Genomic DNA, 144,179 nt, shown 5'->3' with positions numbered 1-144,179 from the left:
TAAATAAAAATGTTAAGTTTGCTGCAATTCTACAAATTTTTCCATGAGGTGGAGAGAAATGTTGGCAGGTTTTTATGATATCTGAGTAAGAGTGACTAACAAAATCAATGTGGGCCCCCGGTCGGTAATTTGACCATGATTACTACAAGTTTAGATAACTTACCAATAAAACCATTTTTGCTGACATGGGGTAATTGAGTGACTGTCAGTGACTGACATAACAGGAGAAAAACCAAATTTTGAAATTGCACCGTGTGTATTCGAATATTCTAACTCTCAACAGTAAATTGAGACCCCGACTGAGTTCCTCCCACCCAAAAAAATATATATGTATTTTTTCTTTGTTTTGGAAATTGATCTCCGGGCCTTCAAAATGGGGGCTGCAGGCTGGCAGTTGCCCCTCCCTGCTATATACACTAGGCGTGGGTGGTATACTGTATATACATTATGCCCTGGTATTTGAAACAGCCACGGGATGGTTTTTCAATATCGTCAATACTGTTGAAACTATTTATAAGTTTTACAATAGATTTGTGAATATTTGTAGCTTATTTTTAAGTACATATCTGCAGTCAACTTGTACAATACGTTAGGAGATGAAGCAGATTGCGTTCTTCATTTCACCTGTCACATTATTTTACATTATGAAGCTTACCATAGTTCCCCAGAAAAGTTGAGCCAGTCACATTTGTTTGTAAATAGCACAATGGGAGAAAGTGGAAGCTGTGTATATGGTTTAACTTGCTAGTTAGCTAAGTAAGTGGCTAAATTAATAAGGAGACAAGGCATCATATAGTGTTAGCTTTCGGCAGTGTTTGAGAAGCAATTTGGATTTTATTTTATTTAACCTTTAACTGTGGATGCATTATCTGTACTGCTGCCACTGCTATCTATCCTGATTTCCTTGCATTTTTTCTCCTCTCCGTTCTCTGCCCCTCAGTCTGCCCCTATTCTCAGATCAGAGCAGGCAGGCCCGTTGCCCTAGCGACTCAAGACTCCACACAGACAGTCCTTCAGACAAGCATGCATCAAAACTTGCACAGTGGCTCTCATTGTAAAATGTCCAAACTCACCAAAAATGACATTCGGTAGCTACTACATATACATACACATATGTATATACATACATATATACATATACACAGTGGGGCAAAAAAGTATTTAGTCAGCCACCAATTGTGCAAGTTCTCCCACTTAAACATATGAGAGAGGCCTGTAATTTTCATCATAGGTACACTTCAACTATGACAGACAAAATGAGAAAAAAAAATCCAGAGAATCACATTGTAGGATTTTTAATGAATTTATTTGCAAATTATGGTGGAAAATAAGTATTTGGTCAATAACAAAAGTTTATCTCAATACTTTGTTATATACCCTTTGTTGGCAATGACAGAGGTCAAACGTTTTCTGTAAGTCTTCACAAGGTTTTCACACACTGTTGCTGGTATTTTGGCCCATTCCTCCATGCAGATCTCCTCTAGAGCAGTGATGTTTTGGGGCTGTTGCTGGGCAACACGGACTTTCAACTCCCTCCAAAGATTTTCTATGGGGTTGAGATCTGGAGACTGGCTAGGCCACTCCAAGACCTTGAAATGCTTCTTACGAAGCCACTCCTTCGTTGCCTGGGCGGTGTGTTTGGGATCATTGTCATGCTGAAAGACCCAGCCACGTTTCATCTGCAATGCCCTTGCTGATGGAAGGAGGTTTTCACTCAAAATCTCACAATACATGGCCCCATTCATTCTTTCCTTTACACGGTTCAGTCGTCCTGGTCCCTTTGCAGAAAAACAGCCCCAAAGCATGATTTTCCACCCCCATGCTTCACAGTAGGTATGGTGTTCTTTGGATGCAACTCAGCATTCTTTGTCCTCCAAACACGACGAGTTGAGTTTTTACCAAAAAGTTATATTTTGGTTTCATCTGACCATATGACATTCTCCCAATCTTCTTCTGGATCATCCAAATGCTCTCTAGCAAACTTCAGACGGGCCTGGACATGTACTGGCTTAAGCAGGGGGACACGTCTGGCACTGCAGGATTTGAGTCCCTGGTGGTGTAGTGTGTTACTGATGGTAGGCTTTGTTACTTTGGTCCCAGCTCTCTGCAGGTCATTCACTAGGTCCCCCCGTGTGGTTCTGGGATTTTTGCTCACCGTTCTTGTGATCATTTTGACCCCACGGGGTGAGATCTTGCGTGGAGCCCCAGATCGAGGGAGATTATCAGTGGTCTTGTATGTCTTCCATTTCCTAATAATTGCTCCCACAGCTGATTTCTTCAAACCAAGCTGCTTACCTATTGCAGATTCAGTCTTCCCAGCCTGGTGCAGGTCTACAATTTTGTTTCTGGTGTCCTTTGACAGCTCTTTGGTCTTGTTAATAGTGGAGTTTGGAGTGTGACTGTTTGAGCTTGTGGACAGGTGTCTTTTATACTGATAACAAGTTCAAACAGGTGCCATTAATACAGGTAACGAGTGGAGGACAGAGGAGCCTCTTAAAGAAGAAGTTACAGGTCTGTGAGAGCCAGAAATCTTGCTTGTTTGTAGGTGACCAAATACTTATTTTCCACCATAATTTGCAAATAAATTCATAAAAAATCCTACAATGTGATTTTCTGGATTTTAATTTCTCATTTTGTCTGTCATAGTTGAAGTGTACCTATGATGAAAATTACAGGCCTCTCTCATCTTTTTAAGTGGGAGAACTTGCACAATTGGTGGCTGACTAAATACTTTTTTCCCCCACTGTATATACATACATATATACACATACATACATACATATACACACACACATATATATATATATATGCATATCTCTCTCTCTCTCTCTCTCTCCCTCTCTCTATATGCATATACATATATACACTGCTCAAAAAAATAAAGGGAACACTTAAACAACACAATGTAACTCCAAGTCAATCACACTTCTCAAAAAAATAAAGGGAACACTTAAACAACACAATGTAACTCCAAGTCAATCACACTTCTTTGAAATCAAACTGTCCACTTAGGAAGCAACACTGATTGACAATAAATTTCACATGCTGTTGTGCAAATGGAATAGACAAAAGGTGGAAATTATAGGCAATTAGCAAGACACCCCCAATAAAGGAGTGGTTCTGCAGGTGGTGACCACAGACCACTTCTCAGTTCCTATGCTTCCTGGCTGATGTTTTGGTCACTTTTGAATGCTGGCGGTGCTTTCACTCTAGTGGTAACATGAGACGGAGTCTACAACCCACACAAGTGGCTCAGGTAGTGCAGCTCATCCAGGATGGCACATCAATGCGAGCTGTGGCAAGAAGGTTTGCTGTGTCTGTCAGCGTAGTGTCCAGAGCATGGAGGCGCTACCAGGAGACAGGCCAGTACATCAGGAGACGTGGAGGAGGCCGTAGGAGGGCAACAACCCAGCAGCAGGACCGCTACCTCCGCCTTTGTGCAAGGAGGAGCACTGCCAGAGCCCTGCAAAATGACCTCCAGCACGCCACAAATGTGCATGTGTCTGCTCAAACGGTCAGAAACAGACTCCATGAGGGTGGTATGAGGGCCCGACGTCCACAGGTGGGGGTTGTGCTTACAGCCCAACACCGTGCAGGACGTTTGGCATTTGCCAGAGAACACCAAGATTGGCAAATTCGCCACTGGCGCCCTGTGCTCTTCACAGATGAAAGCAGGTTCACACTGAGCACATGTGACAGACGTGACAGAGTCTGGAGACGCCGTGGAGAACGTTCTGCTGCCTGCAACATCCTCCAGTATGACCGGTTTGGCGGTGGGTCAGTCATGGTGTGGGGTGGCATTTCTTTGGGGGGCCGCACAGCCCTCCATGTGCTCGCCAGAGGTAGCCTGACTGCCATTAAGTACCGAGATGAGATCCTCAGACCCCTTGTGAGACCATATGCTGGTGCGGTTGGCCCTGGGTTCCTCCTAATGCAAGACAATGCTAGACCTCATGTGGCTGGAGTGTGTCAGCAGTTCCTGCAAGAGGAAGGCATTGATGCTATGGACTGGCCCGCCCGTTCCCCAGACCTGAATCCAATTGAGCACATCTGGGACATCATGTCTCGCTCCATCCACCAACGCCACGTTGCACCACAGACTGTCCAGGAGTTGGCGGATGCTTTAGTCCAGGTCTGGGAGGAGATCCCTCAGGAGACCATCCGCCACCTCATCAGGAGCATGCCCAGGCGTTGTAGGGAGGTCATACAGGCACGTGGAGGCCACACACACTACTGAGCCTCATTTTGACTTGTTCTAAGGACATTACATCAAAGTTTGATCAGCCTGTAGTGTGGTTTTCCACTTTAATTTTGAGTGTGACTCCAAATCCAGACCTCCATGGGTTGATACATTTGATTTCCATTGATAATTGTTGTGTGATTTTGTTGTCAGCACATTCAACTATGTAAAGAAAAAAGTATTTAATAAGAATATTTCATTCATTCAGATCTAGGATGTGTTATTTTAGTGTTCCCTTTATTTTTTTGAGCAGTATATATATATATAGAGAGAGAGAGAGAGAGAGAGAGAGAGAGAGAGAGAGAGAGAGAGAGAGAGAGAGAGAGAGAGAGAGAGAGAGAGAGAGAGAGAGAGAGAGAGAGAGAGAGAGAGAGAGAGAGAGAGAGAGAGAGAGAGAGAGAGAGAGAGAGAGAGAGAGAGAGAGAGAGAGAGAGAGAGAGAGAGATAGATAGATAGATAGATAGATAGATAGATAGATAGATAGATAGATAGATAGATAGATAGATAGATAGATACCATGTGACGTACCTTTGAGACGTGTTTTTGTACTTCTGCCTGAAAAACAAGATGAGGGGTGTACATTAGATTAGTAGGCCATACAAGGTACGTCATCGCTCTGACTGTGTCCCAAATAGCACCCCATTCCCTGCATAGTGTACTACTTTTAAACAGATCCCCCTATGGGTCCTGGTCAAAAGTAGTGCTCTATATAGGGAATAGCGTGCCATTTGAGACATAGCCAGATATAAATAATGAGTATGTTTCTGCTCTGGAGCAGTCTGGTCTAGGAGATTCAGATTAGTCATGTACATTTATGTTTTCTCTCTCCTCTCCAGTCAGTCATCTCCTTCTAACTATAGGGTAGTGGAGAACACACACACACACACACACACACACACACACACACACACACACACACACACACACACACACACACACACACACACACACACACACACACACACACACACACACACACACACACACACACACACTTCTTCACCAGGGTGTTTAATCTGGTGTGAAGATCCAGTGAAGAGGAGGAATGTTGCAAAAGAATCACTGGAATTATCACACTCACAGCAATTATTTCAACAGCAGTAAATTATGCATCACACAAAATGTTTTTTTCAGATTTTATAAAAAGTGCTTGAAATTGTACTTTAAAGCATTAAGACAAGAGACAGCTTCAACAAGAAAAGTTATGAGAAAAGAGCAAAATCACTCCAATTTAGCTCAATCATTTTAAAAATAAATTTTCCCTAGACTGTTAGATTGACATGTAGCCCTGTATGTGGCCTATTCCTATACAGATGCTCAGTGTGACATCATGTCATTTCAGGGAGGGGAGAAGTGCTCAGTGGAGAGTCCTGACTATACAATGAGTCTGTGTGTGTGTGTGTGTGTGTGTGTGTGTGTGTGTGTGTGTGTGTGTGTGTGTGTGTGTGTGTGTGTGTGTGTGCGTGTGTGCGTGCGTGCGTGCGTGCGTGCGTGCGTGCGTGCGTGCGTGCGTGCGTGCGTGCGTGCGTGCGTGCGTGCGTGCGTGCGTGCGTGCGTGCGTGTGTGTGTGTTGCTCTTTGTGAGCTGAGGTGATTATAATGCTGGAGCAGAGATTTTAATATCTGAGATCAGGCAGCCAGTCAGTCCGTCAATCAGCCAGCCAGCGAGCGATCACCGCTTACCCCAGCTGTGTTGACTTAGATCAGCCCGCCTAAAGAGGATATACAGGTATCTGCTCTGCTCTACCCTCTGTTACCCCAACTCTCCTCTCCACTCTTTCCTCTGCTCTCCTCTCCTCCCCTCTCTCCTATCCCCTCCTCTTCTTTCCTTTCTTCCCCTCTGCTCTCCTCTCCCTTTCTATCCTCTCCTCCTCTCCTCCTCTCCTCCTCTCCTCCCTTTATATCCTCTCCCTCCTCTACTTCTCCTATCCTATCCTATTCTCTTTACTTATCTCTTCTCCTTTCCTTCCTCTCCTATCCTCTAGAACGCTATTTTATTCTCGTCCCCCTCCCCTCCTCTCATCTATCTCCAATCCTATCTTCTTCTCTCCCATCCCCTCCTCTTAAAACCCCTCTCCTCCCCCGCTCTGCTCCATAGCAACACAACTGTCTGTCTCCTACACCAGTGAGCCACAGGTATTCAGGGGATTACATTGAGAGCAGGGTGTGTGTGTGTGTGTGTGTGTGTGTGTGTGTGTGTGTGTGTGTGTGTGTGTGTGTGTGTGTGTGTGTGTGTGTGTGTGTGTGTGTGTGTGTGTGTGTGTGTGTGTGTGTGTGTGTGTGTAGGTTACTTTCTAAATGTAATCCGTTAGATACTAGTTACAAAATTGTAAACAGTAACGTAACTTTTGGACAACCCAAACTCTGTAACGTAATCTGATTACATTCAGTTACTTTTAGATTACTTTCCCCTTAAGAGGCATTAGAAGAAGACAAAAATACATAACTGGCCATATATGGATGTTACATTTTACTTTATGGGTTGGTTATGTAGGCTTCTTCTAACCCATTGCTTTCTACTACATATAATAATACGATTAAAGTATATCTTTACATTAATATATATAATTTATAAGTCCAAAAATTAATGTAGCAACTACAGATTGCCCATTTAAGTCTATCAAAAGTGTGCGAGTTTGAGCATGTGTCCATTAGGCCTATGGATGTATTTTTATCAGCATGAATTAGATTGAGGAATAAAAGCCCTATGTTTATTCCAAAGGCTGGGATCCACACTATGCAGCTGTTGCTACTTGTTACCTGCTGTCCACTGGTTTCAAAAACAATGATTGATAGGCAGCATAAACTTCTTGAATTCAACTATTATTGGGTTCAAATATACATTTAGATTTGTGAACAACCACAATCCGTAAACCGCAAATAGCTAAATGAGAGAGCAGCAGTGTGACTCACATCAATGTGCTATGTAGATATCAATAATAAGTGATATCTGTATCGCCGTAGACTACACCACTGCTGTCATCCTTACCTCCAAGCGTTTATTCAATTTGGATCATCTTTGGATGCCGACAGCAGTCGCACCATTGGAAGACATAGCTTGGACCGTAGCCTACAAAAGCCCATTCCTGCTCTTTTCCCGCATTTGGTGTGTCATCATAGTGGTCTCTGACTTGTGGTCAGACTCGCTCAGATGCAAAAAAAAATTATTTGCGCTATTGTTCAATGCTGATTTGAACATCATTGAGAAAACAGTGAAGTGTCAAACATTTTTTTTCGCAAACATCCTTTCTGAATTTAAAAGTAATCCTTTAAATAATAATCTAGTTTTTCAAAGTATCTGTAATCTGATTGCAATATTTTTGCTTGCAACACAACGGATTACAGTTACCGTCTTTTTGTAATCCCATACTTGTAACGGATTACATGTAATCCGTTACGCCCCAACTCTGTGTGTGTGTGCGTGCATGCGTGCGTAGAGAGGAGATGCTCAGGGGACAGTGTGTGATTGAGGACTATGTGATCAGGGATTTCAGCGGTGGATTGTGTGTGTGGGCGAAAACATGTGTACTGTGAGTGCACATTATAATGAACTATTGAATACATAATGAGTTTAGACAAGCTTCAGTGATAAACAGTTTGCTACTACTGCGACACGTTTGTCAGATACAAGTTTAACAGCTATATAATCGACCCATTCATTTGTTGTAAACTGTGAAAAATATATATTATGCAACTGCAAATTAGTGTAATCATAGTGCCAGCTGTATTTAGCTTAATCAATCTTATGTGGTAACATATTGATTATAAGGTAAAAAATAGAACTGCTGAAGAACACATATTATACCATTATTACTTCCATTAAATCTTTCATTAATTTGTTCATTCATGTACTGTAAAAACAGTAGGTAAATACAAATACTGATATCGGCTTACAGTAAGTACCAGTCAAAAGTTTGGACACACATTTTTACAAATGTTCTACATTTTAGAATAATAGTGAAGACATCTAAACTATGAAATGAAAGAACACATATTGAATCATGTAATAACCCAAAAAAGTGTTAAACAAATCAAAATATATTTTAGATTCTTCAAAGTAGCCACCCTTCACCTTGATGACAGCTTTGCACACCCATGGCATTCTCTCAACCAGCATCATAAGGAATGCTTTTCCAACAGTCTTGAAGGAGTTCCCACATATGCTGAACACTTGGTGGCTGCTTTTCCTTCACTCTGAGGTCCAACTCATCCCAAACCATCTCAATTGGGTTGAGGTCGGGTGATTGTGGAGGCCAGGTCATCTGATGCAGCACCACCACTCTCCTTCTAGTTCAAATAGCCCTTACCTAGCCTAGAGGTGTGTATTGGGTCATTGTCCTGTTGAAAAACAAATGATTGTCCCACTAAGCACAAACCAGATGGGATGGCGTATTGCTGCAGAATGCTGTGGTAGCCATGCAGGTTAAGTGTGCTTTGAATTCTAAAGAAATCACTGACGGTGTCACCAGCAAAGCACCCCCACACCATCACACCTCCTCCTCCATGCTTCGCGGTGGGAACCATACATATGCAGAGATCATCTGTTCACCTACTCTGCATCTCAAATTTGGACTCACCAGACCAAATGACAGATTTCCACCGGTCTAATGTCCATTGCTTGTGTTTCCTGGCCCAAGCAAGTCTCTTCTTATTATTGGTGTCCTTTAGAAGTGGTTTCTTGGCAGCATTTCGACCATGAAGGCCTGAATCACGCAGTCTCCTCTGAACAGTTGATGTTGAGATGTGTCTGTTACTTGAACTCTGTGAAGCATTTATTTGGGCTGCAATCTGAGGTGCAGTTAACTCTAATGAACTTATCCTCTGCAGCAGAGGTAACTCTGGGTCTTCCTTTCCTGTGGCGGTCCTCGCAAGAGCCAGTTTCATCATAGCGTTTGTTTTTGCAACTGCACTTGAAGAAACTTTCAAAGTTCTTGCAATTTTCCGTATTGACTGACCTTCATGTCTTCAAGTAATGATGGACTGTTGTTCTCTTTGCTTATTTGAGCTGTTCTTGCCATAACATGGACTTTGTTTTTGCCAAATAGGGCTCTTCTGTATACCACCCTTACCTTGTCTGATTGGCTCAAATGCATTAAGAAGGAAATAAATAACTTTTGACAAGGCTCACCTGTTAATTTAAATAAATTCCAGGTGACTACCTCATGAAGCTGGTTGAGAGAATGCCAAGTGTGCAAAGCTGTCATCAAGGCAAAGGATGGCTACTTTGAAGAATCTCAAATATATTTTGATTTGTTGAACACTTTTTTGGTTACTACATCATTCCATATGTGTTATTTCATAGTTTTTATGTCTTCCCTATTATTCTACAATGTAGAAAATAGTACGAATAAAGAAAAACCTTTGAATGAGTAGGTGTGTCCAAACCTTTGACTGGTACTGTACGTATACACACACACACTAAATACATACACTATATATACAAAAGTATGTGGACACCCCTTCAAATTAGTGGATTCGGCAATTTCAGCCACACCCATTGCTGGTAGGTGTATAAAATCAAGCATACAGCCATGCAATCTCCATAGACAAACATTGGTAGTAGAATGGCCTTACAGAAGAGCTCAGTGACTTTCAGTGTGGCACCGCCATAGGATGCCACCTTTACAACAAGTCAATTCGTCAAATTTCTGCCCTGCTAGAGCTTCCCCGGTCAACTGCAAGTGCTGCTATTGTGAGGTAGAAATGTCTAGGAGCAACAATGGCTCAGCCGCTAAGTGGTAGGCCACACAAGCTCACAGAATGTGACCACAGAGTGCTGAAGCGCGTAGTGCGTAAAAATCTTCTGTTCTTGGTTGCAACACTCACTACCGAGTTCCAAACTACCTCTGGAAGCAACGTCAGCACAAGAATTGTTAGTCGGGAGCTTCATGAAAATGGGTTTCCATGGCCCGAGCAGCTGCACACAAGCCTAAGGTCATTATGTGCAATGCCAAGCGTCGGCTGGAATGGTGTAAAGATCGCCGCCATTGGACTCTGGAGCAGTGGAAACGCGTTCTCTGGAGTGATGAATCACGCTTCACCATCTGGCAGTCCGACAGACGAATCTGGGTTTGGCAAATGCTAGGAGAACGCTACCTGCCCGAATGCATAATGCCAACTGTAAAGTTTGGTGGATGAGGAATAATGGTCTGGGGCTGTTTTTCATGGTTCGGGCTAGGCCTCTTAGTTCCAGTGACGCTACAGCATACAATTATGTTCTAGAGGGATTCTGTGCTTCCAACTTTGTGGCAACAGTTGGCGGAAGACCCTTTCCTGTTTCAGCATGTCAATGCCCCCGTGCACAAAGTGAGGTCCATACAGAAATGGTTTGTCGAGATCAATGTGGAAGAACTTGACTGGCCTGCACAGATCCCTGACCTCAACTCCATTGAACACCTTTGGGATGAATCGGAATGCCGACTGCGAGCCAGGCCTAATCGCCCAAAATCAGTGCCCGACCTCCCTAATGCTATTGTGGCTGAATGGAAGCAAGTTCCCGCAGCAATGTTCCAACATCTAGTGGAAAGCCTCCCAGAAGAGTGTAGGCTGTTATAGCAGCAAAGGGGTGGACCAACTCCATATTAATGCCCATGATTTACGAATGAGATGTTTGACGAGCAGGTGTCCACATACTTTTGGTCATTTAGTGTACCTACAGTACATACATTCACTGAAATCATATAATGTACACAATCCTCTCAAACCTACAGTAGTAATTTATACACACTGTAATGTACTGTTTACAAAACAAATATGTACACATAAGAATACCAATGAACCTGCTTCGATATACAGTATAGTGATGGAATACAAAGATACTGCAGCAACGCGTCAGAACTGGCGTTAAACACTGCATCAGTTCTTATAACAAATAAACATTTCTACACAAGAGCTTGAAAGCATCTCACTCGTTCAACCACCCTGACAGATCACGTCTCATGGTCAGCTCCTCGCTGAGGAGGGATGAAAGATGAAAAAGAAAAGGAAGGATAAGAAGAAGAAAAAAAACTTACATTCCCTTGAGTCGCATCCACATTTTCTCAGTCTGCTCAGTCTTTGGGTACTTTAGGGAGCTGCTGTCCATGCCATCTGTGTAAGTACACAGTTCATCCAGATCCATGCTAAATGTGTTATAAAGGTGCAGCGATTAACTGCAGTATCTCAGGTATGTACAGCACAGCAGCTCTCTCTCGGTCTGCACGATGCAGTCTGAAACCCTGAATCCTCAGAGCACTTCTCAGTCTGGTCCTCAAAGCATCATCCCTGTACTGTAGTCATGAGAGGCTTGTGTCTCTTCTTTCCTCTCTACAGCTTCTGCATTACTGCGCTTATTGGCCTATTAGAGTATCAGAGCAGAAAAAGAGACAGCTGCTTCACACAGTGCAACACTGTCAGGCAGGCAGAAATGAACCACTCTCCACTACACACTGACATTCATTGTCTGACTGTCAGATGGTTCAATCTCTCTCTAGAGTACCTCTCGCTCTGTTTCTCTCTCTCTGTCTGTCTCTAGTACCGCTCTCTCTCTGTTTATCTATCTGTTCTCTCGCCCTCTCTCTCTGTTTTTCTCTCTCCAGTACCTCTCTCTCTTTCTCTTTACCTCTCTCTCTCTCTCTCCCCGTCTCTCTCTTGTACTCTCATCACTCTCAGAGAGGAGTGGAGCAGAGAGACCAGAGCTAGGCAGCAGCGAGCGGCTCCACCTCGCAGAGGCAGAGATTCCTTTCTCATCAAGAGGAGTTCAGTTGCATTTGCTCACATCCAGATCCAGTGTAACATGATGTGGCCAGTAGATGCTCATCAGAAGCTGTAGCAGCAGTATCCTCTATGGATCTCACATCACATCCGCTCCATTTGTCCAGGCAGATCCATTGAGAGATGCTAGGGATGTACAATTAGTGTCAGCTGCTTATGACATAATTATCAAGCCCACCTAGAAATCATTCAGCGGCACCACACTGAGAGAGACCATTAGACACTACAGACAGCTGCTGCAGCCAGGGAAGCAGAGCATCGGCAGCTATAGAATAGATTCAATAGATACATGTCCTGGTGCTTGCGTCAGTTCCTTTATCAATCACAAAGGTGCAGTAGTAATGAAATAAAACAGATCGGTAGCAGTGGTAGCATCGCCTGCTACAATGTCTCACTCCCCCATTCCACTACCGTCCGCTCTCACTCTCCCTGGCAGAAGGAAGGAGGGCAGGAGAGCTCTGATGAAAATATGATTGTTTGTGAAGCAAAAGAGGCGTCATGGCTGATTAGTGGGACAGAGGGAAGAATAGAAAGATAGGGCAGATAAGTATAGAGAGATAGTGTAGATGGAAGGCTTGGGCTGGGATCAGTACTGTACATTTGCCCTAAATCTGATCAAACCGCCACAGGACAGATGATCTTACAGTTGTGAGAGAGGGGGTTTTACACATATCTCAAAATAATGACAGAAGCTGGACAAGAGCATGGTCCAATAGAGAAAAAGGAAATGTCCACTTACTGTTCTCAGTGCTACCTTACAGATATGATTCCACTCAGAAATAGTCTCACTGAAACTATTAGAAATACCACCGCAATGAATTATCAAATCTTTCCAAAATCAAATCAAAGTGTATTGGTCGCGTACACATATTTTCAGGTGTTATAGCAGGTGCAGTGAAATGCTTATGTTACTAGCTCCAACAATGCAGTAGAATGCCTAGAAAACACAATGCAAATACACAAATAATCCCAAAAATCTAAACAAGAAATCAAGAAATAACAATCCAGTGTAGATACAGTGAGCATGGGTTAGAATCCAGAATATAAATACGTGGAGTGTATATCATTTGGAAAAGAAGATGGTGTGTACAGTAGTAGGTATATTAGGATAAGCTATGTCCAGAATACAGTATACATACACAGTGAGTAAACAACATTATGTAAACTGAATAGAAATAGAATCTAATAAATGTCACCATATTAAAACAGCACTTCACTCCTCTACCAATAATTATTTCAAGGGTGCACCCTGCACTGTACTTTTCTCTGTGAACAGATTCATCCTAATCATATCCTTGACGTCTGCTTGTCTTGCCTTCATATAATTACAGCACAACAGAGAGCAGCACGCAGAACAACTTAATTGTTTTCAAATTAGCATGGCACGCCAAGCAGAAGCACGTTTCCTCTATTCAATTATACTGGAGTGGTAAAAGAGAGCTTCTCACGATAGAGTCACACACGTTATCTTGCACAAAAAGTAACCTATATCATCTGCAACATTGCACAATATACAATAAGTTATAGGGTAAGCAAAATGGTTAGCGCATAGAATTAAAAAGGTATTGTCGGATATTATTCATCCTAATCAGACAGGTTTTTTACATGGACGATACATTGGAGACAATATAAGACAAGTACTGTGTCACGGCCGTTGAAAGATGAGGACCAAGGTGCAGAGTGGTGAGCGTACATTTTCTCTTTATTTGGAAAAAGACGCCGAACAAAACAACAAACACTACAAAAACAAACCGTGAAGCTAAAGGCTATGTGCCCTAAACAAAAGTCAACTTCCCACAAAGACAGGTGGGAAAAAAGGCTACCTAAGTATGGTTCCCAATCAGAGACAACGATAGACAGCTGTCCCTGATTGAGAACCATACCCGGCCAAAACATAGAAATAGAACATCATAGAAACACAAAACATAGAATGCCCACCCCAACTCACGCCCTGACCAAACCAAAATAGAGACATAAAAAGGATCTCTAAGGTCAGGGCGTGACATACTGGAAATCAAATCAAATGTTACTTGTCACATGCGCCAAATACAACAGGTGTAGACCATACAGTGAAACGCTTACTTACAAGCCCCTAACCAACAATGCAGTTTTAAGAAAATACCTAAAAAAAGTAAGAGCTAAAAGTAGAAAATAATTAAAGAGCAGCAGTAAAATAACAATAGCGAGGCTATATACAGGGGGTACCGATACAGTGTCAATGTGCGGGGGCACCGGTGTCGAGGCAATTGAGGTAATATGTAAATGTAGGTAGAGTTATTAAAGAGACTATGCATAGATAATAAACAGAGAGTAGCAGCAGCGTAGAAGAGGGGGGGTGGGAGGGGGGGGGGGGCAATGTAATTAGTCTGGGTAGCCATTTGATTAGATGTTCATGAGTCTTATGGCTTGGGGGTAGAAGCGGTTTAGAAGCCTCTTGGACCTAGACTTGGCGCTCCGGTACCGCTTGCCGTCTGGTAGCAGAGAGAACAGTCTATGACTAGGGTGGCTGGAGTCTTTGGCAATTTTTAGGGCCCAACTCTGACACCGCCTGGTATAGAGCTCCTGGATGGCAGGAAGCTTGGCCCCAGTGATGTACTGGGCCGTACGCACTACCCTGTGTAGTGCCTTGCGGTTGGAGGCCGAGCAGTTACCATTAAGAGACAGTGATGCAACCAGTCAGGATGCTCTCGATGGTGGAGCTGTAGAACTTTTTGAGGATCTGAGAACCCATGTCAAATCTTTTCAGTCTCCTGAGGGAGAATAGGTTTTGTCGTGCCCACTTCACGACTGTCTTGGTGTGCTTGGACCAAGTTAGTTTGTTGGTGATGTGGACTTGAAGCTCTCAACCTGCTCCACTACAGCCCCGTCGATAAGAATGGGGGGGGGGGGGGGGGGGGGCGATAGAACACTATGAAATATCTGGGAATACAGGCCTGGTATTCATAGCTGACTTTGAAAAGGCCTTTGATAAAGTGCATATGGAGTTTATATACAGTGAGGCAAAAAAGTATTTAGTCAGCCACCAATTGTGCAAGTTCTCCCACTTAAAAATATGAGAGAGGCCTGTAATTTTCATCATAGGTACACTTCAACTATGACAGACAAAATGAGGGGAAAAAATCCAGAAAATCACATTGTAGGATTTTTTATGAATTTATTTGCAAATTATGGTGGAAAATAAGTATTTGGTCACCTACAAACAAGCATGATGTCTGGCTCTCACAGACCTGTAACTTCTTCTTTAAGAGGCTCCTCTGTCCTCCACTCTTTACCTGTATTAATGGCACCTGTTTGAACTTGTAATCAGTATAAAAGACACCTGTCCACAACCCCTACATATACACACTACAGTGCAAAGGTTTGGGGTCACTTAGAAATGTCCTTGTTTTTTAAAATAACATCAAATTGATCAAAAATACAGTGTAGACATTGTTAATGTTGTAAATGACTATTGTAGCTGGAAACGGCAGATTTTTTATGGAATATCTACATAAGCATACAGGGACACATTTTCAGCAACCATCACTTAAAAGGCTAATTGATCATTAGAAAACCCTTTTGCAATTATGTTACCACAGCTGAAAACTGTCGTGCTGATTAAAGAAGCAACACAACTGTCCTTCTTTAGACTAGTTGAGTATCTGGAGCACCAGCATTTGTCGGTTTGATTATAGGCTCAAAATGGCCAGAAACAAAGAACTTTCTTCTGAAATTCGTCAGTCTATTCTTGTTCTGAGAAATGAATGCTATTCCATACGATAAATTGCCAAGAAACTGAAGACTTCGTACAACGAATACAACAGGTATTCTCTAAGAAATAGTGCAAAAAAGGTGAACAATAGGTAAGTAAAGAAATAAAACAACAGTAAAATGACAGGCCTTATACAGTAGCGAGGCTATAAAAGTAGCGAGGCTACATACAGACACCGGTTAGTCAGGCTGATTGAGGTAGTATGTGCATGTAGATATGGTTAAAGTGAATATGCATATATGATGAACAGAGAGTAGCAGTAGCGTAAAAGAGTGGTGGGTGGTGGGACACAATGCAGATAGCCCGGTAAGCCAATGTGCGGGAGCACTGGTTTGGGGTAGTATGTACATGAATGTATAGTTAAAGTGACTATGCATATATGATAAACAGGTCCCAGACGTGCTCAATGGGATTGAGATCCAGGCTCTTCGCTGGCCATGGCAGAACACTGACATTCCTGTTTTGCAGGAAATCACGCACAGAACGAGCAGTATGGCTGGTGGCATTGTCATGCTGGAGGGTCATGTCAGGATGAGCCTGTAGGTAGGGTACCACATGAGGGAGGGGGATGTCTTCCCTGTAACGCACAGCGTTGAGATTGCCTGCAATGACAACAAGCTCAGTCCAATGATGCTGTGACACACCGCCCCAGACCATGACGGACCCTCCACCTCCAAAAATTGATCGCGCTCCAGAGTACAGGCCTCGGTGTAACGCTCATTTCTTCCACGATAAATGCGAATCCCGACCATCACCCCTGGTGAGACAAAACCGCGACTCATCAGTGAAGAGCACTTTTTGCTAGTCCTGTCTGATCCAGCGACGGTGGGTTTGTGCCCATAGGCGACGTTGTTGCCGGTGATGTCTGGTGAGGACCTGCCTTACAACAATCCTAAAAGACCACAGTCCAGCCTCTCTCAGCCTATTGCGGACAGTCTGAGCACTGATGGAGGGATTGTACGTTCCTGGTGTATCTCGGGCAGTTGTTATTGCCATCCTGTACTTGTCCCGCCGGTGTGATGTTTGGATGTACCGATCCTGTGCAGGTGTTGTTATACGTGGTCTGCCACTGCGAGGACGATCAGCTGTCCGTCCTGTCTCCCTGTAGCGCTGTCTTTGGCGTCTCACAGTACGGACATTGCAATTTATTGCTCTGGCCACATCTGCAGTCCTCATGCCTCCTTGCAGTATGCCTAAGGCACGTTCACGCAGATGAGCAGGGACCCTGGGCATCTTTCTTTTGGTGTTTTTCAGAGTCAGTAGAAAGGCCTCTTTAGTGTCCTAAGTTTTCATAAATGTTACCTTAATTGCGTAAGCTTAATTGCGTACACCTTAAGTGTGTAAGCTGTTAGTGTCTTAACGACCGTTCCACAGGTGCATGTTCATTAATTGTTTATGGTTCATTGAACAAGCATGGGACAGTGTTTAAACCCTTTACAATGAAGATCTGAAGATCTGTGAAGTTATTTGGATTTTTACTGAAAAAGTCCTGAAAAAGGGACGTTTCCTTTTTTGCTGCGTTATATGTGTGTGTGTGTGTGTGTGTGTGTGTGTGTGTGTGTGTGTGTGTGTGTGTGTGTGTGTGTGTGTGTGTGTGTGTGTGTGTGTGTGTGTGTGTGTGTGTGTGTGTGTGTGTGTGTGTGTGTGTATATATATATATATTTACCCCAAAAATATATGGGGGATAGGAAATGATACAGACAATTATATTGATGGAAACTACAATCTATCCGCAATATTAAAGCTGATCTACCCCCCAAAAAAATATTATTATTATTATTATTATTATTATAATAAGGTAACACTTTACTTACAGCTATTGTACTATGATGACATTACAATGCATTGGAAGCATGTAAAATAGTTCAGAGTAAAGCTAGTTCACAGAGTAGCCTATAGTTTTCAATAGCTAAGAGAAGAGACAAAAGATCAGAAAAAATCATACAGATGTAGGATCTTCATTTGAGCCACTTCGCAACAGCAGGAAAATAATCCTGCAGAAACAGGAAATTTGAATTATGTAAATTATAATTAATGGTTGTTTGTAGTGGTTGATACATTTTTCGTAAGGGAAAATCAAGTCTGAAATTTCAAAGTGGAAATTACACACTTAAGAAGCCTTTTTAAACCTCAAATACACAAAAAGTTTTAAATGTCCTGCATTGCAGGAAAGTTCTCCTGCAACAAGGTGATCAAATTAAAATCCTACATCTGTAGTATAGGTATTCAGGTATTATAGCATAGGTAGTATATGAATTCATTCTTGTTCACTGAATTATGATTAGATCAGGTGCCATATGGTTTTGCTGGTGCTTGGTCTTGTAATCAAAAAGGATGTAATGACTGTTTGAACTGATTTTCATACAAAGCTATTTCAATAATTGAAAAAGAAAAACATGAACCTTGAATAATAGTAAACGAGAACACAAGAACACTCATACTGAGCAAGTCAATCAAACATTTTTCATATTTGCTCCCTGCTGCGTTGCGTGATTGATGAGGGGTTGCCATGGTAACACATTTTCTTGTTACACAAATGGCTTCTTGGTACTGAGGGTGATGACTTGACTGCTGTAAAATAAAATAAAAGGAAAAAAAACAGAGAAGAATGGACCTGATGCTGTGAGGCAGGGGAGCTTAATCTAAATGCTTGAAGTAGTTTTTTCTTTGACACTAACTTTCTTTCTTCCCTGAAGCCCTGAAGAACAACTGTATAACAAATACATAAGATTCACATCTATTCAGCATTACAAATGCCTCCCACGTCTTTCTGCCCTTCTGTGTTTGGGGGAATTCTACAGGCTTAGAACATACTTAGCTGTGTTCTCTACTATGTAAGACTCATTTCTCCCGCAATAATATTATGAAGAAAGACCATTTCCATAATTCTAAAGAATGAATGTCTTCTTTATGAATAACAAATTAGCCGTGCGAAGCTAAACTCCCGTCAACGGCGCACTTGTCAATAAATATGTGGAAGTCAACCTCCCTCCAAGAGGGCACGTGTCAAACTATAAGCAGAAACGAGTAGTATATATAGTACCGTATGTACTGTATGTTAGCCTATACAGGTTATGTTACAGTGCTGCTCAAGGTCACATCCCCATGATTCCTTTCAACCCCCTCTATAAAGGCATAGCTATCATCAGTGTACATCTGATACAGAGCAAACACACATGCGCACACACGCAAACACACACACGCAAACACACACACAGTTTCCCTCCATGCAAGAAGCATTAAGAGGCAAAGGCATTAAAGCATCAATCTGAGATTGGTACATCCATTTTTGAACATTTAAATTAATGATATGTATCTATTGATTCTTGTTGAATATGAGCTTAGTTCAATTGCCATACCCCATCAGAACACACAATATAAACAATGTACATGTACTGTAAATAAACACTTTATAGCCTCAAAACATGGTTAAAACTATAATGTTGATATCATTGTTGGTCAGTTCTTGGATCAATAGCTCTGTCTATGAAATAGAGAGTTGTTACATTTTTCCAGACCCATCCCTATTTTTTACCAAAAACACAGGCAGGTTGTTCGCTTTGTTATTGCAGATTGCCCCTTTAAATCTACCCTAATCGACTCTTCTCTCAATCCTCTTTGTGATGCAATGACAGATACCTGCCATAGCAGTGAATGGAGAAATAATTAACTTGATTTGACTTCTACAAACATTTGTCATCAAGTTTTGTGATGCAGTAATGCAGTGACAGATAAACAGCCATGATGTCAGTGCCTGGGGGAAATGATCATTGTCAGGACAGGAAGGTGATGGAGAGCAGAGAGAGCACTGTGTGGCCGTATGGTTTTAACACGTATTTTTAATTAAATGGCTTTTTAAAGTACCTACACTACACTATGACGCTTTGCCAATGTTAATTTCCAAAGCCGGTTGGAATTATACAAGGTGATTGATATTTTCATCTTCTTACTCAGTGTCATATGCTCAGAACTTGTAAAAAATAAAGTATAATTGCTCAATTAAAGTTCGGTATCATGGCAGCAAAGTTCAGTACACAACCCCTATCCCCTAACCGTTCTGTGTTAGAAGATCTGAATCAACCAGACAGACAGATGAAAACAATATGGCAGAGCCTCATCTATGCCCACTGAAAGTCTCTAACCCCATATAAACAAATGTGGCTGTGAAACGCTGCTGTCACCATGGAGACCAATCCTGAATAAGGCAATATGTGAAAACCGTATCTCTTTAATTAAGTTAATATGTTGGCATTTAATTTGGATGCGCACAACGGACAGAGAAATCCCAAGAGAAAAGGGATTTAGATATGAGGGTGGATACAAGGCTAGCTGTCGAGTTCCACTGATCCGCTTTGAACACGATATCGGTGATGAAGCAATTCATTTTAAATGAAGGAAGCGAAGTGGGCGAGGGGACTGAGGGGAGACGTGAGCATGGGCGAGAGAGTGTGAACAGGGCGGGACCTAAATTGCAGAAAGCTGAATTTTATGCAAATACTCGTGGCATGATTGACCAATCAAAGCTTACTATAGCTGCCAGCCCCTACTGGATTGTCTGTTGATACCTAGCACTATCTAGCATGCTTGTTGCTGACAAGCACCCACATGAGGGCAAAGCTAGAGAGGCTATCCGAATTACCGCAGACAGTGGAAATCCCCTGTAAGAGTTATGGTTAAGGTGATCTTTCTCTTTGTTTCGTTATATTAACATATACACTATATATATATACACAAAAGTATGTGGACACCCCTTCAAATTTGTGGATTTGGTTACTTCAGCCACACCCGTTGCTGACAGGCGTATAAAATCGACCACACAGCCATGCAATCTCCATAGACATGAAATGGGTTTCCATGGCCGAGCAGCCGCACACAAGCCTAGGATCACCATGCGCAATGCCAAGGGTTGGCTAGAATGGTGTAAAGCTCACTGCCATTGGACTCTGGAGCAGTGGAAACAAGTTCTCTGGAGTGATGAATCACGCTTCACCATCTGGCAGTCCGACGGACATATCTGGGTTTGGCGGATGCCAGGATAACGCTACCTGCACGAATGCATAATGCCAACTGTAAAGTTTGGTGGAGGAGGAATAATGGTATGGGGCTGTTTTTCATGGTTTGGGCAAGGCCCCTTAGTTTCATTGAAGGGAAATCTTAACGCTACAGCATACAATAACTTTCTAGACGATTCTGTGCCTCCAACTTATTGGCAACAGTTTGGGGAAGGCCCTTTCTTGTTTCAGCATGACAATGCCCCTATGCAGAAAGTGAGGTCCATATAGAAATGGTATGTCGAGATCGGTGTGGAAGAACTTGACTGGCCTGCATAGAGCCCTGACCTCAACCCCATCGAACACCTTTGGGATGAATTGGATGCCGACTGCGAGCTAGGCCTAATCACCCAACATCAGTGCCCAACTTCACTAATGCTTGTGGCTGAATGGAAGCAAGTCCCTTCAGTAATGTTCCAACATCTAGTGGAAACCTTCCCAGAAGAGTGGAGGCTGTTATAGCAGCAAAGGGGGGACCATTTCCATATTAATGTTCATGATTTTGGAATGAGAAGTTCGACGAGCAGGTGTCCACATCATTCTGGTCATGTAGTTTGTGTTCTCTCCTAGCTCGTTAGTTATTGAGTGTGTGCGTCACAAATGGCACCCTATTCCCAATAATAGTGCACAATTTTTACGAGGCCCCATAGGGTTTTGGTCAAAAGTAGTGCAATACTGTATGTAGGGAACAGGGTGCCATTTGGGACGCATGCAATGAGTCTCAGAGGGAACTTTCCAGAATTATGTCTACCAGGGCTCTACATAAAAGCTGATGGTACTCGTCACTGCAGCTTTTTAAGAGGAAAACTGGAGACATGAAATAAAACAGAATCCCCTGAAGATTCATTAAAACATTCACACTGTCTGCATTTCCTTTATCTCCTGCATTCATTAACAAAGTCTTCATTACGCTTCGCAAAGTGGGAACCAAATGTCATAGCTTGATAAATTATATGCGTTCTCATTCCCTGTGCCCTGTGGATTCCACAGGAATTATCATCAACATATTAACTAAGGTATTAGATAGCTACAAGGTGGACATGACCAAGTCAGCACTGAGCAGCAACACCTTCTGTCAACACAAACAGTTGGTGACCTATTTAGCTAATACCGGGATACTTAAATCAAATTGTATGTCACATGTGCCGAATACAACAGGTTTAGACCTTATCGTGAAATGCTTACTTAACCAACAACGCAGAATTTTTCGAAAGAAAATATTTGCTAAAAAGAAAATACAAATAATAATAAAATAAAGTAAGAACCCAATAAAACATCAATAACGACGCCATATACAGGGGGTACCGGTACCGAGTCAATGTGAGGGGGTACAGGTTAGTTGAGGTAAATTGAGGTAATAACTACTTGTAGGTAGGGGAAAAGTGACTATGCATAGATAATTAACAGCGAGTAGCAGCTGTGTAAAAAAGGTGGTCAATGCAAATAGTCCGGGTAGCCATTTGATTAACTGCTTAGCAGTCTAATGGCTTGGGGATAGAAGCTGTTAAGGATCCTTTTGGACCTAGACGTGGCGCTCCGATACCGCTTACCGTGCGGTAGCAGAGAGAACAGTCTATGACAAAGGTGGCTGGAGTCTTTGACAATTTTTAGGGCCTTCCTCTGACACCGCCTGGTATAGAGGTCCTGGATAGCAGGAAGCTTTGCCTCAGTGATGTACTGGGCCGTACTCGCTACCCTCCATAGAGCCTTGTGGTTGGATGCCGAACAGTTGCCATACCAAGCGGTGATGGAACCAGTCAGGATGCTCTCGATGGTGCAGCTGTATGACTTTTTGAGGATCTGAGGACACAAGCAAAATCTTTTCAGTCTCCTGAGGGGGAATAGCCGTTGAATAGGTTTTGTCGTGCCCTCTTCAAGACTGTCTTGGTGTGTTTGGACCATGATAGTTTGTTAGTGATGTGGACGCCAAGGAACTTGAAGCTCTCGACCCACTCCACTACAGCCCAGTCGATGTGAATGGGGTGTGCTTGGCCCCTCTTTTCCTGTAGTCCACGATCAGCTCTTCTGTCTTGCTCACATTGAGGGAGAGATTTATTTCCTGGCACCACACTGCCAGGTCTTTGACCTCCTCCCTGTAGGCTGGCTCATCATTGTCGGTGATCAGGCCTACCCCTGTTGTGTCACCGGCAAATATAATGATGGTGTTGGAGTCGTGCACGGCCACGCGGTCATCAGTGAACAGGGAGAACAGGAGGGAACTAGGCAGGCAGCCCTGAGGGGCCCCCGTGTTGAGGATCAGCGTGGCAGATGTTTTGTTGCCTACCCTTACCACCTGGGGGTGGCCCGTAGGAAGTCCAGGATCTAGTTGCAGAGGGAGGTGTTCAGTCCCAGGGTCCTTAGCTTAGTGATGAGCTTTGAGGGCACTATGGTGCTGAACGTTGAGCTGTAGTCAACGAACAGTATCCTCACATAGGTGTTCCTTTTGTTCAGGTGGGAAATGGCAGTGTGGATTGCAATAGAGATTGCGTCATCTGTGGATCTGTTGGGGTGATATGCAAATTGTAGTGGGTCTAGGGTTTCTGGGATGATGGTGTTGATGTGAGCCATGACAAACTTTTCAAAGCACTTTGTGGCTACAAACGTGAGTGCTATGGGGCGGTAGTCATTTAGGCAGGTTACCTTGGCATTCTTGTGCACAGGGCCTATGGTGGTCTGCTTGAAACATGTAGGTATTACAGACAGGAAGGTTGAAAATGTCAGTGAAGAGACCCGCCGGTTGGTCAGCACATGCTTTGATAATGGTAATTCGTCTAGACCTGCGGCCTTGTCAATGTTGACCTGTTTAAAGGTCTTACTCACATCGGCTACGAAGAGCGTGATCACACAGTTGTCCGGAACAGCTGGTGCTCTCATGCATGGTTGAAATTACTTGCCTCGAAGCATGCATAGAAGGCATTTAGCTCGTCTGGTAGGCTCGCATCACTGGGCAGCTCGCAGTTAGGTGCTTAAGATAACTATTATGTGATTCATCAATTCTGACTTCATCAACAGGAAGAAATGCAGGTATCTCTGAGAGAAAGAACAATCCTCATCAAATGGTCCACATTCTTTTAACGTTCTGCACTAGTTAGTTCACACAACGAAGCAAAGAGATGTGGGATATTAACTTCCTTACACACGAGGGTGGCAGGTAGCCTAGGGTTAGAGCGGTAGGCCAGTAACAGAAAGGTCCCTAATTTGAATCCCCGAGGTGACAACATGAAAAATGTGCCCTTGAGAAAGACACTCAACCTCTAATTGCTCCAGGGTTGCTGTTAATAATGGCAGACCCTAGCTGTGACTCCACTCTCTGAGGGTGTTTCAGGGGGAGTTAGGATATGCAAAAAATACATTTTTAATTCACACATGAGTATAATACACACTTGAAATAGGACAAATATAAGCAGCTAACTCTTACTACAAGCCATGGTGCAGACCCTCATTCTGCTTTTCCCTCATTCAAATGATCTTGCAATGAAGAGAGGAGATATGGATTTGGGCTAGCCTAGTTAGTTCACACATTCATGACGGTCAGTCCCCTGAGCTGGCCACATAACATCATTAGCCTCCTAACGAGGAGAGGGACAGTGACATTAGCATGGAGCTGTAACTGGAGGAGATATGACAGCCTTGACACTGTGTGTGCCCCAAATGGCACCCTGTCCCGATTCCCTTTATAGTGCACTATTTTTGACCCGAGCCCATTAGGCTCTGATCAAAAGTAGTGCACTATGAGCCTCCCGAGTGGTGCAGCGGTCTAACGCACTGCATCGCAGTGCTTGAGGCATCATTACAGACTCCGGTTCGATCCCAGGCTGTGTCGCAGCCGGCCGCGACCGGGAGTCCCATGAGGCGGCGCACAATTGGCCCAGGGTCGTCCGGGTTAGAGGAGGCTATGGCCGGCCGGGATGTCCTTGTCCCATCGCGCTCTAGCAACTCCTGTGGCGGGCTGGGCGCATGCACGCTGACTTCGGTCGCCAGCTGTATGGTGTTTCCTCTGACAGATTGGTGCGGCTGGCTTCTGGGTTAAGCAAGCAGTGTGTCAAGAAGCAGTGTGGCTTGGCAGGGTTGTGTTTCGGAGGACGCATGGCTCTCGACCTTCGTACGGGAGTTGCAGCGATGGGACAAGACTGTAACTACCAATTGGGGAGAAAAAGGGGTCAGAAATGGGAATAGTGTTATCTTATTCAGAACTAACTCTTTTGATTGGGGTCAGAGATGTACTGGTTCTGGCATGTACTGGTTCTGACATAGATGTCCTGTGTGGATTAGTAGAGCATAGCAATTCCAAGGTCGAGGGTTCAACTCTGTCATGGATCACAAATACACATACAAAAAATGTATGCACTCACTGTGATGTAGTTGCTTTCGATAAAACTGTATGCAAAGAGATTATATTTAAGCAATAAGGATCTGAGGAAGTATGTGCGTTGCGTCGTGCTTTAGGACAGCCCTTAGCCATCGTATATTCGGCCATATATCACAAACCACCGAGGTGCCTTATTGCTATTATAAACTGGTTACCAACGTAATTACAGCAGTAAAAATAAATGTTTTGTCATACCCGTGGTATACGGTCTGATATACCAAGGCTGTCAGCCAATCAGCATTCAGGGCTCGACCCACCCAGTTTATAATATTGCATATCGAAGCTTCTTCTTCTCTTACTGTAGTATGCGGTTCACTCTAGATTATAGTTTCACTGCATTGTAGCTTTTCTCTTTGCAGACTGAAACATTGTGGTAGACTGTTGCTTCTTCACTGGTGCAAAGGACTGTTATTTTTGCAAAGTGGTCATGATTTTCATAACAGGACTTTGACTGCAATATGTTTCTGAGAACAAATGAGCAGCAGAGTGGACGTGTTGCTATGGCTACCTGAGCCTGGGCTTGTGTGTGTGTGTGTTTCTGCGGGAGAATTGATGCCAAAGCATTGAATTTCATTACTCCCACCGTTTATACCCCGATGCGAAACACAGCATTTTGCTCATGAATCAAAGAGGATCAAATGGGATATTTTAATGGGATAAAGACCCAACATACCAAATTTAAATGTAGATCAAACATTGTGTTTCTATCCAGCTCAAAGGACCAGTGTGCTGGAACAGGGAATGATGATGAAATGTGTGATCAAACATTGGCCATTGCATGAACCGGGGGTACAGAATGTGTGCTTTGTTTTTTTATATGAACACAACCCAGTGAAGTGAAAGATACAGTAAGCAGTAATAGCCAACATGAGGACAGGCCTGTGTCCATAGAGATTCTATAATTACAGCCAGGCTATGCAGCGCCCCAACCTAATCCTGGGCTCTTTGGCTGCATATATGAACTGTGAAGTGAGAGTTGTCCTGTGGAGTACTGTCCTGTGGCAGGTTGTAGCCAGTCGATCACCTAGCAGGGTATCTTACCTTATCCTGGGGTATTTGGCTGTAGTCACAGTGTTTTCTTTCCCTGATCCCCCTGTTCCCATCCCTGGTTGCAGCCGAGGCCGGACCCCCACAGTGCTACACCTGGTCCTCAGTGGCCAGGACAAGGGTTGGGATGGCTTGTGCACTATGGAGTTGGAGTGCAGTGAGTCACCTGGCAGGACAGGAGGAGCAGACTGTTAGAACCACAGCTCAGACAACACACTGTGAATCGTGTCCTGAATCGTGCCTGTGACTCCTCGTGTCCTCTCTACTCACCTCCTTCTCAAAATGTCACAGAAGGAGGTGAGGACAGAAGCACAAGGAATCAAGGAAAATACTTTTGAGAGATGGATTGCAGTGTTAGAATTACATATTTTCCACATTGTTCAGCGAAACAACACACTGGTCAAGACTGTGACTAATGTAGGAGTAGCTTGGATCAGATTTATCAGGGCAAACTAATATAGCATTTTTTTTCTCACAAACTTGCCACCGAATTTATCGGTTTATGATAACATTCCTGTGATGCTGATTAAATCCATTAGAATCCCTGACAATCTGAACCAAATTAGCCTCTACCTCTAATTTCCGTGATTTCTGTGGAGAAATTATTACCCTCCAACATTCTGTATTATTGTCATCTAGGAATGTCTAATTATTTCATCCCACTAGCAGTGTTTAGATATGGACGTCATTAATATACTAATGGTTTTCTGTAGTCTTTTTCCTGTTAGGAGTAGAGCGAAAAGGAATCAGGATCAAAATGAGAATATTAACAAAGTCCATTACTGTAATTGAGAGAGAGAGAAAGAGAGCGAGAGAGAGAAAGAGAGCGAGAGAGACACAATTAGACACAACCAAATCATAAGAAAACAAAAAGATAATTCTTTCCAATGTGTCAAGTAATTAACAAAATAACAGAGCAAACTAGAACGCTATTTGGCCCTAAACAGAGAGTACACAGTGGCAGAATACCTGACCACGTGACTGACCCAAAATTAAGGAAAGCTTTGTATGTAGCTATGTAGACTCAGTGAGCATAGCCTTGCTATTGAGAAAGGCTGCCGTAGGCAGACCTGGCTCTCAAGAGAAGACAGGCTATGTACATACTGCCCACAAAATGAGGTGGAAACTGAGCTGCACTTCCTAACTGCATGCCAAATGTATAACCATATTAGAGAGACATATTTCCCTCAGATTACAGAGACCCACAAAGAATTTGAAAACAAATCCAATATCTATTGGGTGAAATTTCAGTGTGCAATCACAGCAGCAAGATGTGTGACCTGTTGCCACAAGAAAAGGGAAACCAGTGAAGAACAAACACCATTGTAAATAGAACCCATATTTATGTTTATTTATTTTCCATTTTGTACTTTAACCATTTGCACATTGTTACAACACTGTATATAGCCACAATTTGAAATGTCTTTATTCTTTTGGAACTTTTGGGAGTATAATGTTTACTGTTCATTTTGTATTGTTTATTTCACTTTTGTTTATTATCTATTTCACTTGCTTTGTCAATGTAAACATATGTTTTCTATGCCAATAAAGCCCCTTAAATTGAAATTGAATTGAGAGAGGGGAAAAAGAGGTGGGTTCGAGAGAGTCAGTGTGAGTCAGTGAGTGAGTGGGAGAGGGGTGCGTGGATTAGAGAGAGGGGGAAGGAGAGAGAAAGAAAAGGAGAGCAAGAGGGAGAAGAAAGAGAGTCAGTAAATACAATGATTTGTACACAACATTTATAAGCTTGTTTATACAACCAATCACTGTTAGTGACAGTCAGTGTGGTTTAACAGGTTGCCATGGAGACAGTCAGTCGTAGCCCCTTCAAAGTTACAGTAGCAGCGCACTAATGGAAAGGCAAAGCTTCTCATCCATGATGTAACAATAATATAGTCTCAGAGCAAATACATGTTCTCTCTCTCTAGTGAGTAGGAACATTGGGAAATTCTTGAGTCCTGAGAGTACAATAGTGGAAGGAGTGGAGGCATTCTATTTCTATGAGTGGAGGATCCAGTGGAGAATGTTCAAACGATTCTATCGAAAACCTGTTACAAACTATGGAGATTCAGTTAGGCTGTTGTCTTGAAATACTGCTTCCCCAGTGACATAAACCTCTAAAGATATCAGGACAACTTTTGTAAACTTTTAAAGATTAGACTATGCTTGACGTGCAGCTGTAATGTCTTACACATGTAGGATCTTAATTTCAGCCAGTTTGCTACAGCAGGAAAATAATCCTGGAGCAACAAGACATTTTTATTATTATGTGGATTATAATTAATGGACATTGTTGTTGGGGTTGATACATTTTTCGTATGGTAAAATCAAGTCTGAAATGTTTAAATGGAAATTACAAACTTCAGAAGACTTTTGAACCTCAAATACACTACAAGTTTTATATTTCCTGAATTACAGGAAAGTTATCCTGCAACCGGGTGATCAAATCTGTATGAAGATGTCATGGCGTTGGCAGTGGGGGTAGGTTTATGACAGTCATAAATACCTCTTTCCCCCCTCCCCCGTTCCTCTTCCCTACTGATGTGACATAAGAAAACCCCTTGGTTAACATAGAGATTCTGGGGACATCAGAAGGTGGGGGGGAATGAACTATATTCTGGTAATCCGACCAACTGAACATATGCGGTGGTACTTAAGGTATATTATGTCAGTTCGGTTGCCCTCACATTCTCACATTCTCATCAATGATAGAATGACATAAACTCTACTGTGGAAAGTCTAAATGTCAGAGGTATCGGATTCACATGGAATTGTTGTTTAATTCAAATGTTTGAATATGAGATTATTTGTGAAGAGATTAAATGTAATTGTAGCTTCCAAATGAGAGATCTGGGTTTTCATAAATTTGGCTTCTGCTCAACCAGGGGCCCGCCCCTGTGAAGAGGCATGGGTTATAAACTTTTCAGACACACCCCTCTCCCTCCACTATAAAAGCCATTGACAAGAATATAACTTCCTGTTCCGGGTACACCAGGATGACGGTCCGGTGTCAGAATGGTTCAGATAATAACTACAGAACTAAGCCAACATCAGCATGGACTTTGATTGTGAATGGTATGAACTTTGAACTCGTATTCACTACAGAAGTGATATCTCCTAGCCGTTGAGTTAGCAACAGCTAAACGCAGGTTAGGAAGGACAGTCCGAGTATCCCGTCTACTACACACAACGTTCCTCCAACGTATCCCGTGACTACCAGAGACATTCTCCAAAGGACAGAGTACTCGGGTTGGCGATACGGCCTTCCATCTACCACCAACCTACTGAAGCGCAGCTCAGAGTAAATATTTATTGCATTTTCCTTTTCAAATGGGCGGTAATTTAGAATGCATCAGATACTGTATTTACGATAGCACAGCTCGCCTATGTTCCAGTCTCCCGCTCTTTCACTAAGACTCAGCCCCTTCCCTTTGTGTAACAAGCTGTCATATCTATTCCGCCCGCTAGGGACGTTTTTCTGTATGACGTACTTTGTAATCAAGTTATGATTTAATTGTGTATGTGTGTTTCTGTGTGATTAGTTAGGTATTTAGTAAATAAATAATTAAACCCAATTTTGTATTGCTGATTCAACTTGTTAGCCAGGATTCTTGCAGATAACAAAGGATTTACCACTTTCAGATGAGACTGAATAAAATGACGATTAATGTGACTGCTATTTAGTAAAATATTACTAAATCTTTAAGAGTTTATTCGGAAGATAACAGCTCTATAAATATTATTTCGTGGTGTCCCTCTCTGGTTAATTAATATTTACATGATTAGTTCAATCAGGTAATATTAATTACGGAGAAATTGTTTTATAGAATAGCATGTCATAGCAATTAATCTGGCATAGTCAAAGACACGACAAAGAGAATAGCAGAGCATAAAAGGTTGATGCTGACAATGGGGTGTCGATGGAGTGTCTAATGTCTTTGAACTGATCTGACTTGCATGAAGCTTAGATAAAACAGACTGACTGAGGACACAACACACACGTGCACACACACACACGTGCACAAGCATACACACACATACTGTAGTCAGCCACTTTAATTGGGAACAAGGATTTGTTCCAATCTTTGAGTTATTGAGGAAGAGCAATGACTTAATTTGCGTTCACACTGAAAGAGTGAGCCACCAACAATGTACTAAATGTAAACATGCAAATAGTACTCCTAATCAAATCATCCCCATGCTGTGTGTGTGTGTGAGTGTCCTGCAGCTGCCATTTCAGCCCATTAGCAGGTGATCTAATTCTGATTTGATCATACCTCGTTCAGTCTTGTGAGAACAGAACACGCTAACTGCTGTATTCTCTGGTTGCCATGGTAAAAGATAAGAACCAGATACACATGTCCAATGACATCCCACCAGGAAACATAATGAATTCAGGAAATACATAATGAGTTCTGAAACAAAAACCACAGCCAGGGGTTATATTGAGGTTAACCATTTCTGCGGAGGGGGTCATCGGCTGTCACCTGCCCTCCATCGAGGAAATGCACGTGTACGACTCCAGGACAAGGAAGCGTGCAGGAAAGATCATTGTCGACCCCACACACCCCAAACACCCCATCTTTCAAAGACCCCCTCTGGCAAATAGTTCTGGTCAATCTTGACCAAAACCACCTGAACAGTTACTTCCCCGGTGCTGTGGCCCTCACCAACCGGCCATAGGGATTAATAGACTTTGTATTGAGCCGAACACTGCACCTTGCCATCAGTGACCTGTAATACGAATAACTGCATTTGCCCTATGTACACACTATGTACTCCGTTGCATAACACTTTATATGCACTATACACCGTATATTCATCACTACAGTATCCCTCCTTCTGCATACTGTACATATATAACCCCTCTGTAAATTGTATATCCTCACTGTAAATCAGTTTATATTCCAGAGTTTTATGTTTACTGTATTTATAGTGTATATTCTGTAAGTTGACTATGTTGACTTGGTGTCTGTGTTCTGTTCGTACATTGTCTATTGCTGGCAGCAATCAAATTATGGGTTTGCGTAAATGTAGTTGGCTAATAAAGTGATTCTGATTCACATCAGGGTAACAGTTATAGGCCTAGATGGTAATATGCAGGTATGTGGCTAACATGCCCCCCTGATCTCTATCTTTCTGTGCAGGCAGTTTGACTAGTAGTCAATGACAAGACATATATGTGCTCTGCCACAGAATGCCAAATTACGTGATTTCCACACCGTTGTTATAGTAACAATGCAAAATCCTCCATCCACTTCAGAAGACTGGTAAATTACACTTGATGAGAGTCCAACAAAATGTCACTGATAACCAGACTGTGCTCTTCGCTGACACAACATCTTTGTAATTTTAACAGTGTATTCAGAAAGTATTCAGACTCCTTCCATTTTTCCACATTTTGTTACGTTACAGCCTTGTTCTAAAATGGATTAAATACAACAAAAAATCTCATTAATATACATACACACACACAATACCTCATGATGACAACCATTTTTCTTTTTAAATGTGACCTGTTGCCACAAGAACCTGTTGCCCAAAAAAACAGAAATACCTTATTTACATAAGTATTCAGACCCTTTGCTATGAGACTTGAAATTGAGCTCCGGTGCATCCTGTTGATCATTCTTGAGATGTTTCTACAACTTGATTGGAGTGCACCTGTGGTAAATTCAATTGATTGGACATGATTTGGAAAGGCACACATCTCTCTATATAAGGTCCCACTGTTGACAGTGAATGTCAGAGCAAAAACCAAGCCATGAGGTCAAAGGAATTGTCCATAGAGCTCCGAGACAGGATTGTGTGGAGGCACAGATCTGGGGAAGGGTACCAAAACATTTCTGCAGCATTGAAGGTCCCAAGAACACAGTAGCCTCCATTATTCTTAAATTGAAGAAGTTTGGAACCACCAAGATTCTTCCTAGAGCTGGTCGCCCGGCCAAACTGAGCAATTGGGGGAGAAGGGCCTTGGTCAGGAAGGTGACCAAGAACCCGATGGTCACTCTGACAGAGCTCCAGAGTTCCTCTGTGGAGATGGGAGAACCTTCCAGAAAGACAACCATCTCTGCAGCATTCCATCAATCAGGCCTTTAAGGTAGAGTGGCCAGACAGAAGCCACTCCTCAGTAAAAGGCACATGACAGCACGCTTGGAGTTTGCCAAAAGGCATCTAAATGACTCTAAGACCATGAGAAACAAAATTATATGGTCTGATGAAACCAAGACTGAACTCTTTGCTACGTGTCACATCTGGAGGAAACACAGATTTTAGCAGAGATGCAGAGAAGCATATTAAGTTTATTTAAAAAAGAACTACCCATCAGGAGGATACAGACAGTTCGAGAGGTATGGTTAGACAGAGAAAAAATAGACTTTTTTTTACATAGAATTAAGCATAATGGTTATGGCTCTAGATTGCATGAAAAAGCTTTCAGGTGTTTGAAAAATGCTAAATTCTCCAACCACCCTCCTTGTGCCCCCTCTGATGTTTGGGGTGCATGACACCCCTGCAAGCCATTATTATGAGCCCATCCTCCACAATGAAGGTGCCACTAGCCACCTGTGGTCATCACAGCACCCAAGTCTGTACTGTACACCTGAGAAAGAAGAGAGGTATGAGTCTCTCTGTATGACCTTTCTACTATAACTATTTTAATGGCTCAAACAAGCACATCTTATACAGGAAGCGCTTCTCCTTGTCCACAGAGGGCTCAGCAAAGAAACTGCTTGTTTTGCTTTTTCACGGTGTGTGGACATCCACTGTCCTTTCATATTTTATTATGGATAGCATCAAAGAGGAATGAGATGGAGAGACAGAGGAAAGTGTCAGGGTAAATGTCAAACCAATACCCATGTCTGGACTCTGCAGTACCACTAAACCAGATTGGCAAAAAGGATCTGCTTGCTTCTATTGCACATTTTTCCTCTGATGATTCATTTCTAAGAGCCTCAAACTGTTTCTGGATCAGAATTTCATTCTATTCTACATCATTTTCAAATGGTAACATTCACATCAAACATTTGTCTAATTTATTGGTTCTGTTACAGGCTTTGGTTTTTCCGTTTATGTTTTGAGGTTGGACTTTAGCACGTATAGCTCATTAACATGTAGGGCACACCGATTGGTGTCACCTCGTTAGTATGTGTTACACCCCTGCTGGTTGCCGTTTCATTAGTGGAAAGGTGTTTCACCTGTGCTGGCCAAGGTACTATTTAAGAGTGGCTGGCCCAGTTTTCTTGATAGATGCAGAGGGGTAATGCCTTTTAGTTGGTGCTCCCTATTTAGATTTCTAGACAAACAGTCCTTTGTGATTTTGTTTTGGTCCACCTTTTTGTTTTGCTTCCTGTTTTTAAGTTTAGTGTGGGTTTTCCTTTTGTTTGCCTCTTAGTGGGCAAATTTAGTAGGTACTCATGGTGGGTGTCTTTTAGGTTCCAGTCGTTGTTGCTAGAGTGTCTTTCAGAACCCCTCCTAAAACCACCTGTTTTGGTTGTCAGTGACTCTTTGTTAGTTCCCCTTCTGTTTTGAGTGACATTATTTGGTTTTCTTGCTGGGGAACGTAAAAGTTCTCATTATGACAGCAAAATGCTACATGTCCAATGAAAACGTCTGGTATCCAGTGAAATAGATAGGATGTAACAATTGAGACATTACTCTGTCTGCTACTTCATAAGTCTGCATCCCAAATGATATCCTTTTCCCTATATAGTGCACTACAAAGGGGACAGTAATGCACTATATAGGGGATAGGATGACATTTGAGATGCACATTATGGCTTTCTGTTGAGCTGCCAGCAGTACTATTTACTCAACCTGTTACTGGCCAATGAAGTAAAATTGCTCCTGTTCTGTTTTCTTTATTACAGTTTGAGTTAAAAATTCGGCAGGGTTCCACATCAGTGAGTTGATGAGACAATTCTCCCTCTGTGCGTGCGTTAGTGCCTGAAATACTGAACAATTGCCTTGAAGCAATGTACACACACATGACATTGGTTGTTGATAGCTCTTCAAGGCTTGTAACAGATGAGGTTAATAAAACCAATCAGTCAATGTCTGGGTTCAGATGGACCTACAAACAGTACTGTTACAATGGTACAAATAGAGAGATTCAAGACCCTCGTAAGACATCACAGTAAAATAGGATGTATTGTAAAATGGTGGTGTACTAGGAAAGATTGGTTAGTGTGTGGAAAGTGTTAGAATTAAGATTGGTTGATTGGCCGATAAACTTGGAATCCAGTATTAGGAAAGAACTCCCCAGAGAAGCAGAGCAGAAAAGGTAGCTAGCTAGTTTGCTTTTTTGCTGCTAGCTAGCTGAAGAAAAATGTCTGGTTCCCTGTTTGGCCAGAGGCTAGCTAGCTAACGAACCCCAAAGATAAAAATCAACACTCCACCAGCAATGATACCAGCCACAAGTGGTCAGATTGACTCCTCAGTATAGGTGCTATTAACTGATAGCTAACGTTAGCATTAATCACTAACTTACTAACTGGTAAACTTACTTAGGTTAGAAAACGAATAGGTAGTTCGTTTTAGGTAGTTACACACAACAAAACTGCTTAAATCATTCAGAAAACATGTATTTTTTTTGTAGAAAAGAAAAATTAGTGATTTTCAAATGGGGTTTTTCGCCACTTTAACAGCTGCCATCTTGCATTTTTTTGATTGCTCCCGCCTCCTTTGAAGATTCCGCCATTTTGATTGGACCCCAAGATGGGTGGCTCTGCTCAGGGCAAAAAGGTAACTGTATAGCAAAAACGTAGCTAGAGGTAAGTACTTTTTTTTTTGTACTAAAAGGCTGGGAAGGATAAAACCACAGATGAAAGGGGGAAAGAATTTTAATAAAATGATATGAAATGTATTTGCTGCAGTACTATTGAATTATCGATATTAGTGCCCACCACTATTTATCACCGTCTACTTGCATAGACATCAATACTGAATTGTTGGACAACATGGAAAATTCATATTATGTGTTGATTAAATTAAGCCAAAAATGTCCCAGGTTAATGTATTAGACATTCTACATTTGTTGCTAAGATAATTATCTGACAAAAATTAATTAATGATGTGCGCACTTATAATGAAGCCAAGCATGTCAAAAAAGGACGTCTTATGCACTCGTTGTCAATGTTTATATATGCCATAAATTAAACAATATTACATACATCAGAAGGTAATACCTCACATCTGCCATGGATAAAAAGATAGCTTGGTAATATAATTGAATAGACCCATATATTCTCTATGTAATCAAGAAACCGATTGTCTCCCTGACATCTCCTTCCTTTCCATTGAGTTAATGTCAGCCCATAAACACCCCACAGCCCTGGAATTAGAACTATTTTTGTGGAAGCCAGGCACTGAAATAGGCCTAAATGATGTAAATGTTCTCTGTGTCTACAGAAGGGTCTACAACACAACACGAATAGGCTCATAGGAATCCTAAAGAATAATGATTGCTAATTATGTTTACTCATGGTACTGTTATTAAAGGTATCACCCACTTGGCACAGATGTCAATTCAACATGTATTCAACCAGTGTGTGCCCAGTGGGCATGTGCAATATTCATGAATAAAATGCTGCATCATTATGCCTGGTAATAGACTATTTGTGGTTTCCTTTTCTATATCAAAATAGCTATAGCTATTCACCAATATATATGAAAGCTTGTATGGCAGAAATACTTAAATAATTGATCAATCGGACAACAAAAATGTTTTGGGCTGCAGTCTCAATGGGAACAACTATCAACTGCTTCTCTTATTCACAGTTAGAGAGAAGATCAAACAGGATCAAACATTAGACTTAATCCTGACTCCTGGCCCGCATGAACATTGTTCAAAGGTCTCTGTAATCCCCAGGCACGTGGCCCCTTTGAATCCATTCATAAAAAGTGGAAATGGAAAAGCAATAAGGTAAGTTAATGAATGTTTTATCAAGGATCAGCTCTCTGGGTGTGACAAGATAATCCTTTCAGATTAAACAAGCCAAAATGTCAAATACTGCTTTTGGTTAAATCCAGTCAGAGCACATTGATTCCCAGAGGTCCCACTCCCTCAAGAGATAGATGGCATGCTATGTTGCACTCCATACACCTGCTCAACACACACAGAGACACACACACACACACACCACGTACACACAGAGACTCCCTCAGAGAGATGGCATACTATGTTGCACTCCACACACCTGCTCACCCCCTATGTTTCTTCATCCTTTGAGCATCCAGAGAAGTGGGTGTTATTTTGTTGGAGGTTTATTGTTAAATGAAGCCATCTAGTGGCTACGTTTGATAAATGTTCTGTATGATAACCTTACCAGTGCAGTAGAATTTCCCCAAACATTTTTAGCAGTTCGACTGATCTTCTGCTAGATGGCAACAGAAAGAATACTTTATTTTTGAGGACTGATTACATCACATTTTTTGTAATAAGTGTCTGTCTCTTAAATTCCAATCGATGTATATGGGTCTTTGCAAATACAAAAGGTGACTTGATAGTTGTAAATCAAACATTTTGTATGTGTTTGTTTTGTTTCAGCTGTAATTGTGTGTGTAATTTGTTGGTACAGCCAGAGGAAAAGGAAAACTAAGAAGTGTGCCTTTAACCCTAAAAGGTAAATGAATGTCATGTTTTCGCAAGCCTTTTTTTGATCCTTATGAACATTTTTGAATTTTTCAAGCATCTAGTTACCAACAAAAATCATTGATTTCTGTGTTAAAATGGAGGAATTAAAAATGATCTCTTTTGTAAACTAGTGCAGTGTATACGAACTCAATATGGTTTACAACTTACTATTGAAATTTGTAGTAGTAGAATGCACAAGGTGAAATTTCAAAATTGGGTAGTGCATCACCAGTTTTCCTATTGTCATGTTAGTCATTGCATGCCATAGAGTTATTTATAACTTGTCAGAAATTTCCAGATCAACTAGCCCATGTCAGCAAACGTTTTTTAGCTAGGTTTTTAGCCCATAGATTTTGTAGTAATGTTTGAGTCTCAAATGTCACATGCATACACGTTAAACATGACAACATGTATAGAATTGCAAGAAAATTTGGTTTAAAATTGCTGCATTTTCTCTGCACCCCCCTACAGGGAGGAGGTGAGGGCCCTCGGAGTGTGGTGTCAGGAAAATAACCTCACACTCAATGTCAACAAAACAAAGGAGATGATCGTGGACTTCAGGGAGCACCCCCCTATCCACATCGACGGGACAGTAGTGGAGAGGGTAGTAAGTTTTAAGTTCCTCGGCGTACACATCACGTACAAACTGAATTGGTCCACCCACACAGACAGCGTGGTGAAGAAGGCGCAGCAGCGCCTCTTCAACCTCAGGAGGCTGAAGAAATTTGGCTTGTCACCAAAAGCACTCACAAACTTTTACAGATGCACAATCGAGAGCATCCTGTCGGGCTGTATCACCGCCTGGTACGGCAACTGCTCCGCCCACAACCGTAAGGCTCTCCAGAGGGTAGTGAGGTCTGCACAACGCATCACCAGGGGCAAACTACCTGCCCTCCAAGAAAACCTACACCACCCAATGTCACAGGAAGGCCATAAAGATCATCAAGGACAACAACCACCCGAGCCACTGCCTGTTCACCCCGCTATCATCCACAAGGCGAGGTCAGTACAGGTGCATCAAAGCTGGGGCCGAGAGACTGAAAAACAGCTTCTATCTCAAGGCCATCAGACTGTTAAACAACCACCACTAACATTGAGTGGCTGCTGCCAACATACTGACTTAACTCCAGCCACTTTAATAATGGAAAAATGTATGTAAAAAATGTATCACTAGCCACTTAAAATAATGTTTACATACCCTACATTACTCATCTCATATGTATATACTGTACTCTATACCATCTACTGCATCCTGCCATCTTTATGTAATACATGTATCACTAGCCACTTTAAACAATGCCACTTTTATATGTTTACATACCCTACATTACTCATCTCATATACTGTACTCGATACCATCTACTGCATCTTGACTATGCCGTTCTGTACCATCACTCATTCATATATTTTTATGTACATATTCTTCATTCCTTTACACTTGTGTGTATAAGGTAGTTGTTGTGAAATGGGTAGGTTAGATTACTCGTTGGTTATTACTGCATTGTCGGAACTAGAAGCACAAGCATTTCGCTACACTCGCATTAACATCTGCTAACCATGTGTATGTGACAAATAAAATTTGATTTGATTTGAGTTTGCTTTCCAACAGACACTGGAAGACAAATTCACATTTCAGGAGGACAATAACCTAAAACACAAGGAGTTGTGTTACAGTTTTGTTACAGTTTTGAACTTAAATCAGCTTGAAAATCTATGGCAAGGCTTAAAAATGTCTGTCTAGCCATTTTCAGCAACAAAACTTGATGGAGCTTGAAGAATGTGCAAATATTGTACAATCCAGGTGTGCAAAGCTCTTAGAGACTTATTCAGAAAGACTTACAGCTGTAATCAGTGCCAAACGTGATTCTAACATTCACACTCAGGAGTGTGAATACTTATAAAAACATGTTTAACTTTGTCATTATGGGGTATTTGTTGTAGATGGGTGAGAAAAAAAATATATTGAATCAATTTGAATTCAGGCTGTAACACAACAAAATGTGGAATATGTCAGGGGGATGAATAGTTTCTGAAGGCACTGTACGTACCCTGAAAATATATACCGTAGATATTGACCCACACCGGTATAACAAAAAAATTACTCAAAAATGTAAATACCTATTTGGCATCCAGGTAATGTCTCTACACCAAGTTGAGTCTCCTCTTTCAGATGTAATTGGAACTGAGTTGACAGCCCATAGTTCCAAAGTTATAGCTAAAGGTCTGATGGCACCGGCAGGCATTTCGCCTATTTCAGACATCAGGAGTACCGTTATGTCAGATTGGCTCAATCACCAATTTCTCAGCCTCTGAGTATAACAGAAACACAACACTTTGAATGAACAACAGACAAATGTTCATAACAAGTGGCTATGGATGACATTTATCAAAATATCTATTCAAACATGAAAAACACGTCTATTTTGAAACATGAAACGTTACTATAAAGGTGTGTGTGTGTTTTTAAGATATGCTTATGTTGGAGAATTTAAACCATTTTATTGTGCTACAAAGGGTTAATAAAACAATTTTTTTTTAAGTGTTGCTGTTTGACAGAAAGTGTGTTTTTGCTATTTTCAATTTGGGGTCAAAAATGACCCCTGTTGGCACTTTCAGGGTTAAGGATTTATGTGGCTCATCACTGGCCTGCCTGCTAACAGGGAATGCTCTCATAAGGTGTGGCTTGACATTGAAAGGCAGTTCATCTCTCTCGGTGTCTAACACTGGTCTAGGTCTCAGATACACTCTTAGAAAAAAGGTTCCAAAATGGTTCTTTGGCTGCCCCATAGGAGAACCCTTTTTGGTTTCACGTATAACCCTTTTGGGTTACATGTAGACCTCTGTGGAAAGGGGAACACAAAAGGGTTCTACCTGGAACCAAAAAGGGTTATTCAAAGGGTTCTCCTACGGGGACAGACGAGGAACCCTTTAGGTTCTAGATACCGTATACAGGTGACATATATCAGGCTCAGGCTTCTACACTATGAGGTAATGCTGTGGCCTGTGGGCAGAAGTTGTTACAAGGCAGGACTGGTCATTACTGTGACAAGTCAAAGACTTAATGAGGCACTATTAAATATACACTGAGTGTACAAAACTTTAAGAACACGTTCCTAATATTGAGTTGCATCCCCTCAAAACAGACTCAATTCGTCTGGGCATGGACAAGGTGTCGAAAGTGTTCCACAGTGATGCTGGCCCACGTTGACGCCAATGCTTCCCACAGTTGTGTCAAGTTGGCTGGATGTCCTTTGGGTGGTGGACCAATCTTGATACACACAGGAAAATGTTGAGCGTGAAAAACCCAGCAGCGTTTTAGCTCTTGGCATACCTACTACCATACCATGTTCAAAGGTACTTCAATATGTTGTCTTGCACATTCACATGCTGAATGGCACACACACAATCCATGTCTCAGTTGTCTCAAGGCTTAGAAATCATTATTTAACCTGTCTCCCCTTCATCTACACTGATTGAAGTGGATTTAACAAGTAACATCAATAAGTGATCTTAAATTTCACCTGGATTCACCTAGTCAGTCTATGTCATGAAAAGACCAGGTGTTCCTTATGTTTGATACACTGTGTAGCTTACTGGTCTATTAGCTAAATCCCTATAGCAACTCAAGTGCATTCAGAAAGTATTCAGACCCCTTGACTTTTTCCACATTTTGTTATGTTACAGCCTTATTATAAAACGTATTAAATTAAATCATCATTAATCTACACACAATACCCCATAATGACAAAGTGAACTGGTAAACAACATTTTTGCAAATTGATACCTTATTTACATAAGTATTCAGACCCTTTGCTATGAGACTCAAAATTAAGCTCAGGTGCATCCTGTTTCCATTCATCATCCTTGAAATGTTTCTACAACTTGATTGAAGCCCACCTGTGGTAAATTCAATTGATTGGACATGATTTGGAAAGGCACACACCTGTCTATATAAGGTCCCTCAGTTGACAATGCATGTCAGAGCAAAAACCAAGCCATGAAGGTCAAAGGAATTGTCCGCAGATCTCCGAGACAGAATAGTGTTGAGGCACAGATCTGGGGAAGGGTAACAAAAAAGGTATGCAGCATTGAAGGTCCCCAAGAACACAGTGGCCTCCATCATTCTTAAATGGAAGAAGTTTGGAACCACCAAGACTCTCTTAAAGCTGGCTGCCCGGCCAAACTGGGCAATCAGCGGAGAAGTGCCTTGGTCAGGGAGGTGACCAAGAACCCGATGGTCACTCCGACAGAGCTCCAGAGTTCCTCTGTGGAGATGGGAGAATATTCCAGAAGGACAACCATCTCTGCAGCACTCCAGCAATCAGGACTTTATGGTAGGGTGGCCAGACGGAAGCCACTCCTCAGTAAAAGGCATGACAGCCCACTTGGAGTTTGTCAAAAGGCACCTAAAGGACTCTCAGACCATGAGAAACAAGATTCTCTGGTCTGATGAAACCAAGATTGAACTCTTTGGCCTGAATGCCAAGCATCACGTTTGGAGGAAACCTGGCACCATCCCTACGGTAAAGCATGGTGGTGGCAGCATGAAAGATGAACAGTGAAATGTACAGAGCGATCCTTGATGAAAACCTGCAACAGAGCTCTCAGGACCTCAGACTGAGGCAAATGTTGACCTTCCAACACGACAACAACCCTAAGCACACAGCCAAGACAACACAGGAGTGGCTTAGGGATAAGTCTCTGAATGTCCTTGAGTGGCCCAGCCAGAGTCCGGACTTGAACCCGATCGAACATCTCTGGAGAGACCTGAAAATAGCTGTGCAGCGATGCTCCCCATCCAACCTGACAGAGCTTGAGAGCATCTGCAGAGAAGAATGGGAGGTAGAAACTCCCCAAATACAGATGTGCCCGCTCTTGTAGCGTCATACTCAAAAAGACTCGAGGCTGTAATCGTTGCCAAAGGTGCTTCAACAACCTACTGACTAAAAGGTCTGAAAACCTATGTAAATGTGATATTTCATTTTTTTTTTATATACATTTGCAAACATTCCTAAAAACCTGCTTTTGCTTTGTTATTATGGGGTATTGTGTGTAGATTGATGAGGAAAAAAACAATCAAATACATTTTTGAATTAGGCTGTAACAACAAAATGTAGAGAAAGTCAAGGGGTCTGATTACTTTTCGAATGCACTGTATTTCTTCATATTCACTGAAGGAAACATATGCCTCTCAATATGCAAAAAGCTGTATCACTCATTTTTAACATATCTCTTCTCATATCTCTCTTGTCTCAGCTCCATTCACACAGAGCAGGCAAATGAACAGTTCACTGGCACAACAAAGGTGTTATAAAAAGCATAATAATAGAGACAAAGATTTTATTTAGAGCAAATTTAAAAAGAACAGTTTTGTGGATTGTAGAGATGATGGGAGGTTTCCATCTATTGAGGAGCTACCCCTGGAAAAACACAGTGCAGATTGACCCTGGTTTGTACTCATGTTAATCTAACAGCTCTTCACTGTGATTGGGCTGAATTCATTCCTCTTAATTACGCATCATTTGGCTATCTTTAATTGCTTTCCTAGCAGCTGTCCAATAAGCTTTGGCAGCAGACAACATAGTGGAGAGCAGCAGACCTGGGTTCAAATAGTATTTTACATTTTTCATATACTTTGAGCGTTTGCTCTAGCCTGCCTTGAGTGCCAGGTAAGCAGGGAGTTACAGTTTTGGGACTGTTCTATTGATCCAGGCAAGCTCAATCGAGCACGGATAAAGTATTTTAAATGATTTCAAATAGTATTTGAACCCAGGTCTGGAGAGCAAATTAGAGCTTGAGCCTGCAGTGCATTCAATCCACTGCCCAAAGAGGAGAGATGTGTATGTGTGCTCAATCTGCTGCCCAGAGAGTAGAGAAGAGGACACATAATCAATTCCACTGTCTTTGTTCTGCCTACTCAACCCTGTGAGTCCAGTGGGCTTGAAATAAAACAGTAAGATTCAGTCATTATGATGGATTTCTAAAGGGTAATGAAGACGAAAACAACAACAATATGCTATTAATGTGTTACAGAGTTACCATGACAGAGAAATTGTCTGAATTCTGACCCTGTAACACCATAGGTTACTCTAAACTAACCCATACTGTATATAACATATGTACAGGTAACTGCCAAAATAATGGAAACACTACAGTACATGAGGGTTCTGGTGGCTGTTTTCTTGGCATGGTTTAGGTCCACTCAACCCCTTAGAGGGTAAACGCCAGTAAATACTCAGCCATTATTTCTATCCTGAAGGGAGTGGATGACAATGCTCCCATCCACAGGGCACGAGTGGTTGATGAGCTTAAAAACAATATAAGCCATATGCCATGGCTGTCTCAGTCACCAGATCTCAACCCAATTGGACACTTATGGGAGATTCTGGAGCGTTTTCCATCACCTTCAACAAAACACCAAATTATGGAATTTCTCATGGAAGAATGGCGTCGCAAACCTCTAATAGAGTTCCAGACACTTGTAGAATATATGGCAAGGTGCATTGAATTTGTTCTGGTGGCTCATGGTTGCCCTATTAAAAAAAGTTATGTTAGTGTTTACATTATTTTGGCACTTAACTGTATATTATAGGATATTCCTGATTTACAATATCTTCCTCAAGTGTGTTTTGATTGTTTTCTGTAGGTGATGTAAATGAGTCCTGTCATATGTCCAACCCCAGCTCTTATCTGACCAACTTGCTTTGAATAAGGAAGATTTGTAACTTCAATTCCTGATGATATAATATATTATCTCGAAAGAAAAAAGTATTTTAGTGACCTCAGCTGTGTGGGCTATGAAATTGTGCAATAATGGGATTCAATTAAACTGGTGTTTTTGAACAGGTGAGGCCAGGGCCGTGCACAGACATTTGAGAGGGCAAGTGCTAAAAATGAAAAAAGGGCACCCACCGGCGGAGAAGTGAGGTAGGTGGGTGGCTAACTTGACAAGGTCATAACGACTAGCGGGAAGTGGGATCAGAACAAAACGACAAACACTGTATCCAAAAAATATAATTATACCACCATCCAAAAGGGCACTTTGTGAGTGGGAGGGTAAAGGGGCAGGTGCTCGGGCACAGGTAGACCCTTATCTGTGCACGTGCCTGGGTGAGGCCAAACAAATGTAAAAAATTACTTCAATAAGATGTTGTGCAAGCTGCATGATGTTGTCAAAGTCTCAGAGGCCACTATGCAGCTTGCCAACTCCACTTTGGGTGTGTGGCAGGGTGCAACAAGGTCCTGTGGGTCTGGGTCCCCATGGAAGGACTGTGTTTATGTGCTGCACTCACCATGGGCATTGTTTAGTAGGCCTAAATGTTGAGATAACAGAAAACTGACATGAAGTGGTCAACATGTTAGCCTAAACCTTTGGAAATACAGTTTGGGTTGACTGGAAGTCACTGGGCTTTTTAGCATACAGTTTTGAAGATTGTCCATGCTGTTTCAAACACTGGTAATGACACACTCAAAGTTCCTAAATGGTTCTTTGTGGAGGGACAGGGTTCTACCAAAAACTGTTTTGATGTGAATAACAATTGTTAGAAGACAAGGGTTCTTTGTAAGGTAAAGGGTTATACCTAGAACCTTTAACATCCTAAGAACAGTTTTTGGAAGAAAGGGTTATTTGATTATTCTTTGGAAGACAATAATTATTATTTTTAAGGCAAGAAGGGTTATTTGGAAGGCAAGAAAGGTTCTACATAGAACCATATATCATATATCCAAACATGCTATATTGTAGGGTGATTTTCTACATCACTTTGCAAGCCAGGATAATGTGACTTGCGGGCCTGATGTGGTCTGTAAACCAGGAGTTTCCTAACACCACTGTGTTAGGGTATAACTAGGCCCACAAAGAAAGGCCTTGCGATATATGTAATGTATTGTCATAAAGAATGTAATTTTAATAAGGCTGGCGGAACTGTTCATAGAGGGTTCTAGGAAGAACCCACCAAAGAAAAAACGGTCATATAGGGTTCTAGGTAGAACCATATTCAGGGGGTTCTATGAAGAGCCCACTATAGAGCGTTCTAGGTTCTCCCTAGCACCAAAAATGGTTCCCCTATGGAACAAAGAACCATATATGGTTCTACTTAGCACCTTGTTTCTAAGAGTGTAGGGTATATCTATAGGGAGATAATGAGGTCTACGTGAAATCGTGTTTAGGCTACTACAAACCCTCTGTTACTCATCTTGCTTTTATTAAAAATAAAGGTGATACCCTACACTGTAAAAAGTTGCTGCCTAACTCATTAAAGAAATTGAGTAGTGGCTACTCAAACATCTCTAATGGTCAGTAGAACTCAAATCATAAAAGTGGTACTAACTCATATGTCAATATGATTTTTTTCACTTAATGTTTTTCCATAATGTTAACAAATGTTAAGTTATTCAGTAAATGTAACTTTATTGATTTGTGTTCTGCTAATGTCAAGTTATTGCGTTTTTATAAGTTATGATTATTTAATATTTTAAAATCAATCTAACATTTATTAAATAAGTTGTTCTTAATTGATTCTATTATGTTTTACGTTTTTACTTAAAATAATAAAGTAGTAGTCAGTCACATTGATAGCTGAGTAACAATTGCTTGATGTATCTGTGTTGTGCTGATTATAGAATTAAACTTTTTTGCAAGTGATGAATACTTAATAGTGCTACATGGCTCTGTTTTTAGAGGATTGAGGGTAATTCTTTATTTTTTTACTTTATGATACTTTTATACAATGTTGTATGCATGTTTGAAGAAAGATAAGTATATTTCTAAAATAGTATTAAGCAGTTTGTTGTGCTATGAGGTGTAATTGCACATGTTGAACAGATATCAAAACCGCCAGGCAAATTGATGTTCAATAATGAGACAAGCCATTCTCACCATCAACAAGGTCATGTGCACGCCTCTAATGGCAGAGGATAATGCAGCATCCTGTAACATACTGTAGCCGTGGGAAGTAAGGTTGCTTTTTTTCACAAAAGTAATAGTCCTGTATTAGCGTATATATCTTCTATCCGTCTGCTACGCCAGCGTGTGCAAAAGTATGTAATTCTCAGCACCCACAAAACAGTTAAATATTTACAACTTAAAAATATAATCATATGGGTCACTTTATGACACAGATCAAAAATATAAACGCAACATGTAAAGGGTTGGTCCCATGTTTCATGAGCTGGAATAAAATATTGCAGAAATGTTTCATATGCACCAAAAACGTATTTCTCTCAAATTTTGTGCACAAATTTGTTTACATCCCTGTTAGTGAGCATTTCTCATTTGCCAAGATAATCCATCCACCTGATAGGTGTGGCATATCAAGAAGCTGATTAAACAGCATGATCATTACACAAGTGCACCTTGTGCTGGGGACAATAAAAGGCCACTCTAAAATGTGCAGTTTTGTCACACAACACAATGCCACAGATGTCTCAAGTTTTGAGGGAGTGTGCAATTTGCATGCTGACTGCAGGAATGTCCACCAGAGCTGTTGCCAGATAATTTAATGTTAATTTCTCTACCATAAGCCGCCACCAATGTCGTTTTAGAGAATTTGGCAGTACGTCCAACCGGCCTCACAACCGCAGACTACATGTAACCACGCCAGCCCAGGACCTCCACATCCGACTTCTTCACCTGCAGGATAGTCTGACCAGCAACCCGGACAGCTGATGAAACTGGGTTTGCACAACCGAAGAATTTCTTCACAAACTGTCAGAAACCGTCTCAGGGAAGCTCATCTGCGTGCTCGTCGTCCTCACCAGGTTCTTGACCTGACTGCAGTTCGGCATCAGAAACGACTTCAGTGGGCAAATGCTCACCTTCAATGGCCACTGGCATGCTGGAGAAGAGTGCTCTTCATGGATGAATCCCAGTTTCAACAGTACGGGATAGCGTGTATGGCGTCGTGTGGGCGAGCGGTTTGCTGATGTCAATGCTGTGAACAGAGTGCCCCATGGTGGTGGTGGGCTTATGGTATAGGCAGACATAAGCTACGGAAAATGAACACAATTGTGCTTAATCAATGGCAATATGAATGCTCAGAGATATCGTGATGAGATCTTGAGGCCCATTGTCGTGCCATTCATCCGCCACCTCATGTTTTAGCATGATAATGCGCAGCCCCATGTTGCAAGGATCTGTACACAATTCCTAGAAGCTGAAAACATCCCAGTTCTTCCATGGCCTGCATACTCACCAGACATGTCACCCATTGAGCATGTCTGGGATGCTCTACATTGACGTGTATGATAGAGTGTTCCAGTTCCCTCCAATATCCAGCAACTTCACTTTTTTAAGGTATCTCTGATCAACAGAAGCATATCTGTATTCCCAGTCATGTGGAATCCATAAAATAGGGCCTAATTTATTTATTTCAATTGATGGATTTCCTTAAATGAACTGTAACTCAGTAAAATCCTTGAAATTATTGCATGTTGCATTTATATTCTTGTTCAGTGTACTTTAACTATTGAACACTGGAATACTTTGAGTTGGGTTACTCCAATTGTTCTAGGAAACGGGTTCCCCCCCCAAAAAATGTTAGCAGAACTGATTACTTTCTACAGTTTATAAAAAAAACTATTAAAAGTTGTAGTCTGTCAGAGACAATGTGAGTGTACAAAACATTATGAACACCTGCTCTTTCCATGACATAGACTGACCAGGTGAATCCAGGTGAAAGCTATGATCCCTTATTGATATCCCTTATTGATCACTTGTTAAATCCACTTTAATTAATGTAGATGAAGGGGAGGAGGCAGGTTAAATAAGTCGTTTTAAGCCTTGAGACCATTAAGACATGGATTGTGCATGTGTGCCATTCAGAGGGTGAATGGGCAAGACAATAGATTTAAGTGCCTTTGAACAGGGTATGGTAGTAGGTGCTAGGCGCACCGGTTTGTGTCAAGTACTGCAACGCTGATGGTTTTTCACACTTAACAGTTTCCCCTGTGTATCAAGAATGGTCCACCACCCAAAGGACATCCAGCCATTGGAGTCAACATGGGCCAGCCAGCATCCCTGTGGAACGCTTTCCGACTCCATATTAGGAAAGTATTCTTAATGTTTTGTATAGGTTAAGTTGAAATATTGAATGAACTGAATGACATTATAAATACCTGCATAAATAATTAAATCCTTTAAATCGTAAGCCCTTTATTGAAGTGCACACTATATGTAGTATTTAGCCTACAATATATAGAAACTTGACTCTTTTTTATTCTCTATTCAGCGCACTGACATTCACTCTGACTACAGCGTACAGTTAATGATGCGTTGATAAGGGCAACGAAAGTTTCAGCACTTGCCTTCTTCGCTGATGACAGACACCTTCTGCATCTCTCGAGCGACCTTTTGAACCGCATTTTTAATGACGGCGCTCGGTCCAGCTTCGGTCAGGTGGTCCTCGTTCTCTGCTGTCCAAACCGGTTCTTCTCGCTCGGTGACTATGACCGAGACAACTGCCGTTTTCCGTCGCGTGAGGGTCGAAGAGAGAGTGCCCATGTAGAATACGGAATTCCCCGCCGAAACTTGTCAACTTGTGAGAGGTACAGCCTTCCCGCGAGCGAAACCTCACAGCGATAGAAAGCCCATGGCCACACCTGTTGGATGCAATATTCGCCTGTGGATTTTTTTCTCACAAAATATGAAGCATGCCATACAGCCTAGTTGTAGCCTTGTAGTAGTTTCGTGGTGTCACTTCCCAGCTCGCTGCTATTGATGTTCAGTAGTCTAAACACAGTTGTCTTTTCTACCACAGCATCCTCTCGATTAGGCTGCAATATTAGAACCGCTCTGTTGTGATTGAACGTGACTAGCATACGCGCAAACGGCATTTGGCATTATTGTGCCCTATTCAAACATGTGAGTGGATAGTCAGATTAATATAATAGTTAGTTGAAAACGTTTACATGCTTTGCGAGAAGAACGACTCCCTAATGATCCTGTTTACATGGACACATCTGACATCAGTACCTGATGGGACTTTTGCTAAATGCAGAAAATCGCCAATCAAAATAAACGTTCTAACACAGTGACCATGTTATTTTTGCGAAGCATATTTGATTATGAATTCGGACATATAAAGTCTGGACATGAAAACTATTTCTAAAATGCATACTTTTATTTTTTTGTGAACACACTTCACTCGCGCATAAGAGGGACGTTTGCGTTGCTGGTCCTGGCACATGCGCAGATTAAATACACCGCTTGAACTCCGATTACTCTGTATAGATGTCCTAACAATTCGAAATATTGTTCAGAAAACCAGGTGTTTTAATCGGCGTATGTTTACTTCGATTTTGACCTTATGCCGAATAGATAAGCAGAGTAAGGTGTTTACGTGACTATTTACATACTCTGCTTTATGCCAGTATCAGGTTAATATCGAATTATTCGTGTGCATGTTAACATACTTAATGTGTAGGCTAATAATAATGTTCTAATCATCAAATTACACTGCTTTGACGATGTGTGATATTAAGCCCATTAATCGAGTGCATCTGTCCAAAGAGTTTAGTCCTGTCTAAGTAGCCTATAGCCTGCTAAATGTTATATTACATGATTATAACTTGTTTATAAGTGGTTATTATGCATAAGGACATAATACTGCCATTGTAATCAGATGTAATTAATGTCACGATAATCAGCCAACAAGGATAGAATAGGATAGAATAACTTTATAAACTCAATTGAATGGAGATAAACTCTTCAGTAGCAATATTTTATTCAAACATTCTGAATTTACACACACACATTGATCCAAAGGGTGCATTTATGCATTAATCAACATAGGTTCTTAACAACACAATTCACACTAGTTCCCGAAACATATATTATGTTGTAAATGTTAGCAGTAGCCTAGCCTACATTGAGTATGGAAGAATAATTAACTTCAATAATTATATGTTTACATTCTAGAACAAGAGTTCATAACATTTTATCAAACATGTTCATATAAAAGAATTTAACATTAATAAAGATCATATTTCAAACACCCACAATTATAGTAATTTTTTTTGCAATAAAAAAAACCAATTTTAAACTTATAATAACAACATCAAAAATAATGCATGTCTGTTACAAAATCATGGAAGTACATTATAACATTTAAAATCTAGCCTCCAGTATATTATTATCTTAGCTTATTCAACGTCGCATAGATCAGGGGTTTTCAAATTTGGGGGAAATATTTTTGGGGATTTTATGTGAAAAAAAATGTTTTTATGAATATCGCTGCTACAACAGAATACCATCGTGGATACTATTGTTAAGTCTCTGCGTCCAGTATGGAGGACGTTAGAGGTAATTTCACGAGCCAATGCTAACTACCGTTAGCACAATAACTGGAAGTCTACAGGAACCGTTAGCATGCTAGCTAGTATGCTACCATCTGACTCTGGGGAAGTAGATAAATGGCTTCATTGCCAAAATCTCGAACTATCCCTTTAATATGATGCTAATTACCAGGTTATTTTCTGTATAGAAAATTCTTAGGCCGCCGTTTCGGGATGGAAAAACAGTTTCAGTGTCAACTTAAACTACCAAAACCAGATAGAAAGCATGCAGAAAAGATATTGAACTATGTATAGTTTTAAGTAGTAGCATCTTTTAGAACTAACAATCAAATAAAAGCTAGACAGTCAGGGAGAATCGAAAATTCCAGGGCACATGCACATTGGTTTAATAATGTTTGAGCAGAAGCACACAGCGGTAGCCACGGCAAAATGCATAGAATTGCTGGAAATTAGCTTAAAATCTGCTAAATGTTCTCTCAACTCAATGGAAAAATATGTAGAATTGCAGAAAATTTGCTTCACAACAGCAAGTTGAGTCGAGTTTACACTTCCAATGAACTGTAGGGAGGTCAAAATAATTAAACAGTCTACCAAATCTATTCATTTAAAATTGATTACTTATACTTTCAATTATCATTCACCTGATGATAAGATGAGACAATACATTATTTTACTTTTGCTAACAAATGATGGGGCAAGGAAAGTTTCTGAAATCCCTTGCCATAGATAACATCCCAACATACAATAAATAATATGTTAAGACAAAGTAAGAAGATGTCCATAATATTTCTTAAACCAAGATTTAAGTTAATAAAATTAAAACTATATTAAATAATACAGTTTAGTCGGTTTTCTCGAACTTTCACCTCACACGTTTTGGTACAAAAAAGGAAAGACTCAAAATGAACTTAAGAATTGTTGCACAGACATGGTTCATAAAGTTGAGAATTGTATATTTATACCTTTATTAAATTGTGGCCTCATACCACCCTCAGTGGTTTATAGAAATTGATAACAGAGATGTTTAACTATTGAATAACACTGGACCCACAGTGTATATTGATAGGCCATTGTAGGGCTTTTGAAAAAATTTAGTCTAATGAACACCTCAACATGATGTTGGGGTACCTTGGGTATTAGGGGTCTTAGTAAGATCCAAAATGACACCTTATTCCCTATATGTTGCACTACTTTTGACCAGGTCCCCAGCGCATTATACCGTATAGGAAAATAGGGCACAATTTTGGACACATCAGAATGGCCTCCTTGTGAGAAACAGTGGCTGATGATGAAATGCATTACTCTGGCTCTGGAGGTGTTGCTGTTGTTGCTCATGCATAGCCCACACCATTGGCTTCTATGCCCCCTTTCAGTTTGAAACCTTTCAACTGTTCAAGAAACCCTGGGTTTGGACACGTGGCTGGCCGAGCCGATTTCACCAAGGTAAACGCATCATTGAAAGGCTTTCCTTCCGTGGACATCAGGTATCCAATGACGACCGAGGCTGACCTCGAGACTCCAGAATTGCAGTGAACCAACACAACTCCTTTCTGAGGGGGAAGAAGAGAGAAACAAGCCTTATGTTAGTAGAATGTGCACAAACAGACTTCAGCCCAGCTTGAACAAAAAAGTAATCAGGTGGTCAATTGAGGGACTTAATTAAAAAAAATATGTTCCTTACCCCAGGAAACCTGTTGAAGTGTCCTGGGGTAAGGAATGTTTTGGGGGTATGATGCATTATGTCAGTTTAGTGCTATCCAGTCCAAAAGAATGAGACCTGATGTGCTCGGCTGCTTTAAATTTGAATCCCATGTCTTCAATTCACACAGGTCAATCTAATAAAATACTTTTATGCTAATCACACATAATGGGAAAATTTCAAGCTATAAGGTGATAGAGTTATTCTCCCACTTAGCTAAAAGCAACATGGATGCTTTGATTAGGCAGTTGGAGTTACCCCTGCATCCCAGATTACATAGGGAAGTAAAAAGAGCCACTGACCTCCATTCAACAGAGAGTGGAAACTTATTTCCAAAAGGCCCAGTCATTGTAATCATAAACCTTTGGTGAATTTGCAACATGTGACAGTGTCAGGTTGTTGCGTGATAGGCACAGCGATTTGGTAAAAGGTTGTATAGTAAACAAAGGGCCACTAGTGATAAGATCTTTCTACAACAGGCTAAATTATGCATGGTGAAAACTCAGCCATGTATTATTTACTACAGAGTGGATACAGAGGTAGGGAGGATACCTAGATACCTACTGGTAGGGAGGGAGGCCTTACATTGGCTCACTGCTGTCCAGTATCAGATATATGCCAGGTCATCAACTTGAACACTCAAAGAAATTACTATTAAAGTAAAGTAATTTTACCTACAGTATGTACTGTATACAGCAAAGTGATTATCAAATAAAATTGTATTTATCACATGCGCCGAATACAACCGGTGTAGACCTTACCGTGAAATGCTTACTTACAAGCCCTTAACCAACAATGCAGTTCGATACATGGAGTTAAGAAAATATTTACCAAATAAACTAAAGTGAAAAATAACAATAACGAGGCTATATACAGGGGGTGCCGGCACCGAGTCAATGTGCGGGGGTACAGGTTAGTCGAGGTAATTTGTACATATAGGTAGGGGTAAAGTGACTATGCATAGTTTCTCCTTGATATAAAACATCTGATTATTAACGTATGCCGCTTTCTTTACAACCACCACATCATGGAGACCGGTATCAATCATAAAAATTAGCAAGTGTAAATAACTTTCATGATGTGTCATCTTTCATGATGAGTAGGAATGTTGAAACTGTCAGGTAAGATGAATGCAGTGAAAGATACGGTATTAAAGCATAAAAATAAAGAAAACAGCGAAAAGGAAACTGGATATTGCAGCCCCCAATTAGACTATATTAGCCTGCAATGTTGTGAAAACACATACAACTTACCTCTGCATTTGCTTGGTCTATGAATTTTGAGCACTCTTGGAAATAGGATGTTATGTCAGTATCAGGAACATCCAGAATGCTCAGTGTTTTATAAATGAACAGGTCTGGAAATGCGTTTTCAACACCATAGGCTACATTCAAAATGTGGGACACCTGAAATGGAGGAAGAACATTTATGAAACACCAAAACAAGACAGAAAATTGTATTAAATATAAAGCTTATCTCTATGACATAAAACAATACCTTATATTTTCTCAAAGTGCCAAAGTCATGTGCAGCATCTTGTGAGCCTACAACAAGAAAAAACAACCATCAAATTGTGAGCCTGTAAGAAATTGTTTTAAATTGAAATATTTTTAACTGAGCATAGATATTTTTATGATATTTACTTCAGTAATGATAAAGATGTTATTTTTTTCAAAAACATGAGTTTAAACGGTATATTGAGGAAAGATTAAATGTGTTTACATGCAATAATATAGTAGACTCAGTCTCAGAGACAAGAAACTGAAAACGTAAGGCCTCATATCATACTGACAGCTACAGTATGTGTGTCTGTGTAGGCACCTGTCAATTATCCCCTGTCAATAACACACATCTCATCGACATCCACTCACCTAATAGTAAATAAGGTTTAATAACTCCAACTTGTACGTCCCAGCTGTTGTCCTGCACATAGCCGCATGCTGTCTGAGGCTGAGTTTTATCCTCTACAACATGTATAGTCGACCCTTTCCATGTCTCAATAATCCTCCTGCCGCTCAACGTCGTCACGCGGGTGCATTGCTTTCTCAAATTGGTCTTGGAAAATGTCTTGATTTCCTGGGCAAGAGACTGCATCGCCTTTGTTTTCTCAAAACAAAGCAAAGGAGAAAAAAAGAATCCAGTGTTAGATTGGTCTGCCACTCTACCAGTCTAGGCTACTCCATTGGATGTAATGTTCACAGTGCCTAGCTCCTGGTTCAAATGGACTCCTGCGTGTTGATGGGCAGGTTTTGTCAACCCCAACTTGAAAATTGAGAACTCAGATTAGTCACTCAGCCTTTATGGGGGCCAGAGTATTTTTCTAGGCGTCACAGATGTCACTATCACATGATGCCATCATTGTGTGTGTGTGTGTGTGTGTGTGTGTGTGTGTGTGTGTGTGTGTGTGTGTGTGTGTGTGTGTGTGTGTGTGTGTGTCCCATAGGCTATTCAGTTTGGTGCAGTGGTATAGTATTTCAAAGTCTATTTTACATGCTGTCATCATAATGTTCAAACATAACTGAGGATTTTGGACATTAATATAAAATATTCACATTGAGACATCCAGCCACACTTTATTGTTGCCTTTTTAATGTAGGCCTTCAATGTAGGATCAAATACTTGAGAACTATTTTGTCGTGGGTGTAGCCGCCTACATATAGGCCCATATTCCTTCCCTAGAATAAAATGCTGGTCACGTGACGTGCATTTGGATTGCAGGAAACAGCCTGTCAGCCTCGTTTTCGTAAAATAGGACAACACCTAGTAAAAACCGCGACGGGAGAGAGGAGTGGGGATTGGCGAAACCGCTCCACCCACAGAATGGGCGAATTGTAACATTGTAGCACTGGAGTGTCACTATTTTCACAACAAACAAAACGCGGCAGCAATTCTACAACAAATATTTTACAAGAATCAGTAGCTATGTCGGCAACACTGTCGCGCGGCTCGCTCCAACCTGGCCAGCAAAAACTGGCCGAGAAATTTACCATTTTGAACGACAGGGGCATCGGAATGCTCACTCGCATCTATAATATCAAGAAGGTAAGATACCAGTGTAATTCTTCGGTTCATAATAAATTGTACTGCATTCAAGAGATTGAAAGATCAAACACCCCAAAATCATATGTGGTGTATGGCAGAAACCTTTGTTTTGAAACCCAAAGCATGACAGCTACGGCTGCAGAATGCCAGTCAAGGCCCTCTTAAAAATGTGTTGCAGATAAGCTAACGTTATTTGGCTAGCCAAGCCCACTCATCAATAGGACAAATAAATCACTGTTTTCTGAGATTGGTCTATTTCAATCTTCGTGTAAAAAGAATAATAACTCATAGGCTACTTACTGAAAGCTATGGTTCACTGGCTTGAAATAAAATAGTATCTCACTGAAATAGCCTATAATGTAACAACATGCCTAGCTTTGCAGTAAATGTTGTGCTTGATGGCTAGCTAGCTACATAGTTTCTGCTGCATACTTGCATAAAGCACCACAATATTAGTCAAATAAATTGACAAAGGAATGCTTTTCTAGGTTCTTTAGCCAATGCTAAGATTGAAGTCGGAGATCAATATAATGGGAACACATTTATAATCAGTCAGATTAGCAGTTACCATCTGACAGACACATATTGGCACATAATGACTGAAGCATACTACTTACTAACCAATGGCACGGCAGTATCTACAGTTGGTATACATGTATGTTATATGGTTGTTACGCAGTTGTTATAAATGCCTGATGCACCGGAGCACATACTGTATAGGTCCTGGTTTGAAAAACATTCAGTAAACACACATTTTCCTGGGATAGAAGGGAGAAGTATTTTAAAGAAGCCACAGTTTTACAGGTACTTATGATTTGTTTGTTACACTTACTCATAGTGATAGTGGGGATGTTGTGATATACTGATTCCATACTAGGGCCACTTTCCTGGACACAAATTAAGTCTAGTGCTTTTTAGTCCAAGACTCTTAATCTGTGTCTGGGAAATTGGCCCATGGTGTTTAATTTACTAATTGTAAAAACCTACAGAGAAAACCACTCTTAGTAGCATTATTACTAGTGTATTAGTATTCACTATTAATTTATAATAAAAAAAGTCATCAATGTTTATTGGTTGCATACACAGTTTAGCAGATATTATAGTGGGTGCAGCAAAATGCTTGTGTTACTAGCTCCAAATGATGCAGTATAATGTCAAACAAGTACACAAATAATCAAAGAGTAAACAAGTTACAATAAGCAATCACGAATGTCAGGATGAATCCAATTTAACAACTCAAATAGCACTGTAACAGTAATAAAAATGCAATCTATATGTTTGTACACCGGAATACTTTTCACAGGATATACTAAGAATGATATGTACATCAGTAGATATATTAGAGTGAGCAATGTCAAGAATCCAGTATATAAATAAATATGCAGTGTGTATAAACAGTGTAACTATGTGTGTGTGTGTGTGTGTGTGTGTGTGTGTGTGTGTGTGTGTGTGTGTGTGTGTGTGTGTGTGTGTGTGTGTGTGTGTGTGTGTGTGTGTGTGTGTGTGACCTGATAGACGGCTAATGATGTCTGTTCAACAGTCTGATAGCCTGGTAATAGAAGCTGCTTCTTAGTCTCTCTGTCTTGGCTCTGATGCACCTGTACTGATTCCATCTGCTAGACGGTAGCCAGGTAAACAGTCCGTGGCTTGGGTGACTGATATATTACTTATTCATAGTGGGGACTGGCGAGGTGTGTCATGAATGGCAGATTCCATACTAGACGTTAGGTTTGGGCGATATACCATTTATAACGTATACCGAGGTATTTCGAAATACCAAAGGTATGATTTTCAATAGCATTAAAACAGCAGCAGCTCTGGGGGTGCGTGCTACACCACTGTTTATAAATATAAGTATAACTATATGAAATTTATATCTAGCTCAGGGCTCCGGCTATGTATTTGGTTTGCTAACTTGCTAGCTAAGTGGCTAGATGTAATGATCAAGCTTCTTGGTTACAGCAGAAACATTCAATCCCATCCTGGATCAAGATCCCTGCTAAAATTGTTTTGTGTGTCCCTTGTGTGCACTTCCAGTAATACCGTATACCTCAGTATGGTACAGAGACAGTATGACAATCTGTGTACCAACCAACCCTACTAGACGTTTCAGTCAGTGTAACAGAGAAGAGCATTCTTAGAGTGTAGCAGTCCATTTTAATGACTTTGATACAGTGACAGTCAGTCCTTTAATGATGAGAGAGAGTACTGTGTTGGTGTCCCAAATGGCACCCTATTCCTTATATAGTACACTACTTTTGACCAGGGTAGTGTACTATATAGGGAATAGGGTGCCATTTGGGACAATAACTGGGTATCAGAGATTCTTTGCCGACTTGGCAGCAGATAGAAGGCTGTCCAGTGTGTAGCTGAATGGAGGCTAGTGGAGAATCATGCCTCTCTGCCTTGACTGTCTGTCTGCTAGTACCCTCCAGCCAACCAACCCTTGTGCTGAGGGTCTACCTGGCCTAGTAGGCCTATCCCTTTATAGGCACCACACAAACATCTTCTGTGTCTCACTCCCTCACTCCCAACTCTCAATTCAAGTTAGATGTGATAGAAACATTAGCATAAAAACATTATGCAGATACAGAATTCAAACGGAAAAAACGTACCCCAGGACACAAGATGACTATCATGATGACCACAAGATACAGGATTGTCACTACACGCAAGAGCTTAGTTGTGTGACGATTTGTCACTCTCTGTTGCAGTCAATTTGTGTGTAATATTCAGCCTATTACTCATATATTTCCATTTATATACCTCAGTTTTTATGTTCAGCATGACACAATAGGCTACATGCCAAAGGTTTTATACCCATGGTACATTTCTTGTTTTATCAAAAAACATACTGTACTTATTGAAACTGTGGCGGCAGGTTGATGCTTGTGCATTGAACTAACAGATCTGTTGCTTGGCAACTGGTAGGCATTGATACTAGCTGACAGAAGCATTTAGGAAGAATCTCAGATGTCTTTTTCTGTTTCATCTGTGATTGTAGGCTACTGTGATTGTAGGCTGGTGCAAAGGCCTACCTCAGTAAATCAAACAATTGTACACTTCTGCAGTAGTCCTACGGCACACGTTTACTGCCCATTCCTACCGCACAAGCCTTCTAAGCATTTCACTGTTAGTCCACACCTGCTGTTTACGAGGCATGTGGCAAATACAATTTAATTTGATGTAATACTACTACCACAGGTGTATCCCATTACTCTAGTCTACTGCACAAGTCTACTAGGCCTACCTCATTAAATCAACCTGCTTAGACAAGCTGCTTTATCAAACAGAATTAAACAGACAATTCATCCAAAATAGAGATCTATTGTATTTTGTTCATATCCACTCGGCAAGTAACGTGAATCTGAAGATTCAGTGGCCAACAATATGGGATTATGTACCAAGAAGAGCCTATAGTTTAGCATTAACATTGTTGACAGCAAAACAATGAGACCCCTGCTATGACAGCTGGCTGCAAGTTGGACACTACTGTCTGGGCCAGCAGTATTGCTTTTTATATTGATTTAACTTACACAACCATCTGATTCCCATGATAATATTTCTGTCACGATAATGTTTATGTAGTGTATCAGTGTCACAGAGTGCAATATTTGTTTTTAAAGTGAGTAACCGGTATAATGCTTTACGGTGTAGTTATAGTACATTGTAAGACTTGTCATAAACATGTATGACCCCCTTATAATGCAATGTAGCATTTAAAAAAAGAATTTGTTCGTTTCCAGAATTATCAAAAATAACCTTGTTTGTGGAGAGGGGAGCTTCTTATGACGTCATATAATTGAAGGGGAAATCTAAACCGGAAGCAGCCCAGGGCCCCTCCTCAGAACCCTCCTAGTCTTTACAGAGACAACAGGAAGCTCACTCTTATCTAGGATGTTCTTATGCAGGACTTGTCAGTGGAGAGGAGATATATATCAGGGAAGATGGTACTGTACTGAAGGCCTACTGTATCTAGCATCTTTAGAACTCAGCCTGAGAAGAATTACATTAAACTATGCACCCAACAGCAATATAGTGGAAGTTTAACTGGCAGTATGGACCCCACTGTATGGTAGTTACATTTATTAGAAAAGAATAGCAATACACAGTTTAATCCCGACGGGAAATACTGTACTTACAGAGACACAGTCACAAAAACAGCAATCAATGTAGTAAAAACAGATAGCAGTACAGCAGAAAAAACATAAATCATCCATCCATATGTCAATAATCAGTTCAACAGTTCATTAGTACACTGATGTAGTGGGTGATAAAGGAATTCAGTTAGCTCCTTTGTATTGTGTGTTTCAGTCTGAGTCCTAATAGACAAGAGTCCTAATAGACAAGAGTCTTAATAGACAAGAGTCCTAATAGACAAGAGTCCTAATAGACAAGAGTCCTAATAGACAAGAGACTGACTGAGAGTGCAGGGAGGGAGGGACTCTACTATGCGGTCAGAGGGAGGGTCTCTTATGAGGAAACAGCCTTGACCTCAGTCTGTTACTCACTCTCCAATGACCCTGTTAGCATTGGGAAAGCACTGGTGAAGCACTGTTACAACTGGAGAAGCACAGTTAGCACTGTATTAGCACTGGGAAAGAAATGTTCGCCCTGGGGACGTCAGTACACTGTCAGTCCTGGAAAAATCACCTGGTACCGACAACCTGGATGATGAATTGCTTAAGTTGGTAACGGAATACATTGTGACTCCTGTTTGCCACATGTTCAATTTAAGCCTAAAAGACGGTGTGTCAGGGAGGTAAAGGTAATTCCGCTACCCAAGAATAGCATAGCACCCTTTAATGGTTCAAACAGCCGACCAATCAGCCTGTTTCAAGTGCTTAGCAAACTTTTTGAAAAAATTGTGTTTGATCAAATGCAATGTTATTTTACAGAAAATTAACAACAGACTTTCAGCATGCTTATAGGGAAGGGCACTCAACATGCTCGGCATTGACACAAATGACTGATGCTTGGCTGAATGAAATTGGTAGTAAGAAGATTGTGAGAGCTGTTCTGTTAGACTTCAGTGCAGCTTTAGATGTCATTGATCATAACCGATTGCTGAAAAAAACGTAGATTTGCATCCTCTGCCTTATTATGGATTGAGAGTTACCTATCTAATAGAACACAGAGGGTTTTCGTTAATGGAAACTTCTCATGCACATTCAGTTGAGTGTGGTGTACCACTGGGCAGCCGGGTAGGGCCATTTTTGGTTTCTGTTTTTACAATTGTTTTATTTTATTTTATTTTTTACCTTTTTTTAACTAGGCAAGTCAGTTATGAACAAATTCTTATTTTCAATGACGGCCTAGGAACAGTGGGTTAACTGCCTTGTTCAGGGGCAGAACGACAGATTTTCACCTTGTCAGCTTGGGGATTCGATCTTACAACCTCACGGTTACTTGTCCAACGCTCTAACCACTAGACCTTGAATAACGTCTGTGTGTCTACATATGCTGACAGCTCAACAGTATACACGTCGGCTGCAGCAGTAAAATAAATAACTGTCACCCTTAGCGTAGATCTCCAGTCAGTTTTAGAGTGGGTAACTAGCAATAGGCTGGTGCTAAATATCCAAAAATATCATAATGTGGTGATTAAGCAAGTTGAGGAGACTAAACTGCTGGGTGTAACACAAGATAGCAAGCTATCATGGTCAAAACATATAGACTCAATGGTTGCTAAAATGGGAAGAGGTCTGTCGATTGTCGTGACTTGACTTTAACATTAATCTGAAGACTGTTATTTATCTAACTGTGTTTAATTGTTTAATTGTTACCCGATTTTCAATTAATCATGTAACAATTAACTCATTAGGATCTGGGGCACCACGAGAGCAGTTCTTTAAACAGTTACCATTTCCCGAATTAAACTCTAAAAGGTCTTTACCTATTACGTCTATAAACAGCCAACTTATTAACCTTTCATTGCTACCCATCCCGGATCCGGGAGCATCCTCATCAAAAAAGCTGACTAGCATAGCCTAGCCTAACGCGACAGGGATATCATATAATATAATTTTCATGAAATCACAAGTCCAATACAGCAAATGAAAGATAAACATCTTGTGAATCCAGCCATCATTTCCGATTATTAAAATGTTTTACAGCGAAAACACAATATGTATTTCTATTAGCTAACCACAATAGCAAAAGACTCAACCGTATATTTTCACAATTTTTCTACCGCATAGGTAGCTATCACAAAACCGACCAAATAGAGATATAATTAGTCACTAACCAAGAAACAACTTCATCAGATGACAGTCTTATAACATGTTATACAATACATTTATGTTTTGTTCGAAAATGTGTATATTTGAGGTATAAATCATAGTTTTACATTGCAGCTACCATCAAAAATATCACCAAAGCAGCCAGAATAATTACAGAGAGCAACGTGAAATACCTAAATACTCATCATAAAACATTTATGAAAAATACATGGTGTACAGCAAATGAAAGATAAACATCTTGTGAATCCAGCCAATATTTCTGATTTTTTTAAGTGTTTTACAGCGAAAACACAATATAGCATTATATTAGCTTACCACAATAGCCAAACACACAAATGCATTTATCAGCAGCAAAAGGTAGCGATCGCAAAAAAACAGCAAAAGATATAAAATTAATCACTAACCTTGACCAACTTCATCAGATGACAGTCCTATAACATCAGGTTATACAATACACTTATGTTTTGTTCGAAAATGTGCATATTTTGAGCTGCAAACCGTGGTTATACATTGTGAATATGTATCATCGATTCACCAGAATCTACGGAGATATTTTGGACACTCACCTAATCTGACCAAAGAACTCATCATAAACTTTACTAAAAAATACATGTTGGACAGCAAATGAAAGATACACCAATTCTTTTTTATTTATTTTTTTATTTATTTTATTTTTTTAAATTTTATCCCCTTTTCTCCCCAATTTTCGTGGTATCCAATCGCTAGTAATTACTATCTTGTCTCATCGCTACAACTCCCGTACGGGCTCGGGAGAGACGAAGGTCGAAAGTCATGCGTCCTCCGAAGCACAACCCAACCTAGCCGCACTGCTTCTTAACACAGCGCGCCTCCAACCCGGAAGCCAGCTGCACCAATGTGTCGGAGGAAACACCGTGCACCCGCCCCCCCGGTTAGCGCGCACTGCGCCCGGCCCGCCACAGGAGTCGCTGGAGCGCGATGAGACAAGGATATCCCTACCGGCCAAACCCTCCCTAACCCGGACGACGCTAAGCCAATTGTGCGTCGCCCCACGGACCTCCCGGTCGCGGCCGGCTGCGACAGAGCCTGGGCGCGAACCCAGACTCTGGTGGCGCAGCATAGCACTGCGATGCAGTGCTCTAGACCACTGCGCCACCCGGGAGGCCCGATACACCAATTCTTAATGCAACCGCCGTGTTAGATTTTTAAAAACAACTTTACCATAACAAACAGATTACGTTATAGCGAGACAGCGCCCGCAAAAAGGGCGGAAAACAGGACTCTACATTTTCCACAGAAATACGAAATAACATCAAAAATGGTTCTTACTTTTGCTGAGCTTCCATCAGAATCTTGTACAAGGAGTCCTTTGTCCAGAATAAATCTTTGTTTGGTTTTAGAATGTCCTCTTCTCCTGTCGAATTAGCAACCTTAGCTAGCCATGTGGCGCGAACATGCCCATCTTCTCCTGACGCAAAGAAAGGAAAATGCCAAAAGTCGCAATAAACGTTGAATAAACTGATACAACTCGGTTGAAAAAAACTACTTTATGATGTTTTTATCACATCTATCAAATAAAATCAGAGCCGGAGACATCCACCGTCTATACCGAACGCTTTTCAGAAGCCAATGCTGGTGTCCTTCCCGCGCCTAGGTAGAGAAAGGAAATTGTGATCACGTCATTCCAAGAGCTCTTGTTCGACCTCAGATCAAGCTAGACACCCCATTCCACCTTCCACTGCCTGTTGACATCTAGTGGAAGGCGTATGCAGTGCATGCAAATCCATAGAAATTAGGCAATTGAATAGGCAGGTCCTGGAACAGAGCATCGTTTTCAGATTTTTCACTTCCTGTCTGGAAGTTTGCTGCCAAATTAGTTCTGTTTTACTCACAGATATAATTCAAACAGTTTTAGAAACTTGAGAGTGTTTTCTATCCAATAGTAATAATAATATGCATATTGTACGATCTAGAATAGAGTACGAGGCCGTTTAAATAGCGCCCCCCTATTGACAAGAAGTTTTAATCATAACTCAGTATTCAATGACTGGAGACTTAATACGCTAAAAACAGGTCCCTAACAGAATGACAACAACATGGATGCTTATTAAAGGAGAGATGGAGAGGGGGTCTGATTGAAGTTATTCATTGCAAACCTGACCTGACCTATTTGGATTCTTGTGGACAGTCATGACACCATGATAGGGCATTGCTCTGCCGTCTTGACATCTCAGTTGACCAGACCGGTCCTACAGGCCCTACTTTTGTCACACCTGGACTACTGCCCAGCTGTGTGGTTATGTGTGGCAAAGAGAGACATGGGTCAATTGTAGTTGGTCCAGAACAAAGCAGGACGTATCACACTTAGACGTACACGGAGGACAAGTGTCAGTAACATCCATGTCAGTCTCTACTGGCTCAAAGTTGAGGAGATATTGACTGCATCACTTTTGGTCTTTGTGCGAGGTATTGATATGTTGAATGTACCAAATTGTCTGTTCAAGCAGTTGGCACACAGTTTGGACACTCATCAGTACAACACAATACATGCAACCAGAGGTCTCTTCATAGGTCACTTCACAGTCAAGGTCCCAAGGTCCAGAACCAGAGGCTGGGAACCACATATTTCTGTGTCAAATCACCAATTGGCAACCCATATTAATTGACACATGAACAAACATTACAATGATTCACTATGGTAATTCAATTATAATTATTCCGGCGTTCTCTGCATTGTGCATCACATAAAGAGTGAAAAAATAACAATCATTGGATTGTAGTATTAAATATGACTACATAGAACTCTGCCACCCCAGGTAACTCAAGCTAGCAATAAAACCAGATTTAAAAACCAGATAAAAGAACACCTTACTGCACAAAGGGGACTGTGAAGACACACAGCCATTTTATATATATTGTAATGTGCACTGTATTATGTATTAGACCTAGATATTGTGTGCATGTACTGATATGTAGGCTATGTGTGATGTTTTAAATTGATGTATTTACGTCCTTTTCTGTACTATGTATTATATCATGTTTTATGTGGACCCCAGGAAGAGTAACTGCTCCTTTTGCAGCGACTAATGGGGATCCTAATAAATACCAAATACCAAAGTGCTGCTCATTAAATAAAATTAGACCAACTTACCTTAACTAGGGTCTCAGACCATGGTTGTGTAGAGAAATATATTTTCTGTTTACTCCTTTTGATTTTGCACATTTTTAAGGGAAATACAATATGTACAACAAAGTGAATTTTGTCATTTTACTGTTAGACATTTTTTATATTTTTTGTATATTGCAATGTATCTGGGAAATTAACAGTACAGTGAATCAAATGATCAAATCTGTTGCCTTCTACTTTACGGGTTGTGCGCATTAAATGTATTAGTCCATATTCTTTTTAAGTTCATTGGTAGATGGTTCATTTGATTGTAGGTTCCTTGGGTTTACTTGCATGTTTCTGTTCCTACTTGTACTAATCAAAGACTACCTTACAGTGAGCTCCAAAAGTATTGCGACAATTACACTTTTTTTTTTGTTTTTGTGTGTCTGTAACTTTCTCACTAATCATTATTCACGATTCATTCAGGACTATCCGTAATCATGGTAGCATCCACATTAATGTAGAAGTGTTTAGAAACATATTCTGTTCTTATTTACAATAAAAGTGACTCCTAAATGACACAATACATTATTTACCATTAATTTCTATTTGGGCATAAAATAATCTGAAACATAACCAAAACAAGCAGCAAATACATCCAACAAGGTTGTAGCGTCATAAGCTTGATGTAATCATTGCGTGCTAGGATTATGGGACTAAATACTAAACTTTTGACTACTTTAATACACATACAGTGCATTCGGAAAGGATTCAGACCCCTTCCCCTTTTCCACATTTTGTTACGTTACAGCCTTATTCTGAAATTAATTACATTAAATAAATCTCATCAATCTACACACAATACTCCATAATGACAGTGAAAAAAGGTTTTTATAAATGTTAGCACATTTATAAAAAATAACAAACAGAAATAACTTATTTACATAAGTATTCAGACCCATTGCAATGAGACTCGAAATTGAGCTCAAGTGCATCCTGTTTCCATTGATCATACTGTTTCTACAACTTGAATGGACATGATTTGGAAAGGCACACACCTGTCTATATAAGGTCCCACAGTTGACAGTGCATGTCAGAGCAAAAACCAAGCCATGAGGTCAAAGCAATTGTCCGTAGATCTCCGAGACAGGATTGTGTCGAGGCACAGATCTGGGGAAGGGTAACAAAAAAAGTATGCAGCATTGAAGGTCCCCAAGAACACAGTGGCCTCCATCATTCTTAAATTGAATAATTTTGGAATCACCAAGATTCTCCTAGAGCTGGCTGCCCGGCCAAACTGGGCAATCGGCGGAGAAGTGCCTTGGTCAGGGAGGTGACCAAGAACCCGATGGTTACTCTGACAGAGCTCCAGAGTTCCTCTGTGATGGGAGAATATTCCAGAAGGACAACCATCTCTGCAGCACTCCACCAATCAGGACGTTATTGTAGGGTGGCCAGACAAAAGCCACTCCTCAGTAAAAGGCACGACAGCCCACTTGGAGTTTGCCAAGAGGCACCTAAAGGACTATTTCTCTGATATCGCTGCCAAAGGTGCTTCAACAAAGTACTGAGTAAAGGGTCTGGATACTTATGTGTCCAGACATTTTTGCTTTGTCATTATGGGGTATTGTGTGTAGATTGATGAGGGGGGGGAAATTATTTAATTATTTTTAGAATAAGGCTGTAACGTAATAAAATGTGGAAAATGTCAAGGGGTCTGAATACTTTCCGAATCCACTGTATAAGTGAATTTGTCCCAATACATTTGGTCCCCTAAAATGTGGGGCCTATATAGACAAAGTGCTGTAATTTCTAAGCGCTTCACCCGATATGGATTTATACTGAACAAAAATATAAATGCAACATGCAACATTTTCAACAACTTGACTGAGTTATAGTTCATATAATGAAATCAGTCAATTGAAATAAATTCATTAGGCCCTAATTTACAGATTTCACATGACTTGGCAGGGGCGCAGCCATGGGTGGGCCAGGGAGGGCATAAGCACACCCACTTGGGAGCCAGGCCCACCCACTGGGGAGCCAGACCCAGCCAATTAGAATGAGTTTTCCCCACAAAAGGGCTTTATTACAGACAGAAATGCTCCTCAGTTTCATCAGCTGTCTTGGTGGCTTGTCTCAGACAATCCCGCAGGTGAAGAAGCTAGATTTTGAGGTTCTGGGCTGGTGTGATTACATGTGGTCTGCGGTTATGAGGTCAGTTGGACTCACTGCCAAATTCTCTAAAACGACGTTGGAGGCGGCTTATAGTAGAGAGATTAACATTATATTATCTGGCAACAGCTCTGGTGGACATTACTGCAGTCAGCATGCCAATTGCACGCTCCCTCAAAACATGAGACATCTGTGGCATTATAGAGTTGCATTTTATTGTCCCCAGTACAAGGTGTACCTGTGTAATGATCATGCTGTTTAATCAGCTTCTTGATATGCCACACCTGTCAGGTGGATGGATTATATTGGCAAAGGATAAATGCTCACTAACAGGGACGTTAACAAATGTGTGCACTACGTTTGAGAGAAATAAGCTTTCTGTGCATATGGAACATTTCTGCGATTTTTTTTATTCCAGCTCATGAAACATGGGACCAACACTTTACATGTTGCATTTGTATTTTTGTTCAATATAAATACCCTCAAATTAAAGCTGACTGTCTGCCGAATCAAAATTAAATTGTCACTGTCGCAATATTATTGGAGGTCACTGTATATCCTTTCTTAAACTTAAAGCCTTGATACTCTACAGTCTACTGTGTTACTACTCTAGGAGGAGTGTCTCCACCATAGGCTGAGCTAGTTGTTGAACAATGCTTTTACAAGCAGCACATTAATTATTGTGCACAGTGTATAAAGCCAAACTATTCCTCAACAAACTATCCTGGAAGTAAAACCTAAAGCCTTTTTCATGTAGATGCATGGTTCTATGTTTTAAACATGACTCTACCTGTATTTACCTGACTTTACCTGTGTTTACCTGACTTTACCTGTGTTTACCTGACTTTACCCGTGTTTACCTGTGTGGTTTTCTCTCTTTCTATCACAATGCTTCCCTCAGCAAGGACAAGTTTGGAAGGTTTGCTCAGCTCTTCCCTAAATCTCTCCCTCTACCCTTCCTTTCTTTCCTACCAGTATCATGTCCCAGAATTACTTGTATGCTTTTCAGTACTAACAACCTTCACAATTCAACAAACAGGCCCATCCCAAGTTGCAATTGAATCTCTCTGATTATTTCACTAGGTCAAAATAGATATCATAATTGCTACTGTGAATTTTTTCCAGTTTATTTCTTACATGATATCTAACAGTTGCAGACTATCTAGCTTGTTATGAAAAGCGGTGAGCAGCTATAGCCTAACAATTAGAGCAGAATACATTATTTTGGTTTGTGAGCATCAAATTTAACAGTTTCACAGTTCCAGGACATTTGCACCACAAAAACAAAAATAATGTATCTTTAGGGATTGAAGATCAGGCAATGGGAAGACATAGGGCCTAGTTGAATTCAGACACTTCATTTTGCAATTCAACACAGCTCTGCTCTCCTCTGCAAAATGAAAATGTTCCCTGCATGGATCCATGGCATCATATCACTAATCTTAAATCCAGTCTTGATCATATGGGGATTTGAACATTTATAACTGTTCTCATACTTCTATCAAGCTCATATTGTTTCTTTACATGTCTGTCGGCTGTACTGTGTTCATTTGAGTGTATTGCGAACCTCAACTCTTACGTGTTATAGACTGAATACTAAAACATTGCTATTCCTGTTTTGTCAGGCTGACGTGCATGCCCAGTGTCATATACCATACACCACCCTACCTCAAACATACATCTGCAAACTTTTTGTTGCTTCTAACATCTAAAATGTAACACACAGTTCAACTATCTTCTCTCCCAGTAGGAGTATGCCTATGCACTGCTTTCTCACTAACTGCTCTCCAACCTCCCATACACCACTCTGTCAGTAGAAATGTATTCTCTCTCTCAATGTCTCTGTATCTCTGTGTCTCGCTCGCTCTCTCGCTTGCTCTCTCTCACACAGTCTCTCTCAATGTATTTTCAAGTCGTGACCGAAATACCACTTTCTTAATTTGACTTATCATCCTATCACTTCTTATCTGCCAATGTTTTGTTGTTGATATGTTGTTAGTATTATTGTTGATGCATCTTTAGCATTTGTCTGTGTTTTTGGCCCTCTTCATTATAGGCTTGTGGTGACCCCAAAGCCAAACCATCCTATCTAATAGACAAGAACCTGGAGTCCGCTGTCAAGTTCATTGTCAGAAAATTCCCAGCAGTTGAAACACGCAACAACAATGTAAGTCTGTCTTTTGCATGTATATTACATATATATTACTTTCTATTTAAGCTCATTTTAAGCCTTGGTATCTATACTATATGCAGTCCTTTCTCTATTGAACTACTAGGTCTGTGCAATACATTTTGTGTTTTGTCATACTTTAATTAAAGCATGTTTTTTATCAAATAGGAATTGTAAATTAAATTCTATCTGAGATTCATCATCCTATCTTTTCAATATTGGTGTACCACCCACATGTACATTTCCATAAATGTTATGTTATGTATGCTAATTCTATCTTTATAGCTAAACGTTTTCAATACAACTAATATATTCTCACCATGTTTGTCTTTTCAAGTATTTTTTCTCCCCAATGCTCAGCTATCACCGTTGGCTGGCTTTGTATTTTGTTAGAAATGTTAAATTGCTTCTTTGGTGTAGCTGTGATGTGTTTTTCTATGTTGTTGTACTTTTTGCTGCAGTGTTTTATGTTTTACTGTTTGTGTTTTTCTTTTGCATGCTAAACTTCTTGGCTTTTTTCTGGAATATTCTTTTGGTAAGTTGAAGCTCCTCATAGTTCCTTTTTTTTCTACGGAGTGGCTGCAGATCCGGCTTTTCTGGACTTTATTTCTCAACAGCTAAATGTCCCGAAGCTTCTGAGCATGTGCAGGATCCTCTCCTTTGCTCCTAGAGAACAGGCTAGTCTGGCGAAGGTGCTCTTTTAATAAAGTTAGATCAAAGTTTAATCAATGTCTGCAAAAACACAGTGATAGTATTCTACATAACAAAACCGACTATAATAGTATAACATTACTGTAAGACAAAAACACCATGGTAATTTCTTATGAGATTTTAGGATGATTGAGCAAATGGTTGCATTTTTCTCTCATGTGGCCAAAACTCAACAGGGCGCGCCACTAAGCAAAATATGTGTTTTGATTGAAACTAAACACAGGTAGACTATGCTACAGTGTGTTAACACCATCTGCTATAAAATTTGCTCACTGCATTCGGAAAGTATTCAGACCCTTTAACTTTTTCAACATTTTGTTAAGTTACAGCCTTATTCTAAAATTGATTAAATACTTTTTCCCTCAATCTACACATGGGGATGGGGAATGTTGCTGCACAGCTATTTTCAGGTCTCTCCAGAGATGTTCAATCAAGTTCAAGTCTGGGCTCTGGCTGGGCCACTCAAGGACATTCAGAGACTTGTCCCGAAGTCACTCCTGCATTGTCTTGGCTGTGTGCTTAGGGTCATTGTCCTGTTGGAAGGTGAACGTTCACCCCAGTCTGAGGTCCTGAGCGCTCTGGTGCTGCCACCACCATGCTTCACCATAGGGATTGTGCCTGGTTTCCTCCAAACTTGACAGTTGACATTCAGGCCAAAAAAATCAATATTGGTTTCATCAGACCATAGAATCTTATTTCTCATGGTCTGAGAGTCCTTTAGGTGCCTTTTGGAAAACTCCAAGGCTACATTCCAAACACATAAAAGACACACCCAATCCCCTCAGTCCTCAAATTAAGTTGACACTTCTGATGACGTATCATGACGTCTGACGAGTATACACTTGCAGGGCGAGGGAGGAAGGAATGATTTTTAAATGGACCGCCCTTGCCTGGAAATTCGTCGCTCGTTCATCCAGCGATGATTGTGTTTTCAGACACCGGTAGCTTGTGGGTGCTTTATATGCGCTACAGTCAATTATGATTGCATGTCTACTTATATTAACTATATAATTATTAATATAGGCGTACTGTATGATAGCTTGCAAATTAATTAGCTAACTAACGTTAGCCTGCCTAGCTGGAACATCTGAAGAAGGAAAATGTTTTATTTCTACAATTTCCAAAAGATAACCAAATAAAAACATCATTATGTTTACGAGAAGTGTTTGTGCCGTCATGTGCATTAGTAGCACAATTTCTAACCTTTTTACATTCGTTTTTACTTACACTTGTATGTTGACTTATCCATATTGACGTTGAAGTTTAACATTTCGGCTGACTTTTCTTACCGAATGTACAATCATCGCAAATTGAATTATGGGGCGTTTCAGGCCCTGAAGTGAACATAATTGTACATTCGCAAACTAGATCAAAAACGAGGGCTGAGGGGCTTACGTTGCAAACTTCCCTTGTTTGGCTAATCGTTTGGACCGACGTCCAAGATGGTGACGGGGAGTCCCCCAAGGGCATAAGGCGAGGCTAAGTGAACGAGGGTGTGTCTTTTTATGAGTTTGAAATGCTGCCAAAGTGGGCTGTTATGTGCCTTTTACTGAGGAGTGGCTTCCGTCTACAGAGATGGTCAGAGTGACCATCGGGTTCTTGGTCACCTCCCTGACCAAGGCCCTTCTCCCCCGATTGTTCAGTTTGGCCGGGCGGCCAGCTCTAGGAGAGTCTTGGTGGTTCCAAACTTCTTCCATTTAAGAATGATCGAGGCCACTGTGTGGAAATGTTTTGGTACCCTCCCCCAGATCTGTGCCTCGACACAATCCTGTCTTGGTGCTCTACGGACAATTCCTTCGACCTTATGGCTTGGTTTTTGCACTGACATGCTCTGTCAACTGTGGGACCTTACAGTCGTGGCCAAAAGTTTTGAGAATGACACAAATATTAATTTCCACGAAGTTTGCTGCTTCAGTGTCTTTAGATATTTTTGTCAGATGTTACTATGGAATAGTGAAGTATAATTACAAGCATTTCATAAGTGTCAAAGGCTTTTATTGACAATTACATGAAGTTGATGCAAAGAGTCAACTTCAATATTCTTTTTCAAGACCTCTGCAATCCGCCCTGGCATGCTGTCAATTAACTTCTGGGCCACATCCTGTCTTATGGCAGCCCATTCTTGCATAATCAATGCTTGGAGTTTGTCAGAATTTGTGGGGTTTTGTTTGTCCATCCGCCTCTTGAGGATTGACCACAAGTTCTCAATGGGATTAAGGTCTGGGGAGTTTCCTGACCATGGACCCAAAATATCGATGTTTTGTTCCCCGAGCCAATTAGTTATCACTTTTGCCTTATGACAAGGTGCTCCATCTTGCTGGAAAAGGCATTGTTCATCATCGAACTGTTCCTGGATGGTTGGAAGAAGTTGCTCTCGGAGGATGTGTTGGTACCATTCTTTATTCATGGCTGTGTTCTTAGGCAATATTGTGAGTGAGCCCACTCCCTTGGCTGAGAAGCAACCACACACATGAATGGTCTCAGGATGCTTTACTGTTGGCATGACACAGGACTGATGGTAGCGCTCACCTTGTCTTCTCCGGACAAACTTTTTTCCGGATGCCCCAAACAATCGGATAGGGGATTCATCAGAGAAAATGACTTTACCCCAGTCCTCAGCAGTCCAATCCCTGTACCTTTTGCAGAATATCAGTCTGTCCCTGATGTTTCTCCTGGAGAGAAGGGGCTTCTTTGCTGCCCTTCTTGACACCCGGCCATCCTCCAAAAGTCTTCGCCTCACTGTGCGTGTAGATGCACTCACACCTGCCTGCTGCCATTCCTGAGCAAGCTCTGTACGGGTGGTGTCCCGATCCCGCAGCTGAATCAACTTTAGGAGACGGTCCTGGTGCTTGCTGGACTTTCTTGGGCGCCCTGAAGCATTCTTCACAACAATTAAACCGCTCTCCTTGAAGTTCTTGATGATCTGATAAATGGTTGATTTAGGTGCAATCTTACTGGCAGCAATATCCTTGCCTGTGAAGCCCTTTTTGTGCATAGCAATGATGACGGCACATGTTTCCTTGCAGGTAACCGTGGTTGACAGAGGAAGAACAATGATTCCAAGCACCACCCTCCTTTTGAAGCTTCCAGTCTGTTATTCGAACTCAATCAGCATGACAGAGTGATCTCCAGCCTTGTCCTCGTCAACACTCACACCTGTGTTAACGAGAGATTCACTGACATGATGTCAGCTGTTCCTTTTGTGGCAGGGCTGAAATGCAGTGGAAATGTTTTTGGGGGATTCAGTTCATTTGCATGGCAAAAAGGGACTTTGCAATTAATTGCAATTCATCTGATCACTCTTCATAACATTCTGGAGTATATGCAAAATGCCATCATACAAACTGAGGCAGCAGACTTTGTGAAAATTAATATTTGTGTCATTCTCATAACTTTTGGCCAGGACTGTATATAGTCAGGTGTGTGCCTTTCCAAATCATATCCAATCAATTGAATTTACCACAGGTGGACTCCAATCAAGTTGTAGAAACATCTCAAGGATGGGAACAGGATACACCTGAGCTCAATTTCGAGTCGCATAGCAAAGGGTCTGAATACTTATGTAAATAAGGTATTTCTGTTTTTTATTTGTAATAAATTTGCAAACATTTCTTAACCTGTTTTCGCTTTGTCATTATGGGGTATTGTGTGTAGGTTGATGAGGGAGAAAAGTAATTTAATCCATTTTCGAATGAAGCTGTAACTTAACAAATTGTGAAAAAAAGTCAAGGTGTAGGAATACTTTCCGAATGCACTGTAATTCAAAACAACACAACACTGTTCTGCTTCTAAACAACACTATACCTCAAGAAGATCTAAATGCATAACTCCATGAAACTGAGATCAAATGATTGGTATTCAGATGCTGCGTGGATGTTTCACTGGTAAAACTTGAATGAATTATCATTCATAATCGACAGTAGAAATGTGAAAGGAGGTTGTCTACGAGTAGAACAGAGACTGGGTGTAAAGTAGAGAATCCCGCACATGCGCAGAAGCTTAGGACCTTTAGCTGTCGGGAAGCAGGGTCCAGTAAAGTCAGATCCGCAGCCTCTGTTTTTTTTTCTATGTTTAGCATGTTCTCTTATTTTCTATGTAGTAGATTCTTGTTTAAGTAATATTGCTAATGATTCATGTTTTATCATCTTTCACACCTCAAGATCATTCAAGTTTTTTTATACTGCTAGGTAACAGTTAACTGTTAGGTAACATTTTGTTAGGTTTTTGTTTGAAAAATAGAATAAGTAACATTTATGTTGTAGGGAAAGAGACCAGGGCTGTCTAACAAATGGCACCCAAATTCTCAATATAGTGCAGTACTTTTAACCAGAGCCCTATTGGTCCTGGTCAAAAGAAGCGCTCTACATAAGGAATAGGGAATAGGAATAGGGTGCCAATTGGGATGCACACCAAAGATAACAATCCAGCCAACATGACTACACATTTGGTTTGTGAGAGGCTATCATTGGCTAAATAAAGGCCCCATTGTGACAGTGCTAAAATGCAGAGATGTTATCGAAATCAACATGAGTATTTTGTAATAATAAAGTTGTTTTTGCGTAGAGCTCTACCTTTTTGAGTTGTCAAAATGTCACCCTGACCCGTTGTGTGATATCCTTGGTAGTATTTCTCAGGATATCAAGGGATGTTAACAGATTGAGACCACTTACACTATCCAGAGAAAACATGCACTACCAAGCACAGATGGTAATGGGAACAAATTCATGATGAAGTATAACATGTTACCACCCTACTACCAGATTCCATCAGCCTATTTTATTGTGCTCATCATTCATTATCCATACCATTAAGCTTTGTGTATCCTGTAAAGTTGAACTTGAATATAAAACAAAATGTTTCAGTTTACAACCATGTTTTTCTTTACTTCTACAGCAACAGCTTGCACAACTACAAAAAGAGAAGTCTGAAATCCTTAAGAATTTAGCGTTGTATTACTTCACATTCGTAGATGTGATGGAATTTAAGGTAAGTGCAACTAAGCATCATTCAATGTAGTGAAAAAAGAGAATATCTTATATCTTCACATTAAAAACCAAAGTCTATCAGAATTCCAGTCATTCCAATAAATATTATACCCCTTGATCTTCAAGAATAGGACCTGGATATATGGAAGTATAGATTAGCCAAATTGTTTTACCTGAGCATAACCCCAAAACTAAGGACTTATTAGCCAGCCCTACTCTGTTGTTTATGATTTTTGTTGTAATGGAGGACTGATTGGGCTCATTGATTCGAGTTGAAAAATAAATGCTGCGCTCATGGAATGGCATGCTTTGAGCACTACTGAAAAGTGCTATTTACATGTGAAAAATATAGATCTGCCATATGCTGCATTTGCTGAAGGCCTATTGTTGACCTTTTTGTTGGTGACACTTTGATATCTTGATAATATCCAGCTGTTTAAAGGGCAAATCCACAGAGGAAACTATAACAAAACGGTCGCCCCGCCCCGTTTTGGTGAAAAGCTGAGGGATGGGCCTGGAGAAATAAACCACTCTCAGATTAATAGACATAGCTATGGATGCAAGGACTGACCATCCATGATATCAAAATTGTTTTAACCATGTTATGAGACTATACAGTGTTTGTTTCTATTTTGGATTCTCATGTAGTGTGACAGTTGAACTAAGATCATGAGGCATTTATAAGTTATATTCTTCAAGAATCAATGGATGTAGCAACTACAGATTGCCCCTTTTTAAGTCTATCAAAAGTGTGTGAGTTTGAGCATGTGTCCATTAGACATATGGATTTTTTTTGTTTGTTAGCATGAATTAGATTGAGCAATAAAAGCCCCACTTTTATTCCATAGGCTGGAATCCGCACTATGCAGCTGTTGCAGGGATGCATATTTCACTGGCTGTCCACTGGTTTCAAAAACAATGATTGATAGGCAGCTTGAACTTGGTGAATTCAAACATTATTATTAAAATTAGATATGTGAACAGCCATCCACAACAACCACAATTCCTAAGGCGCAAATAGCTAAATGAGAGAGCAGCAGTGTGATTCACATCAATGCGCTATGTAGATATCAATAACAAGTGATATCCGTATTGCCACCACTGCTGTCATCCTTACCTCTAAGCGTTTATTCAAGTTGGATAATCTTTGGATGCCGACAGCAGTCGCACCATTGGAAGACGTGTTGGACTGTAGCCTACAAAAGCCCATTCCTGCTCTTTTCCCGCGATCCAACTACACATTTGGGGTGTCATCATAGTGGTCTCTGATTTATGGTCAGACTCACTAAGGTGCAACAAATGTGCCTATTTTCAATGCTGATTTGAATGTCATTGAGCAAACATCCTTTCTGAATTTAAAAGTAATCCTCGGAAGTAATCATCTAGTTTTTCAAAAGTATCTGTAATCTGATTACAATATTTTAACTGGTAACGTTACAGTTACATTACTCCTCAACCCTGACTGTACATGTGTAATGATAATCCATCACAAATAATAGTTACTTATCATCAAGTTACTATACTGTGAAATGTACATCCGTCTAATATCTTTCTCTCCTTCCAGGACCATGTCTGTGAGCTATTGAACACTATCGATGCTTGCCAAGTCTTCTTTGATATTGTAAGTTATAAGGCACTTTGATCTGTACATAGCATGTAATTACAGGATGCTTTCTCAAATGTTTTCTCAAAGATTAGATTTCACACACTGCCTTCAGAAAGTAGAATTAGTCCTTTTGGAAGTATTTCTTGGTAAGCCATTCTCATGATTTTTGTCATTGTTTAGCACCCCTCCTTTCCTTTTGTTTGCTGAAGCCCACCTGAACTCTTGCCTTCAGAAAGTATTCATACCCCTTGACCTATTCCACATTTTCTTGTGTTACAGCCTGGATTCAAAATGTAGTATAATTCTCACCAATCTACACACAATACCCCATAATGACAAAGGGAAAACGTGTTTTTAGAAAATGTATTGAAAATAAAATACAGAAATTTAAGTATTCACACCCCTAAGTCAAAACTTTGCAGAAGCACCTTTGGCCGTGGTTACATCTTTGTCTTTCTGTGTAAGTCTCTAAGAGCTTTCCACACTTGGATTGTGCAACATTTGCCCATTATTCTTTTCAAAATTCTTCAAGCTCTGTCAAATTGATTGCTGATCATTGCTAGACAACTATTTTCAGGTCTTGATATAGATTTTCAAGTAGATTTAAGTCAAAACTGTAACTCGTCCACTCAGGAACATTCACTATTTTCTTGGTAAGCAACTCCAGTGTAGATTTGGCCTTGTGTTTTAGGTTATTGTTTTGCTGAAAGGTGAATTAATCTCCCAGTGTCTGATGGAAAGCAGACTGAACCAGGTTTTTCTCTAGGATTTTGCCTGTGCTTAGCTCCATTCCGTTTCTTTTTTATCCCGAAAAACTCCCCAGTCCTTAACGATTACAGGCATACCCATAACATCATGCAGCCACCACAATGCTTGAAAATATGTAGAGTGGAACTCCGTAATGTGTTATTTTGGATTTGCCCCAAACACAACAGTTTGTGTTCTGGACAAAAAGTTAATTGTTTTGCCAAATTCTTTCAGTAATACTTTAGTGCCTTGTTGCAAACAGGATGCATGTTTTGAAATATTTGCATTCTGTACAGGAATCTTTCTTTTCACTCTGTCAATTAGCTAGTATTGTGGAGTAACTATAATGTTATTGATCCATTGTCAGTTTTTTTCCTATCACAGCCATTAAACTCTGTAACTGTTTTAAAGCCACCATTGGCCTCGTGGTGAAATCCCTGAGCGGTTTCCTTCCTCTCTGGCAACTGAGTTAGGAAGGATGCCTGTATCTTTGTAGTGACTGGGTGTATTGATACACAATCCAAAGTGTAATTAATAACTTCACCATGCTCTAAGGGATATTCAATGTCTGCCTTTTTTTTTTTTACCCATCAACCAATAGGTGCCCTTCTTTGCGAGGCATTGGAAAACCTACCTGGTCTTTCTGGTTGAATCTGTGTTTGAAATTCACTGCTCGACTGAGGGACTTTACAGATAATTGAATGTGTAGGGCACAGAGATGAGGTAGTCATGTTAAACACTATAATTGCACACAGAGTCCATGCAACTTATTATGTGACTTTTTTTAAGCACATTTTTACTCCTGAACTTTAGGCTTGCCATAACAAAGAGGTTGAATACTTATTGACTCAAATATTTCTAAAAACGTAAATCTCCTTTGACATTATGGGCTATTGTGTGTAGGCCAGTGACAAACATATCTGCATTTAATACATTTTTAATTCAGGTGTAACACAACAAAATGTGGAAAAAGTCCAGGGGTGTGAATACTTTCTGAAGGCAATGTAGATGAAATGTTTTTAGATTCAGATTTAATAGTTTGGATGTAGATTCTATTTTTGTTCCCATATCTCTTTTTACAGACTGTAAACTTTGACCTGACCAAGAACTACCTTGACTTAGTAGTGACCTACACTAACCTAATGATGCTATTGTCTCGGATTGAAGAGAGGAAAGCTATCATTGGCCTCTACAACTATGCCCATGAAATGACACATGGATCAAGGTATGTAGGGTGGTGTCTCTTCCTGTCTATGTCCTTTCTCTGGCTCATCTCTGAAATGTTCAATCTCCATTAGCACCATCCCTGTAAAATAATATTAAGGTCATACTTTAACACAATGTTAACGTACTGTTATACCAATTGACAGTGGCCGTATATTAAAATCACATAGTAATATATGAAAAATGCATTCTTAAAACATTGTATGGTAGTTACAGACCTAGCTTAGATACACCTGAGAACTACCAATAACAACAACATCTTTATTTGTATTTATTTTTTTATTTAGTGATCGAGAGTACCCGAGGCTGGGACAGATGATTGTTGACTACGAGAACCCACTGAAAAAGATGATGGAGGAGTTTGTTCCCCATGGGAAGGTGAATATAAAGTGTCACCTGTTTCTCAACATGTTATGTTCTTTTCCTGAGCACTGACAATGAAAATACATATTTTGGTTACAATTTATAATATAACTTTCGGTTACACTTTACAATAACTTTGATGCTTAAGCAATGATTATGTATGCATATATTGCTTATACAGTTTTATAAATGTATAAATGGTTGATTAATGCTTGTTCATGAAAGTTATTATTAACTGTCATAAACCAATATATCTCTCTCTCCTCCCTCCCCTGTAGTCGTTGTCAGACGCCCTACTCTCCCTCCAGATGGTGTACCCCAGGAGAAACCTGTCTGCTGACCAGTGGAGGAATGCACAGCTACTCAGTCTCATCAGTGCCCCCAGCACCATGCTCAACCCAGCCCAGTCAGACACAGTGAGAATCCAATATATAACATATTCCACTTAGTTTTGATCCAAAGGGACGTGTACAGTACAGTGGGTGTGTACAGTAATGTGATCCCCGCAGGAGTTGAACCCATGACTATGGTGTTGCTAGTGCCATACTTGAGTCACACAGGACCATCAATATACATCTCTCAAATCACACCATTTTCTGCTCACAGGCATGTGCATTTACCTATGATTCTGATTTGTTCTAGATGCCCTGTGAATACTTGTCCCTGGACGCCATGGAGAAGTGGATAGTTTGTAAGTGTTTGTTTTTATTTTACCTTTATTTAACTAGGCAAGTCAGTTAAGAACAAATTCTTATTTACAATGACACCTACCCCGACCAAACCCGGACGAGGCTGGGCCAATTGTGCGCCGCCCTATGGGACTCCCAATCACGGCCGGATGTGATGCAGCCTGGATGTGTGCATAGAGTGGAGTCTGATCTAATTGATTTAATAGGTTTATACCATTGGAGGGAAGGGGGAGCGTGATTGTTTTTTAATTGTAATTCATTGTTCAGGTACAGGCTTATTATTAAAAACATGCATGAAATGTGAAGTCATACAACACTTAAAAATATATAAATCAGTCGAAATATTCTCATTCCACACAAATACTGTTCAAAATCATATTTCTGTGCCTCTAACTTTCTATCTGTCTCTAACTTTTGATTGTCAGTTGGCTTCATCTTATGTCACGGGGTCCTAAACAGTGATCAGGCAGCTCTGAGCCTGTGGAAGCTGGCTCTTCAGAGCAGCACCTGCCTCTGTCTCTTCAGAGACGAGGTGTTCCACATCCATAAGGCTACTGAGGACCTGTTCATCAACATCCGCGGGTGAGGGACACTAACTTTCTGAGCTAGTTTCCTGAAGCCAGATTAAGCCTAATCCTGGACTGAAAAGCATGCTCAATGGGTACAGTTTGAGCATATTCCCAGACATCTGTTAAGTGTGTGTGTGAGTAAGTATGTTAACTATTCTCCCTTTTCATTTCATAGCTACAACAAGCGTGTGAATGACATCAAAGAGTGCAAAGAACAAGCTCTGTCACATGCGTAAGTGCCTCATAAATGCATCTTATTGCACCAAGATGTTTTAAATGGTATTTGTCACAGTATCCTCTCATTATGAAATTGTTGCCGATTGTTTTTGTTTTGTTACAGAGGTTTGATGCACAGAGAAAGACGCAAGTTCCTGAGATCTGCCCTGAAGGAGCTGGCCACAGTCCTATCTGACCAGCCAGGGTTACTGGGGCCTAAGGTACTGCACTAGTGCTCTATTTTGGTATTTTTACACTTTTATTTAGACAGTATGGAAATCAGATGGGGGTACGGCAGGTGGGAGAAACAGTGGAAGGGTGGACACAGGGATTGAACCCCAGTCTCAAGTGGGAAGATTTGTATGTGTGACTCCTGCTAGGAGTGTTGCCACTTAATGACGGCTCTTCACCTACCCTGCTGCGCGACTGCTCTCTAGTTGTGTTAACATGATAATGTTACATCAGACTAACACCACTGCTCTCTAGTTGTGTTAACATGATAATGTTACATCAGACTAACACCACTGCTCTCTAGTTGTGTTAACATGATAATGTTACACCAGACTAACACCATTGCTCTCTAGTTGTGTTAACATGATAATGTTACATCAGACTAACACCACTGCTCTCTAGTTGTGTTAACATGATAATGTTACATCAGACTAATGTGGCGGACATGAGTCGGGCATGGTTGCTCATAGCCCCGCCTGCGAACTTCAAATCCAGTGTCTGCCCTCGGAGTAAGAAGGAATTTCCTCTTGGTCTAACGGTCTAAGACGTTGGTTGCTCCAGTGGGAGACCTGAGTTTATATCCCATGTGTTACACTAACAACACTGCGCTACTGCTCTCTAGTTGTGTTAATATGGTAATGTGAGTTGGACTAACACAATCTAGATTACTGGGCCCTAAGATACCACACTACTGCTCTCTAGTTGTGTTAACATGATAATGTTACATTAGACCAGGGGTCTCCAACAGGTCCACCTATTGAGTAGCACGCCAAACAACTCTGAAAATAGATACAATTTTCACGTGTTCCACTGCAAACTGTCATAAACACATCTCACAAGTATCAGACACCACATCTCCCAGGTACTATCTAATCAATACAACATTAACATTATTCCACCCCTGGTTAGCCCCTATTGGCTTAAAAATCCAAACCTAAAACAATATCTACCAATTCATTTCTAGCAATATTGCCCCTGTCTGTCTGTGTGGTGTGCACGTTTGTCTATCACTCTGTGTGTAGCCAGTTGATATGATAACCGTCTTGTGGGTTGACAGAAATACTTTCCACAAAACCTTCTCAATTAAATGTTAACTGCAAAGTAGGCTTACCTGGCAGAGGTATATCATGAGTAAGTATATAATTTGTGTCTATTATTTGTTATTTGCTAACTTTGCAGAACCATCGCTAGACTGCACTCCTCACTCGATAGATTCACAATTAAATGGCCAGATGCGCAATTTTTTAAAATTCAGATATGAGTTGAGCATTGACATGGACTCAGAACATCCAATTTCGTTGTTCTCTATGAACAATTGTAATTTTGAGAGTGAAAAAAATTAATAATTTAAAACCAGGAAAAATAAAACAGAAAACATAATTTGGGAAAATATATAACTGAATAAAAAAATAAAAAAAGATTTTATAGGCCCCCCCTTAGAGTTGTTTATTAACCATTATTTTACAAAGTATATTGACAGAAAACGTAGTACACTACTTTCTCTTGTACACTAAGGACCCAGTAAGAGTGGCAGGGAAGAGGAGAAGAGAAGGATGTGCCTATTTGAAAGCTAGAAGAAAAATTGTAGCTCATGACATACACCACAGTTGTCTACTTGTCTTAACACGATAATGTTACATCATAATAACACTAGTGCTCTGCTGCTCTCTAGGGTAGCATGTAGCCTAGTGGTTAGCGCGTTGGGCCAGTAACCAAAAGGTTGTTGGTTTGAATACCCGAGCTGACAAGGTAAAAAATCGGTCAATGTGCCCTTAATCCTAATTTGCTCGAGGGCCATGGTACTACTATGGCTGACCCTGTAAAACAACATATTTCACTGCACCTATCCGGTGTATGTGACAATATAAAATATTTATTTATTTTTTTGTCTTTTTTTGGTTGAGTTGGACTAGCACTATCTGCACTCTAGTTTTGTTAACATGATTATGCTAGTTGGACTAACTGTAAAGTGATCAGAGGATTAGGATTCAAATCCTGAAAGATGTGACTAATTGATGGGTGAAAGTAACTATATAACTTGACTCCTGTCCTCTTCATAGGCCTTGTTCGTGTTCATGGCTCTGTCATTCGCTCGGGATGAGATCATTTGGCTGCTACGACATGCAGACAACATCCAGAAGAAGAGCACAGATGACTTTATTGACAAGTAAGACGCATCCTACTGACTCAACTTGTAACTATGGGATTTCCCTTTACCCCTCAGGAAATGTAGTGGCGCTGTGTTTACCTCCTTGAAAAGTCTGTGTCAAAATGTTTCTTCATGACACGTTTTGCTCTTGCTTGATTTTGGCCATTAGGAGACTGAAAGTGATGTGTCTTAACTTGAATGTTGACGTGCACCGTTTTGTGGAACAATATCAAAAGCAGAGAAAGTAAAAAACATTTTTGAGTAAAATGACCCTTTAAGGAATGCCATAGTGTGAAGGAGTATTGAGCATACTAATGAAGTGTAGGTCTATTCTATTCTTTTAGATAACTCTTGCTATTCTATGTCCTCAGGCACATTGCAGAGCTGATCTTCTACATGGAGGAACTGAGGGCCCACGTGAGGAAGTATGGTCCTGTCATGCAGAGATACTACGTCCAGTACCTGTCTGGCTTTGACGCCGTGGTGCTCAACGAGCTAGTACAGGTGAGACTGCTCTCTGGATCGAACATTGGCTTGCCTCCCAAATGGCACCCTATTCCCTATATTGCAATACTTTTGACCATGATTCCTAGAGCTCCGGTCAAAAATAGTTCACCTATGTAGGGAATAGGGTGCAATTTCGGATGTACTAACTGTCAATGTTCTCCCTTTGTTTCATAATATCCTAGTATTTATTATATATTATAACTGGGTGGTTCGAGCACTGAATGCTGATTGGCTGACAGCCATGGTATATCAGACCGTATACCACGGGTATGACAAAACAGTTATTTTTACTGCTCTAATTACGTAGGTAAACAGTTTATAATAGCAAAAAGGCACCTAGGGGGTTTGTGATATATGGCCAATATACCCCGCGTTGCGTCGTGCTTAAGAACAGCTCTTAGCCGTGGTATTTTGGCCATATACAGCAAGTTCTCCCACCTAAAAAGATGAGAGAGGCCTGTAATTTTCATCATAGGTACACTTCAACTATGACAGACAAAATGAGGGGGAAAAATCCAGAAAATCACATTGTAGGATTTTTAATGAATTTATTTGCAAATTATGGTGGAAAATAAGTATTTGGTCACCTACAAACAAGCAAGATTTCTGGCTCTCACAGACCTGTAACTTCTTCTTTAAGAGGCTCCTCTGTCCTCCACTCGTTACCTGTATTAATGGCACCTGTTTGAACTTGTTATCAGTATAAAAGACACCTGTCCACAACCTCAAACAGTCACACTCCAAACTCCACTATGGCCAAGACCAAAGAGCTGTCAAAGGACACCCGAAACAAAATTGTAGACCTGCACCAGGCTGGGAAGAGTGAATCTGCAATAGGTAAGCAGCTTGGTTTGAGGAAATCAACTGTGGGAGCAATTATTAGGAAATGGAAGACATACAAGACCACTGATAATCTCCCTCGATCTGGGGCTCCACGCAAGATCTCACCCCGTGGGGTCAAAATGATCACAAGAACGGTGAGCAAAAATCCCAGAACCACATGGGGGGACCTAGTGAATGACCTGCAGAGAGCTGGGACCAAAGTAACAAAGCCTACCATCAGTAACACACTACGCCGCCAGGGACTCAAATCCTGCAGTGCCAGACGTGTCCCCCTGCTTAAGCCAGTACATGTCCAGGCCCGTCTGAAGTTTGCTAGAGAGCATTTGGATGATCCAGAAGAAGATTGGGAGAATGTCATATGGTCAGATGAAACCAAAATAGAACTTTTTGGTAAAAACTCAACTCGTCGTGTTTGGAGGACAAAGAATGCTGAGTTGCATCCAAAGAACACCATACCTACTGTGAAGCATGGGGGTGGAAACATCATGCTTTGGGGCTTTTTTTCTGCAAAGGGACCAGGAAGACTGATCCGTGTAAAGGAAAGAATGAATGGGGCCATGTATCGTGAGATTTTGAGTGAAAACCTCCTTCCATCAGCAAGGGCATTGAAGATGAAACGTGGCTGGGTCTTTCAGCATGACAATGATCCGAAACACACCGCCCGGGCAACAAAGGAGTGGCTTCGTAAGAAGCATTTCAAGGTCCTGGAGTGGCCTAGCCAGTCTCCAGATCTCAACCCCATAGAAAATCTTTGGAGGGAGTTGAAAGTCCGTGTTGCCCAGCAACAGCCCCAAAACATCACTGCTCTAGAGGAGATCTGCATGGAGGAATGGGCCAAAATACCAGAAACAGTGTGTGAAAACCTTGTGAAGACTTACAGAAAACGTTTGACCTCTGTCATTGCCATCAAAGGGTATATAACAAAGTATTGAGATAAACTTTTGTTATTGACCAAATACTTATTTTCCACCATAATTTGCAAATAAATTCATTAAAAATCCTACAATGTGATTTTCTGGATTTTTTCCCCTCATTTTGTCTGTCATAGTTGAAGTGTACCTATGATGAAATTTACAGGCCTCTCTCATCTTTTTAAGTGGGAGAACTTGCACAATTGGTGGCTGACTAAATACTTTTTTGCCCCACTGTACCACACTCCCTCGGGCCTTATTCCTTAAGTGTATGACTGATGATGGAGTACTCTGGTATATGGGTCTTTCTATAAAGTGTATAGAGTACCAGTGACAACTGTTTGGACAACTGTTTGGAGCTGTTACAAAGTCATTAATAATAATTTGCCTCTTTTTTTCACTTGAATACATTAAGATATAAAGGGGGAACATAGATATATTCAATATAATTCATGAGTTGAATCAAAAAATGTTTAAACCCTTTCTCATGCTTGGAGTCTTCACAGATTTGGCAAAAATCGTGTGACATAAAACATTACCTTTCTTTCTTTACATTTATGATACTGCTGTTTGTTGTTATATCATTTACTAAGCATTTAACAACAATGAATTACACATTGAACTTGATCCTGTAAAATTCCTGGATATTGGACTCTTTTTCTGTATGGAGATCTTGGAAGTGCACTGTAACCTCGTAACATTTCGAATCTCCCAATGTTGAGGTGTGAAAACAGTTTTCATGGGCACACATATACAAAATAATGTATGGATTTCAAAATCGAATTCTTATAACAGAAAGAGTAACTTTAACAAGATTAATCAAATAAAAATTGACACTGTCATTAACGGTCATTAACAATAATTCGGCATAATATTTGTTTGATGTGCATTTTTTATGTGTAGCTGTTTAGGTACGTAGGGAATTTAGCGCACAACATCAGCTGATTCAGGAAAGGGTTTTATGAATGACAGTCAAGTGATAAAGATCGGGTGTGATACTGCAGACGATTGAACAACATCCAAAGTGCGGGAATTAATGTTGATCTGGAGAATTGACAGAACATTTTGGTGTCTGTTGTTACGGCGGTCAAGATAATTAGCCGTGGACAACATTGGCAAGATCAAATCAAATTGTATAGGTCACATATACATATACACATGTGACAGATGTTATCGCCGGGGTGTAGCGAAATGTTGCGGTTGTAGTTCAATTCCTGAGGTAAGATTACTGTCCGTGTACGTTTTGATCGTTTGTTTTCCGAGTTCAAATGGAGCAATCGGGAGGGTGAAAACGGCGTATTTATTCTTTTTTTTTTATAGAAATAGAAAAAAACAAAAAACTTCATATTTTGATTTTCACATGTGGGTGGGGTTAAATGTTGAATGCCTGTCATTGGTTAAGTGCAGCGCCAACATTTCCTGTCCTTTCAAAGTAGGAGTTCACCCTTCTAACTCCATTCTATGAATATATTATTTATTAATTAACCGATTAATAGCTGCCCATACCGTGCCACAGTGCCAAGATTAAGTAAGATTTCTCAATTTCTGCATAAGATTTAATGTGTATTGACTTATTAATGAACTGCTGTTACTGTAAATGGTTAGCAGACTGATATATCCTAGCTACCTAATTAACCATTGGTTATCTTATTAAATGATGCCATACAGCCAAAACAACAGTATATATTGCTAGACTAGAGATATTCCCCCAGCTATAGTTAGTCAGTGGTTGCACATCTAACTAGCTGGAATGAAGCAAGGATGTGAATAGTAGACATGTAAATATATCATTTCACTGTTTACAGCAGGTCTTCAGCTACCCAGAGCTGTCTGATCAGCCTGATAGGGTGCCGTGGGTGTGTCCAGCTTACACCTGTGCAAATCCATGCTGTAGGTCCACCACACACCTGGAGGATTGTGGGGTCCTGTCCAGAAGCAACCTCTAGCTCCTACCCCTAGACACTTGTGGAGATCTGAGAGGATTGAACAGGTGTAAGCAATATTGCCAAAATTTCACCAAGCCTTTCAGAGGGTACGGTGGAGCTCTCACCATGTCACCACCCATCAAACAATCCCTCTCAGTTCTCCACAAATGTGACTCGTTTCAGGAAACTAGATGTATGTTGTGTGTCGCTACTTCACAGGAGCCATTTGAACATAAACCTTTTTTTTATCTAAATGCATTTTTCTGGAACGTGAACTTTCATGTGCCTTAATAACAAACTGGTTAAATTACCAGCCTAGTTGGTTTAGCCACGAAAAAGACAGCAACTTTCCCACTAGCCATGATTGGCTGAGATAATGCCGAGAGATGAGTTCGGATTGGTCTGCCATGTATCATGCTTCTGTCTATAGTATGAGCTGGTCAGTATGTGTAGGTAATCCTTTCTAACGCGGCTTTTTTGAAATATATCATGTAGTAGAACTGCGTAAGTGTTGCTCTCCACTTTCTGGAGGACCGAGTTTTGAAATCAGTGGAATTAGAGTATGATAGCTATGGACATGGAGGAAATCCTGGCGTTTTATTGCAAATATGCAGACGGAGTCGAAAAGAGAATACACAGAAGGCTGTTGTATAAAACATTCGATCTTCAATCTAATGGCTAGAATGGCATACGTGACAGAGAGGGAGAAGCATCCAAATCAAATTCTATTGGTAACATACACTTGTTTAGAAGATGTTATTGCGGGTGTAGCGAAATGCTTGTGCTTCTAGTTCCGACAGTGCAGCAATATCTAACAAGTAATATCTAACAATTTCACAACGTATACCCAATACACAGAAATCTAAGTAAGGAATGGAGTTAGAAATATATCAATATATGGAAGAGCAATGTCAGAGTGGCATAGACTAAGATACAGTAGAATAGACATTATTAACCTCACTAGGGTATGTGGGACGCGTCCCACCTCGTCAACAGCCAGTGAAATTGCAGGGCGCCAAATTCAAAACAACAGAAATCCCATAATTACAAATCCTCAAACATACAAGTATTTTACACCATTTTAAAGATACACTTGTTGTAAATCCAGCCACAGTGTCCGATTTCAAAAAGGCTTTACGACGAAAGCACACCAAATGATTATGTTACGTCAGAGCCAAGTCACAGAAAAACACAGCCATTTTTCCAGCCAGAGAGAGGAGTCACAAAAACCAGAAATAGAGATAAAATGAATCACTAACCTTTGATGATCTTCATCAGAGGACACTCATAAAACTTCATGTTACACAATACATGTATGTTTTGTTCATACTTATATCCAAAAATCTGAGTTTACATTGGCACGTTATGTTCAGTAGTTCCAAAACATCCGGTGATTTTGCAGAGAGCCACATCAATTTACAAAAATACTCATAATAAACATTGCTAAAAGATACAACTGTTATGCATGGAATTTTAGATCCACTTCTCCTTAACTTCTTTGATATAGGGGGCAGCATTTTCACTTTTGGATGAATTGCGTGCCCATAGTGAACTGCCTCCTACTCTGTCCCAGATACTAATATATGCATATTATTATTATTATTGGATATAAAACACTGTGAAATTTCTAAAACTGTTTGAATGATTTCTGTGAGTATATCAGAACTCAAATGGCAGGCAAAAACCTGAGAAAAAATCCAAACAGGAAGTGAGAATTCTGAGACTGGTCATTGTTAAACTCATCGCCTATTCAATTCCCTGTAATATATGGATCTGTTTGCACTTCCTACGCCTTCCACTAGATGTCAACAGTCTGTAGAACGCTGAATGAAGCCTATACTGTGATGTGGGACCGGATGGGAGGTGTTTGAGTCAGTGGTCTGGCAGATTGCCAGTTCTTGGTCACGGGCATTCCTCATGATATCGCCATGCGTTCCATTACTTATAGAGACTGAAAATAATTCTCCGGTTGGAACTTTATTGGATATAAATGATAACAACATCCTGAAGATTGATTCTCTACTAAGTTTGACCAGTTTATTCGACTTGTAATATAACTTTTTGAAGTTCTCGACCGTTTGCCTGCATCTGTGAGAGCGTTTGGACCCGTGTACTACACATGCTAGCAAAAGTAGCTAATTGGACATAAGTAATGGACATTATCCAACAAAACAATGATTTATTGTGGAACTAGGATTCCTGGTAGTGCATTCTGATGAACATAATCAAAGGTAAGGGAATATTTATGATCTAATTCCGTATTTCTGTTGACTCCAACATGACGGAGAAATTATGTTAAATCTGAGCGCCGTCTCAGATTATTGCATGGTGTGCTTTTTACGTAAAGTTTTTTTTAAATCTGACACCGCGGTTGAATTAAGAACAAGTGTATCTTTAATTCTGTGTAAAACATGTATCTTTCATCAAAGTTTATGATGAATATTTCTGTTATTTGACGTGGCTCTCTGCAATTACTCCGGATATTTTGGAGGCATTTCTGAACATGGCGCCAATGTAAACCGAGATTTGTGGATATAAATATGCACATTATCGAACAAAACATAAATGTATTGTGTAACATGATGTCCTATGAGTGTCATCTGATGAAGATCATCAAAGGTTAGTGATACATTTTATCTCTATTTCTGCTTTTTGTGACTACTATCTTTTGCTGGGAAAATGGCTGTGTTTTTCTGTGGCTATGTACTGAGCTAACATAATTGTTTGGTGTGCTTTCCCCGTAAATCCTTTTTGAAATCAGACATGTTGGCTGGATTCAAAACATGTGTAGCTTTAATTTGGTGTCTTTCATGTGTGATTTCATGAAAGATAGATTTTTATAGTAAGATATTTGAATTTGGCACGCTACATTTTTTCTGGATTTTGGCCAAGTGGGACGCTACCGTACCACCTATCCCAGAGAAGTTAATGCAACCGCTGTGTCAGATTTCAAAAACACTTTACGGAAAAAGCACACCATGCAATAATCTGAGTACAGCGCTCAGAGACCAAAACAACCCAAACAGATATCCGCCATGTTGTGTAGTCAACAGAAGTCAGAAATAGCATTATAAATATTCACTTACCTTTGATGATCTTCATCAGAATGCACTCCCAGGAATCCCAGTTCCACAATAAATGTTTGTTTTGTTCGATAATGTCCATCATTTATGTCCAAATACCTCTTCTTTGTTTGCGCGTTTAGCCCAGTAATCAAAATTCATGAGGCGAGATCACTAGGTGCAGACAAAGTCAAAAAGTTCCGTTACAGTCCGTAGAAACATGTCAAACGATGTATAGAATCAATCTTTAGGATGTTTTAACATAAATCTTCAATAATGTTCCAACCGGAGAATTCCTTTGTCTGTAGAATTGCAATGGAATGCAAGCTAACTATCACGTGAGCGTGCGTGGTCAGCTCTTGCCTCTCTGGCAGACCTCTGACTCAATCCCCTCTCATTCGCCCCCACTTCACAGTAGAATTCTCAAACAAGGTTATAAAGACTGTTGACATCTAGTGGAATCCTTAGGACGTGCAATATGACCCCATAGACACTGTGTATTCGATAGGCAAGGAGTTGAAAAACTACAAACCTCAGATTTCCCACTTCCGGGTTGGATTTTTTCTCAGGTTTTTGCCTGCCATATGAGTTCTGTGATACTCACAGACATCATTCAAACAGTTTTAGAAACTTCAGAGTGTTTTCTATCCAAATCTACTAATTATATCCATATTCTAGCTTTTATGACTGAGTAGCAGGCAGTTTAATTTGGGCACGCTTTTCATCCAAAATTCCCAATGCTGCCCCCTACCCTAGTGAAGTTAAAGTGACTAGTGTTCCATTTATTAAAGTGGCCAATGATCTCAAGTCTGTGTATATAGGCCGCAGCCTCTCTGTGCTAGTGATGGCCATCCATTTATACGGGTAAGAGAGTCTAGCTAACTACATTTTCAGATATTACACGTTTCTAACTTTGTCAAAGTAATTTCAAGTTAGTGTACTGTTAGCTAGCTAGCTAACGTTACGTGTATGATCTGTGTAGTAATATTTGTATCTCAGAGCCATTTGCATTGCTAGTTATAGCCTAATGTTAGCTAGCTAACATTGAACCGGGTTGCTACCTGCAGATTCATGCAGGGTAGTAACGTATGAGTTGGTATTATGGTTCATTGTTTAGCTTGCTAGCTACATGCCTTAACAAAAGACTCTATGCAAGTTACTATTTAAATAGAATGTTTATGATGACACTGCGACACCTATCGATAGATGTAGCAGGTAAGCATCTAGAGAGCAGAATAACTGATGAATTTACGAACGCTCAACACCCGTTGAATATGGCCGGTGTCACTAAACGTTGGATAAAAAGTCAAATAAATGTTTTGCCAGCTGCACAGTTGCAGTCACCAACGCTCTGGATAACATAAAATCAGCCTAACCAGCTCTGCTAGGGCGTGTAAAATGGTCAGAGTGAGCTGTTCTCTCATTTATGCCTGGAAGTAGCTAGCAAGCTAGCCAATGTTAGCCAGTTAGCATTACTTTCAAAGCAGAATTACTTTACCATTGTTCCTCAACTGTAGTCTATGAAATACTATTTTATAGCTCTGAGTCTCTACTTTTATCCAATGTTAAAAAACACAATTTCCAATGTTGCTACATAAGACCGAAACGAGCCGGTCGGTCACAAATTTGCACAAATTTCTAAAAAACAGTTTTTGCTTTGTCATTATGCGGTATTATGTGTAGATTGCTGAGGGGGAAAAAAATATTGAATCAATTTTAGAATAAGGCTGTAACGTAACAAAATGTGGAAAAGTCACGGGGTCTGAATACTTTCCGAAGGCACTGTATTTCTGCGTAATTTTCATTAAATAAAAACACAGAGTGATTTATTAGTTATACCGTGATGATTTAAAAATACAATTACAAAGACTGCATGTGGGCTTTAATAGCTGTCAAATACTTGATTCCTACGTCCTTGGGAGAATCTCAATTGCATTTCCTTGATTTGTCGCATCCTCTCCTCGTCTCCTTCTTAAAACCCATTGGATGAGAATGTCAGAGAACCTTCCACTGTCACCTTCTTATCCAAAGGGTTTTGAGAAGGAGGTGAGGAGGCAGGACTTGAGTGATCAAGGAAATGCAATTGAGATTCTGCCGTTGTTTCCCCCATTCCTCACCTCCCTCTTAAAGCACATTGGGGGAGAGGAGTGAAGGTTCCTCCCCTCAGGCTACAGTGCACTTTCAAGGAGAGGCAAGGATTGGAGGAAATATGGACAGAGGAAGCAAGAATTTGACGGCTAGTTTTTAGACACAGACTCTCTCACACACACACACACACACACACACACACACACACACACACACACACACACACACACACACACACACACACACACACACACACACAAGGCTTGAAGAGTTTACTGATTATAATGATTTCATTATTGGTTATTATTATTGTCAATGATTTTGTTAACAAAACCCATTGTATTAAATTATTATATCACCTATTAAAACATATAGAAATGCTGTTGTTTCTTTTTTTTCATTCTCCAGGAATGTTTAGCATGGCTATAAATGATAGCGAAATTGACTTGAGCACAAAAAATGCCTGGCGACTAGGCATGACAAAGAAACATGTGGTGTCCATGTTTCTTGGAACATTTTGAATGACATGTACAGTAGATGGTTTGTTGTTGCTAGGTAGAGATACTGTGTGGTCTCATTGTGCCTACCTAGACTTTTATCCCTCTAACTACACATATGAAGCTACCTAATCATATTTAAATGTATATCAAACCATTTAGAGATGTTGACCCTGATGTCACACATTGGCCCATTTATTTATAGAAAGACCCATATGCAGGTTGATATTTTGAAGGGAAAAAGCAGAGCTGACCACTAGATGGAGACCAAGTATTTTGTTGATGTGATTCTTTGCTTGGCCACATCTCGCTCTCTGATATGCAATGTAAAACTCTTGTATTTTCTCAGTTGATCCCCTCACAGCATTCTACTGTAAACAGTGTCTGAGGCTTTCCTCTGCTCCCCTCTAGAATCTGTCCGTCTGTCCTGAGGATGAGTCCATCATCATGTCCTCCTTCGTCAATACCATGACGTCCCTCAGCGTCAAACAAGGTATTCAACCTAACACGGCCTGCCACTCATATTACAGAAATAACATAAATATATACAGTTTCTCATTTAGACTCATGTTGTTGATCCAACCTAAAAGAGAGTTCATTCCATCTTTTTGCTGTGTATGTTCCAGTTTAGAAAACCTCTACTTGTATTGGCCAATGCTTACCATAGTTGTTTTTATGTTGACCAGACCTATAACACAATTCAATTTATTCTGTTGCGGTACAGTAAATATTCCAGTTTAGAAAATGTCTAATTAATCATGCTTAGTTGTTTTTATCTATCTATATTAGCCTTAAGCACTAAAAGCCTTTGTCTGTGTAGACATGTGTTGTTTTGGTAATGGCTGAGTGATGGACAGATGAAAGGAGGGAGGGCAGATGGTGGGCATAGTAGGAGCCTGAGCCGCTCTCCACCTCTCCGCCCGCTCCCCTCCCTCCTGTGTCCTCCTGTGTCATGGTGATCCCATATCTGAGTGAATTGTCTCTGTCGGTGTTACAGTGGAAGACGGGGACGTGTTTGATTTCAGGGGCATGAGGCTGGACTGGTTCAGATTGCAGGTAAGACGCCATCAGGAAAATGAGACGAGCTTTGTGGCAGTGAGGCAGACCTGGGTTCAAATAGTATTCAGAATCCTTTCACAATACTGGACTGGGTTTGACACTTTTGAGACTATTCTATTGGTTCCATTGCACCAGGCAAGCTCAATGGAACCAATATAATAGTCTGAAAAGTGTCAAACCCAGCCCATCTGGCAATCCTGGCAGGCTAGAGCAAAGGCTTAAAGTATTTGGAAGGATTTCAAATATTATTTGAACCAATGTCTGGGCTTTGAGGCCACTGCTAGGTGTGTGTGTTGTAATTAGCACTGTGTGTGTCATAATCAGACATAATTAGCACTCTGGGCCAGTAATGAGGGGGCAGTGTTTAGCATGCTACCCTACTCCTGTCAGCCTACTCCTGTTTCCTATCTATAGGCCGCTGTGCTGTGCTCTGCTGTGCTGTGCTGTGTCCTGTAGCCCATTGTGTGTGTTGGGGAACGCGGGGAACCTCCGGTAGATACAGTAGACCAGGTTCCCCTCCGTCTCATCAGCCATAATTAGCACTCTGGGGCAGTAATAAGGGAACAGTGTTTAGCATGCTACCCTACTCCTGTCACACTGTTGCCTATCTATAGATCAGAGAATGACCTGAGCCCCTATCCACAAAGTATCTCATAGTAGGGGTGCTGATCTAGGATCTGTTCATATGATCTTATTTATTATGATCTAAAAGGAAAAAATGATCCTATATTAGCACTCCTACTCTGAGCTGCTTTGTGAATACAGGCTCAGATCTTGTATTCAGAGTAGGAGTGCTGATATAGTATCAGTTTTGTATTTTAGATCGTAATGAATAATAGGGTGGATCTGATCCTGGATCAGCACTCTTACTCTAATGCTTTGTGATACAGGCCCTCTGGCTGCTGCTCTACACCCTTCACAGACAGCTTCTCGTACTGTACACTAGGATAGCAAAAACAGAACTGCTCAGATAACAAGAAGCAGGGCGTTTGTTTATTCACTATGCGTCTTTGCGTTCGGTGTTTGCCAGGGACAAAGCAAATTCAGGAAGTATTTAAACAGCCTGTACAAGAACAGCTGACTAATGTATGAACAGCTAGCTATATATACAGTATAGGCCTACATATTCAGGTGCTGCTGTCATCCCTAAAAGTAGTATGGTTGTATGAATGTCACCGAGTAGTCCTTATTTATCGAGGTGGAGCTCTTCATGTGAGGATCAGAACCTAAACCTGTCTGTTCCACAAGAGCACTCTTGTGTTCTCTTCTCCCAGCTCTATGTCAACCACATAACCCACACATGAATGAATTTAACAGACTAGTAATGGAGAAAATATGGCCTGAAATACTGAAAGGAGGAGGAGTACGCTCTGTCTGTCATTAGTGACAAATGTCTAACCATCATAAAGAAATATTTGTTTATTTTTCATCACTTCAAATAACATGCACATCATGTGCATGATGTGCATGTTATTTGAAGTGATGAAAAATACATTTTCATGCATTTCAGAGAAAATGTATTATGGATATAGGAGGATAGATTCTAGGCCCCATTAAATTTCTTAAAAACTATTTGGAATTAATGACAATAAATATTCTTCTTTGAAGCTGTGTTTGTTTAAGAATCGTTGCTCGCCTATTAACCCATCCCTTAACACATCTATCCCTGTCTCGCTCGCTCTCTCTTGCTCTCTCAACCATGCTTGGCTCCTCAGTACTTTGCTGAGATCATCACAACCACCCCTGCTGCCAGGGACCTACAACACTTTCCCTGATCCGTTGGTCGACTCGTTGTTCCACCGTCGTCCGATTGGCCCAGCCCTCCTCTCAGATGGATTTTCATGGTGCGTCCCAAATGGCACCCTATTCCCTATATAGTTCAATACGTTTGACCAGGGCCCTATGGGGTAGGTCTATGGGCCCTGGTAAAAAGTAGTGCACTACATAGGGAGTAGGGTGCCATTTGGGACAGAGGCTCTGCCATGGCCGTACCACTCAGTTCCCTCTGAGATGTTGTCTGATCTCAGCTCAGGGCCTCGGCAAGAAATGCTACAACTTGGAAAAGTTTCTCAGTTTAGTCGGTAAATTAGGCCAGGGGAGGCAGGGGGAAAAGAGAAAAGCTTCCATGCGTGGAATGGGAACTGTTTTCCCAACACAGCTGAACAACTATTTTCTCAAGTCTCATGGTTTTTCTACTGGCTGCTCTACACCCTTCACAGACAGCCTCTCGTACTGTACACTAGGATAGCAAAAACAGAACTGCTCAGATAACAAGAAGCAGGACGTTGGTTTATTCACTATGCGTCTTTGGTACGGCGTTTGCCAGGGACAAAGAAAATTCAGGAAGCATCCTGTGCAAGAACAGCTGATAAATGTATGAACAGCTATATATACAGTATAGGCCTACATATTCAGGTGCTGCTGTCATCCCTAAAAATAGCTGGTTGTAAGTAAGAATATGACAGTGAATAATCCTAATTTATCAAGATGGAGTTCTTAGCCCTGAAAGATTAATGTTTGGATCAGAACCTAAGTCTGTCTGTTCCACAAGAACACTCTTCTTCTAAAGGTACTACCGCATGTACTCTCTTCTCCTTCCATAATCCACATGCCATGTGAGCCGTTACAGCACTCTGGCAGACAGACTTTGTCATAAGCCATATCAATGTCCTTTCTGTTAAGTACTTTTCATTATTTTCAAGAAAAAATAAATCTTTCATAGTTTTACTTTGGAAACTCTTGCTGTTTGTGTGATCCATTAAGTGAACGTGTTGGATGAGAAACACAAACTGCCATTACCACAATGATGTCATGTTAGTGATATTAATCTAAACAGAGTCTTGCACCATGTCATCTAACTTCAACTAGCATACATTGGTTGAGACACAGTTGGACTGGATGGAGGGAAGAGAAGATAAACCCTAACCCTTATTTTTCTCTCTCGTCTGTCTTTCTTCATGTCTCCTTTCTCCACAGTGCTGTTTTCTATTTCTGTTCTGATTATGGCATTGTGACCACCATGCAACAGCACTTTAAAGTTTCAAAATAGGCCTTGAATATCAATACTCTTAAGTTTGCCTCTTGCCTACTTTTTCTATTTATTGTCCCTTCTCAGACATTTGAACCACAAGTGGTTGTGTGAGTTTAGCACCTGCTAAATGTCTTTATGTGGCTGTGGTACCAGGTTGGCATCAAACGTTCTTTTAGTTGGCAGGCATTTTAGAGATGTTGAGATCCAGCAGAACATGTTCGAGTCAACACTCTCGCTGCATTTTCTCACACTTGTGTAGCTCGAAATCACTTCTTTCCAAAAAGTGTGTGTGTTTTTATTTGATGGATTTCACGCTTTATTTTTGGACTTGGATTCTTTAAGGCCTCGTTGTGCCCTGGTAACACAGCTGTTTCACTGCCCTTGGTGTGTGTACCAAATGGCACCCTATTCCCTACATAGTGCACCATAGGGCAAAAGTAGTGCCCTATGGGATGTAGTTTTGGTCTCCAAAAAAATAACTGAAGGCATCGCTGCTTCAGGGCTTCAGAACTGTGGCCGTTTTCCTTTTAACAATCTCCACGATCAAAGAAAACAATGTCTTGAACTCTGCAGAGAGTATCTGTTTTGCATACTGTCTTGGTTTGATATCAAATGCTTTGGGAGGAAATTGTATTGTTTGGCCATTGTCAGTAGTATCAAGTTAACACAGACATCTTCCTAGAAATCTTTCCTCAGATGTTAATGACTTGGTAACTCATCCAACCACACTTTTCCTTCCAGACTCCCACTGACTTCCAAATTGAAATCGGATCAGGTTTTTATTTGATTCTTAGAAAAGGGGGATTTTGGGGGAACGAGAGAAAGGAATGCTACTAATAGGAATATGATTTGTCCAAAGACTTAAAACTACATGATACAAACAATGACTACCTCATGAAGCTGGTTGAGAGAATACCAGGAGTGTGCAAAGCTGTCATCAAGGCAAAGGGTGGCTACTTTGAAGAATCTCAAATATAAAATATATATTTGATTTGTTTAACCCTTTTTTGGTTACTACATGATTCCATATGTGTTATTTCATAGTTTTGATGTCTTCACTATTATTCTACAATGTAGAAAATAGTAAAAATAAAGAAAAACCATTCAATGAGTAGGTATGTCCAAACTTTTGACTGGTCCTGTAGATATAAAGCCGCTTCAGCTGGAAACAACATGGCATACATGAGTAAAGAATGATGAACTGTTAAGGGTTAATACGTTTTGTTTTCCCCTGGGCCGACCTTAATAGTGTCTCCAAAGAAAGTGTTCTCCTGGTAAGGCCTATACCAATAATGCCTTGTTTCCTCCTTGGTTAGGCCTATACCAGTGTATCCAAGGCTTCTCTGGGCATCGCAGACCACCGTGAGTTGGGCAAGATGATGAATACCATTATATTCCACACCAAGATGGTGGATTCCCTGGTGGAGATGCTGGTGGAGACATCTGACCTCTCCATATTCTGGTAAATAAACGAGCCAGAACAGCCCAGAGGGCAGGAGCATATATCTATCTCATGTTTCCGTAGCTTGAGGCAGCTTGATGTACAAGTACACCCCCTGGACAAGAAGCTAGTTTTCCACAGGGCTTATTCTGGTAGGGTCTACATTTACATTTACCTCCATGTTCAGTTCAGTTACACAGACATTTAAAACATAGTAAAAACTAATAGGTCATATAGCCTCTCCATCTTCTGGTAGTTTTTACTTTTGTATGTATATTTGATGTGTTTTTCTTAGTATTTTACTGCTTCAATTAAACTACCCAGCAATGATTCTTCATGTTTTTCTGAATTGGAGTCCCAAATGTAGAGCCATTTTGGACTCCAATTCAGAAAAACATGAAGAATCATTGCTGGGTAGTTTAATTGAAGCAGTAAAATACTAAGAAAAACACATCAAATATACATACAAAAGTAAAAACTGCAACACAGGAAAATGCATAACATCAATACAAATAGATTGGATCCAGTTAAAGTTAAAGTTGTTTTCAAGGAAAACATAGTAAACGGTAATAGGCTATATAGCCATCACTCATCCTATAAAACCCCATGGTAACTAACTGTCTGTTAGGGGTTTTGTTATGTTATTTTTATTTGTTATGTTTGGTGGAGACAGGACAGGACGGGAGATGAGAGGGTTGGACAGATTAGGTATTATTGGACCAGAGATATATGATGAAGTTGGCAGCTCATGCTCTTTCCTCTCTCCTTTCCTTTCTTCCCTATTTACTCTCTCTTCTAATATCTTTCCTTTCTCTCTTTCTCCTCTGTTCTCTCTCTCTCTCCTTTCTCTCTCTCTCCTTTCCTCTCTCTCTCCTTTCCTCTCTCTCTCTCCTCTGATAGCTTTTACAGTCGTGCGTTTGAGAAGATGTTCCAGCAGTGTTTGGAGCTGCCCTCCCAGTCTCGGCACTCCATCTCCTTCCCTCTGCTCTGTACCCACTTCATGAGCTGCACTCATGAGCTCTGTCCTGAGGAGGTGAGTGAAGTGTCCCATTGAGATATGAAGTAACGACCGTATCACGAAACATCACAGTAAGCATCACTAAGGTCTGGCTGGTCACTCTGGGATCTAGTCATTTAGGAAACAAACTTATTTTCAACATAAATAACTAATATATTCAATTGATCAGATCGGCCTTTCAAAATACGTTTTCAAAATTCTTTCCTAGTTGAATGTCAAAAGGTACTCGAGGGTCTTTCCTACTTAAATAAAGGGTCAATTAATACATAAAATACATGTTTATTAAATGAACCCAGACATGTTTGTGTATTATACTTGCAATGTAAAGATTTAAAATGTTTTGTATGTATACTAATACGTTTGACTTGAAATACATGTTTATTAAATGAACCCAGACATGTTTGTGTATTATACTTGCAATGTAAAGATTTAAAATGTTTTGTATGTATACTAATACGTTTGACTTGATCTCTTTCCAAGAGCTGGAATCTTAGGTTAAGCTCTTGGTGCAGTAGCAACCTATTCCATTTGGAGTTTCATCTCATGCAGTCGTTTTCTAGCTCTTATGGGGACTGGTAGTCTCAGAGAAGCAGGCCATTTCACAGGATGTCTCACACACTGAATAATGTCAGTGTTGCACCTGGGGATTGGAGGGAGGCTGCATGTGTGTAGGTCTCCATCAGCTCCGTCTCAGTTCTGCTAGGGTCCATCGTGCATCCCAAATGGAACACTGTTCCCTATACAGTGCACTACTTTTGAACACAACTTTTGACCAGACCTCTATGGGTTCTGGTCAAAAGTATTGCACTACATAGGGAATAGGGTGCCATTTGTGACAACCTGTGTTTCCTTCCATGCTGTTAGGGCATGTGACCAGAGCAGCAGGATGGAGTCATACAGAGAATCAGGAAAGTCACAGCAAATTTTTGTGGGTTGTGGAATGTCGCAGAACGAAGCGTCCAGAGCTGTGGTCAATGTACCCAGATGTGTACCGAGAAGCAGAGGGCTGAAAAGCATGATTTATTAAATCTGTAATTGAACCATACACTGGTGCATCTGCTAGCTACTCTCAGGGGGAATGTGAAAGCCCTCAGCACACACAAGCTCCACAACAGATTTCTGTTTCCCTCTCTGTTGAAATACGCCAGGCACATATCATGAAGTGTTTGTTCCTAACAAACACGTAGCCCTCTAATATCCATTTAGTTTGGTAAATAAGACATATTTTCACTCATAATTGGTTGAAAAACGGTACTGAAATAGGCGGCACAATAAGTGGCACAATGGGCGTTCTCATGTGGCCGAGCAAAGTGGTCAAGGGAGAGGCTTTTGCTTAAGAGCTGTCTGAGTGCACTTAGAGAAATAAAAGAGATTTATTGAGACATAGAAGGCTTGGATTTCACTTATTCAAACACAAAACTCCCTCTCTCAGCATGTCTTCAAAATGTTCCTCTTCCTATGTCCATTCCACACAGCTTTGGACAGCTGCAAAAGTTATTTATGTTGGAAAAGCTCTAAATGTTTCCAAGAATATTTCCATCTTGCAAAGAAAACTTTTTACAGCAGTTTATAGTAACAGTAAAAGGTATGCGTCCCAAATGGCACCCTATTCCCTATATAGTGCATTACGTTTCACCAGATCCCTATGGGCCCTGGTCAAACGTAGTGCACTATATAGGGAATAGGGTGCCATTTGGAACAAACCTAAGATCACGGAACTTCAGTCAACGGTCAGTCTTAGCATCAGATAGACTTTTCTCGCAGCTTAGAGGGTGTGTGCACTGTTTGACCAGAGTTGTGTGTGGGGACTGTGTGTGACCGGTTTTAGTGTGGCATTTTGGTCAGTGGGGAATGTTAAGGGTTGGCTACCTATGAATGACAGGTTCACTCAGACCATCTCTACCTACAAACAGCTGGTTCTAGATCTGTTTGGCAATGACATCTACTGAAGGAATTAGATCTGGGACCAGGCTAACAAACAGCCATTCACCAAACCATCCACTGCGCAACCACCAGCCAATCTCCTATATACACTACATGACCAAACGTATGTGGACACCTGCTCGTCGAACATCTCATTCCAAAATCATGGGCTTTAATATGGAGTTGGTCCCACTTTTGCTGCTATAACAGCCTCCACTCTTCTTGGAACATTACTGTGGGACTTCCTTCCATTCAGCCACAAGAGCATTAGAATGTCATTGTATGCTGTAGCGTTAAGATTTCCATTCACTGGAACTAAGGGACCTAGCCCGAACCATCAAAAACAGCCCCAGACCAGTATTCCTCCTCCACCAAACGTTAAGGTTTGCACTATGCATTCAGGTAGGTAGTGTTCTCCTGGCATCCACCAAACCCAGATTTGTCCGTTGGACTGCCAGATGGTGAAGCGTGATTCCTCACTGCAGAGAACACGTTTCCACTGATCCAGCCTTTATACCACTCCAGCCAACGCTTGGCATTGCGCATGGTAATCTTAGGCTTGTGTGTGGCTGCTTGGCCATGGAAACCCATTTCATGAAGCTCCCGACGAGCAGTTCTTGTGCTGACGTTACTTCCAGAGGCAGTTTGGAACTGTAGTGAGTGTTGACCAGGGCAGCTCTAGCAGGGCAGACATCGGACAAACTGACTTGTTGGAAAGGTGGCATCCTATGACGGTGCCACATTGAAAGTCACTGAGCTCTTCAGTGGGCCCATTATCCTGCCAATCTTTGTCTGTGGAGATTGCATGGCTGTGTGCTTGATTTTATACACATGTCAGCAACGGGTGTGGCTTAAATAGCCAAATCCACCAATTTGAAGGGGTGTCCACATACTTTTGTATATATGGTGTAGCTTTCCCCAAGATAACAACATTTTCTTCCCTTCCTACAGAGGCACCACATAGGCGACCGAAGCCTGTCCCTGTGCAACATGTTTCTGGATGAAATGGCTAAACAGGCCCGCAACCTCATCACAGACATCTGCACCGAGCAATGCACGCTCAGCGACCAGGTGAGGTTATGTTGTCATGGTGATTAATCACAGTCCATGCTAAGTAGTGATGAGTGCTTTTTGAAGTCGGTTCGGTTTTGGTTCGATTATTTCAAAAAGAATCATGATTTTTGATTTCATTAAACATTTTTTGTAAACATTTAATGCACTACAGTATGTATTATGTGGGTTGACTGCTGTAATTACACAGAATACAACAATGAATCAAAGTCCCATGATGGTAGTGACTGCCCATTACTGCTTATCACTTATTAACCATCATTTATTCACATTACTTTACTTTAATAAAATATAAAAGTTTATGTGTATATTACATTTGTTTTATCTCATCTCTATAAAGCTGCTGCCTATGCTGTGATCAAAGTAAAATAAGGCATACTTTTATGACTGCTGAATACCAACTGTCTATCAATCACTTCTTAGATCATGTATTTTCTGGTAAAAATACCTCTCTAAATATAATGTATTTTCAGGTAAAAATACCTCTTGAAATATAATGTATTTTCAGGTAAAAATACCTCTTGAGGTATCATGTATTTTCAGGTAAAAATGCCTCTCGAAGTATCATGTATTTTCAGGTACAAATACCTATCGAAGTATCATGTATTTTTAGGTCAAAATACCTCGAAGTATCATCTATTTTCAGGTCGAAATACCTCTCGAAATATCATATATTTTTAGGTCAAAATACCTCTCGAAGTATCATGTATTTTCAGGTAAAAATAGATCTTGACGTATCATGTAATTTCAGGTAAAAATACATCTCGAAGTATCATGTATTTTCAGGTAAAAATACCTCTCGAAGTATCATGTATTTTCAGGTAAAAATACATCTCGAAGTATCATGTATTTTCAGGTAAAAATACCTCTCGAGGCAACTGCTCTCTATGTAGCGCATTCTTCTGGTCTCTTACGTAGCAGGTGTAAAAGAAACACAGACCGGAAAAGTAGGCGCGCAATTGATTATGTTCAAGCTAATTATCACGTTTTCTGCGCTAAATTATGTAGAACATTGGCTTGTTGGAAACTACAACTCCCTACTACATAGCACCGTTCATGTATGATCTGATTTATCTCTAGAGAAAATGCAGCGCAATGTGCACATTGAGCTCACAGGAAAAAAACGAAACTAAATGGAATTCAAATAATTTAACCAATGTTTTTCAGTTACTTGTTTTAAATACCTTTCGGTTAATCGCTCAGCACTAATGCTAAGCAACCAGGTGAGTGCATGTTGTCATGGTGATGAATTAATCAGGGGTCTGCTCTAACCACTTGTGTCATTCCTAGCCATCTAATTTATTATAATTTCTGAGGAAGGGCCGTTTCCCAAACACAGTTTAGGCCTAGTCATTTAGGCTTACAGTGAGTGCATAACTTGTTATTCGTATGTTGGAACTGAACTTATCCACTAGCCATTTAAGTTTTTCAACTGTAGGTCTTAAGTCAGATACTTTTCATAATTCTATTTCGATCATGTACAGTAAATAGAACACAATATAGCCTAAGTTGTGCACGTCCCAACTAAGTGCTTTCAAAATATAATTTGTCACTTCATTCCTTATTGGTCTGTGGGTGTTAAAGGGGTTTTCCTGTTGCTCCTGTTGTAGCTGCTGCCAAAACATTGTGCCAAAACCATCAGTCAGGCGGTGAACAAGAAGTCAAAGAAGCAGACTGGGAAGAAAGGAGAGCCTGAGAGAGAGAAGCCTGGAGTAGAGAGCATGAGGAAGAACAGGCTGCTGGTCACCAAGTAAGTTGTGTACACTCTGTAGCGTCCCTCAGTTAGGTTAGGGACTCTTTCCCAATGTGTCTTTACTCGATTCGTCCTCTCTCCGCTTTCTCAAAACAAATTGGAGAACGTCCACGGGGAGGGAACCTTGGATATTCTCCTCCAATTCCGAGGAATAACAGAAAGACAAATTTGGAAAGAGGCCTGAAACACAGAGACATGGCCACTTCCACCCCCACTTCTGCACTCCATGACCTCCTCCACTTTCAGATGTTTTCAACAGTACACTATTAATCGATGGTTTTGCAAGTCATGGTCTACATGCGTCCAAAATGGCATCCTATTCCCTACATTGTGCACTAGTATGGGCCCTGGTCAAACTTTATTTCCCACTGTGTTTGAATAATACCATGCTAAAATATATTTCCACCACTTGCCCTCCCTGTTCTGGATATTCCACTCTAATTTGGTCCTAACTCTACTACGCTACTCCTAATTCTCGACTCTACTCAGCTTCCAGTAAGATACATAGAAACAGACCACCAGCAGGGCTAGTATAATAATATAGAATCAGGTCTGAGCCAAAAAGGGATGTGTAAAAACAATAGTAGCTGTGGTGCTGGAGGAATTTAATCCATCTGCTCTGTCACAGATTTCCCCTTTAATCTGAACGAAATTAGGTTTTAATGCCTAACTGATGTGTGTGTGTGTGTGTGTGTGTGTGTGTGTGTGTGTGTGTGTGTGTGTGTGTGTGTGTGTGTGTGTGTGTGTGTGTGTGTGTGTGTGTGTGTGTGTGTGTGTGTGTGTGTGTGTGTGTGTGTGTGTTCTTAGCCTGGATAAGCTTCACACGGCGTTGTCCGAGCTGTGTTTCTCCATCAACTACGTACCCAACATGGTGATATGGGAACACACTTTCACTCCTAGGGAGTACCTCACCTCACACCTGGAGATACGCTTCACCAAGTGAGTACACATATGTGCTTGCAGACACACACACACATGGACACGAACACACAAACACACTCAGGGTATCCACTCTTTTATTACAATACCAGTCTTCACAGGAGGCTATGGGTGAATTCCTGCAGATAGTCTGACTGCTCTCTCTCTGTTTCCACTGTGTTGTAACGTAAGCTGGTTAGTTATGAAACCTGCTTCTCCTCCACCAAACACCAATCCATTGATTATCTCATGCAGGAAGGCTTTGAGGCTTAGTTTATTGTTATAAATCAAGGAACATTGTCATCCATTTGTACATATTACACTGAACAAAAATATAAACTCAACATGTAAAGTGTTGGTCCCATGTTTCATGAGGTGAAATAAAGAATCCCAGAAATGTTCCATATGCACAAAAAGCTAATTTCTCTTACATTTTGTGCACAAATTTGTTTACATCCCTGTTAGTGAGCATTTCTCCTTTGCCAAGATAATCCATCCACCTGACAGGTGTGGCATATCATTAAGCTGATTCAACAGCATGATCATTACAAAGATAAAAGGACAATAAAAGGTCACTCTAAAATGTGCAGTTTTGTCACACAACACAATGCCACAGATGTCTGAAGGAGCGTGCAATTGGCATGCTGACTGCAGGAATGTCCACCAGAGTGGTGGCGGTGGGGTTATGGTATGGGCAGGCATAAGCTACGGACAATGAACATAATAGCATTTTATCAATTGTAATTTGAATACACAGAGATACCGTGACGAGATCCTGAGGCCCATTGTCGTGTCATTCAGCCACCATCATCTCATGTTTCAGCATGATAATGCACAGTCCCGTGTCGCAAGGATCTGTACACAATTCCAGGACGCTGAAAATGTCCCAGTTCTTCCATGGCCTGCATACTCACCAGATATGTCATCCATTGAGCATGTTTGGGATGCTCTGGATTGACATGTCTGACAGCATGTTCCAGTTCCCGCCAATATCCAGCAACTTTGCACAGCTATTGAAGATGAGTGTGACAACATTCCACTGTCCACAATCAACAGCCTGATCAACTATGCAAAGGAGATGTCGCGCTGCATGAGGCAAATGGTGGTCACACCAGATACGGACTAGTTTTCTAATCTATGCCCCTACCTTTTTTTTAAGGTATCTGTGACCAACAGAGATGCATATCTGTATTCCCAGTCATGTGAAATCCATAGATTAGGCCTAATTTATTTATTTCAATTGACTGATTTGAACTGTAACTCAGTAAAATCTTTGAAATTGCTGCAAGTTGCGTTTATATTTTTGTTCAGTATAATTACAATCCCCAGGCAGAGTTTAACAAAAAAACTCTCAGGGGGTTAGGATTTTATCTGTGTGATTTATTGGTCCAGCAGACATGTTTTTTTGGGATCAGAGTGAATTTTGACGCGCGTCCAGAATTGGGCCTGACCGGTCCAATGAAATAAACATTGTGCTGGAGAGGAACAGGTATTTTCCTCTGTGGGAGTTAGGGTTGTGACGTATGTGCTTTGGCTGGCCCCTCTCTCTGTGTGTGTGTGTGTGTGTGTGTGTGTGTGTGTGTGTGTGTGTGTGTGTGTGTGTGTGTGTGTGTGTGTGTGTGTGTGTGTGTGTGTGTGTGTGAGAGAGAGTCGTTGGCTAACCCCTCTCCCCCGGGCCGTGAACTTCTCCCGTGCTTCCCAGATATGAGAGCCTATTACCATGCACACACAAAGGCATGCTCACACATACAAAGGCACTCACAGGGCCTATTACCATGCACATATACACACACTCTTACCGCCACTTACCACTACGCCCTGCTCCGCTCCTTAAGGTCAGCGCAGGATAAAAGTTTTACTGCCCTTATGTTCCCAGTTCCTAGCACACTTCAGACAGACGAGGAAAATTGCTAATTACTAAATGTTCCTAATGATCGATCAGGCGCCATAGTTTTTAAACCCTGCCATGTTTGATCCGATCTGCCTGCTCCACACCTTGCAGCTGCACAACCAAGTTATCTACGTAGAAATATGGAAAAGTTAGGGATTAGGGAAAACAATACAGCCATTGTTGAACATTGTTGAAGACTCGCCCAAACTCCCTGGAGTCCATGTAACTAACAGGCACCATTTTCTGATGTAAAAAGTACTTTATAAATACATTCGATTGACTGTTTGATCAATTGATTGATTGATCCCTATATGCCTAACCTAAACCTTTGGATCTGCCGGTCAAATATCTACTTCCAGGACAATATGAACACCCTCTCAGCCTCTGTCAGTGAATTGCAAAGAATTGGTCATCATGCTCTAGATCAGCAAACACGTTTGGTGTTTGCCAAAAGGCATGTGGGAGACTCCCCAAACATAAGGAAAACGCTATATCTGGCACAAACCCAACACCTCATCACCCTGAGAACACTATCCCCACAGTGAAGCATGGTGTTGGCAGCATCATGCTGTGGGGATGTTTTTCATCGGCAGGGACTGGTCGGGGCTAAATACAGGGAAATTGTAGTGTCAGTGGAGGAAAGGGACAGCAGAAGGACGTTGAGAGGCGGACCCTCAGTCTGCTGCTCTCTCCCTCCGCTAAGACTGACCAGCAGATGCAGGCACCATCAGCCCAGTAAAATTAAAAAAGCTAATGATTTAAATGTATGCTCACTCAGCTGTGCCTCACAAGCAATACAACAACTGATCTATTACCAGCCTACCTCAAATGTAGATTTTTTAAAATGTTTATTGTCTGAGAAGAACAACAATGCATTGGCAGAGCAATTCAAGCAAAGCCAATATGGGGTGATAAGGTTTTGGGCCTATAACCTACTGCACAAACCTCATCAATCCAGTTTTTAATAGGGTAATGTTGCTGCATTGGCTTACGTTTTTAAGTCATGTAAAAAATAAATATTTTTTTTTTACGGTAGATCTTGGCTTGCATTTTGACTCAGAAAGTGATCTCGCCTCAAAACGTTGGTGACCACTGCCCTAGATTGATTGACAGATCAATCCTGTTTCGTTCCATCTCTAGGTCTATCGTGGGGATGACCATGTATAACCAGGCGACCCAGGAGATAGCCAAACCGTCTGAGCTGCTGACCAGTGTCAGGGCCTACATGACTGTGCTCCAGAGCATAGAGAACTATGTTCAGATAGATATCACCAGGGTGTTCAACAACGTGCTGCTGCAGCAGACACAACATCTGGACAGTCACGGAGAACCAACCATCACCAGCCTCTACACCAACTGGTGAGTCCTAACCCCTTAACTTCTTAACCCTAACCTCCTAACCCCTTTACCTTAACCTCCTAACCCTAACCCCAACCAACCAACCAATCACTAACCTCTTCACCAACTGGAATACATTCACAAAACAATATGAATTTCGACTTTCTGTCTGTTTGAGAATAACAGCTCTGAGCCTTGATTCAAACCAACGCAGGTAAATGTCCTGTGCACTGCGATTGAGTTTGAATGGTGACTTCTGCTTGAGCTGACATCTGCGATGAATGTGGGCTCTGTGAACATCTGAGAAATTGCCTTTTAAAAGTCTATCGCAGTGCGCAGGTTGTTCATCTGGGTTGGTCTGAATATCAGCCTTGATCATGCCTTCCATTCAATCAGATAACCACCAACATGACAAGCCATACATTCTCTCTGTACTACAGGTATCTGGAGACTTTACTGCGCCAAGTTAGCAACGGACACATAGCTTACTTCCCAGCCATGAAGGCTTTTGTCAACCTACCTACGGAGAACGAGCTCACCTTCAACGCAGAGGAATACTCTGATATCTCAGGTAAGCTTCGTCAGTTATGCTGTCCTTTTAGACACCAATAGACTCATGGTACTGAGAGTATGAGTAATGATTTACTACTTAGAATATTTAAACTGTGTTTATAGCCATAGCAGTGTTGGATGGAGCTAAGAATCACTAACAGAACTCTCCCATGATCTTATGTCAAGGGGTTGGGATAAAGCAGGAAAACACATGTATGTTGGACATTTGTGGACATTCATTGGACAATAAAGTAGCCAATAAAGTAGCCAACAATAAAGTAGACAGTAGATGACAGAACATTTCCATTACCTTGTGCTGGATGGGTTGGATTAAAGTAGACCACCACATTTCCATTGGTCATTCATGGACGTATTGGGCAATAAAGTCATCTTATTCCTATTTTCTTCTTCTCCTCTTTTCAGAGATGCGCTCCCTGTCGGAGCTGCTGGGGCCCTATGGGATGAAGTTCCTCAGTGAGAGCCTCATGTGGCACATCTCCTCCCAGGTGGCCGAGCTCAAGGTGAGGAGTCACGGGGGTCACAGAGATCAAGGGTTAATGGTAGAGGTCATCCAGGGTTAACCCAGGTCAGGCTGGGTCATGTTCATTAGGGCACCTTGTAGCAAAATATAAAAGAAATGTAGCATTTCTTATTGCACACTTCCAGAAAGTCCGTCCCCTGTTTTGGACAGGTTTGTTCCTTTTGGTGCCTAAAGAACACGGCCCTCGTTTCTCTCTTCTATAATTCTTAGTGTGCATCTGAAATGCGACCCTATCCCCTATATCAGGGGTATTCAACTCTTACCCTACGAAGTCCAGAGTCTGCTGGTTTTATGTTCTACCTGATAAGTAATTGCACCCACCTGCTAAATCAGTCCCTGCTTAGAGGGGTACAATGAAAAAATGCAGTGGAACTGACTTTGAGGTCCAGAGTTGAGTTTGAGAGCCCTATATATTGCCCATCTTTTGACCTGGGTCCTATGGTGGTCTCCTATGGGATCTGGTCAAAAGTAGTGCACTATGTAGGGAATAGGGTGCTATTTCAGATGAAGCCTTGGCAGTATGAGTCATTAGAGGTTAGAGGGTCTTTCCAGAAGCAGAGTTTCCCCCTGGAAACAGAACCAGAGCAGAGCAGAGGTAGTGTGGGTTACTGGTAACCTCTAACTGCTAACTGACTGACATTTGATCAGGTTCCCTACCCTCACTACATTTTTGGTAACTAATAAAGAGTGCCAGGAAATTCTGTGTGTTCAGCTAAATCTTTTTAATTAGATATCATAAGACTAAGACTAAATTAATTTAGTGTTAGTGATAAGTGTTGCGAAAGCAGCTAGCCAGACTGATAAATCTAAATTAGCACCAAAATCAGTCCTAATAGATGTACACTACCGTTCAAAAGTTTGGGGTCATTTAGAAATGTCCATGTTTTTGATCAAATTGATCAGAAATACAATGTAGACATTGTTAATGTTGTAAATGATAATTGTAGCTGGAAATTTCTGATTTTTAATGGAATATCTACATAGGAGTACAGAGGCCCATTATCAGCAACCATCACTCCTGTGTTCCAATGGCACGTTATGTTAGCTAATGCAAGTTTAGCATTTTAAAAGGCTAATTGATCATTAGAAAACCCTTTTGCAATTATGTTAGCACAGCTAAAAACTGTTGTTCTGATTTACATTTACATTACATTACATTTAAGTCATTTAGCAGACGCTCTTATCCAGAGCGACTTACAAATTGGTGCATTCACCTTATGATATCCAGTGGAACAACCACTTTACAATAGTGCATCTAACTCTTTTAAGGGGGGGGGTTAGAAGGATTACTTTATCCTATCCTAGGTATTCCTTAAAGAGGTGGGGTTTCAGGTGTCTCCGGAAGGTGGTGATTGACTCCGCTGACCTGGCGTCGTGAGGGAGTTTGTTCCACCATTGGGGTGCCAGAGCAGCGAACAGTTTTGACTGGGCTGAGCGGGAACTGTACTTCCTCAGAGGTAGGGAGGCGAGCAGGCCAGAGGTGGATGAACGCAGTGCCCTTGTTTGGGTGTAGGGCCTGATCAGAGCCTGAAGGTACGGAGGTGCCGTTCCCCTCACAGCTCCGTAGGCAAGCACCATGGTCTTGTAACGGATGCGAGCTTCAACTGGAAGCCAGTGGAGAGAGCGGAGGAGCGGGGTGACGTGAGAGAACTTGGGAAAGTTGAACACCAGACGGGCTGCGGCGTTCTGGATGAGTTGTAGGGGTTTAATGGCACAGGCAGGGAGCCCAGCCAACAGCGAGTTGCAGTAATCCAGACGGGAGATGACAAGTGCCTGGATTAGGACCTGCGCCGCTTCCTGCGTGAGGCAGGGTCGTACTCTGCGAATGTTGTAGAGCATGAACCTACAGGAACGGGTCACCGCCTTGATGTTAGTTGAGAACGACAGGGTGTTGTCCAGGATCACGCCAAGGTTCTTAGCACTCTGGGAGGAGGACACAATGGAGTTGTCAACCGTGATGGCGAGATCATGGAACGGGCAGTCCTTCCCCGGGAGGAAGAGCAGCTCCGTCTTGCCGAGGTTCAGCTTGAGGTGGTGATCCGTCATCCACACTGATATGTCTGCCAGACATGCAGAGATGCGATTCACCACCTGGTTATCAGAGGGGGGAAAGGAGAAGATTAATTGTGTGTCGTCTGCATAGCAATGATAGGAGAGACCATGTGAGGATATGACAGAGCCAAGTGACTTGGTGTATAGCGAGAATAGGAGAGGGCCTAGAACAGAGCCCTGGGGGACACCAGTGGTGAGAGCACGTGGTGCGGAGACAGATTCTCGCCACGCCACCTGGTAGGAGCGACCTGTCAGGTAGGACGCAATCCAAGCGTGGGCCGCGCCGGAGATGCCCAGCTCGGAGAGGGTGGAGAGGAGGATCTGATGGTTCACAGTATCAAAGGCAGCCGATAGGTCTAGAAGGATGAGAGCAGAGGAGAGAGAGTTAGCTTTAGCAGTGCGGAGCGCCTCCGTGACACAGAGAAGAGCAGTCTCAGTTGAATGACTAGTCTTGAAACCTGACTGATTTGGATCAAGAAGGTCATTCTGAGAGAGATAGCAGGAGAGCTGGCCAAGGACGGCACGTTCAAGAGTTTTGGAGAGAAAAGAAAGAAGGGATACTGGTCTGTAGTTGTTGACATCGGAGGGATCGAGTGTAGGTTTTTTCAGAAGGGGTGCAACTCTCGCTCTCTTGAAGACGGAAGGGACGTAGCCAGCGGTCAAGGATGAGTTGATGAGCGAAGTGAGGTAAGGGAGAAGGTCTCCGGAAATGGTCTGGAGAAGAGAGGAGGGGATAGGGTCAAGCGGGCAGGTTGTTGGGCGGCCGGCCGTCACAAGACGCGAGATTTCATCTGGAGAGAGAGGGGAGAAAGAGGTCAAAGCACAGGGTAGGGCAGTGTGAGCAGAACCAGCGGTGTCGTTTGACTTAGCAAACGAGGATCGGATGTCGTCGACCTTCTTTTCAAAATGGTTGACGAAGTCATCAGCAGAGAGGGAGGAGGGGGGAGGAGGGGGAGGAGGATTCAGGAGGGAGGAGAAGGTGGCAAAGAGCTTCCTAGGGTTAGAGGCAGATGCTTGGAATTTAGAGTGGTAGAAATTGGCTTTAGCAGCAGAGACAGAAGAGGAGAATGTAGAGAGGAGGGAGTGAAAGGATGCCAGGTCCGCAGGGAGGCGAGTTTTCCTCCATTTCCGCTCGGCTGCCCGGAGCCCTGTTCTGTGAGCTCGCAATGAGTCGTCGAGCCACGGAGCAGGAGGGGAGGACCGAGCCGGCCTGGAGGATAGGGGACATAGAGAGTCAAAGGATGCAGAAAGGGAGGAGAGGAGGGTTGAGGAGGCAGAATCAGGAGATAGGTTGGAGAAGGTTTGAGCAGAGGGAAGAGATGATAGGATGGAAGAGGAGAGAGTAGCGGGGGAGAGAGAGCGAAGGTTGGGACGGCGCGATACCATCCGAGTAGGGGCAGTGTGGGAAGTGTTGGATGAGAGCGAGAGGGAAAAGGATACAAGGTAGTGGTCGGAGACTTGGAGGGGAGTTGCAATGAGATTAGTGGAAGAACAGCATCTAGTAAAGATGAGGTCAAGCGTATTGCCTGCCTTGTGAGTAGGGGGGGAAGGTGAGAGGGTGAGGTCAAAAAAGGAGAGGAGTGGAAAGAAGGAGGCAGAGAGGAATGAGTCAAAGGTAGACGTGGGGAGGTTAAAGTCACCCAGAACTGTGAGAGGTGAGCCATCCTCAGGAAAGGAACTTATCAGGGCGTCAAGCTCATTGATGAACTCTCCAAGGGAACCTGGAGGGCGATAAATGATGTGTGATTTAAAGAAGCAATAAAACTGGCCTTCTTTAGACTAGTTGAATATCTGGGGCATCAGCATTTGTGGGTTCAATTACAGGCTCAAAATGTCTAGAAACAAATAACTTTCTTCTGACACTCTTCAGTCTATTCTTGTTCTGAGAAATGAAGGCTATTCCATGCGAGAAATTGCAAAGAAACTGAAGATCTCGTACAATGCTGTGTACTACTCCCTTCACAGAACAGTGCAAACTGGCTCTACCCAGACTAGAAAGAGGAGTGGGAGGCCCCGGTGCACAACTGAGCAAGAGGACAAGTACATTAGAGTGTCTAGTTTGAGAAACAGAAGCCTCACAAGTCCTCAACTGGCAGCTTCATTAAATAGTACCCGCAAAACACCAGTCTCAACGTCAACAGTGAAGAGGCGACTCCGGATGCTAGCCATCTAGACAGAGTTTCTGTCCAGTGTCTGTGTTCTTTTACCCATCTTAAACTTTTATTTTTATTGGCCAGTCTGAGATATGGCTTTTTCTTTGCAACTTTGCCTAGAAGGCCAGCATCCTGGAGTCGCCTCTTCACTGTTGACTTTGAGACTGGTGTTTTGTGGGTACTATTTAATTGTAAAAAAAAAAAAAATTCAAACTGTTCTTTAGATTATAATATAATTGGTATTTTACTCTAGAGCACACATTAGTGTTGGAACATAGCGCTGGCACATATTTATGATTCTCTAACATGCAAACTTTTCCCTTCGCTTCTGATAGCAATTTGTGAAAATAAAATATGTTTGTGTCTGATTCACAATCAGATGTAGGAATGAAGCATTGGTTTTATTCAGTCTCTGTACAAACCAAGCCGTGTTCATCAAATTACTTATCACAAAACACGTTATCGGCGAACACTCTCAAAGCAAACTGAACAAGTGGAAAGCATGCAACCCATTGTGAGCCGCACACATGACTGCCTGAACATTGCGCCAAGACACCATCACAAAAAAAGTACAGGCTTCTAATTTTGATGCATCCCAAATGGCACCCTATTCACTACATAGTGCACTACTTTTGATCAGAGCCCATCGTGCACTACTTTTGACCAGAGCCAAAGGTAGTGCAGTATATAGGCTAAAAGTAGTACACTATATATGGAATAGGGTGGCATTTGGGACAAACATTTGTAAGATCCCCCGCATAGTGCCCCATCTGTTGATGGTAAGGTCCTTTTCCTGTTGTGCGAAAGAAGGGTAAAGTCTTTGGATTTAGGATCCCTAGTTGAATCCCCAAATAATCCCCTCACCACTTAGGAGACTCTCTCACCACTTCTACTCCTCTCCTCTCCCTCAACTCATTCTTCTTCTCCTCTCCTCAGAAACTGGTGGTGGACAACGTTGAGATTCTGACCCAGATGAGGACCAGCTTTGACAAGCCTGAACACATGGCTTCTCTGTTCAAGAAGCTCTCATGTGGGTACTCTGTATTTATATTGGCCTGGTCAGAGTTTTCCTGGGCCAGACAGACACAAGGCTCAGTGCTGCCAAGGCCAAATAAGCAACATATACATTTCTCCCATAGTACTGTTCTGTCTACATGGCTTTGGTTATGGCTGCTGAAGGGAGAAAGTGACATAACAAACCACCTTAGTCTAATTTGCATACCTGTAAAATGACTAGAGACATGTCAGTTGTCTGTGAGACTTGCATGTTCTTTGTCTTGGTGTTATAGCAGTCGACAGTGTTCTGAAACGGATGACCATCATCGGAGTCATCCTCTCATTCCGATCCCTTGCTCAGGAGGCACTCCGAGATGTATGTCGGCCCTTTAACTTTCCACCACTTGAATGGCATCATATATTGACACAATACAGTACACAATTATTTTGATCTGTCTCAAGCTGGTTTTCTCACATTTCACCCTGTGCCAAAGTTAGTTTAATCTAATATTTCTGTCATTGTGTTGAAATAAAGCATGATCCTCTTCTTGTCACCAGGTGTTGTCCTGCCACATCCCATTCCTGGTGAGCTCAGTGGAGGACTTCAAGGATCACATTCCAAGAGAGACCGACATGAAGGTGAGAGACACAGTAGGACCTTTAAATTAAGCTTAATGTGGTCAAGGTTGTGGGTTTAGTTCTGACATGGATTACATAAGAATACTAAGTCCCACAAGGTTCACATGCACATACATTGTACTGTAAATTGCTTTGTATTTAAGCATCTGCTAAGTGGCATAGCTATATAATTATGAATATTATATATGAATGGCTATTGTGTTTGAAGCAGTCTGATTCTCTGATGTCCTTTATGTCTCTGTTGATCATCAGGTGGCCATGAACGTGTATGAGCTGTCGTCTGCAGCAGGTCTGCCCTGTGAGATAGATCCTGCCTTAGTGGTGGCCCTCTCCTCTCAGAAGTCAGGTGAGATAGGATGCACCATAGACAGCCATTTTAGAATCTTAATAGATTTTCAAGCCGATTTAAGTTAAAACTGTAGTAAGGAACATTCAATGTCATCTTGGTAAGCAACTCCAGTGTATATTTGGCATTGTGTTTTAAGTCCTGCTTATTGTCCTGCTGAAAGGTGAATTTGTTTCCCAGTGTCTGTTGGAAAGCAAACAGAACCAGGTTTTCCTCTAGGATTTTTACTTTGCTTAGCTGTATTATTTTTATCTTAAAAAACTCCCTAGTCCTTGCTGATGACAAGTATACCCATAACAGTCATGATTGGTTGAGATAAGGAGTGGTTGGACATCCCGAGAGATGAGTCCTGATTGGTCTGTCATGTCACAGGCTTCTGTCTACAGAATGGTAGCTTTCCTAGTTAGTATATAGATCATCTTTGCTACCGCAGATTTTTTGGAAAGCTATGGACAACTGCAAAAGTGTTGCTACAGCTCCCTAAATTTAGCTGGGTTTTAGTAGAGAGACTTACTTTCTGGAGGTCAATGCCATGCTGACTCACACGTGTTTACATGTGTGGGTGGGGTGGGGCTAAGCCTTAAGAGGGTGTGAACGGTGCTGAATAGATGTAAACAAAGAAGCGCTCTCTAGGAAGTGTGAAAATCTCATCAAAATCTTTCAAGAGCATTTTCTCATATGTCGAATAACACGATAATCAACTTGTCCCATGTTTCCTCCAACCGCACTGTATTATACCATTTTGTACTTTTATAAAATGTAAAAATAACATTTGACTTAAGCCTCAATTGAGAAATCTGGACACATACACTATATATACAAAAGCATGTGGACACCCCTTCAAATGAGTGGATTTGTGAATTTCAGCCACACCCATTGATAGAGCTGTCCCGGTCAACTGTAAGTGCTGTTATTGTGAAGTGGAAATGTCTAGGTGCAACAACGGCTCAGACGCAAAGTGGTAGGCCTCACAAGCTCAGAGAATGGGACTGCCGAGTGCTGAAGCGCGTAGCGCGTAAAAATCATATGTACTCGGTTGCAACATTCACTACCGAGTTCCAAACTGTCTCTGGAACCAACGTCAGCACAAGAACTGTCCGGAAGCTTCATGAAATGGGTTTCCATGGCCGAGCAGCCACACACAAGCCTAAGATCACCATGCGCAATGCCAATCGTCGGCTGGAGTGGTGTAAAGCTCGCCACCACACTTCACCATCTGGCAGTACGACGGACATATCTGGGTTTGGCGGATGCCAGGAGAACGCTACCTGCCCTAATACATAGTGCCAACAAGTTTGGTGAAGGAGGAATAATGATCTGGGGCTGTTTTTCATGATTCGGGCTAAGCCCCTTAGTTCCAGTGAAGGGAAATCTTAATGCTACAGCATACAATGACATTGTGGACAATTCTGTGCTTCCAACTTTGTGGCAACAGTTTTAGGAAGGCCCCACAAGACCTCACAAGACCTCACTAATGCTCTTGTGGCTAAATGGAAACCAATCCCCGCAGCAATGTTCCAACATCTAGTGGAAAGCCTTCCCAGAAGAGTGGAGGCTGTTATAGCAGCAAAGGGGGGACCAACCCCATAATAATGCCCATGATTTTGGAATGAGATGTTTGACAAGCAGGTGTCCACATACTTGTGGTCATGTAGTGTATGTTAAGTTGTTTAGCTGAAATGATGACTATTACTCATATGCCTCATAGCCTGACTTCCATGTCCACATGCTGTGTAAAGGGATGACTGATTCACTGTTGGAATCTCACAGTTTGAAAAGTAATCTGTTGATAATGTCAGAGAGCGTGAGAGTTGGACAAGCATTAGAACTGCATTCCACTCTGTAGTCATGTATCAAAATCAAAGTTTTCATAAATTACAAATAAATATGTCCTGTCAATTTCAGAATTGCAACAGATAGGCCATGCATTTGTTTAGGTAACGTTTGGACATGTTGATGCTTATGCACACTGGTATTAAGTTGTCAAGTCATGTAGCCTGCAGCCATATCCACAGAGTCCAGTCCAGTCCAATTTCTGTACCCAACAATTCCCTATATAGTGCACAAATGGGCCCTGGAGTGCATCCCAAATGGCACCCTATTACTAGAGATTCCTCTCTGGGCGCGTCCCAAATAGCACCCAACCCATATATAGGGGTTTGGTCAAAAGTATTGCACTATATAGGGAATAGGGTTCCATTTAGGACGAAGCCAATGGCTCTCCTCAAGTTCCCAACCCCTCTCTGTTGCTCTAAGGAAAATACTAAATAACATTGCTTTAACATTGCTTTAACTCAGAGCTACAAAGAGCCCTGGGGGTCTTTTGGCCAGTGAAGACATTTCTGTTATACACCGCAGCTGTTTTTATACAAACCTCTGTTTACTTTCAAAATAGTTATCAACCCTCAACCTCATCTCCTCGTATGTGTCACAAATGGCACCCTATTCCCTATGTAGTGCACTACTTTTGACCTGGGCCCATAGGGAATAGGGTGTCATTTGGGAGGCACACCTACCCCTTATTGGGTCCACATAGCTGAATCACCTCCCAGTCTTGTAAATATAAATTACAGTTAATTAGGGAGCCATAATGCAGTTTGTCTTGGCTAGCGGGTCTTCATTTTTGGATAATATCCAAAATGGATCCCCCTGATGGTGTTAACGGACATTTCCTTTCTTTGGTAACAGAGAACATCAGTCCGGAGGAAGAGTACAAGATAGCGTGCCTGCTGATGGTCTTTGTGGCGGTCTCTATGCCCACCTTGGCAAGCAACGTCATGTCCCAGTATAGCCCTGCTATCCAAGGTACCTGTTCTTAGATACATGAAGTATATGTTCTATGTATATTATATGTTCTATGACATTTGTTGTTATACTTATTGATATGGTTCCTTCATAATCGTCCTTGTTAACAGTGCTGTAAGATATAGTAGATCCTTTTACCCACAGTGTTTAAAGACATAGTCGAGACACTAATATCATCTTGTCTGTCATCCTTTCACAGGTCACTGCAACAACATCCACTGTCTGGCTAAAGCTATAAACCAGATCGCTGCAGCTTTATTCACCATCCACAAGGGCAGCATCGAGGACCGCCTCAAAGAGTTCCTCGCAGTACGTTTTATAGTGATAGTCCATTTGGTTTATACCACACATTTATCTTCACCCTTTTTTATTATTTATTATAAGCAGCTCTCTTCCTTCATCTGTTTTATATTTATTCTCTATTTGGGCCTGCATCAAAAGTAGTGCACTATGTAGGGAATAGGGTTCTATTTGGGACGCATCCATGTTTTAATACACACAATGTGGGAAAAGGCAGGATCATTTTTTATTTATATTATTTTTTATTTTCATAACCAGGATTGAATAACATTAATGTTCCATAAACCTTCTGTGATTCTAAATAATTTAAATTTTAATATCTTAAATGATTTTTTCTGCATGACTTGTGATTTTTCTGCATTGCTGAGGAGGAGGGCACAGCGACCCACTGACCTTGTTTTCCCCTCTATGTATTTCCATTGGAATTATTCCTCAATGTCCTGTTACTTTTTATTGCGCTCCAATAATGTATTACTATAACAGTGTTGAAATCTTTAATGCTGTTCCCCATCTGAAACCATGTGAGACACAAACCAAGCCAGGTGCTCTTTGAAATGCTTAAATCCAGTGTTTAAATCCATGTGTCAAAGCTGAACCCACATGGCAAGTTTAGAATGGTAAACTGGTGGTTTGGGGTTTTTCATAGTGACTGTGTTATAGACTTTAAATGTCTAGTAACATTGTAAAACTGATGGAAAGAGACACAAGTGCTTCTACACTTTCAGGGTCGGTTTCCCCAGACACAGATAAAGCTTAGTACTGGGAGAGAAAAAAAATCTGATTTCATTTGTTCTTTCTCTCCTGTGCAGCTTGCCTCTTCCAGTTTGCTGAAGATCGGCCAGGAGACTGACAAAACCACAACAAGGAACAGAGAATCTGTCTACTTGCTCCTGGACATGGTGAGTCACATACTGTATGGATGTGTCCCAAATGGCACCCTATTCCATATAAAGTACACTACTGTACACTACCTGGTCAAAAAGCTCAGGTTTGCGTGCCGACAGTACTTAGAACCTCTGAACAGTGTCGGCAGACAATCTCTTTTGTGTTGACACAGCAAAGACTTTGGAAGTCATCAGCCACTCTCAGGTTGTGTTTCATGCTAAAATTAGTGCAGTATATAGGGAATAGGATGCCATTTGGGATGCGGACTAAACTACAACACACGTCATGTTCTATTTAACCTTTATTTAAGTCCCGTTAAGGTCAGAATAACTATTTCCCAAAGGGAGACCTGGGAAAGTAATTTAGGAGAGTCATATACTATTAATTTACGATACTATATCAAACCGAATGACTAAGAATTATACAGTTATGCCTACTCTAGCTATCATCTAACATGTTGTCACATCATCTAACTATCACCTAGCTATCATAACACAGTGTCACATCTAACTATCATCTAACACGTTGTCCCGTCATCTAACTATCACCTAGCTATCATAACAGTGTCACATCTAACTATCATCGAACACGTTGTTCCATCATCTAACTATCACCTAGCTATCATAACACAGTGTCACATCTAACTATCACCTAGCTATCATAACATAGTGTCACATCATCTAACATTAACACGTTGTCACATCCTCTAACTAACATTTAGCTATCATCTAACACGTTGTCACATCCTCTAACTAACATTTAGCTACCATCTAACACGTTGTCACATCCTCTAACTAACATTTAGCTATCATCTAACACGTTGTCACATCCTCTAACTAACATTTAGCTATCATCTAACACGTTGTCACATCCTCTAACTAACATTTAGCTATAATCTAACACGCTGTCACATCCTCTAACTAACATTTAGCTATCATCTAACACGTTGTCACATCCTCTAACTAACATTTAGCTATCATCTAACACGTTGTCACATCCTCTAACTAACATTTAGCTATCATCTAACACATTGTCACATCCTCTAACTAACATTTAGCTATCATCTAACACGTTGTCACATCCTCTAACTAACATTTAGCTATCATCTAACACGTTGTCACATCCTCTAACTAACATTTAGCTATAATCTAACACGCTGTCACATCCTCTAACTAACATTTAGCTATCATCTAACACGTTGTCACATCCTCTAACTATCATCTAGCTATCATCTAACACGTTGTCACATCCTCTAACTAACATTTAGCTATCATCTAACACGCTGTCACATCCTCTAACTAACATTTAGCTATCATCTAACACGTTGTCACATCCTCTAACTAACATTTAGCTATCATCTAACATGTTGTCACATCCTCTAACTAACATTTAGCTATCATCTAACACGTTGTCACATCCTCTAACTAACATTTAGCTATCATCTAACACGTTGTCACATCCTCTAACTAACATTTAGCTATCATCTAACACGTTGTCACATCCTCTAACTAACATTTAGCTATCATCTAACACGTTGTCACATCCTCTAACTAACATTTAGCTATCATCTAACACGTTGTCACATCCTCTAACTAACATTTAGCTATCATCTAACACGTTGTCACATCCTCTAACTAACATTTAGCTATCATCTAACACGTTGTCACATCCTCTAACTAACATTTAGCTATCATCTAACACGTTGTCACATCCTCTAACTAACATTTAGCTATCATCTAACACGTTGTCACATCCTCTAACTAACATTTAGCTATCATCTAACACGTTGTCACATCATCTAACTAACATTTAGCTATCATCTAACACGTTGTCACATCCTCTAACTAACATTTAGCTATCATCTAACACGTTGTCACATTCTCTAACTAACATTTAGCTATCATCTAACACGTTGTCACATCCTCTAACTAACATTTAGCTATCATCTAACACGTTCTCACATCCTCTAACTAACATTTAGCTATCATCTAACACGTTGTCACATCCTCTAACTAACATTTAGCTATCATCTAACACGTTGTCACATCCTCTAACTAACATTTAGCTATCATCTAACACGTTGTCACATCCTCTAACTAACATTTAGCTATCATCTAACACGCTGTCACATCCTCTAACTAACATTTAGCTATCATCTAACACGTTGTCACATCCTCTAACTAACATTTAGCTATCATCTAACACGCTGTCACATCCTCTAACTAACATTTAGCTATCATCTAACACGTTGTCACATCCTCTAACTATCATCTAGCTATCATCTAACACGTTGTCACATCCTCTAACTAACATTTAGCTATCATCTAACACGTTGTCACATCCTCTAACTAACATTTAGCTATCATCTAACACGTTGTCACATCCTCTAACTAACATTTAGCTATCATCTAACACGTTGTCACATCCTCTAACTAACATTTAGCTATCATCTAACACGTTGTCACATCCTCTAACTAACATTTAGCTATCATCTAACACGTTGTCACATCCTCTAACTAACATTTAGCTATCATCTAACACGTTGTCACATCCTCTAACTAACATTTAGCTATCATCTAACATGTTGTCACATCCTCTAACTAACATTTAGCTATCATCTAACACGTTGTCACATCATCTAACTAACATTTAGCTATCATCTAACACGTTGTCACATCCTCTAACTAACATTTAGCTATCATCTAACACGTTGTCACATCCTCTAACTAACATTTAGCTATCATCTAACACGTTGTCACATCCTCTAACTAACATTTAGCTATCATCTAACACGTTGTCACATCATCTAACTAACATTTAGCTATCATCTAACACGTTGTCACATCCTCTAACTAACATTTAGCTATCATCTAACACGCTGTCACATCCTCTAACTAACATTTAGCTATCATCTAACACGTTGTCACATCCTCTAACTATCATCTAGCTATCATCTAACACACTGTCACATCCTCTAACTAACATTTAGCTATCATCTAACACGTTGTCACATCCTCTAACTAACATTTAGCTATCATCTAACACGTTGTCACATCCTCTAACTAACATTTAGCTATCATCTAACACGTTGTCACATCCTCTAACTAACATTTAGCTATCATCTAACACGTTGTCACATACTCTAACTAACATTTAGCTATCATCTAACACGTTGTCACATCCTCTAACTAACATTTAGCTATCATCTAACACGTTGTCACATCCTCTAACTAACATTTAGCTATCATCTAACATGTTGTCACATCCTCTAACTAACATTTAGCTATCATCTAACACGTTGTCACATCCTCTAACTAACATTTAGCTATCATCTAACACGTTGTCACATCCTCTAACTAACATTTAGCTATCATCTAACACGTTGTCACATCCTCTAACTAACATTTAGCTATCATCTAACACGTTGTCACATCCTCTAACTAACATTTAGCTATCATCTAACACGTTGTCACATCATCTAACTAACATTTAGCTATCATCTAACACGTTGTCACATCCTCTAACTAACATTTAGCTATCATCTAACACGCTGTCACATCCTCTAACTAACATTTAGCTATCATCTAACACGTTGTCACATCCTCTAACTATCATCTAGCTATCATCTAACACACTGTCACATCCTCTAACTAACATTTAGCTATCATCTAACACGTTGTCACATCCTCTAACTAACATTTAGCTATCATCTAACATGTTGTCACATCATCTAACTAACATTTAGCTATCATCTAACACGTTGTCACATCCTCTAACTATCATCTAGCTATCATCTAACACGTTGTCACATCCTCTAACTAACATTTAGCTATCATCTAACACGTTGTCACATCCTCTAACTAACATTTAGCTATCATCTAACACGTTGTCACATCCTCTAACTAACATTTAGCTATCATCTAACACGTTGTCACATCCTCTAACTAACATTTAGCTATCATCTAACACGCTGTCACATCCTCTAACTAACATTTAGCTATCATCTAACACGTTGTCACATCATCTAACTAACATTTAGCTATCATCTAACACGTTGTCACATCCTCTAACTAACATTTAGCTATCATCTAACACGCTGTCACATCCTCTAGCTACCATCTAACACATGTAATATACTGGTTCCAAGGTCAACATTCTCATTAGTCTCTGGCCAGCCCAAAGCAGAAAGAAAATAAAGAGAATTGCAAACCTCTTTCTACTTGAAAATGAACAGAGCACTATTTTCTTTCAGACTGTGTATTGAAAATGACATATGCAGTCATGCATACACATGTATTGTCTGTTGATCAGAGGGGCTTACTGGTCTGTGGGATTTGGATTTGCTTGACTTTGAAGAATAATGTACAGGAGATAGAATAGAAAGACAACCAGGGTGGAAAGAAAGAAGAATCACCCACAGTCTTTATCCTGCATTGGAACTGCATAATATAGAACACACACACCCGTATACCTTATCCATGGGGCTACTCTGCCTCGATAATATAGAGAACAAGGAAAAATCACAAAAGTATGATTAAACTCAGGCTGAATCCCAAATGGCTCCCTATATAGCACACTTCTTTTGACCAGAGCCGTATGTGGGCCCTGGTCTAAAGTACTGCACTATATGGGGAATGGGATGCTATTTGAGACATTCTCACAGTGGTTATTTTAGGTTCTATCCATATCCATCCATGTGTTTTCTCTACCAGATTGTGCAGGAGTCCCCGTTCTTGACCATGGACCTTCTGGAGTCCTGCTTCCCCTATGTGCTGCTCCGTAATGCATACCATGCTGTCTACAAGCAGAGTGTGTCTTCCTCCGCCTGAGAACCCTGAGAGGAGGAGAGGAAAGAGGGGTTAGAGGAGAGACAGATTAGAGGAGGGAGAGAGCGAGTGAGAGACTCCTCACCTTGTCTGGAGTTCAGCATGCAGATAGTGAAGAGGAGACAAGGGCTGTATGTATCAAGCGTCTCAGAGTAGGAGTGCTGATTTGGGATCAGTGTTGCCTTTTAGATCATAATGAATAACATTAACTTGACAGGGGGAGACCTGATCCTAGATCAGCACTTCTACTCTGAGAAGCTTGATACATGCAGGCAGAGCTCTTTACTGAGAATATAAATATATGGCTTTGGACAACATGAGTCTTATATGATGATATGACCATTGTGGGTGTGCTGTGTTTCAACTTACAGTCTTAAAGAAAACAAAAAAATAGTATTATTGGTTTTGTGGGATCAGGGTTTTTCTTTTCATACAGTTTTATGAATTAATAATTTCTTTACTTAATCTGATGTAAGCTTTGTTGACAATGATCAGTGACAATACACTACTACTTAATTTAATTTTTGAATATTATCTTAGTTTCTAAATATTGAATGGGTTAAAAATTAAACACTAAAAATGCTATTATCGGTAAAGGGGAATGTGCAAAACTAATTGCAGTTTTTTGGAAATGGTGATACACAGTTCTATGCATTATCATTATCTGTCGGTTATTACAGTATGTGTATCTTTGTGAATTTGTGTTATTTACATTTTTTGTGTTTCTTTGAGATATTTGCCAAACTGTTGAGAAAACATAGCATCTTATATTATTTGGAGCTAACCTGAAATGTTGGTATTAAACTTAAATATTATGAAAACTGATAACAGATGGTTGATATTTGTACAAAGCATAGAATAATTTTTTAACTAAATGCCTCATTGGCATAACTACTCCATAGTACCTGTCTGTACGGTATATAATAAACATTCTTTCATATTTATTGAATGTTTATACATAGTTTTCCTTTTACCACTTTTATATGTTTTCAATGTTTCAATGAACCGCGTATCCTCCATAACGTGACCAATAAATCTTAGGTTATATCCACTTACTGGCCTAGAGTCCCATTTGTTTAAAATGTTTGAATAAACTTCAGGATATAAGCTGCACACAAAATACCATACATACTCACACACACACAGATTTGCTATGATTAGCCTAATAATTTTAACTTGAGTGTTTCCACTTGAGACATTTGTTTAGGGAAATTTCCACAGTTCTAGCTATCACAATTGGGAGCAAATTGACTCACATCTGACCTGATTGTCATGTGTTATTGAGTTTGCTTCTCAGTGCTTAGAACTTGAAGGTCTTTCCTAGAACAGTTTCCTTTTTTGTATGTAGGCCAACATTGGTCTTGGTTGTTTTGTGTATTTTTTTGTTTTTTTGCTGTCAAAATATTAGTGGGGAAGTGTTCCTCCGGCCTGAGAACACTGAGAGTCCTGGCAGGCAGCCCTCACATTGATGTTTCCCTGGTCATGTTGTTAAACACCCCTCAGTCACATGATCACAGGAACGAACGCATGCACACACACCAGCCATGATCCAGTTTGACGAGGAACAAACATGAACATTCTAATAATGGCTGGCAAGGTCAATCAGAAGTCCCTTTGATCTTCTACAAATCTAAACCTTAAATCCTAAATCTGCTCTCTATTCCACTGTTACTGTATGTGTGATAAACTAAACAAAAAGGTATGTTAAAAAGCTTTCATAAGAGTAATTTGCTCCACTTTACTTGGCCTAATGTTGCATGGATCCAGTTCATTCTGAAATAGAGAACACTGAAATGGTGAATACTGTATCTTATTTAACAATCTGACCCTATATGACCTCTTGGTCAACTTGTAAAATCCTCCATGCTGTCCATTGTATACTATTTAAACACTGTGTTTAGTATATCGAATCCCTGAGCTGACAAGGTAAAAATCTGAACAAGGCAGTTAACCCACTGTTTCCAAGTATGCCGTCATTGTAAATAAGAATTTGTTCTTAACTGACTTGCCTGGTTAAATAAAGGTTAAATAAAAAAGAAAATAAATAATGATATTTAACATGTTCTTAATTAACACTCATTAACACCTATTAACACTCATCATTGTGTTGAGTTCACACTAATAATTAGGCTTGATTAAAGCTGCTTGTGTACATAGCACTGTCATCATAATATGTAAATTCACTCAGAGAGCAGAATAACTGATGAATTTACGAACGCGCAACGCCCGTTGAATATGACCGGTGTCAGTAAATGTCAACCCAAAAAATGTATTAAATTGTTGCCAGCAGCTCAGTTACAGTCACCAACGCTCTAGATAACATGAAAACAGCCTAACCAGCTCTGCCAGGGTGAGGAAAATGGTCAGAGTAAGGTCTTCAAGCCAACTTTAGCCAGTTAGCAAGCTAGCCAACTTTAGCCAGTTAGCAAGCTAGCCAACTTTAATCAGTTAGCTTGGGTGCTTGACTGACTTTATGAGGTCAGAACGCTCTGATCAACCCTATGTGGAAGATGCATTTCAGGTGAATGCATTCAGTTGTACAACTGACGAGGTATCCCCCTTTTCCTTTCCCTTTCCCTTACTCCACAGCCAAAGAGTCCAGTGTGCGCTCTGAATGCTCAGAGAGCGAAACGCTCTGAATTTACTAACGGACAATCTGACAACGCTCTGAATTTACGAACGCCCAGATCGCTCTCTGACAATCCAGCGTGAATTTACGAACACACCCCATGTCTTCATAATGGTGACTTCATGAGGGCCATCATGACTGTTTACTTCCAAATAAAAATGTATAACCCGCTTTACTCTAAGTTAGGTTATCTAGACCAGGGATGGGCAACTTTGATGAGTGTGGGGGCCACAAAAATCTGAACTCATCAAGAGGGGCCTCAGTGGCTCGCGGGTCTGCATACCCACATCCATACCCACACATCCATACCCCCCAACTTGCGAGTAAAACACTTTAGAGAACCCCCTATTGAGAACAAAGAAGATAAAATAAGTTTTAGAGTTAATTTCCTGCAATTTCCTGCAATTCTACCCAATGAGGAATATAGAACATGATGCAGTTTTAAACCAGGTTTGCTGCAATTCAACACATTTTGTCATTTTTTATATGATATCTGAGTTAGTGACTAACAAAATTAAAGTGGGCCCCAGTCAGAAATTCGACCATCAGTACTACAAGTATAGATAGATAGCTGGCTAGACTAATTTACCAATCGAAAAAATATTAGCTGACGTGCTAATTGAGTGAACCTTTGTACTCTGAGTGTACAAAACATTAAGAACACCTGCTCTTTCCATGACATAGACCGACCAGGTGAATCCAGGTAAAAGCTATGATCCCTTATTGATGTCACTTGTTAATTCCACTTCAATCAGTGTAGATGAAGGGGAGGAGACAGGTTAAAGAAGGATTTTTAAGCCTTGAAACAATTGAGACATGGATTGTGTATGTGTGCCATTCGGAGAGTGAATGGGCAAGACAAAATATTTAAGTGCCTTTGAATGGGGTATGGTAGTAGGTGCCAGGTGCACCGGTTTGTCTCAAGAACTGCAAAGCTGCAGGGATTTTCATACTCAACAGTTTCCCGTGTGTATCAAGACTGGTCCACCCCCCCCAAAGGACATCCAGGGAACTTGACACTTGGGGTCAACGTGAGCCAGCATCCCTGTGGAACGCTTTCCACCTTTTAGAGTGACGAATTTAGGCTGTTGTGTGGGCAAAGAGGGGAGTGGAGCAACTCAATATTGGGAAGGTGTTCTTAATGTTTTGTACACTCAGTACAGGTTAAATATATATATATATATACACACACACATAATAAAAAATAAATAAATGAAATATCACATTTACTTAAGTATTTAGACCCTTTACTCTGTACTTTGTTGAAGCACCTTTGGCAGCGATTTCAGCCTCGAGACTTCTTGGGTATGACGCTACAGGCTTGGTACACCTGTATTTTGTGAGATTCTCCAAATTATTTTCTGCAGATCCTCTCAAGCTCTGTCAGGTTGGATGGGGAGCGTCGCTGCACAGCTATTTTCAGGTCTCCAGAGATGTTCGATCGAGTTCAAGTTCACTCTGGCTGGGTCACTCAAGGAAGCCACTCCTGCATTGTCTTGGTTGTACGCTTAGGGTCATTGTCCTGTTGGAAGGTGAACCATCGCCCCAGTCTGAGGTCCTAAGCGCTCTGGAGCAGGTTTTCATCAAGGATCTCTCTGTACTTTGCTTCATTCATCTTTCCCTCTATCCAGACTAGTCTCCCAGTCCCTGCAGCTGAAAAACATCCCCACAGCATAATGCTGCCACCACCATGCTTCACCGTAGGGATGGTGCCAGGTTTCCTGCAGACGTGATGCTTGGCATTCAGGCCAAAGAGTTCAATCTTGATTTCATCAGACCAGAGAATCTTGTTTCTCATGGTCTGAGAGTCCTTTAGGTGCCTTTTGGCAAACTCCAAGTCGGCTGTCGTTCCTTTTACTGAGGAGTGGCTTCCATCTGGCCACTCTACCATAAAGGCCTGATTGGTGGAGTGCTGCAGAGATGGTTGTCTTTCTGCAAGATTTTCACATCTCTACAGAGGAACTCTGGAGCCATGTCAGAGTAACCATCGGGTTCTTGGTCACCTCCCTGACCAAGGCCCTTCCCCCCCGATTGCTCAGGTTGGCAGGGTGGCCAGCTCTAGGAAGAGTCTTGGTGGTTCCAAACTTCTTCCATTTAAGAATGATGGCGGCCACTGTGTTCTTGGGGACCTTCAATGCTGCAGAAATGTTTTGGTACCCTTCCTAATGGTTAGAGGATTGGGCCAGTAACCGAAAGGTTGCTAGATCGAGTCCCTGAGCTGACAAGGTAAAAATCTGTTGTTCTGCCCCTGAACAAGGCAGTTAACCCACTGTTCCTAGGCCGTCATTGTAAATAAGAATTTGTTCTTAACTGACTTACCTAGTTAAATAAAGGTAAAATTTCTAAAATGTAAAATTCCTCAGATCTGTGCTTTGACACAATCCTGTCTCGGAGCTCTGCGGAAAATATTTTCAACCTCTTGGCTTGGTTTTTGCTCTGACATACACTGTCAACTGTGGGACCTTATATAGACAAGTGTTATATAGACAGCCTTTCCAAATCATGTCCATCAATTGAATTTACCACAGGTGGACTCCAATCAAGTTGTAGAAACATCTCAAGGATGATCAATGAAAACAGGATGGATCTGAGCTCAATTTCGAGCAATAACAACCTGTTTATGCTTTGTCATTATGGGGTATTGTGTGTAGATTGATGTGGGGAAAAAATGTATTTAATAAATGGTAGAACAAGGCTGTAATGGAAGAAAATGTGGAAAAAGTCAAGGGGTCTGAATACTTTCTGAATGCACTGTATATATACACACACTACTGGTCAAAACTTTTAGAACACCTACTCATTCAAGGGTTTTTCTTTATTTGTACTATTTTCTAAATTGTATAATAATAGTGAAGACATCAAAACTATGAAATAGCACATATGGAATCATGTAGTAACCAAAGAAGTGTTAAACACATCAAAATATATTTGAGATTTGAGATTCTTCAAATAGCCCCCCTTTCCCTTAATGACAGCTTTACACCCTCTTGGCATTCTCTCAACCAGCTTCACCTGCAATGAATTTCCAACAGTCTCCAGGCTGTGTAAGGCGTATTTGACCAAGAAGGAGAGTGATGGTGCTGCATCAGATGACCTGGCCTCCACAATCATCCGACCTCAACCCAATTGAGATGCTTTTCCTTCACTCTGCAGTCGGACTGCAGAGTGAAGGAAAAGCATCCAACAAGTGCTCAGCATATGTGGGAACTCCTTCAACTGTTGGAAAATCATTGCAGGTGAAGCTGGTTGAGAGAATGCCAAGAGTGTGCAAAGCTGTCATCAAGGCAAAGGGTGGCTATTTGAAGAATCTCAAATATAAAATATATTTTGATTTGTTTAACACTTTTTTGGTTACTACATGATTCCATATGTGTAATTTCATAGTTGTCTTCACTATGATTCTACAATGTAGAAAATAGTACAAATAAAGAAAAACCCTTGAATGAGTAGGTGTGTCCAAACTTTTGACTGGTACTGTATATATATATATATATATATATTTGTGTGTGTGGAAATTGATCCGCCAGTTGCCCATCCCAGAACTAGTCTAATGTCCATGTTTTTCAAAGAAGGCTATGGGGCAAGTTCTGCAGCCCTGCTTGGTGTTGGCTTGAATCAAGAGTAGGAGGAGGGTCAGACAGGCATGATGATGATAGAGGACATTTGTAGAGGGTAAAAAAGCTGGTCCCGCAGACTGAGGTCAGTCCGATTCCAGCGAGCAATCACTGCAGTGCTAACTGGTCTGGGAAGGAGGAGATAGAGAGAGCGGAGCCACAAGCCCACACGCAATATGATCACACACGCGCCAATGGAATAAGCAACAAAACAGTTGGAAATCGAAATCAATCTTCACCGTCCACGAGGAATTCGATATTTTCGTTTTACGCACGAAAGATGACGTTTGAACCTCTTTCCTTTTACGTGACGCAAAGTTTAGACACGTCCGGGTAGACAGACAACTTTAGTCTAGCTATATATTTTAGGATTTCATTACGCGTTTAAGTTTATCCATTTCGACTTCATAACCAGACATTGCATTTAGATGTATTGATTATCCTATACCAACTGTCAGCATATAACTGAGGATGATCATGTTTTCCCACGAGTTATTCGTCTCCTTCCTCGCGGTTACCTGTCTGTTTAGGATACCCAGAGCGTCTTCGGCGGCATGTGAGCCCATTCGGATCCCTCTGTGCAAGTCCATGCCCTGGAACATGACGAAAATGCCCAACCACCTCCACCACAGCACCCAGGCGAACGCAGTCCTGGCCATTGAGCAGTTTGAAGGGCTTCTTGGCACCCAGTGTAGTACAGATTTACTGTTCTTTCTGTGCGCCATGTACGCCCCAATATGCACGATTGACTTCCAACACGACCCTATCAAGCCCTGCAAGTCGGTGTGTGAGCGTGCGAAATGCGGCTGTGAACCGGTGATGAAACGGTATAATCACACCTGGCCAGAGAGCTTGGCCTGCGAGGATCTGCCAGTCTACGACCGGGGAGTCTGTATCTCACCTGAGGCCATTGTAAAAGCAGACGGACCAGGTAGGATATGGGTGATTATGATGATTGAAGATTCCATAGTGTAGTTCTGAAATAGGTATTGTGAATAAATACAGGCTACCTCACATAATAAAGACAAAGATAAAAGGAAAACAATATGATGATGACAATATCTGTAGTCTATAAAATTCTCTACAGCACCCGCTTATAAGTCAACTTTATTCCTGTCTGTTACTTAGACAACCCTTACTATCAGGACCCCTCAAAATGCTCACCTGGTAAGATGCATGTGGCCCTTGAATGTTCTGTGAATTAAACATGACCATTTATTATGTTACCACTATAAAATGACAAATTTAACTACAGTGGCCTATGACATTAGAGGCTACTTGTGAAGTTAATACTGTTATTGAGTGAAAATGTTCTCATCATAGTTGGTTTTATTCAGAATCAACTCCTGACTTTCCAAGTGATTCTCACAATGTCAACTGTAAAGGAGCCAACAATGGTAAAATAATAATCACATTTTCTTTGCTTCATCAAATATTTGGATACTTTTATATGGAGCTGTTGTTAGTACATACTGCAAATGTAGCTTAAAAATTATGTTTGGCTATTGAATTTAGTGCAAAATAATCTGAACAGTATTATATTAGAATATGGTATAGAATGTCACCTCATGTTTTTCATTACATGAATTTCAAGAATGTAATTTTGCAGTTCAAAAACGTATACATTTATAGGGCTATTTCAATCCCAGATGTTCTACAATGTATCACATTATTCATTTATTGTTTCAGATCGTTGCAAGTGCAAGTCAGTTAAACTGGGTCTCAAGACCTACCTAAAGAATAATTACAACTATGGTGAGCTATTACATATTTACAATTTTCTGAATGATTTTCATAGGCAATTCTTTTTGCAGTTCATAAGTGGGAAAATATTATAGAATGAGAGTGATGTAGTTATTACTTAGTTATTACTCATGATTACAATGCATGATTTTATCATTGTCCTAAAACTCTGAAGGACGATTTTCCAGACACAAATTACATTTATAGTCCTGGACTAAAAAGCATTCTCAATGGAATCTCCTCCAAAAGTAGTCTTGGACTAGGCTTAGTTAGTTTCCAGGAAACCGGCACTGTATGTTCAGTCAAACAAGTAGGCTTCAAATGTAAAGTATCCTTTTTAAAATAATCAAACTAAAATCATGTTTAATCCTTTCTTCACAGTGATTCGTGCAAGGGTGAAGGAGATTAAAAGCAGGAATCATGACTTAAGTGCAATCGTGGAGGTCAAAGACATCCTGAAGTCTTCCTTTGTAAACATCCCTCGTGATATGGTCACACTGCACTACAACTCTGGCTGTCCCTGTCCTCCTCTCACCGCCAACGACGAGTATATCATCATGGGTTATGAGAATGAGGAGAGGTCCAGGTATGTCTTGAGCCAGTCATATTACTGGATTTCTAATAGCAACAATCATTGATGGGACAGTTGACTATTGTCTACATCAGGATAGCGGTCAGTTCCTATTCCAAATGTCATAATTGAAAAGCAATGGAGCTGAATAGGAATTGGAATGGAATTTACAGCGTACTTTCTGAATTGACGGAATTGAAATGGAAACGACTCCAACCCTGTTCTTCATTTAATTAAGGAAGGCTGTAGGACCTACTGTAGCCTACTGTAGCTTTATTGTAGTTCATACCACATTGTAACTCATGCCACCTATAGTGCCTTTCAGAAAGTATTTACACCCCTTGGCTTTTTTTGAAATGTTGTTGTGATACAAAGTGGGATTAACATTTATTTAATTTAGGTTTAATTTATTTGCACCTGTAACGGCTGTCTCTCTCCTCATCCTCGGACGAGGAGAGGAGAGAAGGATCATCAGACCAAAATGCAGCAGTAGGGAAATAAGCCATCTTTTTATTTAACACGACGATGGCAACACGAAACAAAACACTTTCAAATATACAAAACAAGAAAACGACGTTGACGAAACCTGAACATAAACTTACATAACTAAACGTAAACTCACGGACAGGAAACAGACGACATCAAAATAAACGAACAGCCAAACAGTCCCGTATGGTACATACATTCGACGACACAGGAGACAATCACCCACAAACAAACAGTGAGAACACCCTACCTAAATATGACTCTTAATTAGAGGAGAACGCAAAACACCTGCCTCTAATTAAGAGCCATACCAGGCAACCACAACCAACATAGAAACAGATAACATAGACTGCCCACCCAAAACACATGCCCTGACCTAAACACATACAAAAACAACATAAAACAGGTCAGGACCGTTACAGAACCCCCCCCTCAAGGTGCGAACGCCGGGCGCACCAGCACAAAGTCCAGGGGAGGGTCTGGGTGGGCAGTTGACCACGGTGGTGGCTCCGGCTCTGGACGCTGTCCCCACACCACCATAGTCACTCCCCGCTTCTGTCTTCCCCTCCCAATGACCACCCTAAAACTAACATCCCCTAAATGAACGGCCAGCACCGGGAGAAGGGGCAGCACCGGGACAAGGGGCAGCACCGGGATAAGGGGCAGCACCGGGATAAGGGGCAGCACCGGGATAAGGGGCAGCACCGGGACAAGGGGCAGCACCGGGACAAGGGGCAGCACCGGGACAAGGGGCAGCACCGGGACAAGGGGCAGCACCGGGACAAGGGGCAGCACCGGGACAAGGGGCAGGTCCCGGCTGAGGGACTCTGGCAGATCCCGGCTGAGGGACTCTGGCAGATCCCGGCTGAGGGACTCTGGCAGATCCCGGCTGAGGGACTCTGGCAGATCCCGGCTGAGGGACTCTGGCAGATCCCGGCTGAGGGACTCTGGCAGATCCCGGCTGAGGGACTCTGGCAGATCCCGGCTGAGGGACTCTGGCAGATCCCGGCTGAGGGACTCTGGCAGATCCCGGCTGAGGGACTCTGGCAGATCCCGGCTGAGGGACTCTGGCAGGTCCCGGCTGAGGGACTCTGGCAGGTCCCGGCTGAGGGACTCTGGCAGGTCCCGGCTGAGGGACTCTGGCAGGTCCCGGCTGAGGGACTCTGGCAGGTCCCGGCTGAGGGACTCTGGCAGGTCCCGGCTGAGGGACTCTGGCAGGTCCCGGCTGAGGGACTCTGGCAGGTCCCGGCTGAGGGACTCTGGCAGGTCCCGGCTGAGGGACTCTGGCAGGTCCCGGCTGAGGGACTCTGGCAGGTCCCGGCTGGACGGCTCTGGCAGGTCCCGGCTGGACGGCTCTGGCAGGTCCCGGCTGGACGGCTCTGGCAGGTCCCGGCTGGACGGCTCTGGCAGGTCCCGGCTGGACGGCTCTGGCAGGTCCCGGCAGGACGGCTCTGGCAGGTCCCGGCAGGACGGCTCTGGCAGGTCCCGGCAGGACGGCTCTGGCAGGTCCCGGCAGGACGGCTCTGGCAGGTCATGGCAGGACGGCTCTGGCTGGTCATGGCAGGACGGCTCTGGCTGGTCATGGCAGGACGGCTCTGGCTGGTCATGGCAGGACGGCTCTGGCTGGTCATGGCAGGACGGCTCTGGCTGGTCATGGCAGGACGGCTCTGTAGGGAGGAGAAGGAGAGACAGCCTGGTGCGTGGTCTAGGCACTGGCTGCGCTGGAGAGGAGGAAACAGCTGGAGAGAGAACCCGGAGAGACAGCCTGGTACGGGGGGCTGCCACCGGAGGACTGGTACATGGAGGTGGCACCGGGTATACCGGACCGTGAAGGAGGACACGTGCTCTTGAGCACCGAGCCTGCCCAACCTTACCAGGTTGAATGGTGCCCGTAGCCCTACCAGTGCGGCGAGGTGGAATAGCCCGCACTGGGCTATACTGGCAAACCGGGGACACCACTCGTAAGGCTGGTGCCATGTATGCCGGCCCGAGGAGACGTACTGGAGGCCAGATACGTTGGGCCGGCTTCATGACATCCAGCTCGATGCCCAACTTAGCCCTCCCAGTGCGGCAAGGTGGAATAGCCCGCACTGGGCTAAGCACGCGTACTGGGGACACCGTGCGCTTTACCGCATAACACGGTGTCTTACCAGTACGACGCCTTCTACCTCCACGGTAAGCACGGGGAGTTGGCTCGGGTATCCTACCCGGCTTTGCCACACTCCTCGTGTTCCCCCCCCAAGAAATTTTTGGGTCTGACTCACGGGCTCCCAACCGCGTCGACGCGCTGCCTCCTCATACCAGCGCCTCTCAGCCTTCGCTGCTTCCAACTCCTCCTTGGGACGGCGATATTCCCCTGGCTGAGCCCAAGGTCCTCTACCATCCAGGATCTCCTCCCAAGTCCAGGAGTCCTTGTTGCTCTGTTGAGCATTCCCTTGCCGCTTGGTCTTAGCGTGGTGGGTGATTCTGTAACGGCTGTCTCTCTCCTCATCCTCGGACGAGGAGAGGAGAGAAGGATCATCAGACCAAAATGCAGCAGTAGGGAAATAAGCCATCTTTTTATTTAACACGACGATGGCAACACGAAACAAAACACTTTCAAATATACAAAACAAGAAAACGACGTTGACGAAACCTGAACATAAACTTACATAACTAAACGTAAACTCACGGACAGGAAACAGACGACATCAAAATAAACGAACAGCCAAACAGTCCCGTATGGTACATACATTCGACGACACAGGAGACAATCACCCACAAACAAACAGTGAGAACACCCTACCTAAATATGACTCTTAATTAGAGGAGAACGCAAAACACCTGCCTCTAATTAAGAGCCATACCAGGCAACCACAACCAACATAGAAACAGATAACATAGACTGCCCACCCAAAACACATGCCCTGACCTAAACACATACAAAAACAACATAAAACAGGTCAGGACCGTTACAGCACCAAAGAAATACAGATGAAAACAAAATAAAAATGGTGTGCAGATATGGTTGGAAGGACAAGGGCTTTATATGAAAACACAAAAAATATATACAGTACATAAGTACAAAAATAAAAAAGGCTTGTTAAAACAGATAACAAAACCCGCTAATCACAAATGTACAAATTAACCGATCAACAATCACAAAAAAATAAACAGTATATGTTTTGTTTAAATGTATGTGTGGATGTGAGAGTTGGGCTATATGGAGGAGATTACTGAGTAGTTTGGTTCATCAGGCTGACCCCCAATCTTCACTTGAAGTTATTGAGGTTTTGACAATGTGAAGATAAGAATTCCAGAGTATGGTACCTTTGTATCTGATAGAGAATTGACTATGTGAGGTGCGGCAGTGTGGAGGGTGAAGGTTATTGCAGTGTCTTGTGTTTATATAGATGGATTTCAGAATTAACCATTGAAGGGTTTAGGGAGGTAGAAGTTGCCAGGCACGCTGATCTAAGTGTGTCAAGAACTTCAACACTGATGGAATGTGTATCAAGAATGGTCCACCACCCAAAGGACATCACAGGTATATTTTGGTTATCACTATGGCAACCGCCTCAAGGAACAATAAAAAACACAATATTTACATCTTACAGTTAAATGAGAAAATGAGGAAAAGGAATGACACAACTGTGGGAAGCATTGGAGTAAACATGGGCCAGCATCCCTGTGGAATGCTTGACACATTACGACAACTCAGCCCCAATTAATTGAGGCTGTTCTGAGGGCAAAAGGGGGTGCAACTCAATATTAGGAATTAGAGGTCGACCGATTAATCGGAATGGCCGATTAATTAGGGCCGATTTCAAGTTTTCATAACAATTGGAAATCGGTAATTTTGGACGCAGATTTTGCCGAATTTATTTATTTTAATTACATTTTTTATTCTTTTACACCTTTATTTAACTAGGCAAGTCAGTTAAGAACACACTTATTTTCAATGACGGTCTAGGAACGGTGGGTTAACTGCCTTGTTCAGAGGCAGAACGACAGAATTGTACCTTGTCAGCTCAGGGATTCAATCTTGCAACCTTACGGTTAACTAGTCCAACGCTCTAACCACCTGCCTCACGAGGAGCCCGCCTGTTACGCGAATGCAGTAAGAAGCCAAGGTAAGTTGCTAGCTAGCATTAAACTTAGCTTATAAAAAACAATCAATCAATCATAATAAATAGTTATAACTACACATGGTTGATGATATTACTAGTTTATTTAGCGTGTCCTGCGTTGCATATAATCGATGCCGTGCGCATTCGCGAAAAAGGACTGTCGTTGCTCCAACGTGTACCTAACCATAAACATCAATGCCTTTCTTAAAATCAATACACAGAAGTATATATTTTTAAACCTGCATATTTAGCTAAAAGAAATCCAGGTTAGCGTCAGGGTATATGCAACAGTTTGGGCCGCCTGGCTCATTGCGAACTAATTTGCCAGAATTTTATGTAATTATGACATAACATTGAAGGTTGTGCAATGTAACAGGAATATTTAGACTTATGGATGCCACCCGTTAGATAAAATACGGAACGGTTCCGTATTTCACTGAAAGAATAAACGTTTTGTTTTCGAGATGATAGTTTCCGGATTCTACCATATTAATGACCTAAGGCTCGTATTTCTGTGTGTTATTACGTTATGATTAAGTCTATGATTTGATAGAGCAGTCTGACTGAGCGATGGTAGGCACCAGCAGGCTCGTAAGCATTCATTCAAACAGCACTTTCGTGCGTTTTGCCAGCAGCTCTTTGCTGTGCTTCAAGCATTGCACTGTTTATGACTTCAAGCCTATCAACTCCCGAGATTAGGCTGGTGTAACCGATGTGAAATGGCTAGCTAGTTAGCGGGGTGCGCGCTAATAGCGTTTCAAACGTCACTCGCTCTGAGATTTGGAGTAGTTGTTCCCCTTGCTCTGCGTGGGTAACGCTGCTTCGAGGGTGGCTGTTGTCGATGTGTTCCAGGTTCGAGCCCAGGTAGCGGCGAGGAGAGGGATGGAAGCTATACTGTTACACTGGCAATACTAAAGTGCCTATAAGAACATCCAATAGTCATAGGTATATGAAATACAAATCGTATAGAGAGAAATAGTCCTATAATTCCTATAATAACTACAACCTAAAACTTCTTACCTGGGAATATTGAAGACTCATGTTAAAAGGAACCACCAGCTTTCATATGTTCTCATGTTCTGAGCAAGGAACTTAAACGTTAGCTTTCTTACATGGCACATATTGCACTTTTACTTTCTTCTCAAACACTTTGTTTTTGCATTATTTAAACCAAATTGAACATGTGTCATTATTTATTTGAGGCTAAATTGATTTTATTGATGTATTATATTAAGTTAACATAAGTGTTCATTCAGTATTGTTGTAATTGTCATGATTACAAATAAAAATAAAAATCGGGCCGATTAATCGGTATCGGCTTTTTTGGTCCTCCAATAATCGGTATCGGTATCGGTGTTGAAAAATCATAATCGGTCGACCTCTATTAGGAATGTGTTCCTAATGTTTTGTACCCACACTGTATATTTGGTCTTGTTCTTTTAGGTTATTGTCCTGCTGAAAGTTGAATTAGTCTCCCAGTGTCTGTTGAAAAGCAGACTAAACCAGGTTTTCCTATAGGCTTTTGCCTCTGTTAAGCTCCATTCTGTTTCTTTTTATCAACAAAAAAACTGCCTAGTCCTTGCCAATGACAAGCATACCCATAACATGATGCAGCCACCACCCTTCTGGAAAATATGAAATGTACTACTTGACTGAGGGACCTTACAGATCATTGTATGTGTGGGGTACAGAGATGAGGTAGTCATTCAAAAAGCATCATAAAGCCTATTATTGCACAGTGTCCATGCAACTCATATGACTTGTTAAGCAAATTTTTACTCCTAAACTTATTTAGGCTTGCCATAAGGGGTTGAATACTTATTGACTCAAGACATTTCAACTTTCATTTTTAATGAATTTCACATTATGGGGTATTGTGTGTAGGTCTGTGACTCAACATCTAAATTTGATCAATTTTAAATTCTGGCTGTAACTCAACAAAATGTGGAAAAAGTCAAGGGGTGTGCATACTTTCTGATGGCACTGTACCTGTCTGTCATACATGTAGGCTTCTGCTCATCGAAGGCTCCATTGCACAGAAGTGGAAGGACCGTATGGGGAGGAAGGTGAGGCGTTGGGACCAGGTACTGAGGGACCAGAGCCGGGGGAACTCTGGCGGAAGCAATATGCGGAGGAGCCGCCACTGATCAACCAAGACGCGTCCCTGTGCAGTGATGATAGGGTTGCAAAATTCCTCTAACTTCCTAGGTTTTCCAGAAATCTTGGTTTGAAGATTTTGGGAATCATGAGGAAATAAGCAATCTGCAGTCGTTAAACCAGGATTTATGGAAAACCTGGGAATTTGGGGAAAGTTACAGAAATTTTGCAGCCCCAAGTGATGACATATGGGACAACATATGGAGACAAAGATGGAAAGAAAAGTGTTTGCAGACATAAAACTGAGAAATTGCACTATTGCACGTTTATTTTTGAACCATTGTCACAATTTAGATAAGTCATAGCTGAATGTAGATCCTTTTTTAGTTGTTGCTTTGTTTTGTATTATTTTTGTTTAATTCTTTGTTGTTTTCATAATCTTTTTTTTGCACAAACAAAATGTTCATTTAACTGTGCTAAATGTGTGGGTATACAGTTGGAGAATGATTGGGAGCCTTGCATGGGACTTTGCTGGAGGAGTGACAATGACTGCATCCCAAATGGCAACCTATTACCTACAGTACAAGTCAAAAGTTGGGACACACCTAATCATTCAAGGGTTTCTTTATTTTGACTATTTTCTACATTGTAGAATAATATTGAAGACATCAAAACTATGAAATAACACATATGGAATCATGTAATAACCCAAAAAGTGTTAAATAAATATATTTCATATTTGAAATTCTTCAAAGTAGCCATCCTTTGCCTTTGACAGCTTTGCACACTCTTGGCATTCTCTCAACCAGCTTCACCTGGAATGCTTGTCCAACAGTCTTGAAGGAATTCCCACATATGCTGAGCACTTGTTGGCTGTTTTTCCTTCACTCTGTGGTCCAACTCCTCCCAAACCATCTCAATTGGGTTGAGGTCGGGTGATTGTGGAGGCCAGGTCATCTGATGCAGCACTCCATCACTCTCTTTGGTCAAATAGCCCTTACACAAGCTGTAAGTGTGTTTTGGGTCATTGTCCTGTTGAAAAACAAATGATAGTCCCACTAATTGCAAACCAGATGGGATGGCGCATCGCTGCAGAATGCCGTGGTAGCCATGCTGGTTAAGTGTGCCTTTAATTCTAAATAAATCATTGACAGTGTCACCAGCAAAGCACCATCACACCTCCTCAATGCTTCACAGTGGGAACCGCACATGCGGAGATCATCCGTTCACCTACTCTGCGTCTCACAAAGACATGACGGGTGGAACCAAAACTCTCATATTTGGACTCATCAAACCAAAGGACAGATTTCCACTGGACTAATGTCCATTTCTCGTGTTTCTTGGCCCAAGCAAGTCTCTCCTTATTATTGGTGTCCTTTAGTAGTGGTTTCTTTGCAGCAATCTGACCATGAAGGCCTGATTTACGCAGTTACTTGAACTCTGTGAAGCATTTATTTGGGTTGCAATTTCTGAGACTGGTAACTCTAATGAACTTATCCTCTGCAGCAGAGGTAACTCTGGGTCTTCCTTTCCTTTGGCGGTCCTCATGAGAGCCAGTTTCCTCATCGCGATTGATGGTTTTCCAGACTGCACTTGAAGAAACTTTAAAAGTTATTTAAATTTTCCGTATTGATTGACCTTCATGTCTTAAAGTAACAATGGACTGTTGTTTCTCTTTGCTTATTTGAGCTGTTCTTGCCACAATATGGACTGGGTCTTTTACCAAATAGGGCTATCTTCTGTATACCACCCCTACCTTGTCACAACACAACTGATTGTCTCAAATGCATTAAGAAGGACATAAATTCCTCAAATAAAATTTTAAGAAGGTACACCTATTAATTGAAATGCATTCCAGGTGACTACTTCATGAAGCTGATTGAGAGAATGCCAAGAGTGTGCAAAACTATCATCAAGGCAAAGGGTGGCTACTTTGAAGAATCTAAAATGTATTTTGATTTAACACTTTTTGGGTTACTACATGATTCCATATATGTTATTTCATAGTTTTGATGGCATCGCTATTATTCTACAATGTAGCAAATAGTAAAAAATAAAGAAAAACCCTGGAATGAGTAGGTGTGTCCAAACTTTTGACTGGTACTGTATATAGTGCACTACTTTTGACCAGAGCCCGGGGAATGGGTTGCAATTTGGGACGCACAATTATCAGAAGCACTCTAAAGTCAAAATATCTATATTTATCTAGCAGCTAGACTGCACATTGGATGAAGTGGATGTCTGTCTTTAAGATACCAAACTGCATTAATATGATGGGGTGCTCTGTTAAGCTTTATTTCTTTCAAAGGAAACACAAACGAGTTGTAATCTGGCTACAGCTGCAATGAATGTTCACCTGCAAAATGATTAAACACATTTCAAAGGAGAGAAATGAACAATAGAGGAGAGTGGGAGCGAGGGTATATTTTTGGAGTATGCAAAGAAACGGCAGAATAATCCTAGAGGACAGAGAGTATATCATGTAATTGATGACAACATTGAGATATTGAAATAATGATTGGATTACATGTAATCTCTCACAAAAAGTTTGAATTGCTTGCTTATGTTTCGCATGCTTTGTAGCTCAGATGTAACAAGATGATTTACAAAGCGTCTTTCTTACAGACGTTTTTGGTGCTTTGGGTTTTTCTAAACTGAACTGTTGATCTATACATCACTGTGGTTTGACGTCATACACAACATACAAACATATATCAATCTATGAAATGCTAACGACCTTTCAATTGTGATTGTAAATCTGGTTTCAGTGTTTTATTAAACATTGTCTGGCTGGTGTCATGACCAACACATACTCCATGTCTGTCTGTGGTTCAAGAAGAGATCATTTATCATGAAATCAGCATTACATGCTACACTTGCACATAATGTGATCAGAAAATAATTTGTATAAAAAAAAAAAATATTGTCCTCAGCAAACACCTAGTGTACAGTATTACCCTGCCCTGTATAGCCGAGCCTACTTGAAGAACTCAACCTGTCCACAATTGAAACTCTAAATTGACAGGAGTAAACTGTAACATGGGTAGCCTTTACTCGGCTAGCCTACACACCTCCACATATTGAGAGAAGCTGGGTGAGGGGTCTAGACTCTAAATTGACAGGAGTAAAAAGAGGAATGAAGACTCAAGTGGCTACCATGTTTAGGAAACTAAGGGGTCAGAGAATCTGGACTGATAGTTAAATAGTTAACCAAACAGCTATCCGGACTAATTATTCAGCTGAGTTATATGGGGTTAGAAGCCGTTTCAGGTCTTGTTGGTTCAAGAGTTGGTGCATTGGTACCGCTTGCCGTGCGGTAGCAGACAGAACAATCAATGACTTGGGTGGCTGGAGTCTTTGACAATTTTTAAGGCCTTCCTCTGACACCGCCTCGTATAGAGGTCCTGGATGGCAGGGAGCTTGGCCCCAGTGATGTACTGGGCCGGCCGCACTACCTTAGCGCGTTGTGGCCGAATGCCAAGAAGTTGCTATACCAAGCGATGATGTAGCCAAGCAAGATGCTCTCAATGGTGCAGCTATAGAACTTTATGAGGGTCTGAGGGCCCATGCCAAATATTTTCAGCCTCCTGAGGGGGAAGAGGCGTTGTCGTGCCCTCTTCACAACTAGTTTGTGTGTTTGGACCATGATACAATGCCATCAGAAAGTATTCACACCCCTGGACTTTTTCCACATTTTGTTGAGTTACAGCCAGAATTTAAAATTGATCAAATTTAGATGTTGAGTCACAGACCTACACACAATACCCCATAATGTCAAATTCATTAAAAATGAAAGTTGAAATGTCTTGAGTCAATAAGTATTCAACCCCTTATGGCAAGCCTAAATAAGTTTAGGAGTAGAAATTTGCTTAACAAGTCATATGAGTTGCATGGACACTGTGCAATAATAGGCTTTATGATGCTTTTTGAATGACTACCTCATCTCTGTACATACAATGATCTGTAAGGTCCCTCAGTTAAGTAGTACATTTCAAACACAGATTCAACCACAAAGACCAAAAAGGTTTTACAATGCCTCGCAAAGAGCGGCAGCTATTGGTAAATGGGTATAAATACAAAGAATAAACAGACATTGAATATCCCTTTGAGCATGGTGAAGTTATTAATTACACTTTGGATGGTGTATCAATACACCCAGTCACAAAGATACAGGCGTCCTTCCTAACTCAGTTGCCGGAGAGGAGAGGCCAATGGTGACTTTACAACAGTTAGTTTAATTTAATGGCTGTGATAGGAGAAAACTGAGAATGGATCAACAACATAGTTACTCCACAATACTAACCTAAATGACAGAGTGAAAGAGTGAAACAGAATACAGCTAAGCACAGGCTAAATCCTAGAGGAAAACCTGGTTCAGTCTTCTTTCCACCAGACACTGGGAGACAAATTCCCCTTTCAGCAGGACAATAACCTAAAACACAAGGCCAATTACACTGGAGTTGCTTACCAAGATGATATTGAATGTGTCTGAGTGGTCTAGTGGAGGAGTGGGCCAAAATCCCTGCTGCAGTGTGTGCAAACCTGGTCAAGAACTACAGGAAACGTATGATCTCTGTAATTGCAAACAAAGGTTTCTGTACCAAATATTAAGTTCTGCTTTTCTGATGTATCAAATACGTATGCCATGCAATAAAATGCAAATTAATTACTTAAAAATCATACAATGTGATTTTTGTTTTAGATTCCGTCTCTCACAGTTGAAGTGTACCTATGATAAAAATTACAGACCTCTACATGCTTTGTAAGTAGGAAAACCTGCAAAATCAGCAGTGTATCAAATACTTGTTCTCCCCACTGTATATATACAGTTGAAGTCAGAAGTTTACATACACCTTCGCCAAATACATTTAAACTCAGTTTCACGATATCTGACATTTAATCCTAGTAAGAATTTCCTGTTTTAGGTCAGTTAGGATTACCACTTTATTTTAAGAATGTGAAATGTCAGAATAATAGTAGAGATAATTATTTATTTCAGCTTTTATTTCCTTCATCACATTCCCAGTGGGTCAGAAGTTTACATACACTCAATTAGTATTTGCTAGCATTGCATTTTGTTTAACTTGGGTCAAACATTTCGGGTAGCCTTCCACAAGCTTCCCACAATAAGTTGGGTGAATTTTGGCCCATTCCTCCTGACAGAGCTGGTGCAACTGAGTCAGGTTTGTAGGCCTCCTTGCTTGCACACACTTTTTCAGTTCTGCCCACAAATTTTGTATAGGATTGAGGTCAGAGCTTTGTGATGGCCACTCCAATACCTTGACTTTGTTGTCCTTAAGCCATTTTGCCACAACTTTGGAAGTATGTTTGGGGTCATTGTCCATTTGGAAGACCCATTTGACCATGCTTTAACTTCCTGACTGATGTCTTGAGATGTTGCTTCAATATATCCACATCATTTTCTTTTCTCATAATGCCATCTATTTTGTGAAGTGCACCAGTCCCTCCTGCAGCAAAGCACCCCCACAACATGATTCTGCCACCCTGTGCTTCACGGTTG

The 144,179-nt window shown here is 41.2% G+C and overlaps 4 protein-coding genes across 15 annotated transcripts in view; 2 read left to right on the top strand and 2 right to left on the bottom strand.

Moving 5' to 3' along the window:
- The window catches only part of LOC139546604 (dual specificity calcium/calmodulin-dependent 3',5'-cyclic nucleotide phosphodiesterase 1A-like), a 64,734-nt gene extending 52,341 nt beyond the window's left edge, over positions 1-12,393 (bottom strand). For both annotated transcript variants that reach the window (XM_071355166.1, XM_071355167.1), the window contains exons 1-2: positions 11,253-12,393; positions 4,769-4,795 (exon numbers count right to left, since the gene is read on the bottom strand). In XM_071355166.1, coding sequence (XP_071211267.1) covers positions 4,769-4,795; positions 11,253-11,359 — 134 coding nt within the window. In that variant the 5' untranslated portion in view covers positions 11,360-12,393. The remainder of the gene's footprint in view (positions 1-4,768; positions 4,796-11,252) is intronic.
- Positions 12,394-49,586: 37,193 nt separating this feature from the next.
- LOC139546602 (dual specificity protein phosphatase 19-like) lies at positions 49,587-54,107 on the bottom strand. Its single transcript, XM_071355163.1, has 4 exons — positions 53,703-54,107; positions 53,329-53,375; positions 53,085-53,237; positions 49,587-51,682 (listed from the first exon to the last, which is right to left on the bottom strand). The coding sequence occupies exons 1-4, from the start codon at positions 53,923-53,925 to the stop codon at positions 51,464-51,466; spliced, it is 642 nt and encodes a 213-aa protein (XP_071211264.1). The 5' UTR covers positions 53,926-54,107; the 3' UTR covers positions 49,587-51,463.
- A 471-nt stretch (positions 54,108-54,578) lies between these two features.
- LOC139546610 (nck-associated protein 1) lies at positions 54,579-124,464 on the top strand. Of its 9 annotated transcripts, none has more exons than XM_071355184.1 (32): positions 54,579-54,873; positions 67,280-67,297; positions 68,435-68,545; positions 74,159-74,245; positions 75,809-75,865; positions 77,680-77,822; positions 78,109-78,199; positions 78,463-78,600; positions 78,827-78,875; positions 79,299-79,455; positions 79,618-79,674; positions 79,783-79,879; positions 81,950-82,056; positions 82,410-82,542; positions 92,283-92,366; positions 92,862-92,927; positions 97,278-97,423; positions 98,303-98,435; positions 101,295-101,414; positions 103,025-103,164; positions 103,975-104,106; positions 107,117-107,335; positions 107,755-107,885; positions 108,290-108,387; positions 113,549-113,642; positions 113,902-113,984; positions 114,167-114,247; positions 114,500-114,593; positions 117,282-117,398; positions 117,598-117,707; positions 118,508-118,597; positions 123,296-124,464. In XM_071355184.1, the coding sequence occupies exons 1-32, from the start codon at positions 54,754-54,756 to the stop codon at positions 123,410-123,412; spliced, it is 3,420 nt and encodes a 1,139-aa protein (XP_071211285.1). In that variant the 5' UTR covers positions 54,579-54,753; the 3' UTR covers positions 123,413-124,464. The 9 variants fall into 9 exon arrangements, with proteins under 9 accessions (XP_071211285.1, XP_071211286.1, XP_071211284.1 ...); XM_071355185.1 differs by having other exon boundaries at positions 74,153-74,245; positions 92,283-92,364; positions 92,869-92,927; XM_071355183.1 differs by having other exon boundaries at positions 74,153-74,245; positions 113,905-113,984.
- Positions 124,465-129,729: 5,265 nt separating this feature from the next.
- LOC139546601 (secreted frizzled-related protein 3-like) lies at positions 129,730-139,403 on the top strand. Of its 3 annotated transcripts, XM_071355159.1 has the most exons (6): positions 129,730-130,583; positions 130,781-130,819; positions 130,990-131,049; positions 131,342-131,407; positions 131,777-131,981; positions 138,570-139,403. In XM_071355159.1, exons 1-6 carry the CDS (start codon positions 130,124-130,126, stop codon positions 138,706-138,708), a joined length of 969 nt encoding a protein of 322 aa, XP_071211260.1. In that variant the 5' UTR covers positions 129,730-130,123; the 3' UTR covers positions 138,709-139,403. The 3 variants fall into 3 exon arrangements, with proteins under 3 accessions (XP_071211260.1, XP_071211261.1, XP_071211262.1); XM_071355160.1 differs by lacking the exon at positions 130,781-130,819; XM_071355161.1 differs by lacking the exons at positions 130,781-130,819; positions 130,990-131,049 and having other exon boundaries at positions 129,989-130,583.
- The last annotated feature ends 4,776 nt before the right edge of the window (positions 139,404-144,179 follow it).

Source organism: Salvelinus alpinus, chromosome 20, assembly GCF_045679555.1.
Source record: "Salvelinus alpinus chromosome 20, SLU_Salpinus.1, whole genome shotgun sequence".
Classification (NCBI taxonomy): domain Eukaryota; kingdom Metazoa; phylum Chordata; class Actinopteri; order Salmoniformes; family Salmonidae; genus Salvelinus; species Salvelinus alpinus.
This window is presented reverse-complemented; position numbering and strand designations above follow the sequence as displayed.

What these genes read in the sequence shown, in the direction of transcription:
- LOC139546602 (XM_071355163.1), bottom strand. Translation starts at nt 53,925, where the DNA reads ATGCAGTCTCTTGCCCAGGAAATCAAGACATTTTCCAAGACCAATTTG. An exon ending in TAAACCTTATTTACTATTAG is followed by an intron (nt 53,376 to 53,702) that starts GTGAGTGGATGT and finishes TTCTTGTTGTAG; the next exon opens with GCTCACAAGATGCTGCACAT. An exon ending in TAGACCAAGCAAATGCAGAG is followed by an intron (nt 51,683 to 53,084) that starts GTAAGTTGTATG and finishes CTTCCCCCTCAG; the next exon opens with AAAGGAGTTGTGTTGGTTCA.
- LOC139546610 (XM_071355182.1), top strand. Translation starts at nt 54,754, where the DNA reads ATGTCGGCAACACTGTCGCGCGGCTCGCTCCAACCTGGCCAGCAAAAA. An exon ending in AACAGGCTGCTGGTCACCAA is followed by an intron (nt 103,165 to 103,974) that starts GTAAGTTGTGTA and finishes GTGTGTTCTTAG; the next exon opens with CCTGGATAAGCTTCACACGG. An exon ending in CCTCTCCTCTCAGAAGTCAG is followed by an intron (nt 114,594 to 117,281) that starts GTGAGATAGGAT and finishes CTTTGGTAACAG; the next exon opens with AGAACATCAGTCCGGAGGAA.
- LOC139546601 (XM_071355159.1), top strand. Translation starts at nt 130,124, where the DNA reads ATGATCATGTTTTCCCACGAGTTATTCGTCTCCTTCCTCGCGGTTACC. An exon ending in CCCCTCAAAATGCTCACCTG is followed by an intron (nt 130,820 to 130,989) that starts GTAAGATGCATG and finishes GGTTTTATTCAG; the next exon opens with AATCAACTCCTGACTTTCCA. An exon ending in GAGAATGAGGAGAGGTCCAG is followed by an intron (nt 131,982 to 138,569) that starts GTATGTCTTGAG and finishes TCATACATGTAG; the next exon opens with GCTTCTGCTCATCGAAGGCT.